This window comes from Fundulus heteroclitus, chromosome 16, assembly GCF_011125445.2.
Source record: "Fundulus heteroclitus isolate FHET01 chromosome 16, MU-UCD_Fhet_4.1, whole genome shotgun sequence".
Taxonomy (NCBI): Eukaryota; Metazoa; Chordata; class Actinopteri; order Cyprinodontiformes; family Fundulidae; genus Fundulus; species Fundulus heteroclitus.
In genome coordinates this window covers 20,713,472-20,853,013 of record NC_046376.1, presented here as the reverse complement: position 1 = coordinate 20,853,013, position 139,542 = coordinate 20,713,472, and the positions used below count along the sequence as shown (strand labels likewise).

Genomic DNA, 139,542 nt, shown 5'->3' with positions numbered 1-139,542 from the left:
CTTCTAGTGTGATGTGTCACCCCGTCCAGCCTGCTGTTTATCTGCGAGGATCTTTATGGACAGCAAACAATCCAGAGCGAGGCTAAGTTTGGTCAGTATAAACACGCTTCAACCGAAGGGGATTGGAACAACCTCGTTTTTCACTGTGGCTCTCCACACTAGGCTTACAGGTGCTGACATCTGGAGCCCTATTTCACAAACATAAGGTAGAGGATTAAGATGGGATTTTCCAGATATCCTGGCTGACTTAAGCCTGGACTTGGTTTCACAAAACACACATAAGTTACCATGGCAATTTATTCTGTCCAATTAGCCTGCTCCAGACCAGGCTAACAGCCAGGCTTAGTTAATCCTGGTGCCTTATCTGTTCAGTCATGGGTCAAATTGATCAGAAACAAATGAGTTTTGTCAGTGATACTGTTTCCTCATCTGTGTTTTTTATCAGTTGCATTAAAATACCACTATTCAGTCAAGTACTATAATTATTTTAAAATGTATTAACTTTATTATTATCCATGTGGGCATTCCTACTTTTTGGTTGTGTTTCGGAAGACTGCTGTTGTTCTGAGTTTGACTGAAAGGCCTTTAATAAACTATTGCATGTGCTGAGGGAATTAGAATGGCTGATGAAGAAGCAAAGGTGTTGTCAATAAAGTCCAGTGTTAAATGCACAAAATACGCAATCTCACAGCTCCAAAAGGAGAAAAAAAGTATACAAAGCAAAAGGCTCAGTGACCTAACAACTTGTAATGGAAAGAATATTATGTCGAAATATTTTTTATCATGAATAGGTAATTTCATTGCATATCGATATCCTAAATTAACTTCTTTCAGTGTGTTTTAGAGTCTATGCTTAGGGTCCCACAATATTTGTATTAATAATTATGCCACTACTAAAATCTGATGTGAGGTGAACATTGCTTTGCAAAGGTTGTCTGCTGAAAAACTTTCCTCCCTTTGCTCTACTGCTTCAGGAGTTATGGGTCAGCAAAACAGTGCCCTCTAGAGTCAGAATCGGATAGATCAGAGAAAATTATTTAACTTTTTTGATTTTTTTTTGCAATAGAAGTAGCTCCAAACAAATGTGTTTTCCTTTATAATAGCAGCAGCGTTTCCTTTGTTGAGTCTGATGTGCTTCAGTTCCTCATAAGGCTCCATCAAAAGATGCTGCTTGTTTAGTTAACTCATCCATTGTAGCGGATATAGATTGAGCACGTTAGTTCAAGTCTGGCTTTAGCGTTTATCCTGGATTTCCAAATTCGGCTTTTGTGAAATAGACCTCTGGGCAGGCCACACTCGATAACTTCAATCACACCAAGTGATCTCTGAGTGCATTTAACAAACAAAATTAAGAAAGATTGATTTTTTTCTTTATATGAGCCAATAACATTTTCAATTGAAGTTGAAACCCTGACTGATAATTATATTTTTTATGGATTGAAATACATTTTCGGGAACAAGCATTTCTGTTTATATTTAGAAACTAAATAACTTTTATAATGAACATTTTTAACTGACACATCATGGTAATCTTAAAAAGTATAGAAAAACATGATTTTGTAACTAGCCTGCATAACTTTGTAAAAAAAAAATTCATTTAGTATAAAAAGGAGTTGGATTTTTCAGACTTTATTTAGTAACTTCTTTTAAAAATTAAAAATGAGTCCGCCATCAAATGATGATATTCTCCTTGCTGTAATCTAGGATGATTTTTTTTAATTTTGTGGAGTAGATATAATGCAAGATTTCAGTCAATTCCAGCAAAATCTTCTTACTCTTTTTTCTTGTTGGTCTCTGGCTGCTTTGAAAATATCAGAACCCCTCCAATTTCATAACCAATCAAATTTCTGGGGAACAAGCGATCCAACTGTGCAATTTGAAACTTTGCCGTCGCTGTCGCGTCCCGTGTGTTTGGTTTTCACCGCAGAGGCGACGAAAGCCATTAGTCGCTGTCGTTTGTCACTCCACGTGTGTCGAGGTCATTAGTCTCATTGCGCCTTTTTCCTCACACACGTACATGTATATGTAAACACATATATGCACACATTTCTTCCTCCCCTTTCTCCTGTTAAAGTATAGTTTTCTTCTTAACTACGCCGTTTCACTCATGATTTACATGCTTGTTCCCTGTTGTTTTGATTATGTGTTTATATGCTTGCATACAATTATGTATTTCTGTTTACCTCTTGGCCAGGTTGTGTTTGCAAATAGAAACTCGAAAATTTTACTGTGTAAAATAAACGTTAAAAGGGTTATGGGATAACAGAAAATCTGTAAACACCTAGAAAGCGTAATAAGATTTTAAAATGGAAATGTTGTAGAAACCCTGACCCTCTTTCCCTTGGTTTTGGCTCTGATCTCCATTGGACAAATTAACTTGGAGGTAATATTAGATATTATGGTGTCTGTTCAAACTGAAATAACTTTGAAGACATTATTCATTACAATCACATAACCGCCTTTCCTTCCAGTGGTCTATCAGGAGATTAAAGACAATTACATTATCACAGGTGTTAAAAGTGGCTACAAATGAAAGCAGGGTTTGTATGAAACATCTTGTAGTAGACGGCACTTTTTCATATCAACAGAACTGGGTTCAAAACCAGAACTGTCCAAGATGAATGTCCCTGGAGCACTAACAAAAATAAATTCTGTTAAAATGTTAAATTAATGTTTCTGCATCAACGGTACATTCAAATTTTTGCAGTTCAGTTAATTTTTACAGGTGTTGATGCATCTCTTCTGAGTTTTGTAAGTTTTTGTTGTTGACAGGAAGGCTGGTCCCTAACATGCTTGGTGTGGAGAACATAGCTGCTTTTTTCCTTTAAAACTTACAGACCACCTAAAAGATCACAGAGGTCCCATCCACTGTTTACTGTGTGTTTTTGGTATTTCAGCTATCATCATTTAATCTGCAGATTGTGGAAGGTTTAAAGAATTTAATGATTCCCTTTTTCTGTGTGAATGCTATGGTTCGTAGGTTCTAACAGCAGAGCATCAGAAAGCATTCTGTCGGATCGGCGCCATGATTCGTGGCTTCCTCATACGCAGACTTCTCAAAACAGAGAAGGTGAAACATCTGCGCCAAACCGTTGTGGTAAGGTCCCATCCAGATGAAAAAAAAAGAGTGTATAAATGATAAAGAATTGTGACACTAATGGGGATATTTTACTTATTAATGGAACTGTAGCGTTACTGAGTAGGTCTAAAACATACTTCTATAAATCTGTACCTTAGGATACGCAAGAATTCATTCGATCCTTTGAGACTGAAGCTGGACAGAAGAGAGGGACCTACACAGCACAAGATCTCTCTCTGCAGGAGCGAGTCAGAGCCCAGGTATGACTATTATATGACCATATGCAGCCAGCAGATGTCCTCCTCTCCCTTTGTGTTCTTATGGGCACATCTGTCCCCCAGTTACGTGCCGCCCTTTATGACGTCCATGAGATCTTCTTTGAAATGCCTTTGAGGGACCGATTGGCGCTTCTGCAGCAGGACAGGGAGCTCCGCGCAGAGAGGAAGCTTCGAGAACTGGTAATCTGAAAACACTGGCCATGTAGTAAACACAGAGACAAAATAAGCAGCGGAAGGTTTTACTTAGGACTTAAAAAGAAAACTTTACACATTATATGCACTTTTTATTTTTTCCAACTCATAGTTTCCTGTGTATAAATTCGTACTCCTAAATCAAATCCTATTTTATTTGGATAGTTACAGAACTGTTTTTTTTTTATTTAAAGTTTCCCTTTTTTTGATTTCCCTCTAGCTCCCACAGCTTACATTTTTATTTTAAATCTCTTACTTCCCTGCAGGAGAAAGCCAAATCCCCCAAAGACAGAATATCTCTGTCTGCTGCCACACAGAGGTCAATGGACAGGAAGAAGAAGTAAGATGAGAAGGAAAAACACACCCGTCCATGTGATGTCGCTATGATTTCAGATGATTAGCTCTGTTTTTGTTTTTATTGCCGTGCTTTGTGATTCTTCAGGGCCGGCGAATCCCCAGCACCGGTCAGAAAGGCGCAGCACAAGCCAAAAAGCCCCATCACCAACAGGTTACAGAGGTTTTATTTACTTTCTTTGACATCATGTTCTCAGTGTTTGTGCTGCTGATTCTTTAAGGTTTCCAGTTTTTTTTTTTTTACATTTCTATTTTGTATATTTTCCAGAGTTCTGAAGCAAAGTCAGAACCAGACCTCCTCTTCTCCAGGCCAGCTGAAGCGCCAAGGGTGACCTTTCTCATTCATGTTTTCCCATTTTAAAGTGACAAAATGCTTTAAATCACACAAATGACTATTTAGTGTAAATTTCCTTTTTTTCTATGGTGAGATTATCAATTGACCAGTTTTATTGCTACTGTTAATAAAATGACTATAGTCCATTTAAATATGATTTCAATGTCAGCTGTTATCGACATATTTGGCTGTTATTTTACTGACCGAAGCTGTATTTGGTGTTTCCGGAGGGAGATCTGTGTCCCCCCCCCCGGCACAGCAGACAGATAAAATGTTAAGCGACCAGTTTGCCTGGATCGCATTTGGTGTGAACACACCTTTAGTCACTTACTGTTTTACACATAATTTCCAAAGTAGTTTTTAAGATTATTTTTTGTTTTATTTGTCGTAGTTATAATCCAAAAATATTTGTATAATTAGACACTTGCAGAACTAATTGAATCCTTTAAACTTTTCCGAATTGTGCCATGTTGCTATCACTAATTTTAATGTATAGTATTAGGATTTTATGTGATGGTCCACTTCAAAATGTTAGCTGTGCAACTTTTATAAGCTAAAGTTTTGACCAGTTTAGTTTTAGTTTAACATAAAGCCAACATGGTTCACCTATATTTACCTTTCATACAGGCATGATGGTATGGTAAATTAATAAAGTTTATTAAAATGACTGGATTTAACTTTGATTTGTAAATAAATAGTAAATATAAATATTTGTAAGTGAGGATTTGACTTTGAGAGCAAATCAGTGTCTAAAAAGTTGCCACATTGACAGTGTCTTCTTTTCCTCAGGAGCTGGTACAGAAAGACTCCAGAAGAGAGAGTTAGGCGCTGGGACACCATGAAGAAGCAGAACTCTTTGGGTTAACGGACACATTAATGCCTGATCTGTAAACTTGAATTTTTAATCTTTTAATACAAATCTTGTACAAGTAAAAACCATCACGGTCAGCGCTGCTAATTTTCACTCCAGCCTGTGTGTTCACCATCACACTGTAGCTTACTGGTAAAGTATTGTATTCGATTTTTTATTGTTGTTCCCTGCTGAAACTGTTCTTTTTTTTATATAAACACCTGATTGTGTAACACGAATGTAATGCATGTGGAGTAGTTTAATAAGTGGGCTGGTGTATAATTGTGAAAGAGAGGCAGCTGCTCGCTGGCTGAATGTAAGTCCGAGCCAAGAGACAACAAGTTAGTGCCTGAGAACTCCACCTTGCTGCCAGCATGTCTGTTCTCTGTGTATCTGCTGTGACTGCAGACACTAAGTGCTTGTGGGGGTAAGAATAAAATATAAAAATGAGTCTTGATAATGTACTTTTCTTAGTATTACAGTACACAGTTCATTGCAAATATATCTATACCTGGTTGTGACTTTTTCCCAAAATTCACCTTAAAACCACAGACTTTATATTTATTGGCATTTTATATGATTGACTTGCAAAATGTGGGGCGTAATCGTGAAAAGACAAAGAGAATGAGGGATTTTCAAAACCTTTCAGAATTAAATCAATTCTCTCCTCAGCTATGACCAATTCTCCATCTATCCCTGCCACAGAAAATATCCCAACCGTATGGTACTGCCACCACAGTGTTTCACAGTGTGGAGGGTGCTTTCGTTGTGATGTGCAAGCTTAGTTTTTCATTAGTTGGCCAAAGAGTTTAAATTTAATAACATCTGACCAGAACAACTACTTGCACATCTTTAATGTGCCACCTACCAATACCACGTCTGTTACATGTCATGTCTCTTAGTCACAACTTTTTTTCTTTCAATAATGTCTTTTTTCTGGCCACTCGGTTTTGCTGGAGTGCACAACCAATAGTTGTCTGGTCAGCGGACTCTTCCAGCTGAGCTGTGGATCTCTGCAGCTCCTACAGAGTTACCATAGACCTCTTGGTCTCTGTGATAAATGCTCCACTTACTTGGCCTGCTGTTATCCAACATTTCATTTTCAGATGATGGGCTGCACAGTTTCAGATGATGGGCTGCACAGTGCTCCATGACTTGATCAAAACTGAAGATATGGTCCTTCATGATGGTGGTCCTCTAACTAAACCTCTGAGGCCTTTTACAGAACAGCTGGATTTATACCGAGATTAAATTACACACAGGTGGACTTCTTTTACCACTTATATGATTTCCAAAGGCTGTTTGTTGCAGGGAATTTTATTTTGGCCACATGGTTATATATGGTGCTGAATACAAATGTCTACCACTGATAAGATTTTATTTAGCTAATGAGGGACATTCTTGCTTTTAAAACATATATATATATATATATATATATATATATATATATATATATATATATATATATATATATTGGGTTCAACCTGACTTTCCCAGTCAGGAGCACAAACCTGGACCCATCTTGGTATTGTGGGAAAATTGGAGGAGGACAATGCAACATGTACAAGCTACAGAATGAGTACACTTCACATGTGATCTTTTACTAAAAAGAAAAAAAAACAACTAATATTGTATAAATCCATTTACAGAAAATGTTAAGCGCTGTAATTTTTTCCTCCGCTTAACCTAATAATTGTTGGTCTACCACATACAATCCCGGTAAAATACGATGAAATGTGAATAGTAAAAGTGTGTTGAATTAAATGTTTTTGTTCAAGGGCTTTGAGTAACTGTTTTCTGCTTTCGGTGCTGAATGTACCTTGAAACATTATTGCTCATCCTAAAGTCTATTAAAAATGTTTACACACTGCTGTGACGTTTTATTGTTGTAAATTAAAATGTAGATATATGAAGAGTATACTTTATTTAAAAATTTGCTGGCAAATGTGCGTCGCCTTGCGCTTGAATCGAGGTGCACCTAATCAGTTTAGTCACACAGTTAATGTTGGTGCGTACTTTATGGGGCGTTTTTAGTGTCGTATCACTGGGAGCTTCAGCCCAGAGTCTCATTCCTCTTCCTCCCTCTTTGAAAAAAGTGCTTTACAGTCTGTATGCATGGTGGGTACCATGTTTGTTTATCCCTCACGCACAGTACAACCGGGTATCGTTGCTGGGACTGGAAATCAGTTCCCAAATAGCCTATTGTTTTTTTACAGCCAGAAAAGTGAGACGTAGTGAAAGCAGAGCCTAAAGGGCTGCGGCTATACTCATAGAATTTGGGGTTACGATAGATAAATAAAAGCATTATTTCCTGTAGGCTTAAGATTAATGCTAGGGGGTTAAAGACGAAGCAGGAGTCCATGCCTCACTGGGTCCTGGAGCACAAACATCTGCTCGGATAACTGGATCAATGGTGCGATGGCAGCCATGACATTGCGTTCAGGGACGGAAATATAGACTTTGACAGGTTGCTGCAGTTGAAATGATCCAGAAGTCACTTTGCTGTGTTTGTGTAGGTTTCTGCTGTCAATTCAAGGATTCACTTGAACAGAGAAGGTCTTTCTCCTTCCCCTCTGCCTGTATCTTCTCCATAGTGAACTTACAGACGTGCAACTAATAAACTTACTTTCAACTATAGTTATTTTGCCCACCCATTTTTTATTAGGCCTGACTGAAAAGATATTTCTGACTACGCCACTGCTATCCTGAAAGACATACGTAGGTAGAAAATCTGAAGATTAAAAGGTAAAAACTTGTGACCCGGTCAGACCTTAACTTTTTAACAGGACAACAACCCTAAGCACAAAGCCAGAGCAGTGGTGGAACAGTTTTAGATCAAAGGATATTAATGTGCTAGAATAGCTCAGTCAGCACAAAAAAATAAATCTCACTCATGGATGTGGGACCATGTGTACCATCTGTTCAAGTATCAAAGTGGTTTTAGAAGAGGAAGGAACAGGATCCAATGCCACGTTTGCAACATGAGGTAATAAAAGCAAAAGTAAATCAAGAAAGTGTTTTGGCTGTCTTTCTAGATATAAAAAAGCTTATGATATGATATGGAAAGAGGGATTATTGATCAAATAGAGTAAAATGGTCATTTGCGGAAAAATCTATTAGTGGTTAGAGAACTTTTTAACAGAACGAGTAATAAAGATAAGAGTTGGTAAAATTATTTCAATGAAAAAATTATTTAGAAAATGGAACTCCACAAGTCAGTATTAGTCAGTCCTTTATTATTTTTCAGTCATGATAAATGATGCATTTAAAGAAATAGAGAATTAATTGGGCTGTTTTTTTGTGGATGGTGGAGCTATTTGGAAGAGTGGAAGAAATCTTATATTTATTGTTAGAAAAGTCCAAAAAGCAATTTCTATTTCTACAATTCTATTCTATTCTACAATGGTCATATAAATGGAGTTTTACATTTTCATTTAAACTATTGCTTTTGACTCAGAAAAGAAATCACGTAGTAAAACTAAAGTTATATATTTAGGAAATTGAGAGAGTGGATCAATTAATTTTTTTTAGGAGTATGGCTTGACGAAAAACTATCCTGTGCATATAGAAAAGGTTATTGATAAATGTAAAAAGATGCTCCATATATTTGAGATGTATAGTTGGGTATGAATGGGGAGCAGATTCAAGGTCAGCTTTACAGGTGGAGGTGGGTGAAATGCGATTAGTATTGAGAAGGATTTAGCGGACATGAAATTACTGGGTTAATATGCAAAGACTCAACCAAAGTCATCCTACACAGGCAACTTGATTGAAGCCAGATTGAAATGCCAGTAGGCGCTTTTAGGTAAAATAATTGTGATAAAAACATTTCCTAAAAGCAAAGAGTGGTCTATAAAAGATACTGGTAAAATCTCACATGTTTTAAACACATTAAAATGGCGTTTAAAACAATAAAAACGATCAAGTCGAGCTAAAGAGATTCAATCTTCTTTAACGTGGGACCACGTGTACCGTCTGGAGCCTGTATGCATCCTCCTCCATACATCCACCAGGCCGTGGGACGAGAACAGCTGCTGCAGGGCTTGTTGGGAGTCTGGGTGAGGCTCAATTTATATACAGTTCAAATCCTCACCATAAACTTTGGACCTCCTAACATTTCCCCAATATTCTCTAAAAAAACGCTTCCTCTCTAGACTGAGACCAGGAGCATAAATATTGATAAAAACATGTTAACATGTTCAAACTTTACTAAAAGACACCTTCCCTGAACGATATTTTATACATAAAAAGAGTTTGGGGTGAAAGCTGTGGAAAAGAGGAGACCCACCCCAGAACTCTAGGAGGTGCTGTGACTAAATAAAGCTTCCCCCTCCCATTCTCTGCACCCAGTTTGCTTCATTGCTAAAATCGTTGATTCTTCTCTGTTGTGCCATTTTATAAATCATGGTGCGTGCCTTTCCACAGCTGGTCTGGGACAGAGACGCCTCAATGCTGTCAGACAGTTCAATGTCACTATCACTGCTGCCTGACACCTCTTTCCTCTTTGTGACCCGCTTGCTGACCTGCCTACTGGCCTGACCAGCAGCCACCACATTTTCTCTCTTGCTTCGCCTTTTATTTTGCAGAGGAGCCTCCAGCTCTATCACCTACTCCAACACAAACCATTCACCTCACCACCAGTCTCACCCTCCTGCTCTCCACACACCCCATCCTGCTCCATCTTACCCTGATTTCTCTCCTCCTCACCATTCACTCCACAACTCTCCTCACCACTGTGCTCCCTATAAAATAGTGATGTGAAGAACTAAAGGTCATAGTTCAGAGGGACTGTGGTATGACATCACACTGCATCTCTCTATGTTGTTCTCCAGTCTCTTGTTTACATAGCCGGGCCGGACCGTGCGTGCATGTGATCAGCTGCCACTCAGGGCTAAGCTCGTCCCTAACCTAAAATGCTCCCGCCAGGGCAGTGCAGAGTTGGAGAAATATGGCGGAGCACATCTAGTAGATCAAATTGTTATGTTGCTATCAGCATTATCAAGTTAGTTACTTCTTCACTAGAAAGGTTCCTCCAACAGGTGAGGCTATTTTGATGTGGATTTATCCATTACAACAATGCACATAGCAGGAGGTTAAGAAGGGAAAGGAGGGGCCGGGTTACAGCTTGTTTTGGTCTACAGACAATGCTCAAGCACCGCCTAGTGGTGAAATGTTGCTAATTGTTCTTTTAAACAAGTAGGAGACATTTATTGGCAATTAGTTGTATTGTATTTCTTAGAGGTTTCAGAGAAAAAAATGGACGAATATAGAGGTACCTTTCAATTTTATTAGTGAAAAAAAAACTATGCTTTGCATTGCTGAATCACACAAATCCAAATAAATCGTATTACATATTGGTTTTTGTGAAGTAACAAAATGTGAAGTTTTACAAGATATGCATTTAAAACAATATTTACCAGTACCTGCTTTGTAATTAATGCAGTTTTCTTTATTCAATATAATGTTCCTTTTTGCAACCAGCTGCAGCACAAATCAGGATTGTTTAGGATGATCCTAATAGCTGTAAATGTCTAAAAAACAAAAAAAAAGACATCCTTATTCTAAAACACGTATTACCTGAAGTGTAATAAGTGGTATTATCTTATTTTTTTCAACAAATAAAACAGGCAAAAAAGAAAAAGAAATCCTAATGTATCACATTTGACTTTTTTGTTGATATATATATTTCTCGACAGAAGAAAGGGTAACTACAAACTTAGTTTCTAATTTCACAATGACACCACATCTAATAAACTTTGGAAAATTGCCAACACCAAGTAAAAAAAACAACAATTTGACATATAAATTTATATCATTTTGATTATTATATAGAGTTACATTACAGGATACCAAAGCACACACATGTACTAGGTTTACAGATGTATAGAAAGTATAATTAGAAAGTGAGTAGTTTTCTTTAGAAGCAAGGAAAACATAATCACTTTTTTTATAACCATTTGCATTTTGCATGTAACCTCAAATATCAGAGAAAAGGTTAACCCTTTCTTTTGAAAATTCCCTTTAATTGATCATTGCATTTGAAATATTTGGTACAATCAATGTTGATTTTTATCACATTTTTCCAACAATTCTGTCAGTGCTCATATCTGGAGTAATACAACAAGTTGAAACAGAAAAGAAAACGAGATAATAAAATACATCGTATCACTATTAAAAGACTAAAAACGATATAACAAGACTTTAAAAAGTAATATAAGTGAATATAAAAATGAAAATATATTATCTGGAACACATCCAGATAAGTGTCACATGAACTACACCTAAACAATAACGATGCATCAAACGGCCATCTAAACAGCCGAGTTTTTAGATGTGATTTAAAAACTCATTGCTCAGTGGAACGCAGTTGGCAAGGAGCTCCTGGAGCGTGGGAGCAAAAACAGCAAAGCTACCATTCCCCCGTTTTTGCTATCTGGTCTTTGGGACTTATAGAGTTACATGCTCAGATGAGTGCAAGGCCCTGTTGTGGGGTGAACTGTTAAAAGTCGAGTCAAGTAGGCCGGAGGAAGGCCGCTGATGGTCTGGAAAGCAAACAGCAGGACCTTAAAATCTATCCTAAAGTCCGCTAGGAGTAGAGAGATTACCAAATGGGGGTGAAAAAGAGCTTTAGGAGGCTTTCTTCAAGAAATGCTAAGGCTTTGTGTAAACAACTTTTAGTATAAGAAAATAATATTATATTTAGGTCAACATCTACATAAAATCAGCAATATTTGCTCACATTTTACTAAAGCACAAAGAAAAATATCAAAAAATGCAATGTCTCGTCTTTTTCCTATAGTTCTGCATATAGTCCTGAGTAAAGACACTTTTGGATTAAACTTGACTGATTTGCACTTCTATTATCATTTTCTAAATTTCCAATGAACAAAGAAAAAAAAGGAAGAATAGGCTTGAAAAAATGACAATAATCCAGACAACATGATATAACATAGTAGCAAATTATGATTACATCATTTAAATTGTTTTCCTGAAGTTTCTCATGTTTAAGGATGTAGATGCATTAAGCACAGCTGTTGAATAAAAAGCCATAAATAGAACTGAAAATTTTGTTTGCAACAATCCACAAAATGCCATTCATAGATTTTGTTCTTTACCTCAAAAATGTTCCGTCTTAACTGCTTTTCCGTAGCTCATTGTAGAGTTTTTGGACCTTCTTAAGCTCTGAGGAAACATCTAAGAAAGCAATTTTAATTATTGCTTTTGGGAGAAAAAAACAAACAAAATACTTTATTATAAGAGCTAACAGTACCTAGAAGTGAGTGCTCATCAGTCCTGAGTGAGAGCTCAATAGATTCTTTCATGGTTTTCTCCAGTCTTCCCAGGACTTCCTCCTGATTTGGCATTAAAGAAACAAAAAACTGGATTTTTTCCACAGCATTGTATGAATCATAATATGGATATTGTAACATAGAGGAGTGTTGTGATATGATTGTAAAAATGTAAAGTAATTGTAATATATTTTATTAGAAAAAACAAACCATCAAATCTTGCAGTAGTTTCATCATGTTGTTTTTAGCATCTTCAAACATGGTGTTCTTTGATGCATGTACATGTTCCCCTATAGTGTCCCGCATGTTCTGCAGTGTACCTTCTCCTGTAAAAACTGCTGCTTCTGGAAAGCAGAACAATGAAATCTTAGGTGTTAAGAAACAATAACCAGAAATATATGTGCTGCATTTTAATGACTTAATCATTTTCTCACTTTTGTAGCAGTTTTGCATGGCTTCCTCAACTGTTTTTGTTAGACTCCTGTAGACAATTTTTTTCTGCTTCCGAATATCTTTTCTCATGTCTGTCTTAAGACGGTCTTCCTGAGAGAAATATAAAAACAAGCAGATAAATAAGAAGTAATTTCAGTACCTTTAAGAATAGTTTTACTATCATGCCAATAAAGGTGTCTTCCTCTACATTGTCAGACAATGTTAGCCCATCAAGTTATATTTGATTATTAATTTCTTCATTTTCATTGTCAAATTTTAATTTTAGCTGGCGTGAATTAATTTAAGGGCTGCACAGTGGTGCAGTGGTCTCTGTGTGCCCTGCGACAGACTGGCGACCTGTCCAGTGTGTACCCCGCCTCTCGCCCATTGAACCCTGGAGATAGGCACCAGCACTCCTCGTGACCCCATAAGGGACAAAGCGAGTAAAAAAATGTAAGGATGGAATTAATTTAATTTCAGAAAATGTATTATTTCTCATTAGTTACCTCTGACTTGAGAAATACCAGCTGCAGCTCCAATTCTTCGTACTTCTGTTTTAGTCCTTCAGTGTCAAGTGTGAACTTATTTATCACTCCTTTGAATGGACCAGATTTTCCTTCATTTCTGAAACAATTTTAAAACCAGACAGTAGATCAGAATTTAAATTATCAAATACGCTGACACTATTTTGCATTGCTATGCAGTTTAATAGTGTACAAAAAAGGGGCCTTTGTAAATGCTCCATTATTGCCATTCCACATGTAAAAGTAATTGAAAACATGAATTCCTTCAATACAATATTAGTATTCTTGTTTGTTTTTGTCTCATAAAATCACAATAGCATTTGTTGTTAGAAAGTACAAGTGTATATATTTGTAGTTCTAATCCAAAAAAATTAAGTTTAAGATGTATTTATACTTCGGCACGGCATTGTATTTGAACAAGCCCTCTATGTGCTTATAAAGTTCTTACGGAAAAGTGTTTCTGAATTCCTCATCAATGCTGTCAGTCAGAGAGGAAGTTAATTTCATGTTGAGGTTGATTTCTTTCCCCTTTTTAGGTTTGCAGATGCCGCCATTTTCTACAGCTTTTTTCAGTTGTTTATGAAAACCCCGACAACCACTCTTTCTCTGAGGAAATCACATTAAAGAAACAGAAATAAAATCAATACAAACAGCTATAAAAATATTATATATTCACATACATTTTAAAATGTACTTCCTTACTACTATCAGAAAACATACCTTGGGATTTAGGGCAGATTCCAAGATGTCTTCGCATGAGCTTTTGGATCTCTCAACTCCTTCTTGAAGGCATTTTTCAAATTGTGCTTTGATATAGTTCATTTCATGTTTTATTGATTCAATTTGAAAACTTAAATTATTTTCAAGGGTTACACACACATCCTCATTTCCGCCATCCTAGAAAAACAATGTCAGCAATTGTTTTAGACTTCTCCAAATGCAACATCTCCAAATCTATTTTAATTTAGTACCTTCGAACGATTCCAACTAACCTAGTAGTCAGACTTTTGATTTTTCAAAATGCTATTTGAGAACGAAAAAATTGTGAAAGGCCCAACAGCACACATGCTTATATCAAAGGCAACTGGAACATAACTCATTTGTTTTTTGAAAACATTTCAACAGCTATCCAGAAATCTTTGTCAATTCTGGTGTCTCGCTCGTATGATTATCTAAAGCATTACTAGATAAACTATAAAGTCAACAATGCTTCCTAACATATCCTGATTTTGTTAAAAATATTTTCTGTTTCATATTTAAAATTAGTACAAACTAGATAACTGTATAAAGAACAAACTAAATACCAGTACAAATCTTTTTTTGCAATTGTTTATATGAAATATTTACATTGTATATACAATTTAATTGTCAGTATGGTGGGTCACATTTCTATTCAACTGAAATGGCTGCTGCTTCCTGTAGATGATTAGGTGAAAACATCCTAAAATCCACACATCCCTGATGTCTGGGGACAGTCCCTGTTTTAGATGACCTGTCCCTGGCAAAAGCTGTCCTCGGAAATGTCCCCGATTTCAGTGTATCATGATGGAGTAAAAAAGTTTAGTGCAACAAGAGGTGTATTTACCCAGTCCTGGCACTGTCCTGTCGTAGTGGAAGGGCTGAGCCAAATTCCAAAATGTCAAAACCAACCAACGTTCTGACAGACAAACTTGGCAAACATGTCACTACTACTTCCTCAAGGAACTCCCACGAGTGGGATTAAAGGGCACTTCTTTCGCACCCTAAGTTCAAGCTGCTCCCACAAAAGCTCAATAGGGTTGTGTTCTCCCTCCCTTCTCAGATTGTTGATCTGGATGCACAGCCTCAGAGCTATTTCAATATGGAGCCCACCTACGTGAGGATATCTTCTGACATTTAAAACAACAAACAAGTTATTTTAAAGCTATAGTTCATAATGTTGGAGAGCTAGCAAGATTCGAAAGCAGCACCTCCCCAAAGCTCCATCACCTCCACCCCTCCTGTCAATGCTCCGTTCAAATCTATAAAGAATCTATAAAGAAAAGTTGCATGCTGGTGTGTGTGCCCATGGTTCTATTGATCAATACAATTCAATCCAATTCAATTTTATTTATATAGTGCAAATTCATGAAACATGTCATCTCAAGGCACTTCACAAAGTCAAATTCAATCAAATCATACAGATTGATCAAAAAGTTTCCTATCTAAGGAAACCTAGTAGATTGCATGAAGTCTCGACAAGCAGCATTCACTCCTCCTGAAGAAGCGTAGAGCCACAAGGAACAGTCGTCTGCATTGTCCATGGCTTTGCAGCAATCCCTGGGGTACCCCATTTTCGTTGTTTTTTTTGGCATACATACACTTTTAGTATAGATTCTATGCAATGTTTCATAAATGAGACTCCCTGGTGACTGTGTTGGCCACACCATTATTGACAGAATACAACTTTGTGTGACAATCTCAGCACTGGTGCAGTTCTTACCCTCAATTCAGCACACCTGCTCAACTCCACCCTCGCTGCAATTAGTTCTCACGCGTTCCACCTTTTCTCACCTCCATATAATCCCTGTACAGATCATATACCAGTACTAAATTGTCTCAAGCCGTCCGTGCAAGCGTTCCAGCGTTCTGTGTTTTGCCTGCCTGTCCCGTCCCATCACGATCCTGCCTTCTGTTACCGAGCCTGCCTGTTCTGATTCTGTCTGCCTGCCTGGAAACCTGACCCGTTCTGTCTCTGGACATCTGAATCTGCCTGTCTTGGACTGCCTTCCCGTTATCCGATCTCGTTCCGACTGTGAGAACCGAACCTGCCTAATCCTTGCTACCTCTGAGCCTGTAAGTTACAGAACCTGGACCGGACCTGGATCAAGACTCTTGGATTTCCCTGTTTGTACCACTGCTGGATCTTTGCCTCTCTGATCACCGAACCTGGACCTCCCCTGGATACTGTTCTTGGAAAGCCCTTAACGGATCCCCTGCTTGTTCGACTGCAAACAGACCTCCACCCCTAGATCAGTCCGCCTGCCTTTCTGCCGACTCACCTGGCTCTGCTACCCGCTTTCAGGTTAGTGGTCCAGTCCTCCTCATTATTACCCGTGAACCAACCACTGATAACTTACCTGTTGTCTCTGCCTCAGGGGATTACCAGACAGAGAGTGAGCTATTGCGCCTCGAGAAGCTGAGCTCTGTTTCCTGCTCTTAAATAAAGTCTTTAAACATCACTGACCAGTGATTCAAATCTTGGGTCCAGTTTTCTGTACTTTACACTTTGACAAGGTCTCTGGACTGCATTTCTGACTAATTTACTGTTATCCTAATTGAAAGCAATTGTGCCGTGTGGATATTTTTAAGTTACCTCAAACTTTTGAGTGGTAGTGTGCTTAATACTAAAAAAAGTTTATCTGGAACAATATTGGAAAAAGTGTCCTGCTGTATAACTTGGCAACATCTATCTAGGCAAAATGTATAAGACTTGGTGTAAGATTCATATTGTATCTGAGTCTAAATATATTAAATATTTTAACTGCAAAGAAAATTGCAGTTTATCATCCTCAGCATATCCTCAGACGGGTTTATACAGACGCTGGTGGGTGACTAGTTACATTTGAAGAAGACCTCCAGATGTAAGATGCAATAACAATGTTACTTCAAATAATATTCAACTTATTGATTTTAGTATATCTCTAAATTTCACTATAAGTGAATACAGTATTTTATTTGCTCTGAAGGACTGATTTCTTGATAAACTGTTAAAACATCTTAAGATGGTGAAAATTTTTTAATTTCTCATTCTTACATCTCTTCTTGAGTTGGCCCCATGAATCAAAGAGAGGATGCCATGAGCTCCAGACACATAGTTTGATGTCTCAGATTGACAGTCATTGAGATTTTGCAAAAATTCCTGCAGCCTGGGTATTTCTGTGAAAACAAAATTATGTTTATATTATGACAAATCCAATAGTGTGCAGTTCTGCTGAACCTTTATATATTAAATAGGTTTCACACATACTGTATGGGAACAACCTACCAGTGTTTTCTGGACTTAGATATTCCCCTCTGAAAAAGTCTTTTGAGCTCACTGTGAACACTTGTAAACATTCATCACTGAAGTGTTTCTAGGCAGAGGCGCACCTTGTCAACAGGCAAACCAAGCAACTGCTTGGAGCCCCGAGCCACTGGGGGGCCCCCGAGAGCCAGCTACTGTATACCCGGTAGGCGAGCATGAAGTGGCAACGCTATAGTGACTGAGGAGATGCACAACTGCATATAAAAGTTCCGATTGGATGGAATGTTGATTGACATTGGCTTTGCCCAGTCAAAATCCAGCCCAGCCCAGCCCAGGTGGATAACTTCCCTTAATGAAAATGAACGTAGCCTAGCGAACGGGTGACGTTTGTAGGCCTATCGTTCAGTAAATTTGAAAGCAATTAAGTAACTAAGCTGAAGGAAAATGAAGAGGAGCTATCCATCTGGTAGCGAGAAGAAGAAGAAGAAAAAAGAAGAAGAAGCAAAAAGAAAGAAAGACAGTGGTAAGTGGAGCAGATAATGATTTAAGCATAACATTAACAGTAAATGACTGCTGTCATTGAAATGATGCTACTTTGTCTTCTAACGGGGAGACAGCAGCTATAGTGTTAAGTGAATGCTATGATAGCAATGAATAATGAAAGCTATGCCCAAGGAGAACAATTAAACATTTTTAACAAAATCTTTCATATCTCTCCTCAGGATCATTGCTTAAATTTCTAACAAAGCAGACGGATAAAGTGCCCCTACCAAATGCTGATGAAAACCGTAAGTCCAGTGTTCCACTTGAATTGTTAACTGTAACTGTTTAATTGCTAATTGTAAAGATTATTTATGGCACAATTTCTTTGTCATATTATAGTTCCAGCAACATCCACATCCAATGGGATAGTGGCCACTCAACCTGTTGGTTGTCATGAAGAGCAGGAAGAGACACCAGAGGCACATCGAGCACCCATTCCAAGTTATGATACTGATGACTGTGAGTTCAATATATTTTACTTCAATCGATAACATGTGACATGCTCTGAAAAGATTATTTAGGATAATATACCCTGTTGTTTTTTTGTCATATCAGTTCCAGCAACATCCACCTGCAGTGGGATAGTGGCCACTCACCCTGTTGGTTGTCATGATGAGCAGGAAGAGACACCAGAGGCATATCAAGCACCCATTCTATGTTATGACACTGATAACTGTGAGTTTAATAATTCAATACATTTTACTTTAATTGATAACATATAGCATGCCCTGTAAATTCTTTATCACAAAGTATACCCTGTTTTTGTTTTTGTTATCAGTTCCGGCAACGTCCACCACCAACAGGACAGGAATTACTGTTTTTTTATTTTATTATACATTCATTTTAATTTATTAATTTATTCTTTACTTTTATTCTTTTATATTTTCCAAAATAACACGGTTGTTCATGTTTAGAACATTTGGAATAAAAAAAAAGGTTTTATTTAATACATTTTTCGTTGGTGTCAGATTATTTATAGCCTAGCATAATGGTGATGAACACTGGTCGGTAGGGCCCCCTAGGATTTTTTGCTTGGGGCCCCCACAGACTCCAGAATCGCCTCTGTTTCTAGGTAAGATAAATCAATGTAATTAGGTATATTTCTTTTTGTAGACAAATGTGGTGTAACATATTCTGACTCACCTTAAGCTTGGTCTCTTTGTTCAATTCTTCGTTCACAATTGCTTTGGTTTCCTGGTTTGTTTTGAGTATCAAGTCCTGAGCATCAGCTTTATTGCTGAAAGAAAAAAAAATAGATCGTCGTGATCATAACCAACTCAAGAGTCTGCAATTAATAAACAACACAAATGTAATGTAAATGGACCATCTATGGTCTCTTTGAGTTTTATTTAGCAGTATAGTTTTAGCATAGCTGTGAACTCACTATTCATGTAAATCATCCATGTCATCAGACTTGGTGCAGATAAAGTGAATGTGTCGACACTCTCCCCCGTTTCCAAGCTGGCTGCTAATTTCTCTCAGAATCTCCCAGGGTTCTTTTTCTGCTACTGGTCGGTTCATTTCAGTGACAACCCAGACTGCAGAGCAGTTTCCAACAATCTAAATAAATAAAATAATACAATTATTTTCAAAAAGTGTTCAGAGGATTGCAGGTTGAGAGGGAAAAAACAGTAATATCACCTCTTTCCACATTGTGTCTCTGCTCTTATTTCGGTCTCCATTTCCAGGAAGGTCCACCAGTGTGACATGCTGAAGCAAGTTATTATTTGGTACCCGGACAGTCACACTCTTCACAATTGGCCAATACCATCCCTTTTCTTTCTGTTTGTCTTTGGTGCCATTTCTAGTGTACTTCATAATAGACTCAGATAGGTCCTTAGCCTGCAATGTGAAACACCAATCAAAAATTTATAATACCTATATTATATATATATATATATATATATATATATATATATATATATATATATATATATATATATATATATATATATATATATATATATATATATATATATTCTCCAGACAGATAAGAGAGGTTTTTGCGGTCACTCTAAAAACAACAATTATTTTGGTAAAAATATTTTATGTACACAAAACCCTTCTAATGCATTGTTTTAAGTTGTCCAAAGATCTTTCTTTCAAATAGAAATCTAATTAACTTTGTTATTACCCTAAACTAAATGGCTATGTATTATGTTTGGTTCTGTTTTCAGGTTTCTTATTCCAGACATATGTCTTTAAAGGAGACCAAAACAACTCATCAGAAATTTGATTGACATGGATTCAGTCAGTCAGAAAATTATTCTGGTTCACTATGTTATGATGAATGTCAAAAATATATTCACCGTTATATTTTCTCTCACACAACAAGAAACACTATCATTTACATAATCACTGTATCTTACTGATTTAGAAGGCAAACTTTTCTGTGTTGATGAAAGAAATTCAGGAATTTCTCTGAAGTACTTGGGCTCCATGAGTTGTTCACAAGATTTTTCTGTCCATTCCTCTCCGTAAACAGCTGTCAGCTTGTCTCTAGCGTCAGTATCATCTATATCACACTCATCATTGTTGTGACTTTCTGGAATTACTTGTTCAATTGTATGAAGCAGTGAGCCCAACTCATCTTCCCACTCCTAAAGAATTAACAGAAGTAATTATTCAAGTAACCTGCATGGTAACAGTAGTTAAATTTTCATAAAATTTCTATAAACTGAATTTTGAGTTACCTCTGGTGAAATGAATTCAATTTCTGCTTCATATTTTTCATTGCGCTTGTTAGCCTCAACTTTAATCATGGCTGAGGTGCAGGCTTTACCCCTTCCAGACGGCAAAAGATTCTTCTCTCCAATTACAGCATTTATCAAAGATGTCTTCCCAGCTCCAGTTTTACCAAAGACACCAACCAGCTCCTTCTTTTCTATCTCCAGATTCTTTATTTTAGTCCTGTTGAGAATTTTGTCATTGTTGATTCATACATCTTTAAAAAATGTCAGAATTGCATTTGATACTTTGAATTTGAAGAGTCTAAGTAGTTTATTTATGGCTTTGTTCCTATGATTTTAAATGTAAAAGGAAATACCAGTGAGTTCATGCACAATTACAACAATTTATTAATACTCTGTAAGTATATGCAAAACAGTACTTAGAAAAATCCACTACAAGATTTGTCTAATTTTTGTCCCCAGTTAAAAAGAAACCAAGAAAAATTTAAAACACAAAATGTACTTACTTCAAGAACATATTGAGATTTGTGTCTTCTTGATTGTTTAGTTTGGCAAGAACATTTCCCATTGTGCTTTTCACAGAATGTAATATCCTTGTTTCTGTTTTTAAAACAAATAAACATAAATCTAAAGCCAGAGAGACAAAATGCACACCCAAGGAGTGTAAACTGATGACACATACGGAAATCATCTTGTTAATCTAACATAAAGTAAAAAATATAAAAACATTTTTGTAGAAAAAAATTGCTTTGGAAATTTTTCAAAACAATTATAATCACAGTTATATTCACTGAAAAAAACATTTTAGTCTTTATAAAAGGCTATGTTTAAATTCTTTAACTAGATAATTTCAAAGCTATCAAATATAGATATATTATACATACATATTAGCTTTTACTTCTCTAAAGACCCATGTTTTCAGTTGCCTTAATTGTCTGAACACATCCTGAACCTACATATACTGTTTTTAGGTCAGGAAACAGAAGTCTTGTAGGCTTGGGTCTAAATGATAGCTGTCTGTAGCCTTTACATTTCAAGTGCATCTCCTGTTCTGCAGGTGACTGCCATAGCATCTGGGGATTTGTAAATTGAGTATGTCAATAAAATGTGAAAATCCACATGGATTAGAAACATTAATATCACTAATGTATGAATCTAAATCAAATCCTTCCTCAAACAGCTTTACAATTAAAAGAAAAACATAAGAAGGAACTAAACTGTATTTTTGTTGTTTGAATGTTTATGAAAAGAAATACCTTTGACAGAATTTGTATCACGCTTCCTTTTCACTGCTGGTTGTCCTTTGCTAGACTCGCACAGTGGGTCAAGTTTTCTCTTTCCTAGTTTTATAATGCAAAAAGAGTTAGAAGACTGGGTTTCTCATTTGCTTTCACTTCATAAGAGCAATGCACATGAGAAGGTCTTGACTAGGGTGTGGTATTTCTCACCTGTATCACTTGTAGTTGGGAGAACCTGAAAATGAACAGAAAAGTTTGATTGTATTTGTAAATGTTTTTCCAGTATAAAAATAAAAATTTGAGAGACTAAAAAAAAAGTTTATTTTATAGCTAACGTGTTTTCCTTATACCAATAGTTTTTCAACTACATGGTAAAATAAATGTTCTACAGCAAAATCATAACACACTTGTGATTTCATGCTATGCAAGATAAAATATGCACCGCAAATCAAATGACTCAAAAAGCTTACCAACAACAACTTCATTATTATTATTATTCTTTTTTCAGTAAACAATATTAAATGTAACATTTCTTCACCCAACTAGCAGTGTCTCAGGAAAGTTTGGTGCTTTAAAGCAGGGATCTAAGGCTTTTCTTTCTCACCTCAGTCATACCAGTAGCTTCTTCACCCTCCTGTTGACCCTGCAAACAAAATGCTCCTGGTGAAAGCTTATAACCAAACACGAAAACTAAGCAGCTATATCATAACTCTTTGGACATAATGTTTTATATTAAACCAGTAAAAAGATATGCATAACTCACCTGTGGTGGAACATGATGCATTCTCTGATTTGTGTTTTGTTCCTTCTAGTGACGAATAATTTTTGTTGACGCAAAATAGGACATTTATTAAGTATGAATTCCCTACAACTCTTAATGTTAATGACATATTTAACTTATTTGTATATAATAATTATAATTTAAAAATATTTTACAATTCTAATAATAAATATATGCGAAAGGATTTATTCACACAAATGATGATTATTACACAGGACATTACCTTCAACAGGTTGAGTCTCCTTTTGAATTTTAAGTTCGGTCCCATTTTTGGAATCAACTTATCAATGTGTTCATCCTTGAGCTCATAAAGACTTTCAGAGTCAATGCCTTCATCTGGAATAAAATCATATTGCAATAAATCTCAGTCATGCAGTTATCATGTTAAAATCTGTTTTATAAAGGCTTGAGGAGTTTATGGTGCTGATATTTTCTCATGTAAAGGTTGTCTGACATTAAATTGTTAAGCTTTTGAATTTCAAATGGAATTAAAAAAAAGTTTTACTTTTGTCCTCCTGGAGGCACTATATTGTCCTAAGAAGAAGAACAACATGGCTTCTTTTTCTATGAGCCATCAGACAACTTAACAGTGATACATTACTGAAGTAACTTTTGACTTGATTCCTTAGGAAGCAACAAGTTCACTGTCATCTTTAACTTTCTGCTATAAACATGAATGTTGTAATATTTTTAAGAGATAGTCAGTGTTATCTTTTACTGGCATTTGCAAATCCATGTGTGTTTAATGCTACCACAGCAAACCTGAAGTGTTTTAAACTTCTTTGCACTTTTTTCTATGACAGTAACTACAAATATAAATTCAGTTTCACATGCATAGTAACATGTTTATTTTGTGCCAGATTTTTACAAAACTGTGTTTCAATCAAACCTTTTTATGCAGCTCAGGTTACAGGTGTTGGTATATACTGTGTTTAAAACTAGCTGAAGCTATATATCTGTGGAAGCAGGACATATACATTCACTGGCACTATTGCTTTTTGTATAGAAACAGTCATGCTGTGTAATACTTTACCTTTAAATGTGTCTATCAACTCACTCAGGCGCCACTCATTTAGTTTGTCACAAACAAAATCATCCATGACCAAGAGAAGAGACTGAAAGATAAATTGCAATGTTTTAATGTCATTAATGATATGATCTCATATGTGTATTGGTTTAAATCAAATTGAAAAGCTCACCTTGCAATAAAGAAAATTATGCTAGAAACAGTTCAGTCAGCTGGAATGGAAGAGAAAAAATGTCAAACACTGAACAAGCTGTTTGACAAAGTTAAAGTGGAGTCCACAGAGGTTTGCATAGAAAGTGTCAGAAAGTGAAACTTGGAAAAGGCGGTGTGGCGTCTCAGGGAAAGGTGAGTTAGTTCAGAAAATAAGGACTGGCAAGTTATAACACACAGATTCCACAATGAGCTACAATGTGACATACAGTGTTGGGCACGTCACTTTGAAAAAGTGAAATGTGCAGTGCGTTCTTATTTATCCCTATATTCTCTTACTTCAGTCAACCCTGGTTGAAACAAGAGAAACACTGATTGTGAACATGGAAGAAAAAAAAAATCAAGACATCATGCCTGAAATCTTGAAGCAGTCTTGTTGCTAGATGTACAGGAGGACCTTATCAAATTGAATAAAAAAATTTGCAAAAGTCCATGCTTTAAAAACTTTGGAGAATAACAATCTAATGAACCAGAGTAGTAAAGATGGATTGACAGCCACGTATGTTTTGTATGTTTGTGCAGTTTTCTTTCTTTTTCTGTGATGATTAGTAGCAGAAGTTAAAGGTTTAATGAAATCTATTACTTTCCAGTTCTGCTTCTTTTATATATTTTAAACTTAAATTAAAAAATATCTTTAATATTTGACAACACTATTGGAAAATCCAATATTCTCTGGTTTTAAGCGAAGCCCTTATTAGCCCAACTGCAAAACAACACTTCTTTGTTTCTATATAAAACAAAAACCCACATCCGACAGAAATACCAAGCATACCACCCCAACCACTGATCTTCTGCAAAATCTGTAAAACCACTGGCACACTTAAGTATAGCAAGGCATGTACATATGGAACATTTTACTGTCTACATAAAAAACCCAAATCCTACCTGTTTTAGACATACAGAGCAGCTGCTGGAGAAGCAAAAAGAAAAATGTGATAGGAACTACACTGCAGGCTTTGAGATACAAAATGATGAGTGATCGCACAGTGTCAAGCCGTTACACACGGAACTGGGAATAGCAGAAGGGTATCAGATAACTAGGAGGGCGGTACAAAGTTTATCAGACAGAGAGGATTGGCTCATTATTAAACAGCTTGAGAGGAAGAAGAGGTTGTGAAAATGAGAAACCACCTGGAAAGAACTGTGGTTTATTTCTGCAGTAACTCCCTTTTCTTAAGTGAAAAGAAACACCACTAGCAGTTCTCTTCCTTGCTACATTTCTGTTTCCTCAATCTCCAGGTCCCTGCACAGACTTCCTTTTCTGTGCAATGCAATAAATCTTATTAATAACCAGAAGGGCAGATTGTGAAGAGAGCATATAGATCTCACAAAGCTGCATAAGCACTTAACATAAACTTACATAATCTCTCATTACATTTAACCCGTTTGGTTGTCATACATTATTTCATTATCATAATCGCTAGGCAATAGAAAACAAACAAGTGTGTAATAAAATAAAGAAGATAAAATTGTATAAATGCAATATGTGGGTAATATAAGTAAAAACCAAAAGACAAGCACTCCAAACATCAGCCATGTTTTACCTTTCCACAGGAGCGTCATAACGGAACGAGGAAGGTAGGTTCAAACATAAATTTCATCAAGGGAGAACAGAAAAAAAACTTAGAAGTGTAAAAATGGAAAAACTAAATGTAATAAAATTTAAAGATCATCCTCATTATCATGATCACATAGAAAAGTGGAGGGGAGGGGTCTAAATTAAAGCCCCATCCCCAAATCTGAAGGTCAGCCAAACAATAGTTCAAATGGACTTATTTTCTGATTATGATATGGAAAATATGGGTAAAGCTTTTGTTCATATTAGACCTGTTTCTTTAAAGTCTTTTGTTTTCAGAGTTCAGTGTTTTCGTGCCACTGCACCTCCACTCTGAGGATGATAAGCACAGTGTACACGCAATATTTATTACACACATATATTTATTGTACTACGGAGCAGAACCTGAAAGGTGAAATACCAGTACAGAATTAACAAACGATGAATAGTTGTCACAGTTTGAGGAATGGGTAAACTAATTGCTACTACATTTATTTTTTCCCCCAAAACTTTTTTTTCTTTGCAGCTCTAGTGGCACGTGTTTTATTGACAGTTAGCTGACAGGAAGAGGGTGGAAGAGGGAGGAAGACAGGCGGCAAAGCGACACAGGCCGGAGTCAATCCCAGGCCAACCGCATCAAAGACTAAAGGCCTCCTAATATGGTTCGCGCTAACCGCTCCGCCACGGGCGCGCCCACCCCCACAAAACTTTTAAAACAACTTCAAATATTCTTTATAAAGCTGGCCTCACCGTTTAGTTACTTTTGTAGAGAAAATTCAGTGCGAAAGTTCTTTCTAACAGAGTTTCGACAGGGTGTTAAAATGTTTTTAAAAGTCTTTGATTTAAATTTGTATGTTTTTTCTTTAGAAGTGTTCTGTCATCCACACCACCCGTCAAACACTGAGGCTTTTTTTTCCGGGCAAACACGGACACGTCGACCCAGGAGGGTCCGCCGTCGGTCCGTGACGCGTCGACCCAAGGGGGCTCTGGAAACCAAGTGTTCCACCAAGACGGTAGAGGGCGCAGGTGTCTTCGGGTTCCGCGACGTCTTGGTCGTCCCTTAGCGCCTCGTAGGGGAGCCAAGCAGCAGAGGTCCCATGGTGGCTCCAAGGTCTCCAAGGTTCCCCGGAGTTTCCAGCCTGTAGACTCTCTTACTGTCAGCCAGCTTTCGGAGTACCTATACTGGTTGTCACTCCCAGAGACTGCTCAGAGAGTCATTCTGAGACTTTTTGTTTCTAAAGGACTGACACTTCCTGAGGCCTGTAGCCCAGGGCCGCCTGAAGCCTGTAGCCCGGGCCCGCTAGCAGCCTGTAGCCCGGCTTCCTCCTTAGCAGCCTGTAGCCAGGCTTCCTCCTTAGCAGCCTGTAGCCAGGCTTCCTCTTCAGCCGCTTGTAGCCAGGCTCCTTCCTTAGCCCGTAGCCAGGCGCCGTCCGTAGCCTTTATTCCGGCGCCGTCCCCAGCTTTTAGTCCAGCGCCAGGTTCTGCTCTCTCCCTCCCCAGGCGTTGGGCTCCGAGGGTGCTGGTCCGCCACCGGCCTACGAGGGTGCTGGCTCGCCGGGGCCGCCCGCCGGAGAACCTGTCACGCCGGGGCCGCCCGCCGGAGAACCTGTCACGCCGGGGCCGCCCGCCGGAGAACCTGTCACGCCGCGGCCGCCCTCCGGGACGACCGCCAGACATTCAGTCACTTAGACTGTTTGGACTCTGTATTGTTGGGATTCGCTCTTTGAGGGTTGTTTTTTGTTTTTGACTTGTGCCTTTTGTTGTTGAGTTCTTTTTCTGACTCTGGCTCTCCAACCTGTAGCCCCCTCCACCCGCCCGGTCTGACTTTTGTTTTGTTTTCTTTGGACTTTGGAGGGCGTCTGGTATCCGCCCTTGAGGGGGGGGGGGGGGGGGGGGCTGGGGGGCTCTGTAATACTCTGTCTTGGTTCCTGCTTATGATTTGGTTGAAGTGAGTTTTTCCCTGCTTTTTGGTTTATTTGTGTTTTAGGTTCTGTCATAGTTGGAGTTCTGTCTTAGTTTTGGTTTGTGTCTTAGTGTGAGTTTTGAGGCTTCTTTTACAGTTATTGTTTTAAGTTTGGTTTCTGATCTGGTCTTGTTTTGAGCCTCAGCACTGATGTCTGGTCTAATTACTTACTCTGCACACCTGCCTAACTCCACCCCTCCTGCAATCACCTCTCTGACCAGTTTCACCTGAATCCACCTCCATATAAACTGCTGAGACCAGACATCAGTGCCAGGTTGTCATGTTGAGTGTAGGTGAGTCGCCTCCTGCAAATTTCTGTATGTTGGTTTGCTTTTGGATTTTTGACCCCCTGTTTCTCCAAAAACCTGTGCCATTCAGTCCTGCCTGTTCCTGCCTTGTCTGCCCTGCTCGTCTGTCTATTTTTATACCGTCTTTTGGTTCGACGGTCTCTTTTGGATTTTTTCCTGTTTGTTTTTTTATTTTGTTATTAAAGAGCCTTTCCTTTGAACAAACCTCTGCTGGTCTGGCTGAATTCTGGGTCCGCTGCCTCTGTTCATTACAAGTAAACTGTATTTTGGTTGTTGTAGTATTTTAGGAATTTAGACAGAAATGTTCTGAGATATTTATAGATGATGATGTTTGTTAAATAAAGTATAATGTTTTAGCTATATTATTTGTTAGTGTTTGTAAGTTAGAGTGTGAGGGTGTTTCCCCTGTTTAATGGTAGATCTGGTTAATGGGAGGAGTTGGTGATCTATAAAAGGCTTCTTGTAAGACGCTAGTGTGATTGTGGCTGCTCCTGTGACCTGTTTGCCACTGTTGGACAATAAATACCCAGTGGGTGCACCTTTTCTCTGCCTCAAGTCTCCTGCTAAAGCCAGCCTCTAAGGGCCATTCTAACAGTCCTTTAACATACTTTTGTATTGACTCTTCCGCTCCTCACTGCCTTATATGTTTTTATTGATTCGCTAGGCAATAGAAAACAAACAAGTGTGTAATAAAATAAAGAAGATAAAATTGTATAAATGCAATATGTGGGTAATATAAGTAAAAACCAAAAGACAAGCACTCCAAACATCAGCCATGTTTTACCTTTCCACAGGAGCGTCATTACGGAACGAGGAAGGTAGGTTTAAACATAAATTTCATCAAGGGAGAACAGAAAAAAAACTTAGAAGTGTAAAAATGGAAAAACTAAATGTAATAAAATTTAAAGATCATCCTCATTATCATGATCACATAGAAAAGTGGAGGGGAGGGGTCTAAATTAAAGCCCCATCCCCAAATCTGAAGGTCAGCCAAACAATAGTTCAAATAGACTTATTTTCTGATTATGATATGGAAAATATGGGTAAAGCTTTTGTTCATATTAGACCTGTTTCTTTGAAGTCTTTTGTTTTCAGAGTTCAGTGTTTTCGTGCCACTGCACCTCCACTCTGAGGATGATAAGCACAGTGTACACGCAATATTTATTACACACATATATTTATTGTACTACGGAGCAGAACCTGAAAGGTGAAATACCAGTACAGAATTAACAAACGATGAATAGTTGTCACGGTTTGAGGAATGGGTAAACTAATTGCTACTACATTTATTTTTTCCCCCAAAACTTTTTTTTTCTTTGCAGCTCTAGTGGCACGTGTTTTATTGACAGTTAGCTGACAGGAAGAGGGTGGAAGAGGGAGGAAGACAGGCGGCAAAGCGACACAGGCCGGAGTCAATCCCAGGCCAACCGCATCAAAGACTAAAGGCCTCCTAATATGGTTCGCGCTAACCGCTCCGCCACGGGCGCGCCCACCCCCACAAAACTTTTAAAACAACTTCAAATATTCTTTATAAAGCTGGCCTCACCGTTTAGTTACTTTTGTAGAGAAAATTCAGTGCGAAAGTTCTTTCTAACAGGGTTTCGACAGGGTGTTAAAATGTTTTTAAAAGTCTTTGATTTAAATTTGTATGTTTTTTCTTTAGAAGTGTTCTGTCATCCACACCACCTGTCAAACACTGAGGCTTTTTTTTCCGGGCAAACACGGACACGTCGACCCAGGAGGGTCCGCCGTCGGTCCGTGACGCGTCGACCCAAGGGGGCTCTGGAAACCAAGTGTTCCACCAAGACGGTAGAGGGCGCAGGTGTCTTCGGGTTCCGCGACGTCTTGGTCGTCCCTTAGCGCCTCGTAGGGGAGCCAAGCAGCAGAGGTCCCATGGTGGCTCCAAGGTCTCCAAGGTTCCCCGGAGTTTCCAGCCTGTAGACTCTCTTACTGTCAGCCAGCTTTCGGAGTACCTGGTTGTCACTCCCAGAGACTGCTCAGAGAGTCATTCTGAGACTTTTTGTTTCTAAAGGACTGACACTTCCTGAGGCCTGTAGCCCAGGGCCGCCTGAAGCCTGTAGCCCGGGCCCGCTAGCAGCCTGTAGCCCGGCTTCCTCCTTAGCAGCCTGTAGCCCGGCTTCCTCCTTAGCAGCCTGTAGCCCGGCTTCCTCCTTAGCAGCCTGTAGCCAGGCTCCTTCCTTAGCAGCCTGTAGCCAGGCTTCCTCTTCAGCCGCTTGTAGCCAGGCTCCTTCCTTAGCCCGTAGCCAGGCGCCGTCCGTAGCCTTTATTCCGGCGCCGTCCCCAGCTTTTAGTCCAGCGCCAGGTTCTGCTCTCTCCCTCCCCAGGCGTTGGGCTCCGAGGGTGCTGGTCCGCCACCGGCCTACGAGGGTGCTGGCTCGCCGGGGCCGCCCGCCGGAGAACCTGTCACGCCGCGGCCGCCCTCCGGGACGACCGCCAGACATTCAGTCACTTAGACTGTTTGGACTCTGTATTGTTGGGATTCGCTCTTTGAGGGTTGTTTTTTGTTTTTGACTTGTGCCTTTTGTTGTTGTGTTCTTTTTCTGACTCTGGCTCTCCAACCTGTAGCCCCCTCCACCCGCCCGGTCTGACTTTTGTTTTGTTTTCTTTGGACTTTGGAGGGCGTCTGGTATCCGCCCTTGAGGGGGGGGGGGGGGCTCTGTAATATTCTGTCTTGGTTCCTGTTTATGATTTGGTTGAAGTGAGTTTTTCCCTGCTTTTTGGTTTATTTGTGTTTTAGGTTCTGTCATAGTTGGAGTTCTGTCTTAGTTTTGGTTTGTGTCTTAGTGTGAGTTTTGAGGCTTCTTTTACAGTTATTGTTTTAAGTTTGGTTTCTGATCTGGTCTTGTTTTGAGCCTCAGCACTGATGTCTGGTCTAATTACTTACTCTGCACACCTGCCTAACTCCACCCCTCCTGCAATCACCTCTCTGACCAGTTTCACCTGAATCCACCTCCATATAAACTGCTGAGACCAGACATCAGTGCCAGGTTGTCATGTTGAGTGTAGGTGAGTCGCCTCCTGCAAATTTCTGTATGTTGGTTTGCTTTTGGATTTTTGACCCCCTGTTTCTCCAAAAACCTGTGCCATTCAGTCCTGCCTGTTCCTGCCTTGTCTGCCCTGCTCGTCTGTCTATTTTTATACCGTCTTTTGGTTCGACGGTCTCTTTTGGATTTTTTCCTGTTTGTTTTTTTATTTTGTTATTAAAGAGCCTTTCCTTTGAACAAACCTCTGCTGGTCTGGCTGAATTCTGGGTCCGCTGCCTCTGTTCATTACAAGTAAACTGTATTTTGGTTGTTGTAGTATTTTAGGAATTTAACAATTGTTAGTGTTTGTAAGTTAGAGTGTGAGGGTGTTTCCCCTGTTTAATGGTAGATCTGGTTAATGGGAGGAGTTGGTGATCTATAAAAGGCTTCTTGTAAGACGCTAGTGTGATTGTGGCTGCTCCTGTGACCTGTTTGCCACTGTTGGACAATAAATACCCAGTGGGTGCACCTTTTCTCTGCCTCAAGTCTCCTGCTTAAGCCAGCCTCTAAGGGCCATTCTAACAGTCCTTTAACATACTTTTGTATTGACTCTTCCGCTCCTCACTGCCTTATATGTTTTTATTGATTCGCTAGGCAATAGAAAACAAACAAGTGTGTAATAAAATAAAGAAGATAAAATTGTATAAATGCAATATGTGGGTAATATAAGTAAAAACCAAAAGACAAGCACTCCAAACATCAGCCATGTTTTACCTTTCCACAGGAGCGTCATAACGGAACGAGGAAGGTAGGTTCAAACATAAATTTCATCAAGGGAGAACAGAAAAAAAACTTAGAAGTGTAAAAATGGAAAAACTAAATGTAATAAAATTTAAAGATCATCCTCATTATCATGATCACATAGAAAAGTGGAGGGGAGGGGTCTAAATTAAAGCCCCATCCCCAAATCTGAAGGTCAGCCAAACAATAGTTCAAATGGACTTATTTTCTGATTATGATATGGAAAATATGGGTAAAGCTTTTGTTCATATTAGACCTGTTTCTTTAAAGTCTTTTGTTTTCAGAGTTCAGTGTTTTCGTGCCACTGCACCTCCACTCTGAGGATGATAAGCACAGTGTACACGCAATATTTATTACACACATATATTTATTGTACTACGGAGCAGAACCTGAAAGGTGAAATACCAGTACAGAATTAACAAACGATGAATAGTTGTCACAGTTTGAGGAATGGGTAAACTAATTGCTACTACATTTATTTTTTTCCCCCAAAACTTTTTTTTCTTTGCAGCTCTAGTGGCACGTGTTTTATTGACAGTTAGCTGACAGGAAGAGGGTGGAAGAGGGAGGAAGACAGGCGGCAAAGCGACACAGGCCGGAGTCAATCCCAGGCCAACCGCATCAAAGACTAAAGGCCTCCTAATATGGTTCGCGCTTACCGCTCCGCCACGGGCGCGCCCACCCCCACAAAACTTTTAAAACAACTTCAAATATTCTTTATAAAGCTGGCCTCACCGTTTAGTTACTTTTGTAGAGAAAATTCAGTGCGAAAGTTCTTTCTAACAGAGTTTCGACAGGGTGTTAAAATGTTTTTAAAAGTCTTTGATTTAAATTTGTATGTTTTTTCTTTAGAAGTGTTCTGTCATCCACACCACCCGTCAAACACTGAGGCTTTTTTTTCCGGGCAAACACGGACACGTCGACCCAGGAGGGTCCGCCGTCGGTCCGTGACGCGTCGACCCAAGGGGGCTCTGGAAACCAAGTGTTCCACCAAGACGGTAGAGGGCGCAGGTGTCTTCGGGTTCCGCGACGTCTTGGTCGTCCCTTAGCGCCTCGTAGGGGAGCCAAGCAGCAGAGGTCCCATGGTGGCTCCAAGGTCTCCAAGGTTCCCCGGAGTTTCCAGCCTGTAGACTCTCTTACTGTCAGCCAGCTTTCGGAGTACCTATACTGGTTGTCACTCCCAGAGACTGCTCAGAGAGTCATTCTGAGACTTTTTGTTTCTAAAGGACTGACACTTCCTGAGGCCTGTAGCCCAGGGCCGCCTGAAGCCTGTAGCCCGGGCCCGCTAGCAGCCTGTAGCCCGGCTTCCTCCTTAGCAGCCTGTATCCAGGCTCCTTCCTTAGCAGCCTGTAGCCAGGCTTCCTCTTCAGCCGCTTGTAGCCAGGCTCCTTCCTTAGCCCGTAGCCAGGCGCCGTCCGTAGCCTTTATTCCGGCGCCGTCCCCAGCTTTTAGTCCAGCGCCAGGTTCTGCTCTCTCCCTCCCCAGGCGTTGGGCTCCGAGGGTGCTGGTCCGCCACCGGCCTACGAGGGTGCTGGCTCGCCGGGGCCGCCCGCCGGAGAACCTGTCACGCCGCGGCCGCCCTCCGGGACGACCGCCAGACATTCAGTCACTTAGACTGTTTGGACTCTGTATTGTTGGGATTCGCTCTTTGAGGGTTGTTTTTTGTTTTTGACTTGTGCCTTTTGTTGTTGTGTTCTTTTTCTGACTCTGGCTCTCCAACCTGTAGCCCCCTCCACCCGCCCGGTCTGACTTTTGTTTTGTTTTCTTTGGACTTTGGAGGGCGTCTGGTATCCGCCCTTGAGGGGGGGGGGGGGGGGGGGGGGGGCTCTGTAATATTCTGTCTTGGTTCCTGTTTATGACTTGGTTGAAGTTAGTTTTTCCCTGCTTTTTGGTTTATTTGTGTTTTAGGTTCTGTCATAGTTGGAGTTCTGTCTTAGTTTTGGTTTGTGTCTTAGTGTGAGTTTTGAGGCTTCTTTTACAGTTATTGTTTTAAGTTTGGTTTCTGATCTGGTCTTGTTTTGAGCCTCAGCACTGATGTCTGGTCTAATTACTTACTCTGCACACCTGCCTAACTCCACCCCTCCTGCAATCACCTCTCTGACCAGTTTCACCTGAATCCACCTCCATATAAACTGCTGAGACCAGACATCAGTGCCAGGTTGTCATGTTGAGTGTAGGTGAGTCGCCTCCTGCAAATTTCTGTATGTTGGTTTGCTTTTGGATTTTTGACCCCCTGTTTCTCCAAAAACCTGTGCCATTCAGTCCTGCCTGTTCCTGCCTTGTCTGCCCTGCTCGTCTGTCTATTTTTATACCGTCTTTTGGTTCGACGGTCTCTTTTGGATTTTTTCCTGTTTGTTTTTTTATTTTGTTATTAAAGAGCCTTTCCTTTGAACAAACCTCTGCTGGTCTGGCTGAATTCTGGGTCCGCTGCCTCTGTTCATTACAAGTAAACTGTATTTTGGTTGTTGTAGTATTTTAGGAATTTAGACAGAAATGTTCTGAGATATTTATAGATGATGATGTTTGTTAAATAAAGTATAATGTTTTAGCTATATTATTTGTTAGTGTTTGTAAGTTAGAGTGTGAGGGTGTTTCCCCTGTTTAATGGTAGATCTGGTTAATGGGAGGAGTTGGTGATCTATAAAAGGCTTCTTGTAAGACGCTAGTGTGATTGTGGCTGCTCCTGTGACCTGTTTGCCACTGTTGGACAATAAATACCCAGTGGGTGCACCTTTTCTCTGCCTCAAGTCTCCTGCTAAAGCCAGCCTCTAAGGGCCATTCTAACAGTCCTTTAACATACTTTTGTATTGACTCTTCCGCTCCTCACCGCCTTATATGTTTTTATTGATTCGCTAGGCAATAGAAAACAAACAAGTGTGTAATAAAATAAAGAAGATAAAATTGTATAAATGCAATATGTGGGTAATATAAGTAAAAACCAAAAGACAAGCACTCCAAACATCAGCCATGTTTTACCTTTCCACAGGAGCGTCATTACGGAACGAGGAAGGTAGGTTCAAACATAAATTTCATCAAGGGAGAACAGAAAAAAAACTTAGAAGTGTAAAAATGGAAAAACTAAATGTAATAAAATTTAAAGATCATCCTCATTATCATGATCACATAGAAAAGTGGAGGGGAGGGGTCTAAATTAAAGCCCCATCCCCAAATCTGAAGGTCAGCCAAACAATAGTTCAAATAGACTTATTTTCTGATTATGATATGGAAAATATGGGTAAAGCTTTTGTTCATATTAGACCTGTTTCTTTAAAGTCTTTTGTTTTCAGAGTTCAGTGTTTTCGTGCCACTGCACCTCCACTCTGAGGATGATAAGCACAGTGTACACGCAATATTTATTACACACATATATTTATTGTACTACGGAGCAGAACCTGAAAGGTGAAATACCAGTACAGAATTAACAAACGATGAATAGTTGTCACGGTTTGAGGAATGGGTAAACTAATTGCTACTACATTTATTTTTTCCCCCAAAACTTTTTTTTTCTTTGCAGCTCTAGTGGCACGTGTTTTATTGACAGTTAGCTGACAGGAAGAGGGTGGAAGAGGGAGGAAGACAGGCGGCAAAGCGACACAGGCCGGAGTCAATCCCAGGCCAACCGCATCAAAGACTAAAGGCCTCCTAATATGGTTCGCGCTAACCGCTCCGCCACGGGCGCGCCCACCCCCACAAAACTTTTAAAACAACTTCAAATATTCTTTATAAAGCTGGCCTCACCGTTTAGTTACTTTTGTAGAGAAAATTCAGTGCGAAAGTTCTTTCTAACAGGGTTTCGACAGGGTGTTAAAATGTTTTTAAAAGTCTTTGATTTAAATTTGTATGTTTTTTCTTTAGAAGTGTTCTGTCATCCACACCACCCGTCAAACACTGAGGCTTTTTTTTCCGGGCAAACACAGCTTTGTATGTTTGTGCAGTTTCCTTTCTTTTTCTGTGATGATCTGCAGCAGAAGTTAAACGTTTAATGAAATGTATTACTTTCCAGTTCTGCTTCTTTTATATATTTTAAACTTAAATTAAAAAATATCTTTAATATTTGACAACACAAATACTATTGGAAAATCAAATAATTTCTGGTTTTAAGTGAAGCCCTTATTAGCCCAAATGCAAAACAACGCTTTTTTGTTTCTATGTAAAACAAAAACCCACATCCAATGGAAATACCCAGCGTACCACCCCAACCACTGATCTTCTGCAAATTCTGTAAAACCACTGGCACACTTAAGTATAGCAAGGCTATATTGCAGTGCACAGACTTCCTTTTCTGTGCACTGCAATAAATCTTATTAATAACCAGAAGGGCAGATTGTGAACACACAGAGCATATAGATCTCACAAAGCTGCATAAGCACTTAACATCAACTTACATAATCTTTCATGACATTCAACCAATTTTCCCCCTAATTTTTCATGTTTCTGAGCAAACATACAGACTCCCTGAGCGATCACTTGACCTCTGTGAGCAACATCACACATGCACACTGAGGCTATATTATGCCTGTCCAAAACCTGAGATTATATCAAGCTACATGGCTTACTAAAAGAATCAAGTTACAGCATCATTTCTTTTAGATTACTTATTTTAAAACTGATTTAGCCCGATTACATGAAAAAGACACAAATCTTGGAGCCGTATAGCATCTTTTTATTTCAGAGTAGGCTTCCTGCTAAGGAAGAACTGAGAGATGTGCACATCGTTCAGAGTTCCAATTTTCCATCCATCCATCCATCCATTTTTTGACCCGCTTAATCTCTCATGGGGTCGCGAGGGTTGCTGGTGCCTATCTCCAGCATTCACTGGGCGAGAGGCGGGGTGCACTCTGGACAGGTCGCCAGTCTGTCGCAGGGCAACACATAAACAGGACAGGACAAACAACCATTCACGCACACACTCACACCTAAGGACAGTTTAGAGAAGCCAATTAACCTAACAGTCATGTTTTGGGACTTTGGGAGGAAGCCGGAGTACCCGGAGAGAACACACGCATGCACAGGGAGAACATGCAAACTCCATCCAGAAAGGCCAAGGGTTGGATTTGAACCCAGAACCTTCCTGCTGCAAGGCACAGTGCTACCCACTGCGTCACTGTTCAGCCAAGTTCCAGTTTTATAACCATTAAATTATTTACATTTTCTGCAGTGAGACTTAGCACCAGCATGTAGTTCTGTGTGCAACCTCTCTTCTGTCAGTCTGTTCTAGGGCAACTGTGGCTACAATGTAGCTCACCACCATCAGGGAGTGAATGTGTGCACAAATGAGTGAATGACTGACCAGTGTAAAGCATTTTGGGGTCATCAGATGATTTATTTAATTATTATCAGCCACACATCGCTTTTCTAACACAAAGAGGAAACACTCTCAGTTCTAAACAATTTCTTTGTGCTATACTTTTCATTTTCATGTCAAAAGCAGCATTTTAATAACATAGGAGACGCAGAAAATCTTTCAGAAGCTGCTGTATGTTGTACTGTCAGGAATGTAACTGTTGCATTCAGTTATACTTTAAAGGTGTTTCACAATCAGAGACCCACAAGATTAATAACAGAACTTTATAGAATGAAAGCAATAATTTATTCAGTGTCAAATTTTGGCACTTCCAGCTTTACCTTTCTATTCATATATTATAGTTTCCATTCATTTATTTTCCCCTCAACTACACATTTCTTCACTTAAATAACACTACCTTTACTTCAGCTGGAAATATACATATAGCCTGTATGATTAATATAAAGTGAGGTTGGCACAAATTAAACACTTACAAGACAATTAATGTCAACTCATTTTTATGGGTGAACAATGCTTGCAAAAATATGAACATATCAGTTATTCAATAACTCATACCATTCCATCATTAATTGCATATATTGAATACAGACAATTAATGCATTAGTTGAGTACTTTTAAACATAAAAAACGTACCTGATTAAACTGTATTTTCATACTTGATCATCATTTGCTGCCCCGTCCTTTCAATGCCTTTGCTAAGCAATGCGCCCCCCCAAACTCCTCCTTTTGTGTTAAATGAGTTAGATGTGAGAAAATAGCTTTAATTCTCCATCAAATAATTCTCATAACATTCTCTGCCGCCAACTTGTTCTTTCTGCAGCAACAGCATAATTTCTTATGGTTTAATATTCTCCATATGCCTTCTTTAAAGATTTCTAAATCCACTTGGGGGAAATGCCACTTCGAGGCTTCTTATTCCTGCTGTTGCCATGGTGAATCATGTTATCTGCGATCCATTGATCAGGGCTTTTTTTCATGCTCATGCTCATGTTCAACAAATGGTTGATCGGACACTGTGTTTAGTTACCTGACTGATATCACCTGTTCTAAAACTGGAAACACTGAGTATGACAGAGTGAGGTAGAACTAGAGAGTAGCAGCTTTCTACTCCGGTGGACTGGCCATTTTTTCCTTTAACCGAGTCCAGAACAGAAACGCACATCGCAACCTGCCCAACTATAAAGCGTCTGCCCCACCCATCAATCACCGGTGCACTCAGATCAGCACCGCTGCTCATAGAGCGAGACTGTGGAACACCGTCTCACCAGAGTTGCAAAATGGTATAAAATAACTTGGTTTATTATTTTGTTTACAGTTCAGCTTGGATTTTATTTTCTGCGCAGCATAAATTTGCTGTGTGTGCTGAAGCCAGATGCTGTGCGGGATTGCGCACGCATGCAGCTTAGAGGGAACACTGCTCAACAAGTTGGTTCAGCTTCAGAACTGACATCTCACAGGTCAAAACCACAGCGGTTCTTCTTGACAGGAGTTGCAGATCTTGGGCCCCGAATTGTGGAAAAACACGAAAAATAGATAATCTAACTCAGTCGCGGCGGTTCTCAGAGACAGGGGCGCCATGTTTTTCCTTTGGCTCGATGATCTTCCTTCCATCCTAGGTCTTCTTTTCTTCTGCTCCGCGCTGTGTGTCTTCTGAGGAGACTGAGCACTGAGCACCCAAATCACCTTTTTTTCATGTGTTGAGAGAGCTGTTGGGAGGTTGCAAAAACTTCGAAACATCCCCCTTTACTGAACAACAGCAAAAACTCCTTTATCACCTCATCGCCTTCACCCCAGCAGCAGGTCATTGAACCAAACCATCGGGTTCCACTTCCTCTTTCTCCCCGGCACATTTCCTGTGGACAGCAGCTGCTCTCTCTGGACAACTCTTATATTGCTCCATATCCTCTCAACTGACCATGTTCAAATCTATTTTATCTTCAGACTGTCGGCACTAAAACAATGATTATTTCATTTATTTAATACATAAGTGCTTGATCCTTTAAAAAAGAAAAGACAATTAATCAACCATATAATTCAGTAAAGAGAAAATTATCAATTAAAACATACCATTACAGAGCTCTTATGTTATCTATTTTACGTAATACATTTAATGTCCAAATTATCTCTTAATTTGTGAGTAACAGGGAATATGGTCGGGCTCACCACACCAATGATTTTAGAGGTATTTTTACACTGTATAAAGAACATAAACTAAATGCCAGAGCAAATACTTATTTTTGCAATTGCTTTTATGAAGTATTTACATTGTATATGTAATTTCATTATCAGTATGGCGGGTGCTGCTTCCAGTCGATGATAACTGCTGACTCACCTTAATCTTGGTGAGTTTGTGCTTGCGCATGATTTTGATGAGTTTTTTTTTGGTATGGTAGACTTTTTGTTGGGATTCTACACAATGTTCTATGAGACCATTTGACAGAATACTACTTTGACAAGGTCTAGACTATATTTCCGATTAATTTAATGTTATTTTAATTGAAGACAATTATGCTGTGTGGATATTTCTAAGAGACCCCAAACATTTGAGCAGTACTGTGCTTAATACAGGTTTATCTGGAACAATTTTGAAACGGTGTCCTGCTGTATAACTTGAATTAATCTGCTTCGCTGATAAATGCTCCTCTAGCCCAGACTGTCAGTTTAGGTGGACTGCCATATACTTTCCATACTCTGGATGGTAATTGGTTAAATTGTATTTTAAGGGATATCAGAGTAAAGACAGATGAATGCAAATATAATGCCCCACTGTTCAGTTTTATTTGTGGTGTAAAAAAGGCGTGTGTTTATGAATCACACTAATCCAAATAAAATTTATTAAAATTTGTATTGGTGAAGTGACAAAAGTATGAACACCTTTATGGGCTTTAGATATTTTTTTATTTAACAGTACATGCTTTGCAGTTACAATATAAAGTTTGGAGCCTTGAGTAGTTGACCTACTTAAACCATGGTTTTCAATTTTAGAGTGATGCCACGTCTAGTAAAATTCAGAAAACTGCCAACACCAAGTTAAAAAAATATTTGACATGTAAATTTACACAATTTTTTTGAGGTACACTGCATGATACCAAATCACACATGTATTAGGTGTACAGTTGCACAGAAAAATGAGTAATTAGAAGAAGTAGTTTTCTTTCTATTTACGTTTACATTTTGCATGCAAGCTCCAATATCAGAGAAAAGGGTACTGTGTTGAAGATTCCCTTTGACTGTAGCAAATATTTCATATGCAATGATCAATCAAATTTGATCTATTTAGCACTTTTCAATAATCCAGATGGTGCTCAAAGTGCTTTACATAACTCAAGTAATAGAATAAGTTTAAACAAAAGAGAAAAAGAGCTAATAAAATACTTAATATCAAGATTAAAAGTTTAAAAACAATTTAAAATATTAATTAAAGGTGCCATGACATCACCATGTAAACCATTTAATGTAACTGAAATTGCTGCATTTGAAAATTCTCCAAAGAACTTCATTAAAAAAACAAAAACAACGGCAGCTTGTTACACCTCTACCTAGTTGACTTCAATCTGATTGGCACACAAACCACTTTCCTCCAGTCACACCTCCCTTCTCAGCGCCACACTCCGTCAAAAATCAATATTACGGTTTTATGGCAGTGAAGTGTTTGTGTTGCAGGATGTCAGACAGGCAAGGCCATGCTGACCAAAGGCTTTAACCTGGCAGTGCACTTCAACATAGTGGGACTGATATAAAAAGCCACATGGACCGCAGTGTGGCGAGGGGCTCGCTGAGGAAGGACTAATAAAGCTGGGAGCTAGCACCACCGCAGTACCACATTTCGCTGTGGCTGCAATTATCCAGCTGGGAGAGAGTACCACTGGGGTACCATAACACTGCGTTCCATATTCCCGTGTCCTCACCATGTTAGGACACAGGAATATGGAACTGGGATCCAGTTCTTCACCTGCCGGTGGTCAGGCTCGCTCTCCTGACCACCGGCAGGAAGATAATGCCGCTGAGAGTGGTTTCTGTCTGTCTGTCTGTCTGTCTGTCTGTCTGTCTGTCTGTCTGTCTGTCTGTCTGTCTGTCTGTCTATCTATATATATATATATATATATGCTACAACCTGTTTTCTGAGCAGGTCCTTTGGTATTGTGCACAACAGACCATATTATACCCCCAACACCTAAGAAAAATGAAATTTGTTGTCATGGAAGAATGCACCCAGAAGGTTGCTACATGAACCACACCTAAACAACAATAAATATGCATTAAATCAACGTCTAAACAGATGTGTTTTTAGCTATGATCTGAAAACTCATAGCTCAATAATGGATCAAATTTATGTGGTAAAGGAGCTCCAGAGATTAGGAGCAAAAAAAGATTAGGAGATTTATTGAAGATGCTTTCCTCAATAAATGCTAATGTTTTGTTAATTTGCTCACATTTCATGAAAATCCAAAGAAAAATATTTAAAACTTTTTTTCTGTACTTCTCTCTGTAGTACGGAGTAAAGAGATCTTGATTTACTAAAAATCTGATTTGCATTTCTACTTTCACTTTCTAAATGTCTAATAAGAAAAATTCACAACAGGGAGTATAATATTTAAATGATTTGTTTTTTCATACTGAAGTCTCTCATCCTTAGGGCAGTAGATGCAGTATCTCTCCTGATGAGGAATCCTTCCAGTGATTGTGGCTGTTGAATAAAATGTCACAGAAAGAACTGAAGGTTTTGGTTGCAATCATCCACAAAAATTCCCTTGATAGATAATATTCTTTACCCATAAGTGCTCAGCTGCTTTGCAGTAACTCTTCATAGAGTTTTTGGACCATCTCAAGCTCTGCTGAAACATCTAAGAACAACATTTTTATTAGTTACTTCTGTGGAAAAACAAATATTATCTTTTAGGAGCTGATACTTTACCTGGAACTGAGTGTTCATCAGTCCTGAGTGATACCTCAATATATTCCTTCATGGTATTCTGCAGAGTTTCCAGGACTTCCACCTGATTTAGCATTAAAACCTTTATCACTTCTTGCAAGGTCAACAATTTATTTTCAAGATAAACTGACACATATGAAATTTATTGTTTTAAGGGATATAATATCACATGCTGTGATCTGATGAGGCCATGTAAAAACACCAATGTTCCCACATTTTCACTTGCACATTAATAACTTAAAGCCGATAAAAAATCTAAACTGTTGTGCTCCAGTCCAAGAGGTCACGTGACTCGAGTTTTGCTTCTCAGCCGTAAGGTGTTGTATGCATCTGATTCCAGACGAAGAAAGCCCAATAATAGCATTTTCTGGTGCCAGTTGGCAGAGATCTTGATGGCAAAGGAAAAAAAGTAGCCCAGTTCATCCATCCATTCATCCATCCATTGTCCTACACGCTTATATCTGCTAGGAACATGAGGGCTGCCGGTGCCGATCATCTCCAGCTGTCAATACGCGAGAGGCGGGATACAACCTGGACAGGTTGCAGGGCAGAAAAAGCTCAGTCTTTGGCCCACTTTACTGTGATATCACCAAGACCTGCTGCGCTAGGATAGCACAGGTGACAGGTGTCGTCGTACCAAACGACTTATCCCCACCAGAATTTGTATCCCGTGAGTCGGTAGAGTGCTTGAAATCAATAAAACTTTTAACCTCAAGCGTTGTGAAGTCTAAATATTATAAAATGAAATAGATTTTTTTAAACTCTTAATACATTGTTCTATTTTTAAAGTGACACATCTCGTTTTCTTAAAATAGTTAATATCTCTATATGGTTCTTGGTTGAATTCAAATCTTATTAGATCTGATAATTTTGGCTGTACCTTTATTCAGTGTTCATTTGATCACACGTGAATTACGCTTTATATGATCCATTCATGCGGGTCTAGTTACCAAAAAATAAAAATAAAAAAGACGAACAAGAAGACAGCTGTGATGGACTCAGGAAGGTGGAGTGTTGGTTTCAGCAGAAAGACATGCGACAATCTAATTACATAAAGCTGATAATTTCGTGACACATCTGTCATGAAAATATCTTTCGTGACAGAACGTGTTACATTGAGTGATCAATCGAGTTTTAACCGACATAGCAATCCCCTACAATAGCACTAACAAGTGTTAAATTTTCCAGTTCATTCCACTAACTGAACGATAATGTAATGACACCATTGCTATTTCCCATGAAGAAAAGTAAAACATCTTCATTTTCAGGCCTAAGTGGTTGGAAATGAGGCGGAGTTGACTGGATTCATTCTTCTAGCTGACTGCACTCCCGATACAGGGAATACAAATTCTGGTGGGGATAAGTCATTTTGGCACGACACCTGTCGCCTGTGCTATCCTAGCGCAGCAGGTCTTGGTGATATCACAGTAAATTGGGCAAAAGTCTGGGCTATTTCTGCCCTGTGATGGACTGGCGACCTGTCCAGGTTGTACCCCGCCTCTCGCCCATTGACAGCTGGAAATTGGCACCGGCACCCCTCATGATCCCAGCAGGGATAAGCGTGTAGGACAATGGATGGGTGAATGGATGGATGGATTGTGCTATTTCTTTTTCCTTGCCATCAAGATCTCTGCCAACTAGCACCAGAAAATGCTATTATTGGGCTTTCTTCGTCTGGAAACAGATGCATACAACACCTTACGGGCGCAGCCATGGTGACCTGGTTGAACTCGCACAGCTAACAATACAGCGATCTGATTGGCCGAGCAGCAAAACTCAAATCACGTGACCTCTTGGACTGGAGATTAACAGTTTAGATTTTTTATCGGCTATAACTTATTAATGTGCAACTGAAAACGTGGAAACATTGGTGTTTTGAGATCACTGCTATGTGTAGCAACTTATCTAAGTGCAAGAAAGTTGCCCCCTGACAGTTCATACAAAAAGTGATCCTACATATTCTGGCCCACGGCCTATAAGTATGTGGCTTATCAACTGATCTGGGAAGTCACTTATGAAGTTGTGAACTATTACCAAGTCTGAATTTCCTCAGAATTTTTACTAATAACCTTTCTTTCCATCTCTGGCAAAGCAGAAGCTGGAGTGCACATTGTTCAGCTCCAGGCTAACAGGATGGAGTTTCTTTTATTTTTATAATAACAAATATAGTCTTTAATAAAAGAAAATGTGAAAAAGCAGAAGTTCTCCATTAAAAATGGTTTCATCCGTCCTTGGTGCCTAGAGAGATTATGTGACGGACATTTCTGACTGAAATTGCATTCAGAAAACGAAACGATAACCTTGCCAGGCTGCCACAGGTCCTGGTAATATTTTTTTCTAATATTTAAGGATGCTGCAATTGTTTGGTACATTGCAGCTGCCTTTGGGATGCGCTCGATAATGGGAGACTAATAATAAGCACAGTTATTTGCAGTTTTTGTAAATACGACTGCATGTATTATTCAAACATAAACTGGCACTGCATTGTTAAAGCAAATGTGTTAATCGGAAGGGGTGATATTTTGTTGCGCATGTAAATAAATCGCAATGAGTGAGTTTTTGTGGATGCTGTCCAGTTTCAAAACACACAAACATTTTGTTTTAGTGTTTTTCTGTCTAAAGACAGCAGGATCACAACATAAAGCAGAGACACAAACAGAGAGAGATCCGTCACAGCCTCTCGGCACAATTGGATCCAGCCTACTTGAATGTCTGGCGGGGCCAGATCATAGCTCAGACAGGGCCGTAAAATGTCTGTGTGTGTGTGTGGGGGGGACGCTTAAATAGGCCCCCCCTATTCCAGCGTCAGTGACCTGCTCTTGATATTCACATGGCCTCATCAGTTAACAACAGATCATATTATATCCTCTAAAGCAGGGGTCGGGAACGTATGGCTCGCGAGCCAGGTGTGGCTCTTTTTATGATTTCATCTGGCTCGCAGATAAAACAAAATATCATTGCTATTGTTTTCATTCAGATTTTTTGCGCATGCGCGCCGGACTGTAAGGCAGAAGGCGAACACATGGCGGGCGCAAACAGAGCAAACTAACCAGTTCTCAACGTATTTTTCTTCTTTAGATAATGTATCACAAGATCGTTTTAAGAGTAAGCTGATGGATGATATCGGGACATAGGCGCCAGCAACCCCCGCGACCCCATGAGGGATTGAGCGGGTCAGAAAATGAATGGATGTTCACACATGTTTGTGTAACAGCAGAAAGCGCCTCAGCAGAGAGGAAGACCCGCCCGGTAGGTTAAAAAAATTGTTCACTACAGATTATTTTGGTGTTTTTGTCTTATTAAAATGGCTGGAGGTATCGGCGACGTTGCAGCGTAAACACAGACGTACTAGCGCGTGTGAACAAGGGCGTAATGTAGCTGCTGTGGCTGCTGTGGCTGCTGCTGTTGTATTTACCGGAGATGCAAGAACAGTCCTGTCTTTGCCTACAAGCGGGACACGGAAGTAGCGCGGACGTCACACGTGACGTCACGCGTGACCTACCCTATTGGCTCTCACTGAAATAAATTATGATATGATATTTTGCTTTCATGGCTCTCAGAGTCAAAAAGGTTCCCGACTCCTGCTCTAAAGTACAGAAAATGAAATGTGTTTTCATAACCCCTTTAAGAATAACAAACCATCAAATCATTCAGTTGTGTCATCATGACGTTTTTAGCATCTTCAAACATGAAGTTCTTTGATGCATATACATGTTTCTCTATAGTTTCCCGCATATTCTGTAGTATACCAGTTCCTTCAAACGCTGCTGCTTCTGTGAAACACAACAATGAAATGTTAGATGTTAAAAAAGAATACCAGCACATGTGTGGCATTTTAACCACTTGGTTATTTTCTTACTTTTGTAGCAGACTTGCATGGCTTCCCCAATTGTTTTCGTTAGACTCCTGTAGACTGTTTTTTTCTGCTTACGAATACTTTTTTCCAGGTCTGTCTTAAGACGGTCTTCCTGACAAAAATAAAAAAACAAGCTGATGCATAAGAAGTAATTTCAAATCCTTTAAAAATGGCTCTACTACAATAGGTATAAAGGATTCTACTTCTACATTATCATAAAATGTTAGCACATTCAAAGTTATATTGAAAGATTTAGTTATTTTATTTATAAGATTTATTCATTTGAAATCTTAATTTTAGCTGATATAAATAAATTCAATTGTTTCTTCACTGCTCTTTTCTTATTAATTACCTCTGACTTGAGAAACACCAGCTGCAGCTCAAATTCCTTGTACTTCTGTTTAAGTCCTTCAGTGTCAAGTGTAAACTTATTGATCACTCCTTTGAACGGACCAGATTGTCCTTCATTTCTGAAACATTGTAAAATCAGACAGGACATCAGAATTTAAATAATCAGATACCCCAACACTACTTTGCATCTGCCTTGCAGTTAAATTGTGTACAAATACAGGAGCCTTTATAAATGCTCTATTCTTGCCATTGTCCATGTAAATGATACTGTCACATAAGTAATGTAATCTCTTGCTAAACCCGGCTACGACAAGATTTTTGGATTCGTGGAAAATATGGGCATTGCTACATAGAATACAAACTTACGCCACACTTTTAGGATTGTATTCGTAAAAAAATATTGAACATCAAGCATGCACTCCTTCAACATCACAAAAATATGCTACTTTGTCTTAGTTTGTTTCATAAAATCCAAATAAAAAAAACTTTGACATTTGTAATTGTGAAACAAAAAATTTAAAAAGTTCAAGATGGATGAATACTTTGCTGGGCACTATATTTGGAAAAGGATCTATGTGCTTATAAAGCTCTTACGGAAAGGTGTTTCTGAATTCATCGTCAATACTGTCAGTCAGAGACGAAGTTAATTTCATGTTGAGGTTCATTTCTTTCCCCCTTCCATTGGGTTTATAGATGCCGCCGTTTTCTACTGCTTTTTTCAGTTGTTTATGAAAACCCCGACCACTCTTTCTCTGAGGGAATCAAATTAAAGGCACACAAATTAATAGAATGAATACAAAAAGCTGTAAAAATGTGATATATGCAAATACATTTTAGATGTACTTATTTACTGTTATCAGAATACGTACCGGATACAGGAAAGAACTCAAGATTTTATCACATGAGGTTATGGATCTCACAACTCCTTCTCGAAGACAATCTTCAAAAGTTGTTTGGATCTTCGTCATTTCTTTCTTGATTAACTCAGTTTGAAGGATTACATTTTTTCCAAGAGCTTCATACACTTCCTTATTTCTGCTATCCTAGAAAAACAATGCAAAAATTGTTTTAGACAATTTTTTAGACATATCCAAACCTATTTTAATCCATACATGATTTTAGGAGTTAGCTTAATTGTGAGACTTTAGATGTTTTAAACTCGTTTTGAAGTGGTTTTCAAGTGAATGGAGACAGTGCAACAGGAATGAGTAAAAATCATAAGTCGGATCTTCATCAGGTTTTGCACAGTTGTGATAAATCAAAACAAGCTGTTTTTATTTTTATACCAGCAATTAATTTTATAGCGGCAACTCTTAGTTTTAACCTTTCAGTAGCAATGTTAGCATTTTGGTGTTGTGGCCAGTGTAAGCAGGGTCTGCTCTGCTAAACAGAGTATTGCTTTTACTCATGTCAAAACAACCACTATGTGTCTTTAAAAAAGATGGGTGCACATATGTACATGTACATATATTTTTCTTTTTATCTTTAGTTTAATTACGTCTAAACTATAAATATTTATAACAAATGTATCTATGCTGTGAGTGTGTAAATGTAATGTTCTGTTTTTTGGTTTTGGTTTAGTGTTTGATTGTGTCGCTTCGTTTTTGCTTTTGGGTTTATATCCTTTGTAGATTCTGTCTTGTTTTAGGGTTTTGTTTAGTCTGTGTATTGTTTTAAGTAGTCCGGTCTTTGTTTGTTCTTTCTCGGTCTTAGGTTTATCCATCTGTCAGTCTCGTTATTGTTTCCACCCGCGGGTAGTTAATTAGGCCCACCTGTTTCTCTGCTTATTTAAGTCTCACTCCCTCCTCAGTTGTCTGTCGGTACGTCGCACTCTCATTCCTATGCATCCGTCCCTCCATGTTAGCAGTCTGTTTTCAGGTAAGAGCTCCCAGCACCTTTTGTCTGTTTTTTGATAACCTGTTCTGTTTGTTTTTGCCCAGTCAGTTTGCCTGTGTCTGGATGTCTGCCTTACCCTTGTTTTTGGATCCTATTTTTGGTCATCGGCCCTTCAATAAACCCAGTTAAAAGAAATCTCAGTGTTTTGGCTAAAGATCGGGTTCCTTCTCACACTATTCATCACAGTAAAACCAAAGTATAATAATTTGTTGTTCACACAAACTTGTCCAATAAAGCTAAATTCATATTCTGAACTGGAAATTGTGCACGTAGCTCATGGAGAAAACATTACAGTGTTTTACGATTAAGGTTTTGGTTTTATAACCACCCTAATCATAATAACTTGACCAAGGAGGCAGGGTATGTTCATCTAAAGCATTGCTAGATAATGTATAAAGCCAACAAATATATTATGAATATATTTATGTTTAAAATTCAAGTACAAAATAATTAGTACAAAATTAAGTTTTATTTCTTATATCAGACTAAGCAACATACAACAATATAAATTAGATAACTGTATAAAGGACATAAACTACCAGAACAAATAATCTTTTCAAAATAATTTTTATGAAGTGTTTACATTGTGTTGGATCTATGCAGTAGGAAACATTTGTGACTCCATGTCCCAGCAGGCTTTGCAGCAGCTTTCCTGGGCTGTGCCTACACTCCCAGCCAGCAGTCATAGATCCTTCCCCAAACCACACTCTTTTCCCTGTGTAATGTGTCGTTTAATTTCTCATAACGTGTTACATTGAGTGATCAATCAAGTTTTAACCGACATAGCAATCCCTTATTGATGGCACTAACAAGTGTTACATTTTCATTTTTTTCACACTAACTGAACTGTCCTAATTTCGTTAAGAATAAAACATCTTCATTTCCAGGCCTAATAGGTTGGAAATGAGGCGGAGTTGACTGGATTCATTCTTCCAGCTGAATGCGCTCCTGATGCAGGGGATACAAATACTGGTGGGGATAAGTCATTTTGCACGACGACACCTGTCGCCTATGCTATCGTAGCGCAGCAGGTCTCGGTGATATATAAAATGGGCAAAAGTCTGGGCTATTTCTGCCCTGCAATGAACTGGCGACCTGTCCAGCGTGTACCCCGCCTCTCGCCCATTAACAGCCTGAGATCGGCACCGACACCCCTCATGATCACAGCAGGGATAAGCGTGTTAGAAATGGATGGCCTGTGCTATTTCTTTTTCCTTGCCATAAAGATCTCCGCCAACTGGTGGCAGAAAATGCTATTACTGGGCTTTCTTCGTCTGGAAACAAATGTTTACAACCTTTTACGGGCGCAGCTATGATGAAATGATTGAACTCGCTCGGCTGACAATACAGCGATCTGATTAGCTGAGCAGCAAAAATCAAATCACGTGACCTCTTGGACCGGAGCGCAACAGGTTAGATTTTTTATTGGCTATAACGTATTAATGTGCAAGGAAAAAACGTGGGAACATTGATGTTTTGAGATCACTGCTATGTGTAGCATCTTATCCTGGTGTAAGAAAGTTGCCCCCTGACAGTTCATACGAAAGTTCTTAAGGAGACGTCCTACAGATTCTGGCCCACGGAGTATTAACAAAAGCACTGCAACATTAACAAAAATATTACAACATTTACAAAAGCACTACAACATTAACAAAATGGAAGAGGTACGTCCCAGTGGGAGATCTAAGAAATTGTTTTTACTTTTGAACCGGAAGTTATTCTGGCTTTAATGTGTTTTTTAAAAACATGAATGTTCTCGGTGATCCAAACCGTATTACTAGTGTTCAAGATTGCATTGACCGTGTGACACGCATTTCACTAACTTCACACCCTCACACGCAACACATGGCATTTCTCACGCATAAAAATAAAAAAAGCCTATCTGGGCTGCGGATTATCCGTTCACAACTCTGTCCACCCAGAGCTCAGTCTAAACCCGCATTCTGCAGAGCTGGTTTAGCTTCTTTCACACCTTATTTATGCTGCAGTTGATGTTAACAGAGGAGCAGGAAGAGCGATCAGAGTCATGATTTTTTGGTCATAACCAGCAGTGAAAGTGCGAAGCAGGAGGCAAGGAGGGAGAGCGGCTCCCAGATGAAGCCTTCATTTAGAACCAGTCATGGCTGTACGCTGGATCAGAAAACAGATCTGCTAACCAGATGCAGTCTAAAATGCCACTTAGTCTGTTTATAAGTTTTGTGCGCTGTGTTTCTGTGCCTCAACGCTTTAAATGCTCCTCTCCTCTCCCTGACCTCGACCCAGGGGCTTTTATCAGCGGCCACTCGTACCAAAATGTCCCAATTAAAATCAATAGTAGAGTCAGTAGCTGTGTTTCATGCTCTCTTCTTTGTAACGACACAGAACCAGTGGTGCTTCGGTGGGCGTGGTGCCTTGGCTTGAATTCAGGTGCGCAAAATTACGTTACATGTAATTTAGGTGAGCACTTTTAAGGGTAATTTCAAGAAACTTGTAACATCAGGGGCTTCAGCTCAGACCCATTATTCCTTCTCTTCCCTCTAAAGGATTCCTTTACAGTCTTTATTTATGCATTTTCCCATTGTTTATCCCTCGCGCACAGCGCACAAGGGTAAAATCCAGCAGCTGGATCAAGCGTAAAGAGGCAGCGTAAACCCCAATGTGCTTTAAATGTTGCAGCAGAGGAGAAAATGTTGGACCGTATAGGTTTGATGAGACTCTGCCTCATTCACCAATGAGACCAACAAGGATATAATAATGATATGCTGTTTTTTTGTTTGTTTTTTTGCCTGGATGTGAATCTGATCATTTGTATTGTGCCTTTTATTATCAACTACAATAACATAAAAAAGAAAAAAAAATCAGTTGCAGTTACAACAACACAACCATCATTGGAAAAAAAATTATCGTGTCTACCTCTAAAAATCGGTTGCAGTTAAAACAACACAACCCTCATAACAAAGGTTGTGGAAATAAAATTATCGCCTCAACCTGTAATACCCCCCCCCCCAGCAGCAGTGGAGGCTGCAGCGGGGTATGGGCGTGTCATGCATGTCAGTGCTGGTAGAGGTTCAGTTATGCCACCATGAGCAGCGCTGTTTGTAGGTGAGACTGTGTCACTCAATTTGATCTTGTAAATAAAACTTTTGGCCCGAATTCAATTTTCTCTGTACAGACGTAAATGACGTGAAGTGAGGAGAGAGACTCGTCTGTTGCCTCAGTTTCCCTGGTTTCAGCCAATAGAACATATTTGAGAGAATGAATGAAATAGAGGGCACAAGCTGGGTGCGCATATGAAGCACAATGCGTAGAAGAAGATAACTTCATCTTAAAATGAAGCGTAGAAGACTTTTCAAAATAAATAGATTTTCGATGTGAATACATTTCACTGATTTATTAAATTTGCAGTTTTTGATTTAATTTTTTTTACAAAGGAAATGTTTATTTACACGTCTTTATGGTGTGAGGAAAAAACACTCGCAAACCACCATTACATTTTTCATCTCGCGCTTTGGGAATCCCTGGTCTATGGAAGTCCGCTTGCTTTGCTTCTCGATAAAACGAAGCACACCAGAGTAACTTCCGGTTCAAAAGTAAAACGAGCTGTAGTCCAATCAGCAATTTGTTAGGTCTCCCACTGGGACGTACCGCTTCCGTTTTGTTAATGTTGTAGTGCTTCCGTTAATGTTGTAATGTTTTTGTTAATGTTGTAATGTTTTTGTTAATGTTGTAGTGCTTTGCACCTCAGGGCAACCGTATCAACGGCTTTCTGAGTTTGGTCACAACATGAACTGTTCCTGCCTTTCCCTTTGGACTGCTCTGCCTAATTCTGCTGGACTTGTTGTGTATCACCGTTGCCTGCCTTATGGAGCTGTGTTCTGCCATCAGGCTGATCAGCCCTTAATCCCTTCTGTGAGCAGCCTTTCTTTAGCTCTACCTGCTCAATCAGGAATCAGCCTCAAGCCATGCTTTGTCCAAGAATTATGAAATTACACACATGTATGAGTTCTCAGTACTACAAAAAGGTCTCTTGGAGAAATGGTCCAAACCTCACAGGAAGTCAGTCATCTTGAATCAAAGCTGACATTTTCTCTCTTTTATTCACATTGTATCTGAGCAAACTCCTATAGATTTTCCCCAAATTTTGTGTGCTTGACCGTGGATGACTGTTTGAGAGATTGAATTGGTCAGCTGATGATATCCCTTTAACCATGCCCACTGAGCATGGTTAAAGTGATATCATCAGTAAATTACATCATTGCTGATTACTTTTTTTCTCGGACGCTTTTTTTCTCTGCTCCCTGCTTGCTTGCATTTTCCTGCTTTTCACTTTTTATCTATTTCCTATCTCTTAACCAAAACCACAGAAAGTTGTATTTACAGAAAGTTGTATTTATTTATTTTTTTATTTTCTTTTATTTATTTTTTGATTTTGATTTTGAAAATATGCCTACCTTCACCACAATGGACTTTGACAAGCTTTTACAGAAGATAGCTGTTATGGAACTGAAAATCTATCGACTCGAAGTGAATTATGATGTAAACGCCGCGCATGGAAATGAAACAACCCTGCCTGTGATTCCGAACAGTGACCACCAGCCCAGCGACTCAGCGAACAAACAGTTCCCTGAGGAAAATGAGAATCCTTGGACCACTCTGGGTGCAAGACCAAAGGATCAACGAAGCCCACACCTAGACAAAGAAAACTGGCCGAGACTACAGAGAGATGTCCCAAGACAAGTGAAACAACAGCGGGCTGTTCTCACAACAAATGATAGGAGTAAACCTGCTGGAAATGCTGGAATTCCATTACTAAACAGATTTGCTCCACTCCAAAATGTTACCCAGGAGGATCATGACATCAATCAGAGGTATGTCAAAAATCTTTTACCAGAGAAAAGACATGCCACAGGGCCAAGGACCCTGATATTATGCAATGGATCTGTAAATGGGATTAAATATTTCTGTAACAAGAAAAACACAGAGGTGTTGATTTATAACGATAGGAACTGTGGCACGTTTATCAGACATGACAGTTTCCAGCATCAGCTTGGGCCTTTTGCCAGAGATTATGGAATATCTGTGATGATATGTGGCAGAAATAAGAAAAACTAAAGGATAAACAGGAACAAATACTTAAAAGTCATAAACTGCCAGATGCAACCTGTCACAGAGACATCATCAACCACTAAGTCATATACACTGGGTTTATTAAACATTAGATCTCTGTCAGGAAAATCCCTTTTAATTAATGACTTCATTATTGACAGTAATCTTGATGTTATGTTTTTAACAGAAATATGGCTGCATGAATTTAGTGAAGCAGCTATACTGATGGAGTCAACTCCTCCCAACTACAATTTTCTTTGTGAAAGCAGACAACAAAGGAAAGGTGGAAGAGCAGCAACATTGTTTAATGATTCACTAAAGTGTAAAAAGGTGTTTTGGGGAAAATTTGACTCTTTTGAACATTTGACTCTCCAGGTAAAGAGCTCGGTACGAACTATGTTTCTGAATGTTTACAGACCTCCTAAGTCCACATCAAACTTTTTTAATGATTTTAGTGACCTCCTGTCTGTGATATGTGTTGACTATGAGTGTTTAATTATTGTGGGAGACTTCAACTTTCATGTTGACAACCCTGAAGACAGAAGTGCAAAAGAACTGTGTGACACACTTAGAAACTTTGGTTTAACTCAGAATGTTAAACAGCCAACACACAAACAGGGACATATTTTAGACTCGATCATCACTAAAGGTCTAAAGATTTCTAAGGTCAATGTAATGGATGTTGCCTTATCCGATCACTTTTCTGTTACCTTTGAAAGCATAATTTCCAGTGACTCATTCAGCCAAAGGGACATCGTAACAAAACGTACCTTTAAGAACAATGCCACCGAAACTTTTATTCAAGCTTACTCTGCTACTTCAACCTTGGGCTGCAAGTCAGTAGATGAGCTAGTAGATAACTTTTATTCTATAGTCTCAGACATCATTGACTGCATTGCTTCAGTTAAAGAGAAAGTTCTTTCCGGGAAGGAATAAATCTCCTTGGAGAAATGCTCCAGCAGTTAGAGGTGAAAAAAGGGAATGTCAGAAAGCTGAACGCAGGTGGAGAAAGAACAGGCTTCAGGTTCACTATGACATCTGTAAAGAGATACTTTACAGATATAACTTACAATTGAAAAATGCAAGAGAATCTTTCTTCTCTGAGATCATTAAGAAAAACATTAATAATGCTTGTGTCTTATTTGCCACAGTCGACAGGTTAACAAATTCTCCTGTGTCCGTGACTTAAGAAACCCAACCCAACAGGTCCTGCAATGAATTTGCTAAATTCTTTACTGATAAAAACCTACAAATTAGAGGATAACTTTGTACTTCCATATCAACACCAGAACCAAAGCTGTATCCAGCTGGAACTTACCCTGACAAAATGTCCCAATTCAGCCAAATAAACCACATAAGCTTAGAGCAGATCATTCAGCAGCTAAGTTCCCCTTCCTGCTGCCTTGATGTTCTTCCCACAGCTTTCTTTAAAAAAGTTTTACCTGTCATAGCGTCTGATTTGACTCAGATAATAAACACGTGCCTTCTGTCAGGTGTTTTCCCCTAGTCCCTAAAAACAGCAATTATCAAACCACTGCTAAAAAAGAACAATTTAGACAAACTTCTACTCCAGAACTACAGGCCCATCTCAAACCTCCCCTTTATCAGTAAGATTATTGAAAAAGCTGTATTTCAACAATTAAACACTGCCCGGTGGCGCCATTGTATGGCAGCCTCGCCTCTGTCAGCCTGCCCTAGGGCAGCTGTAGCTCTTACATAGCTCACCACCGTCAGGGTGTGAATGGGTGTGTGAATGGGTGAATGACTGAACTGTAGTGTGAAGCGCTTTGGAGGTCGTCAAGACTAGTTAAAAGTGCTATACAAGTACAAGCCATTTACCATTTTTACCATTTAACAATGACCAGCCACTTTGACGTTTTCCAGTCTGGCTTCCGTGCTCACCACAGTACAGAGACCGCCCTTATCAAGGTGTTTATTGACATCCATATAAATACAGACTGTGGAAGAACCACGTGCTGGTTCTATTGGACCTCAGTGCAGCATTTGATACGGTCGATCACTCCATTCTGTTAGAATGCCTGGAGATTAATAGTCCTTACAAACAGGAAGTGAACACGGCTTCTGACAAGAACATCGTATTTTGGCCAAATCTTTAACACTTCTCACCAGAGCACTTCTAAGCCTGGTGGAAAGCAATGTTGAGGCTTTCTCGTGGCACCCGCTGGTGGCAACCTGCGGAACGGCAGGAGGTGCATAGGTGACGATACTGTTCTCCTGCGGATGCGACACAGGTCGGAGTGGCACTAAGCTGTGAGGGCCGCATATTGCTGCCTGCGGCTTTAATTAACTTTGAATTCTCTCTCTGTGATTTATTGTCAATATATGTCCTTAAATTCCAGAATACAGGAACATGCATTTGAGTGGTAAATTTTCCTAACAACCTCTATATTTAATATGCAACAATAACGTTACTTCAAATAATATTCAACTTACCAATTTTAGTATAATTTCTCTGAATCCAAATATACCTGAATAAAGTCTTATTTGCTCTGAATTATTGGTTTCTTTATAAACAGTTGCAACATCTTCAGATGGTAAAAGAGTTTCAAATTGTTACTCTTACCTCTTTTCTTGAGTCGGCCCCATGAATCAAGGAGAGGATGCCATGAGCTCCAGATACATAGTTTAATGTCTCTGAGTGAGAGTCATTGAGATTTTGCACAAATTCCTGCAGCCTGGGTATTTCTGTGAAAATAAAATTACGTATTTTATTATATTCTTACAATAAATTCAATAAATAGTGTGCAGTTCTGCTGAACCTTGATGTTAAATAGGTTTCAGACATACTGTAAGGAAACAACCTACCAGTGTTTTCTGGACTTAGATATTTTCCTCTGAAAAACTCTTCTGAGCTCACTGTGAACACTTGGAAACATTCATCACTGAAGTGTTTCTAGGCAAAGTTAATATTATTTTATTAATGTAGTAATTAGGTCTGTTTCTGTTTGTAGAGAAATGTGTTGCTACATATTCTGACTCACCTTAAGCTTGGTCAGTTTGTTCAACTCCTTGTTCACACTTTTTTTGGTTTCCATGTTTCTTTTGAGTATCAGGGCCTGAGCATCTTCTTTGTTGCTGAAAAACAATAAATCATCTTCTGGAGCTTAACTGACTTAAGAGTCTACATGCAATAAAAATAACAATAATGCAATGTAGATGGGCCATCTTTTCCCTTTTGTCCCTGAGTTTAGCAATACAAGACATGGCAGTGAACTCACTATTCATGTAAACCATTCACGAGATCAGACTTAGTGCAGATAAAGTGAATATGTCGACACTCTCCACCGTTTCCAAGCTGACTACTAATTTCTTTCAGGATATCCCAGGATTCTTTATCTGCTGCTGCTCGGTTGATTTCAGCAACAACCCAGGCAGTTGAACAGTTTCCAACAATCTGAAGAAAAAAAACACATGTGTAGTAACAAATAAAACATGTTCAATGCTTTGAAAAACATGCACTGCAACTTGCACCACTTGCAATTTGCAAATGAAGGGGGAAAAAAGAATTAAGAATATAATACCATTTTCCACATTGAGTCTCTGCTCTTATTTCGGTCTCCATTTCCAGGAAGGTCCACCAGTGTGACATGCTGGAGAAAGTTATTCTTCGGTACCCTGACAGTCACACTCTTCACAATTGGCCAAAACCATCGGTTTATTTCTGTATTTGTTTCATTTGTGCCATTTCTGGTGTACTTTACAATATGTCGAGATAGTTCCTTAGCCTGCAATGTACAATACCAATTGTTAAAAATGCTATAACATTAAAAAATGTACGGAAAATTTACAGCAGTTTTGAACCGAATGCTTTCAGTGTGTTTTGTAAGCTGAAACTGGGACCAAATCCTCATTAAAGTCATGATGGCATGTGAATCATACTTTGTCTGACCTGTCACCCACAGCATGTAAGCCATGGGAGACACTACCCGGGGCATTTAGCCCCGGACAACATAGGCCCTGGGATCATCTGAGCAGTCAAACCTCTCCACCACGTTAAGGTGATGATTCACGCAGTAAAAAGGTGGCTTGCCTGCTCAAGGTTGCGGGGGAGTTCCTGCTTCAAGTGAAGGAATTTAAGCATCTTGGGGTCTTGTTTATGAGTGAGAATGGAGCGGGAGATCAACAGATGGATAGGTCTGGCTGCTGTTGTCTTCCACCTCATTCAATAAAATCCTTTCCAACAGACTGACTAAAGCTATATGCTGATAATTATCCTTGGTGTTTACCTTGCAAGCTTTATCCTTTATGATGGGCACTAATACAACTGATAAAAGTCAATCTGGCAAAATGCCATGGAGTAAAAACCCTTTCTGTTCTCTCTCTCCTCGAGTTTACGACGCGATCACTAAGGCAGTAAATGAACAGAACCTTTCTGTTCATTTACTGCCCCTGTGGGCTCCGTGTAAGCGGAGCAAAGTTAATATTATTAACATTTACTGCCCCTGTGGGCTCCGTGTAAGCGGGGTCCTGGGCAGGTTGGAGGAATGCGCCTAATGGCTGTGTTCTTTGGCAACGCAAGACCTCAGTCAATTGTTACCCCAAAATGTCTGTCATGTATGAGATGAACGGTTGCACTGGAACTGTAATTTCAATTACAATGCAAATTGTAGTTGACAATAAAGATTGATTGATTGATTGATTGATTGATTGATTGATTGATTGATTGATTGATTGATTGATAGGAAAAGTACAAGGCAAGTAAAGGAAAGAGTTTTCTACAGAAGAATTTTAGGTGTTCTGCAGACACCTTACCCAGATAGCATGCCTTACTGGTCTTTAGACTCATAAATGCATTATGAATTTCTTGAACATAAACTCTCACATCTTAATTGTCATTAATACTATTCACCGTGAATGAAAAGCTACAGTGCCCTGCTAAATAAAGAGCTTGCTTTGTTGCATCCGTGTCTCCACTTGTTTTCTTGTTATGGCTTTTAGAGCCAGGCCATAACACCATGCACCACTAAATGCTAATGTATTATGTTTGGTTCTGTTGTTTTTCTTCTTTACTCAAACATATTTCTTGCAAGAAAACCAAAACATTTTATCAGAATTTGGCATTGATTCAGTTGGTTAATTTTTTAGGTGCACTGAGTTATGATGAATACAAACATATTAAACATAAATATAATCTCACACAACAAGAAACATTACTATTAACATTACTATCAACATAGTCTTAGTCTCTTGTCGCTTACTGATTCAAAAGCCAGGGTTTTTTGTTCTGAATGTAGAAATTCATAAATTCCTTTAAAGTACTTGGGTTCCATGAGTTGTTCACATGATTTTTCTCTCCATTCTTCTCCATAAAGAGCTGTCAGCTTGTCTACCGCTTCATGATAATCATCATCATCTTCATCATCATCATCATCATTTTTGTCATGACTTTCTGAAGCTCCTTTTTCAACTGTACGACACAATGATCCCAACTCATCTTCCCACTCCTAAAAAAATAAAATGAGTAATTATTCAAATAATGTGAAACGTAGTTAAATTTTCATCAGATTTTTTTTGGTTACCTCTGGTGAAATGAATTCAATCTCTGCCTCGTATCTTTCATTGCACTTGTTAGCCTCCACTTTAAGCATGACTGAGGTACATGCTTCAATACTTCCAGAAGGCAAAAGCATCTTCTCTCCAAGGACTGCGTTTATCAAAGATGTCTTACCAGCTCCAGTTTTACCAAAGACACAAACCAGCTCTTTCTTTCCTGTCTCCAGATTCTTTATTTTAGTCCTGAATAGAATTTTGTTGTTATTGATTTATCCAGCTTTAAAAAAATTGTCAAAATTGCATTTGATACTTTGAATTTCTGAGTTTGAAGAGCCTGATTTGAAGTGCCTAAGTAGTTTATTTATGGGTTTCTGCCTCTGATTTTAAATGCAAAGGGAATGGACGTGAATTCATGCAGAATTATAACAATTTATCAATATTCTGTAAGTAGATGCAAACCAGAAAAATTCATTTCCAGATTTGTCTAGTTTTCATCCCCTGTTAGAAAGAAACCCAGAAAACTTTTAAGCAAAGAATGTACTTACTTCAAGAACGATTTGAGATTTGTGTCATCTTGATTGTTTAGTTTGGCAAGGACATAACCCATTGTGTTTTTCACAGAATTTAATATCCTTGTTTCTGTTTTTAAAACACATAAACATAAATCTAAAGTTAGAGGAATACATTTGCACACCCAAGGAGTGTAAACTGCGGACACATATGAAAATCATCTTGTTAATCATAACATAAAACATAAAATATAAAAACATTTTGTAGACAGAAACTCATGTTTTCAAAAATTTGCTTTGGCAATTTTTCAATTAAAATTATAATCATGGTTATATTCACTGAAAATAATAAGGTTTTATTCTATTTCAAAGGCTATGTTTCAATTCTTAAATTGGACAACTTCAAAGCTATCAAATATAGATAATAGAATTTGCATATTAATATTTTCTTCTAAAAAAAAGAAAGATATTTTCAGTTTACTTCAGCCTAGACTTCAGGAAACAGAAGTCTTGTAGGCTTGAGTCTAAATGATAGCTGTCTGTTGCCTTTACATTTCAAGTGCATCTCTTGTTCTGTGGGTGACTGCCATAGCATCTTGGGATTTGTAAATTAAGTATGTAAATAAAATGTGAAAACACACATGCATTAGAAATATTGTCAGTATTACTCATATGAATTTAAATCTGATCCCTCCTCAAACAGCTTTACAATAGCAAGAATAAAATTAAGAAACAACTAAACTGTAATTTATGTATTATATTAAAAGTATTTTTTGTTGCCTGAATGTCTATAAAAAGAAATACCTGTGACAGAATTTGTCTCACGCTTCCTTTTTACTGCTGGTTGTCCTTTGCTAGACTCACACAGTGGGTCAAGGTTTCGCTTTCCTAGTTTTATAATGCAAAAAGAGTTAGAAGACTGGGTTTCCCATTTACTTTCACTTCATAAGGACAATACAAATGAAAAAGTCTTGACTTGGGTGTTGTATTTGTCACCTGTATTACTTGTAGACGGCAAAACCTAAAAATGAACAGAAATGTTTGCCTGTATTTGTAAATGTTTTTCCAGTATAAAAAAAAATACAGATGCTTTTTCAAATAGATGGCAAAATAAATGTTCTACAGCAAAATCATAACACACTTGTGATTTCATGCTATGCTAGATAAAATATGCACCTCAAAGCAAATTACTCAAAAAGCTTACCAACAACAACTTCATTATCATTATTATTTTTCAGTAAACAATATTGAATGTAACATTTCTTCACCTAACTAACAGTGTCTCAGGAAGGTTTGGTTATTTAAAGACAGGATCTATGGCTTTTCTTTCTCACCTCAGTCATACCAGTAGCTTCTTCACCCTCCTGTTGACCCTGTAAACAAAATGCTCCCAGTGAAAGCTTATAACCAAACACTAAAACTAAACAGCCATATCATAAATCTTAAGACATATTTCATATTAAACCAGTGTAAAGATATGCATAACTCACCTGTGGTGGAACATGATGTATTCTCTGATTTGTGTTTTGTTCCATCTAGTGACAAATAATTTTTGTTGACGCAAAATAGGAAATTTATTAAGTATAAATTCACTACAATTCCTATTGTTAATGACATATTTAACTTATCTGTATATTATAATTATAATTTAAAAATATTTTACAATTCTAATAATAAATATGCAAAAGGATTTATCCACACGAATGATGATTATTAGACCAAAACAATGTTCCCAGTACAGGACATTACCTTCAACAGATTGAGTCTCCTTTTGAATTTTAAGTTCGGTCCCATTTTTGGAATCAACTTATCAATGTGTTCATCCTTGAGCTCAAAAAGACTTTCAGAGTCAATGCCTTCATCTGGAATAAAATCATATTGCAATAAATCTCAGTCATGCAGTTATTATGTTAAAATCTGTTTTATAAAGGCTTGAGGAGTTTATGGTGCTGATATTTTCTCATGTAAAGGTGGTCTGACATGTGAAATTGTTAAGCTTTTGAATTTCAAATGCAATTAAAAAAAAGTTTTACGTTTGTCCTCTGGGAGGCACTATATTGTCCTAAGAAGAAGAACAACGCAGCTTATTTTTTTTATGAGCCATCAGACAACTTAACAGTGATACATTACTGAAGTAACTTTTGTCTTGATTCCTTAGGAAGCAACAAGTTCATTGTCATCTTTAACTTCTGCTATAAACATGAATGTTGTAATATTTTTAAGAAATAATCACTGTTATCTTTTACTGGCATTTGCAAATCCATGTGCATTTAATGCTACCACAGCAAACCTGAAGTGTTTTAAACTTCTTTGCACTTTTTTCTATGGCAGTAACTACAAATATAAAGTCAGTTTCACATGCATAGAAACAGCTCCATGTTGTTTATGTTGTGCCAGATTTTTACAAAATTGTGTTTCAATCAAACTTTTTATGCAGCTCAGGTTACGGGTGTTGGTATATACTGTGTTTAAAACTAGCTGAAGCTATATATCTGTGGAAGCAGGACATATACATTCACTGCACTATTGCTTTTTGTATAGAAACAGTCATGCTGTGTAATACTTTACCTCTAAATGTGTCTATCAACTCACTCAGATGCCACTCATTTAGTATGCCACAAACAAAATCATCCATGACCAAGAGAAGAGACTGAAAGATAAATTGCAATGTTTGAATGTCATTAATGATATGATCTCATATGTGTATTGGTTTAAATCAAATTGAAAAGCTCACCTTGCAATGAAGAAAATTATGCTAGAAACAGTTCAGTCAGCTGGAATGGAAGAGAAAAGATGTCCAACACTGAACAAGCTGTTTGACAAAGTTAAAGTGGAGTCCACAGAGGTTTACATAGAAAATGGCAGAAAGCAAAACTTGGAAAAGAGGGTGTGGCGTATCAGGACTCAGAGAAACAGGAGGGGAAAGGTGAGTTAGTTCAGAAAACAAGGAGTGGCAAGTTATAACACACAGATTCCACAATGAGCTACAATGTGACATAGCATACATTTTCTGAGAAAACAAAAGGTTTAAGGATTTGTGTATCCAAGAAAGACTAATGACACTGCAGAGTTTTTTATTTGCATTTGGGTGAAAAAAATAAAACAGATCTTTGAAAATGTTTTGAAGGAAGGCCTGTACAAGTTGTTACACTTTCAGTAAGGATTACAGTTGATATGTAGTTTATTGAAGTTTGTCACAGTATTATAGGTTTTTTGGTCTTTGTCTTTGACCTTTGTTTGTATGTCTTAACTTTCATATTAAGTCAAGTGACAAATTATGTATTTATCACCATTAGACAATAAAATAATTACAGTTTGTAAATTATTCTTTTTCACACTGCCAACAGAAATGCCGTTATCTCTCAAAAGTAGAAAACCTGATTTTTAGACATAATGTCCACATGGCATATTAAATAGACTGTTAACAAAATGCTGTTAAATATCTCTTTAGATCACTGTGTTCCTCACTGATTCCAAGACCAAAGTTCTTAAGCCCTAACTCAAATGTAAGCTAGATGTGTCCATGCTTAATAATTTGGAACCAGTTTGTAACATCCTTTTCTGGGTAAAGAAAAGGGGGAGAGAAGCTTGTTGCTAATCAATTAAAATCTAATTTAATCTTTAACAGCATTCCAGACAAATACCAGTCTGATTTTAAATAAAATTGTAACATAGGAATCACACATATAAATATTTTAAATGATTTCAGGCATACTATGGATCAAGATAAACATTCATGATTGGAATTTCTTTCCTTTAGTGCAGCATCTAATGCTATTGAAAGAGTAATTTTACAAGACAGACTCAGACAGATTTGAATTTTTAAGATTGTTCTAAATGGTTAAAGTCATAGCTCAGCAATACAATTTATAAATATAGAAAATTGTTCATCAGAATGCTACAACCTAAACTACAGTACTATTGTTTTGTGTGGCTTTACTATAGGTACCAGATTTTTTAATCTTTATATTCTATATGTGACCTTATACTACTTAAATTCTGAGGACCACTTAGATTTTGAATGTTCTTAAAAAGCTACAGATGCATGTATTCAATCTAAGATCCAGCTAAAATGTAGAAATGTTCATCATCCTTTTTTGGATAATTACTGTAACATCTGAAGCATGTGATTTCACTTTTTGCCAATTCTAGCAAGTATTATACAATTTAACTATATTTTACAATATTATTTCAATAAAAATATTTGTTTGGCAATTCCTATTATTTTATTCCCAATATTATTTGTTATTTTAGAATTCATAATCAATATCTTGATCTTTGTATGTTTATTGTGGCTTGTAGCTTGTTTAATTTGACTTATTTTTCCATATTTATCTCCATTGTTTCATAATTTACACAACTGAGTTTCCTCAGTTTATTTTCTTTTTTTGCCATATAAAAAGTGCTCCATAGACAATATTTGAGAGATTCCTTCAACATCAGGCAGTCTGAGAAAATTAAAGACACTGTTAGTAAGACAATAAAAAGATGCTCCAAAAAGTAAAAGAAATTCTTCACAAAGTAAAAAACAAACAACAATGTTATTTTGTTTCAATAATGCTTTCAGAGCTACCACTCCTCTATCTGTATGGCACGCTATGGAAACTATTCTCATGCGTTATTTCTGTTTCCTGTTGGGACTTGTCTGGATCAGTCATGTTGAACCGCTACAACCGGCATTATCATGAACCTTCTGAATACTTTAAATAACAACACTAAACAAGATATTGGATCACGAGGGAGAAAACTGAAAAAAGTTAATAAAACATTTTAAGCATGATGCAACAATACAGCTTCTGTAGATAATGAATGATTCAAAAGAAAACTGTAAGAAGAGTACTGTGGCCTGCCTCAGGGGTTTCCTATATAGTGATTTGATTGTTGGTACTGTTTCAGAAATGCATGTATCAAAAAAAAAAAAACTTTAAAAAACAATTAGTTGTCTGGCATTCATAGTTCAATTATACTATCAAATTGCAAACTATAGCAACATCACAAGACCCAGAATGTAATTTACTATGTTGAATCCTGTTTTGGGTGTATTGAGTCTCGACTGGGCTACGGCAGAAAGGAAATATGGTCAGTCTTTTCACTGCCTTGCTTATTCACCATTCAGGTGTGGTGGTAAAACACGTAATGAGAAACAAGTCTTATTTCAAGATTGGAGCTAGACATTTGTAATTTACTCCCTGTACAACAGTAGTTGCAGTGTATCCTTACGAATTGCTGTCTTAATGCCAAAGAGAGCCCAGTGTTACTGCCTTTGCGATAGTGGTCCCCTTGATTTATATATAAAAAAGTCTATTTCATGTTCCATTGACACAAAAAACGGAAGGTAGAAGAGAAAAAAGACGAAAAAAAGATGTGACAACATGCTAAAAGGGAGTAAAAGTGAAAATACAAGAGGGGAAAAGGAGAGAACAAGATAACATACTCGGAGTCTGTTTCTACACCCGTAAAGAGATATACAAAAAGACCAGCAACACAAACTGATAAAGTATTTAGAGGTAGAAACAACCAACACCTTGATATCATCACTGACAAACACACAGTATTATTTGATATTTGATGTGTAAGCACCAGAATCCAAGCAACTGTAGGTGTTTGAATGAAAGCAATTGTATCCATAAGAAAAACAGCAGGTTCTTGATCTGATCAAGAATCAGGGTCAATCTCAATACCGTTATAGAGTAAAGACTTACTGACCAAAGCAGAAGTTCATCAGTGGTTGCTATGAAAAGTGTTATTTGATTGTTGTTTGCAGTCAGTAAGAAAAGAGGAAGGAAAATAAGCCTAAATTCTCCCTCCCACAGCTAGTTTTGTTTAGGAACTCTGCGAGGTCTCTTAAAGAAGCCTTAAGGTATCCCACAATCCTTTGGGATACTTTGGGATATATCAGCACAGCCCCCTCACGTTAATCATCAAAAATGTCAGAAAAGAAGAAAGCGTGCATATTTAGTTAATTTTCGGAAAGCTTTAGGCACGGATTTTACTCACATGTATGTTTCCGTCAATGACGTTGGACTGTACGATTTCGGCACCCAAGTCAGAAGCTCCTTTCTTTCCTCTTCTTACTATTAACTTCTTGAAAGGTCAAGGAACAGGAGCTAAGAATTCACGCTAGAAGTTAATATTAAGCCTAGTTGGATGGAGACTCACTTACACTCCAAGTGTCACAATCCTAAGGTGTTTGATTATTTATTAGTTTTTAGGTTCATTGGATCATTCATCATCCTGCACCTGTGAAAGTCCATCACCAGCTCCTGTGTTTCTCCTGCATTTAGCATGAGGTGGTTCTGTTGGCACCAGTATACAGACTCTATCAGTTTACAGTGTTTGTACTCTGACTCGTCCTCATCTGTGAAGAGATAGAACCTTTGTAGGCAACCCAGTGGCCAGCAGAGTTCCCTGCAGTGCTCCTGTGCAGCATATCAGCCTTTCAGAAACACAGCCCGTACTTACTGCGGTTGACATGTGAGGCAATCTGATATCCATTGCGACAGGTGGTGGTTCACTCCTGACTGCTCCAGCTTCTCCTTCTGTAGCTGTTGAGGTCTTTAAAGTGACATGATAAGCACAGAAGTCCAACAATAACACACCACTTGAGATCAGATCAGGTGGGCCGTTCCTCCCAACCATGCCCCTCCAGGTCTCACTGTCTTTGCCCAAGTGAGCGTTGAAGTCTGCTAGCAGAACAAGGGAGTCCCAAGGAGGGGCGTTCTGCAGTACCCCCTCGTTGGAGTCCAAAAAGGGCGGATAATCTGACCTGCTGTTTGGCGCATAAGCACAAACAGCAGAACAGTCAGAACCCTTCCCCCCCACACCTATGTGGAGGGAGGCCACCCTCTCGTTCTCGTAATCCTCAACGTACAGACACTAAAATGAGAGGAAACAAGTATGCCCACTCCTGCTCGGTGCCTCCCACCAGGGGCAACTCCAGAGTGGAAGAATAGCCAGCCCCTCTCATGGAGACTGGTTTCAGAGCCAGAGCCATGTGTGGCAAAGGGAACGTTTTGTCCATTCTTGTAACTCGTCATAAGGGGTCTATGGACTGTCTGTCTCTTTGTCTGGTCCCTCAGCTAGGACCTGTCTGCCTTGGGTGACCCTACTAAGGGCATGAAGCCCCTAACAGCATAGCTCTTAGGGTCATTGGGACACTCCAAACCCTCCCACACGATAAGGTGGCAGCCCAGAGAAGGGTTGTAATTTTCCTATTAACTTAAAAAAAATCCTGTTAACTTAAAAATTGCTGTTTGTGATACTTACTATCTCATTTACGTCAAAAATTGTATAGCCTTTGTTTTCCTTTTTACCCATTGAAGTTGCCCTGTCTTCACCTGCGCAATGCATGCTGGGTTCCTGCCGTGGTTAGTTCCTACTGGAGTAGAACCAGTACAGTTATTCAAGTTGTTTATTGTATTGTGTTTGACTGGTTTAAATTTAGACAATGCCACACTGTGTTGTTGTTGGATGTAATTTCAAAACAACAAAATAACATAAAACGTAAGGTGAGGATTCCGCTTCATCTATACATCATATTTTTCATGTTCATAGTTTTCAGTTGGCCAGAAATCCTTTTACTGAGATACTGAATTTGGGTTATCATTAAATGCTTTTATGATCATCAAAATTACATTAAATAAACACTTGAAATGTATCAGTCTGTGTGGAAAGAATGAATATAATAGACAAGTTTGATTTTTTTGAATGGAATTATCGAAAATAATCTACTTTTTCATGATATTCTAATTATATGACTAGCACCTGTACCATGTATAAGATGGGAGAAGAAAATGCCAATAAATACAAAGTCATCAGGAGCTGTCAATGTCACCTTGTCTTTAGATCACACAAGTTTCTCTTAAAAAACAAATGAAAAAAACAACAACAAAAAGACAAAAACCATGGAAGGTGGGGTCATAGACATAAATGTTTAAATTCTATGGACAATTTCTTCTAATGTTCCTAAACAACTGTAAAACTTTTGCTGCAGGCCTCCACATGTCCTTTTTTGTTTCATAAACATATATGTAAATACGTTCATCCCGTGGCAGTGCACTGCCTCTTTTGCGTATTCTTCCTGTTTCCTGTTCGAACTTGTCTTAAACTTGTTATGTACTAAACTGCTACCAACAGCCTTATTAAATTTCTTCTAACCCACATGATGAGGATAATAAATGCGTTAAGCAAGAATTTATTTTTCACGCCCAAAACATCTAAAGATAAATTTAAATAAAACATAAATGGTTTCATAAAATTGAGGAATAAACTCTGAAATGAGAGTTGAGAGGCAAGGCAGGTTTATTTGCATAGCAAATTCCAGCAACGTGGCAATTCAAAGGGCTTTATGTATAGAAAGTCAATGTAGGTGGTTTTTCCACTTGCAAAAAGACATAGACTAAAGCTGGTTTCCATTTGGTATCAACAAACTTACAAAAAACCTGCCAAGAACTGGTTTGTCTTTTCATGACTAAAATAGCAACGCAGAGTGGCATCATGAAGTCACATCGAATGTCACTTCCTGCTTTTGATTGAGTATGGACTTTCTGTTTAGGTATAGTAAACGATTATTGTAACAACTCCTGCCTTAGTCTCCAGCAGTTCCTTGTTTTTTTTTCAGGTTGTGTAGGGAGTGGCACACCCAAGGAGTGTACACTCACCGGCCACTTTATTAGGTACCCCATGCTAGTAACGGGTTGGACCCCCTTTTGCCTTCAGAACTGCCTCAATTCTTCGTGGCATAGATTCAACAAGGTGCTGGAAGCATTCCTCAGGGAGTTTGGTCCATATTGACATGATGGCATCACACAGTTGCCGCAGATTTGTCGGCTGCACCACATTACGTTAATAATGCTTACCATTATTTTAAAAACATACTGTGATAGTACAAACAAAAATCAGACAACTATCAGTAAACCACCTTTACAACATAGATTAAACATTTACACAGAATACCCCTAAACAACACTTAAGACAGCCGTACACAACATTTAGACAACACTTAGACAAACATACACAACCTATTGTATGTTATAGATATTAATACCTTATCACATGCATTTCATATCCTAAAAAAAACCTCATACGTCACATCACATGTCCAATTAAACATCCATTCTAAGTAGGCTTCCACTCAAACTCAAAATTACTGATCAATACAGCGAACCCAAATGACGACAGTAGGGCTATTAATGGATTAATGTTCTTTGAACAGGGCGAGTTTAATTTGGCAAACGGGAGGGGTTGCCAGGGGGTTACCAAAGGGATTTCAACTCTCCCCTCGATGTTGTTTTTATTTTTTTGTTTTTGTTGGCCGGGGGAGAGCAGGGCAAAAGCAGGCTCTCACTGGCAAAGTGTGTGTGTGTGTGTGTGTGTGTGGGGGGGGGGGGGGGGGGGGGGGGTGCTTGAAGGACCATAGGGCTTCAACACAGCAGCTCAATAAGTACACACACCTTGGTCCAGCAAAAGTACCTTACAGAAAAATAAAAATAAGAATGTTTTACGTCAACAACAGACAACGCTGGTGCGTGTGTATGTGTGTAGAGCACACGGCCGAGGCACTATCAGTAAAAATAAGGATAGCTCAATTTGGCATTGATTCAGTTGGTTAATTTTTTTAGAGGCACTGAGTTATGATTAATACACAAACATTAATTCAATTCAATTCAATTCAATTTTATTTATATAGCGCCAAATCATGAAACATGTCATCTCAAGGCACTTTACAAAATCAAGTTCAATCATATTATACAGATTGGGTCAGATTATACAGATTGGTCAAAAATGTCCTATATAAGGAAACCAGTTGATTGCATCAAAGTCCCGACAAGCAGCATTCACTCCTGGAGAAGCGTAGAGCCACAGGGAGAGTCGTCTGCATTGTACATGGCTTTGCTGCAATCCCTCATACTGAGCAAGCATGAAGCGACAGTGGGAAGAAAAACTCCCCATTAACGGGAAGGAAAACCTCCGGCAGAACCGGGCTCAGTATGAACGATCATCTGCCTCGACCGACTGGGGGTTAGAGAAGACAGAACAGAGACACAACAAGAGAGACAAAAAAGCACAGAAAATTGATTTTCTGGAAAATTGATTTTAAATAATTTCTTAATTTTTATCTGTTTGATGTATTTTGTCATGCAGGACAATGTTTTTAAGTTCCAAAAAATGTGAATAAATGTTTTTCAACATTGTACAATCACTGTGATCAGTTCTTATGCATAATGCACAAGTAAAGCTTTTTGACAAAGACCTCTGTGGTGGAGTCCACAGAGGTTTACATAGAAAACATAAAAATAAGGGACAGCTGGGTGTGGCATATAAGGACTAGGAGAGAAAAAAACAAAACAAAAAGAAGTGGCAAGTTAAGAAACACTGGGTTGGACTGAAAGATAAATTATAATGTTTGAATGTCATTCATTGTGTGATTTCATAATAATAAACCTTTATTTCGTTTTTCTTAATCAAATTAAAAGCTCACCTTGCAATGAAAAAGAAAAAGAGATGGCAGATATAGTTTAGTCAGCGGGAATAGAAGAGAAAAAATGTTCAACACTGATGCCTCAGCAAGCTTTGGACAAATATAAGGTGGAGTCCTCTGATATTTACATAGAAAGTGAGTTTGTTTAGAAAAAGAGAAGTGGCAAGTTATAACACACTTGGAAGATTCCACAATGAGCTACAATATAAAATAAATTTTTTCTGAGAAAACAAAGGGTTTAGGCATTTGTGTTTCTAAGAAAGACTAATGACACTGCAAAGTTGTTGTTGTTTTTTGCACATACTGGGTGAACAAACTAAAACAGATTTTTTTAAGATATTCAATTGGAGGCCTGCACATGTCGTTATACTTTCGGTGATAATAACAGTTGATATGTAGTGTATTGAAGTTTATCACAGTTTATATTTCTTTGGTCTTTGTATAACTTTCATGTTATGTCAATGTCTCACCAAAAATTAATTATGGTAACATAATCACAATAAAGATTCTTGCTGCTTATTAAAGAAATTACAAATATTACCTTTTGCTACACTTCAAATGTGTTTGGAGCTGTTTTGCTTTGAAGCAAGACTGCTCAAACTGTTTTGTACAAGTTTAAAATCACGATAGATTATTTAGTTAGTTTTAGATAGTTTTGCTAAACAATGCATGATGATATTTGCCAGCCGAAGAGTTGGCATCAGTACTTAGAAGTGTTGCTGGAGTCTGCAAAGCAGACTTTTGTTTCTGTCCATGCACCTTGCAAGCAGTTGAAGTTGGCCTAGAAACCTTTGGATCTCAGAGCTCCTTCAATGCCATCCTTGTTGTGTCCCAGACACAACAAGGATTCTTATCGCTTTCTTTCAACAATGCCTTCTTTCTACAGGCAAGATTTGTGGAGTTGATGGGTTAAGGTTATACTGTTCACAAATTCTTACAGCTGAAATATGAATCACTACAACGCTTCCAGAATTACCATTAGAACCCCTTAGCTTCTTCATCGGCTTCATTTCTGGCTATCAGAGTAAAAGGCGCTTAATACACATGTACACAGCCACTACTCTTTTACTGGAGGTTACCCATTTTTAAATATACTTTACCTTTCAATTCACCATTATTTTTACTACTTCCTGTGAGTCACATAAAATCCCATTAAAACAAAATTTGAGATTAAGGTTGTAAAAATGGCAAAATGAGAAAAGGTTCAAGGGCTATAAATACTTTACAGGAAACTATCTGCAGCCAGAGCAGATTTAAGATAGGTCTATACTGCAGGTCAAGGCCAATGATGTAAAAAGTTTTAATGTGTTCCTTTTATCTACTTTAAATTATTGAACATGACTGTAGTCATTAAGGCATCCAGTTATTCTCCAAACCAGATTTGTTCTGCTCAGGAAGGAAAGGAGAAGGGGGGAGGGTTTCAGTTAAAGTCAACAGGTAGGTTGGGAACTGTAATTAGAGATGTGGGGGTTTTCCTACTGTAAACTTTATCCAGGATGGGCAAAACAACAATTTCACACTCTGTGGAACATACCAGAAATGATGCAACCATGTCAAGGAGCCAATGCCTACTCATCTACCAATTGTTAAGCAACTTGATGCAGTTAAATCCAGGCCCACATCCAATGCCAGAGTGAATAAATGTGTGTCCTTTTCCCAGATAGGAAACTGCCCGATCTAAAATGGAAAAAGAGGGGGGGTTGTTGGCTGTAAACTCTTCAGAAAAGACGCGTTTCTCCAATCTCCACAGCGGAGGAATGCCATGGCTGAGGAAAATGTCTAAATGAGCTCCCTTCTGTAGAAATGCCACACACTCAGACTGGTACAGAGTATGGAGGGGGGGGGGGGCTCAGCAAGCCCTAATTCAAATAGCAGTACAAGCTGGTCCCTGTTAGCCCAAGGTATTTCTTAAAGGCAACAACAAGCAGGGTTTTGTAAAAGGCTAAATGTTTACTTCACCTCTGGGGGGGAAAAAAAGAAAAGGGAACAACAAATAAGGTAGCTTCAAATGTTGCCAGTTCCTCATTTGTATATAGACCAATGAAAAATATAATGGTGGTGTTTTTCTAAGAAACAGACTTGTCAGATGATTTATGGGAAATAAAATCACAAGAAAATACTGAGAAATCTCAACAAAACATTGTGGCAAAAACATGTCTGGGGATTGGTGTTATTTCGTTATATCATCTTAAGCACATGATTTTAATAAAAAAAAAATTGAGTACAATAACTAAAAGATTCGGGACTATCAACAGATGATTAGAGGGGACGAGAAAGGGGGATGGACATGGAGAGAAGGAAAAAACCTTATCCTGCTACACTTTTACAGCAACCTAAATAGATTTTCCACAAACAAAACACATTGTACGTGCAACGTAAACAAACGCGGCTCTAAATAAAAAAAGTTGTATGTTTATGAATTGCCTGAAAATGAACTTACCGACGTCTGAGTTGCAGAAAGCCTGTTGAGGATGCGCAGGGGAGCAGCTGCAGGCTTCTGCCATTTCTTCAACGCGCCACAGAAACAGGATGGCCAGGGCGACCAAACAGCTATGCATCGTGCAGCTCATCTTTACAAACTTTTTTTTTTACTTACAAACGGGGGCTTAGAAAAAGGATGTTGCGCAGCAGAGTAGGCCTTCTCTGTGAAGGCTGAAGCCTGACAAAGAAGACGTAAAATGATCCCCAGTGTTGGTTTGAGAACAGACGACGGCTGCTGCTGTCAAAGTACGGGGCGGGTAGCGGATCTTTCCAGTTGCAAAGCCGATTACCTTCGATCCCTGTCTGTTTTCCAGCAGCCAGAGGACGAGCTTTATGTGCTATCATACATTGTTTTAGTGAAGACAGATATAATAATCAGGATCTAATTTTTTTTCTTCTCTTTCCTTTAACTAATTGAAATAAATTTAAGACGTGAACATTATACAGATTAAAAATGAAAATGGGCATCAAATTCCATTTAAATTGTTATTATTTGATTAAAACTGGTAATTTTATCCTTGGTGTTTTTAAACCTGTGCAGATTAAGAGTGTTTTTTTTTTAATATACAGAAAGACGTCATATGTCTGGCAGAGGACATTTCATATTGGCAATCCACAATCAACCAGCGGACAATCTGTGCCTACTTCGACAACCAACTATTTAAATAGATTTTCTATCATTTATCCATAGACTGCTGTAATTAAACTTGTTGGTGGGACTCCATTCAAATGGGGTTTTGATTTGGGGAAGGTGCATAACTGACCCAGAGCCTAACAAAATAGGTGACATACATGTACATGTCATCTGAACAAAATTTGCAAAACAACATGAATGGTCAAATATGTAGAGCAGGGTATGGGGCTATATAGATTTCCTTATCTAAGTTTTAAAATAAATGCAGTCTCCACATTTCAAAAGTGACTCCTCAGAAAAAAGGAAGACTTGTTTATTGGACAGTATTCATTTCAAATACATTTTAATATGTTTACATAGAATTAAACAATTTTCACTTACCATGTTTTATGAAATTATAAACAGATTTTACTTTCTCAAATCAAAACTACAGTTAAATGTGCACATACATGAATCATATTCAATACTTCCCATATTTATGATTTTTAACAAATTAACTCATTGTTCTTCAGGGGAAATAAATATATTATTATTATTATTATTAAAGAAGCAGCAATCTGTTCCTATGCTCCACTCATCTGGAGCAAACTTCCAGAAAACTGTAAAAGTTATTCTAAATCAAGAATAAAAACACATTTGTTTAGGATTGTCTTTGACTGTTATAGTGTTAAACTGTTAACTGACATCATTTGTTTATGTTTGTAGTCCAAATATTTTTAAAATCATTAACATTTTCTTTTAGTCTTATTGTTCCCATGTTTTATTTTGTTTCAATGTTTTCACATTTTATTCCAACTCGCTTTTATTCTGTTTTTATTTTCCTATGTGTCATGGTTGCCAGAGACTCATAACCAGCTAGTCACAGACACAGGTTCAACAGATTTATTGGAAAGTGTGCCAAGGGGTGAAGATCCTGTAATCAGAGCAGGGGCTAAGTGTGTCTCAAAGCAGAGGTTGGTGGTAGTAGTGTAGTTGGTAATGTTCTTCCTTGCAGTAGAACGTTGGAGGGTGGACAGGATGGTGAAGGTAAGGTATTCTCAGGGATTGCGATCACAGGAAACCACGGAGAAAGCCAATGACGACCTGGAGGTGTGGATTGGAACCAGTAGTCAACAGCAGGGGAAGTCCAGAAGAGCCAGGGCTTAGAATCTATGAGGAGAAGACAGGGAGTAGTGAGTAACAGAGGAATCAAGGTTCTTCAAGGTGTGCACAAGGAGGCCTGTTAACCACTCTATGCAAGTTAACCAACTGGTGCTTGTTGTCAGGAACCACTCCTCTTTATCCACGTCTTGATTGGCTCTTGACAAGTTGCACCTGTCAGCTGGCAGCACCTGTCACACCCTGCATGAGGGAGAGAAACACACATGCCCCGCACACTGCTTCTGAAGACACAACACTGTTTTAATCATGTAAATCACTTTGTGTTGTGCTTGTACTGAAATGTGGTATACAAATAAATTTGCTTTGCCTTGCCAAAGAACAACCTGAGTGCAGAAAGGTTGAAACAAACACAATGACAAAAAACTATTTTATCAAAATAACATTCAATTAGTCAGAGTTTAAAGATTGTTTTCCTACCTGTTGGTAGACAGAAAAAAAAAGAACGTTTTATTTCATAATTTATTTGCTAGTTTTCAACTGCATTTTGAGCTAGATGGTAAAAATAGTAATCCATGACATATTTGAAAAATAATTTGATGAAAAAAGAGACCATTTAGTGATAAATGCAAGGATATGGACTTTTTTATGTAGCAAGAACTGTGTTTGTGTTTGCTTACTTTGTTTTTGTCTGAGACTATATGCCAAGTACGGACTCGCGTTCTAGTCAAGTCCTTTCTTGGCCAAGTATGGACTTGGGGAGAATGGGAGCACGCAGAGCGTATCTCTGTGTATTGGAACAGAAGTGTACTTGTGACATCAGCACACGCACAGCTCGTCTGGACCTGAATTTTACCTCCTTTTATTAATAAGAAATTTTTACTTATATTGATCATAAAATTAAAAAAAATTATGAACAATGTATTCATTGTTAAATGTGAGAGGTAACATTTTGTGTTAAATAAATTATAATTTAAGTTCTTTAGCGTTTTTTTAACATACAAAATATACACTACACTATATTTTATTGAAAACATTTTTAAAACAATAATGTTTTTAATATCTAAAAAAGCGTAAAAAATATTTTTAAAAAGTACAGAATTGTGGCTATAAAACCAGAATCAAGCTGCGGCCGCGGTGCATTCTGAGAAAGCAGTCAGTCTGTAGAACGCACAAATCTGCTCTGATGCAGGCTCGATAAAGAGGGCGGGTCGAGAACAACATCCGGGGATTTGGTCCGTTCTCAGTCTGGTGTTGTCTGCAATTGGAACAGTGCGGGGGTTGAGGCTGATGACATGTCACGAGTACACGAGAACGCTCAAGTACGCATATTGAGAAACGGCCTATGTCTTGATATTCTCCATATGCTGTCATTAATTAAACATTTCTAATTCCACTCGCTGGAAATGGGCTTCCTTTTTCCTGCCGTTGCCATGGTAAATCTCGTTATCCGCGTTCCATTGACGAGCCTTCTTTCTTGCTTGTACTCGCACTCAACTCAGGGTCGATGGGTTTACCTGTTTGACATAATCAGTTCTGAAACTGAAAACGCTGAGTATGAAAAAGAGAGGTAGAACTACAAAGAGTAGCTACTTTCTACTCAGGGTAGACTGGGCATTCTTTCTGAAATGAGGCCCAGTGGGGACTGCCCCATGTAGTTTATTTACAGAAACACATCAGTATAACATAAAGTTGCAATGAACCTGAAACACAAACCCACCACAGAAAACTTATTTCTCTGCTCCATAGCTACAAAAAAGTTGCCTAATCTCATATAACTGTCGAAATTACAACAAATACCAGGTGGTCCCTTGGGATCCGTTGGTGGATCACCTTGAACTTATTGTCTCACTTTTGTACCATTGCATCCCCTTATGTGCCCTGGTAGCTGTATATAATATTATCTTTATTGTTGGCTAACAAATCTCTGAATAAATCAGCACTGTATTCTAGGTTACAGCTGTTGCACGCATGTGCAGATAATAGAAGGAGAAAGTAGACGTCACACAGCAGCGCAGTATGGATGTGATCGTTATTGTAAGTGTTTATTAAACTTTTGTTTAAAAAATAGAATAAATGCTATAGTGGATACTGGCATCTACATGTAATTATGAAGTTGTTGAACAATGGGACCTGACAAGATTAACACCACATCATAACAAGATGAAGAAAGGTACAAAAAAAGTTATCAAAATTGGCAGTGGAGCCGTGACAACCACTGCTGTAGAGAAGTCTATGTGGACGTGTAGAGAGAACCAGGACAGTAAATGTGACATGACAGTTCAGACTGCAGTTGCTTAGAAAAATACGATACATTTTCAATTTAGTACCACATATGGGAATGGCACAAATCAGATTTTTTCTGGGGGTGAAAAGATAAAAATTGGACCGTTCACACTGCTATGAAGAATAAGGATATAGGTTGCATGTGGGTAAAAAGACCAAGTATGGGATGGATTTGCCTGTTGTGTGAAGATAGTCAAAGAAAGGTGTACAGTTTCCTAACTTTTTAGAAAATGTTTAAATTTGGCATGAAGAACAATAATTTTCTTTAAAAACACTTTAGCCAAGGTTAATGAATGGGGGTGACCAAGTAAGAGAGTAAAAACTTGCTAGGTGTCTGAGGCCATTCTTAAAATACCTTACTGAAAGCAAAGTGAAACTAAATAAATTTTGTGTTGTTTTACATTCAAGAAAAAAATAAATAGTTTTGTCAAATTGTCCTCTTAAAACAGTAAAGTTTGCTGGGGCACTAAATCTGTAACCGTTCTTGAACTTATTCAAAGGGCCCCCTTGTCCCCTGGGCCACACCTGCTTTGTTAAGCTGTGTTTCCCTCATGACCTTTGACCCACCCCCCACACAAACACATCACCCAACAACTCCAAAGTCCAAAAAAACTAATAATAATAATAATGATAATAAAATAATAATAATAAAAACACACACACACACATATATATATATATATATATATATATATATATATATATATATATATATATATATAGATATATATATATATATATATATATATATATTTAACACTCCTCTTTAAGGAAAGATGAGGCGTGCAGGCAGCAGATCATGACCCACATATCACAGAATCCCTGTAGCTCGGAATGAGGGCGGCTGTTAAAAAGAAAGGAATTGATATTACTTTATTGTAGTTAAATACTTTAATGACTGAAATACAAAAACAATTACAACCACAAATCCTGATAACTGAAAAGTATTATGGTATCTGAAAACCTTACCTATTTTATGGCATTTCTTCAGTTGAGTTGCTCTTCAGTTCATCATAGAGTTTCTGCACCATCTCAAGCTCAGTTGAAACATCTAAGGATTTTTTTTATTTGATGTTTAGTGTCTCAGATAGTCACACTGATTAATATAAATTAGATAAAAAGAAGCAGATTCACCTGGAATTGCGTTGTCCTCAGTCCTGAATGAGACCTCTAAAGCTTCAGTCATGGTTCTCTCCACTGTTTCCAGGATCTCCTCCTATAGGCATCAAAAGTTTTATCCCAAACATTTGGAGCTAAGCAAAGTTATTTACTCACATGCAAATAAATAGATTGTTACAAATTAAGTTCAGATTCTGCTCAAACTGGTAAGCAAAACTGGGATGAAAGCCTTCTTTAATTTAGAATTTTAAGAAGTGAAACAAACCGCTAAGCTCTGGAGTTCGGCCAACATAGCCTTTTTAGCCTTTTCAAACATGGTGTCCCTCGACTCTTTCACATGGTTTTCAATTGTTTCCCTCATGTTCTTCAATGCACCAGTTTTTTCAGCACGGGCTGCATCTTTAATACCACAAAAAAGGAAAAAAATGGGTTGCATATTTTGTGAATGAAATTATACATAAGAAACATTTTAATGAAACTTTGTAAATCATATGGTTTTCATACTCTTGTAGCATCCTTTCATGGTTTCCTCAATTGATTTTGTCAAACTGCTGTAGACAGTTTTCTTGCCGCTTCGGATCATTTTGTTCAATTCTGTCTGAACTTTTTCCTCCTAAGAAAAATAAAAAAACACGATATATAATTATTATTCATAGTTATGCAATGGTCTGGGTAAATACTTGTTTCTGATTGGCTGCAGGGTGTCCATTCAAATGTTTTATAGGACACCTATAAAAAGTTTGGGCCAATTAGCCTGATTGTTCTAAATTATTGCGCTTGATTAAACGTTAGCTGGTAAGACAAGTTACCTTGGGAACACGTCAGAATGAGATATTAAATATTTCTCGCAGCCACTTCTTGTGAAAAAAACGTAGAATTGCAATGGTGATGAGAAGGATAATGCCCTTTGAGGTGTCTATTATCAAAAATTAATGGAGTTTACAGAAGCAACCTTTGCGTTCATGCCTCCATGTCGTCCATTAATTTCTAATAATAGATACCTCAAAGGGCATTATCCCTTATTTGTTTTAGGCAAGGCAAGTTCATTTGTATAGCACATTTCAGTAACAAGACAATTCAAACTGGTGTAGACTACATGAACAGAACATCAGAAAAGAAAACATTACAGAGGAAAGCACATTGCAGTGGAATAGTCTGACTGTTATGAAAACGGATGAGATGCAGTCGTATGCGCTGAGCACTCTATGCAGGTAGCACGGCAGTGGGATATTGAGCATGAAGTCACTACACTGACAACAGACGGTGCTCGCAACATAATTGCAGCAGCCAGACAGTTGCCATTGGATCATACGCCATGCATAGCCCACAGTATCCACTGATCTATAACTGATTCTTTGCAAAACTTTGAAAACACGCTTACAAAATGCAGAAAATTAGTCTTCCATTTTAAACATGGTCCCTCTGACACCGCAGAGCTAGAACAGCATCAGTCACTTACACAAGATGTGTCTACAAGATGGAACAATACTCTGGAGATGATCAACCTTGTACTGAGAAATCAAGAACCTCTGAGAGACGTTCTTGCTCTACATCCTACCAACATCACTATGCTAACACCTGCTGAGCTGGATAAGCTAAAACAAAAACCTGGAGGAAGTTCTGAAGCATTGCAGGTAATTTTTTTATGTTTTGCTTAGTACACTTGTAACTCCATATGATTATATGTATTCAACATACAAAATCTAGACAAATGTCTCACAAGATACAAGTTTCTGATAAGCTTGTCATTTTTTGCATATTGATAGGTACATCAGTGATCTTCTGGGAGAAGAGAAATTTGTTTCCTGCTCTGTGGTGCTGCCATCATTATGTCATATGTCAAGGGTGATGGAGGTCTCTGAAGATGACCCTGCCTACATGGCCAAAATTAAGGAGAGCTTTAATGCAGAAATGGATAAACGCAAGCAAAAAACGAACATAACATGGCTGAGAATAGAAAGTTCACTTGATCCCAGGTTCAAGGATCTTAGCAGATCTGAGAGGTCTGAGGTGTGGCAGTCCATCTCAGATTTACTGAGGAAGGAGAGGAAGATGCCTGATCAACCAGTGTGAGATCAGGAGACATCAGGACCACCAGGTCTCTCATGCTTCATGAATCTTCATCTGATGAGGATGAGAATATGATTAAGAGCGCTAAAAAGCAGAAGCCATTATTGGCCTAGAAGAATGTCCTCTTGAGTGGTGTGGTCCAAACATGAAGGGGCACACGGCAAGATAGCCTGTCTTGCTCGTAAGTACTTAGCAAAACCTGCTACATCTGTACCCTGTGAGAGATTATTTTCACTGTGTGGGCATGTTGTCCAGAAGCAACAAGCGTCTCTCTCATCTGAAAATATTAACTGGCTAGTGTGGTTGAGCAACTGGTTTAGAGGAAACAAGACAAAGAAATTAATTAAGTCATCCATCCATCCATTTTCTAACACAGTTATCCCTATTGGGGTTGTGATGGGTGCTGGTGCGTATTTCCGGCTGTCAATGGGAGAGAGGTAGGGTACACCCTGGACAGGTCGCCAGTTCATCGCAGAGAATTAAGTCATGTGGAATGCATTTATAGCTGCTGCAGTTCCTGTTCAGAGCAAAGGAATATATATATATATATATATATATATATATATATATATATATATATATATATATATATATATATATATATATATATATATATATACATACATGTATATATATATATATATATATATATATATATATATATATATATATATATATATATATATATATATATATATATATATGTCTAACGATCCTGGGATTCAAACCTACCACCCACATTTGAAAAACTGTAACTTAACCACCAGACCCAAGTTGGGATAGTGTGCTCCAACACTCTCTTTTTTCCTGCTGATTTCAAAGCTAAATATGACACATAAATATATTGCAAATGGGGCCAAGACAACTAGAAATGACGGGGGAATCACCAGCATTTAGCTGCACCTTCGAATCACTTGTAACCTGGCGATTCAGTTTTTGAATCAGTCCTGTGGAATGGCTGGCTTTTGTGGCTTCAAACGTCACCAGCTATGTCACGGACAAAAGCCTCGACATGCTCTTTGCAAAAAGTCTGCCTGGATTACACAACACGCACTGCAAAAGTATTGTCACATTTGACACATCACAAAGGCCGACCCAGTTTTCCAGATGCTCTAACAAAATAGATATTATTACATTACACATTTTCAGTTAGTAAGTTTCTCTCTAGTTCCTTGAAATCTCTCTAAAACAGTAGCTGATCAGTGAGGTTCAATTCATTTTCAAAGATCTACATTTGACCTTATTTAGCATGCATTTAATAATCAATTAAAGAAGACACAGCTTTTTGGCTTATTTACCTCTGTCTTCAGAAAGGTCAGCTGCAGTTCTACATCATCGTACTTCTGCTTTAGCTTTTCAGTGTTGAGTGAAAACCGGCTGATCACCCCATTGAATGGGCCAGTGTTTCCTTTATTTCTGAAACATTTGGAAAATAATAAATATTTACAACAATTTAACAATTGTAATGGGTTATCTTAAATATTACTGGACTTTAATACATTATTACACATTTATTATACATTATCTCAGGTTAAAATAGAGAACACAATTTTCTGCCTTAGAGAACCTTTAGTATAAGGAAGTTCTTACGGGAAGGCTTTTTTGAATTCCTCATCAATGCTGTTAGTCAAGAATGACGTTAGCCTCATGTTTAAGTTAATTTCATTCTTATTTTTAGGTTTGTAGATGCCCCCGTTTTGGACTAAACTTTTCAGTGTCTTGTGGAAGCCCCTGTTGTTAGACTTTTTCTGGGAAAAGAAAAAGGTATAAAAATAAGAAATACAGTATTTCACAACATATATAATAGTAATAATTCTCTGTTCGTGTTTGCTGTCCCAATACATACATGAGGGTACAGGGAGGTCTTCAAAGTATTTCCAAAGGAACTTTTTGATGTTTCAACACCTTTACTCAGACATTTTTCAAAAACTGAGTATGTCTCATCCATTGCTTTTTTAATAAGTTCAACTTGAGCGCTTTTGTTTCTCTCTAGTTCTTCATAGACTTCTTCATTTTTGCCAGTCTAAAACAAACAAACCAACAATCATTCCAGTCTCAAATATTAACATTTTCCTTATCATTTTAGTGCATTTTGTTACTCATGATCTCAGCTTCTCTCATGGTTCCTGAGTTTTAATATCATGATCATGTTTTTTTCTTCTGCAGTCGTACCTTCCCTCTGTTTCCTTGAATTAAAGAAAGAATCCCGTAAGCTCCAGAAACATAGTTTAACGTCTCTGAGTGACAGTCATTCAGATCTTGTAAAAATTTCTGAAGTTTGGGTATTTCTGTGAAAACAAAATCATATTTATATCAAGGCTCAACAAAAAAAAAAAAACACATAAGGAAGCTGGATATACATCCAATTTGTTACATTTGTACACACAAGTAAAAATTTGTTCTGGAAATTTCTAATTCCAAGTTGGAAGAAGTCTATTTGAAAAAGTTCAAATGTTTCACAGCAACATGTCTCCCTCACATAAAAAGATAAATGAATTCAATGAATCGATTAAGATTTTTTTGTACCTGTACTAGCTTGTAAGTTGTAACATTTGTCATACCTTCTGTGCAACCTTAATTGCTGAGCACAATGCTAGAGTGTTTAATTGCATAAAACGTTGAAATGACATTTAAAACCCACCTGGTTCCCAAATCTGCCTCTTGAACAGGGATTTAATTGGTGTGATTTCAACACCAGATTTTTAGGATAATGAACCTACCAGTGCTCTCTTCAAGTCCTCCTCTCAGAAATTCTTTAGAGCTCACGGTGAACACTTCAAAGGAGTCTTCACTGAAGTGTTTCTGTAGAAAATTGATTATTAGATTTTTTTTCTACACATGGGTAATATTGTTTAATAGTTTAATATTTTGTTTTCCTAGCTCACCTTGACATTGAGTAGCTTACTGAATTCAGTTTTGACTTCTTCCTTTGCCTTCATGTTCCTTTTCAGCATTAAAGCCAGGCGATCTTCCGCTGAGCTAAAATGTAAAACACAGTAGGACATATAAGTTTGGGAACTCTTTCAAATGCACAAATTTCATTTCACAAACCTTTTTAATTTAAAAAAATATATATAAAATAATAATAATAATAATAATAATAGAACTTTATTGATCTCACAATGGAGAAATTCACTTCTGCATCTTAACCCATCCCCTTGGGAAACAGTGGGCTGCCACTGTGTGGCGCCTGGGGAGCAATTGGGGGTTAAGGGTCTTTCTCAGGGACCCAGAGTGCAGGCTGTGGGGATCGAACCAGGTACTTGCATCCTTCTCTGAGCGCGAGCGCACTGCTCTAACCACTAGGCCAACATCTCCCCCATAGGCTGGTTTAACATACAGGTATGTATGTTAAGCCATCTATTTTAACATACAGGTATGTATGTTAAAATAGGTGGTTTAACAAACATACTTTTAACATACAGGTATGTACCTGAAGTCTCATGACAATCCAAGTTTACCAGTCAGCTATTGAGCACAAAAGGGGTCAAAATAATAAATTAAGAATTAATTAATTAAATCCATACAATATTACAACTAAAAGACTGTGATTAGTGCATTTTCCATTTCTAAATTTAATACAATATTCAACCTTCATAAGGTAATGTCTAGCATGGTTCTTCACTTACTGATCTTGGAAATCTTCAAAAAGGTCAGACTTGGTACAGATAAAGTGAATATTCTGGCATTCACCACCGTTTCCAAGGAGGCTAACAGTACTTTTCAGAATCTCCCAGGATTCTTTTTCCGCTACTGCTCGGTTGAGTTCAGCCACAATCCACACGGTGGAGCATTTTCCAACAATCTGAAATAACACATAATAGCAAGTAAGAAAAGTACTAAATTATTACAAGTTCTGCTGAACACAAGTTTCTACCAAAAAAATTACCCCCTTCCACATTTCATCTCTGCTCTTGTTGCGGTCTCCATTTCCAGGAAGGTCCACCAAAGTAACATGCTGAAGAATAGCCGTGTTTGGCACTTTGATAGTCACGCACTTCACCAATGGCCAATACAACCGGTTGAATTCTTTGCCTTCTCCTTGGTTTGAATCATTTCTCGTGTACTTCATGATTCCCTCAGATAGCATCTCAGCCTGCAAATAATGTAGAGGTGTCAAGTAACAAAGTGCAAATACTTTGTTACCTTGACATTTTGAAGTAATACATTTTTAGCTGACTTTGTACTGCTAATCCTTACATTTTAATTAAATTCATTGTCTGCTTTTTTTTCTACTCCTTACATTTTAAAAAATAGGCATGTTACTTCTATTTACCCTGCTAAGCGCAGAGGGTTTCAGAAGCAATTTCTGCTTGAAAATACTCAACTGAAATAAATCAAGAATAGCTCCACAATTATTAGGTCTAAATGCAACCTATTGGTACCAGAGAAAATGTAAGACATAAAATAATATATATCTAGTCGAACCACAATCTCAACTATTACCATGTCTGATTCATATGCAGTTGTGGACAGTAATGGATTACTTGAGTACTGCACTAAAGTACACTTTTTGAGTATCTGTCCTTGACTATCTTTGTGTTGTTCTTTTGTTTAGGAAACTTATGACTTTCACTCAACTTCATTTCAAAGACAAATATTGTACTTGCGACTTCACTACATTTCTAGGATGACACAAATATTTAATTTTAGGTTCCTGGGGATTGTGTATTCTGTCAGATTTTCCCCTTTTTAGAGTCTGTAGATTCTGTTCCTTTCTGTTTCATGTCTTTAGTTAGTATTCGGTACTTTATGGATTTAGATAAGTTAATCATTTTTTCTGTTACTTCTCTGTTTTCCTGACTGTCTTCAGTTCAATTAGTAGTTAGAGTCTGTCCATTGCAATGTTTATATTATTGTTGGGTTCTGTTTTCCTCCTGCCTTTGTAAATTTTTTGGACTTCTTCTCCTTCAGCTCATTACAATCATGTCATTCACATGTACTAATTACTCTCACTTGCCTTACTCTCTGTAACCTCTCTTATTTAACCTGTCAGTTTCCTCTTACCCCAATTATGCCACAGCTGTTCTGAGAGCTGTTTCACAAAAGCACAATTTAGAAATCCAGGAGAAGAGATAAAGCCAGGCTTGAAAAAGTGTGATCAGAACATCCTGGATTACGCTGTTTTACAAAGGCCATATTTCAAACCAAACAAAAATTACCCTACAAAAAAGGAAGACACATTTGTTACGGCCAAATTTTTTTCCACTTCAGATTAGCACTTTAAACTATATGAGGTTGAAGTTGCGGTTTTATGCGTGAGTCATGACCGATGACTGAAATACAGCCGACCATTAGTGCGCTAACATTGGTGACGAGAGGAAAAAATAGCTTGCAGAGTCAGATTAACACTCTTTACATGCTGTGAATTAAGGCTTTAGCTTTGACCTCACCAGAGGTGATGATTGGTGGAAAAAGGGAAAGACTAAGAAATATGGTTTGGATGAGCGTTACCTGTTCTGTTAAGTTTAGCTAAGTGGGAGTTAATTAGCAAATTAAGCTTTCTTTGTTTGGTAAAATAGAAAAACTTCATATCAGAGGGTGTACAATTGTATTCAGGAATCTAAAAAAAACACCTTCCAAATTAATTTGGTGGGTATAAATAAAAATTTACAAGCTATTTTGGTGGATGATAAATAAGTAAAGCCTCAATGTAGCTCACGAGAAGAGCATAGGCTACTCTGTTCAGTTACTGAGCCACAACAGCTATACAGTGCTTCTCAGTCCAACAGTTCTAAAAATGGTTGTAAACAGCTTCATGGAGAAGCACTGCTGTGAGGCAAATGAAGGGGGAGTGTCAAAAAGGGTAGGAGCTTATGAAACAGAAAGAGGCCAATATCAAGGCATCAGATATGGCTGTGATATAAAGTAAAATTTCTTTAAATTCAAAGTCAAGTTATTTTTGATATTATTTTAGTTTAACTGAAGTTATATAATTACTTGACTGTTATTGTCCACTTGTTTCTAGTGTGTTCATATTTTTTAATATCTTTGACGTTCACTATGGTATAATGGTGTTATTCTATAAGTAAGCACTTTGTTAGCATTGATCAATTAGGATTCAAATTCCTCATATGTGCACACATTCCTACATAGCAAATGAACCTGATTGTGATAAAAATGGACCCCCCCCCACTCACACACAAAATCAATACCTGTCTCAAACTACCCTCTAGCACAATCTTAAATGTCCCCTCTTATAATCTTCTTATTGTGAGTATGATTCAGCCCCCAGGAAACAATAAGTGGCCATTAGAGGGTGACACAGGAGTGTATTTTCACTCCCGTCCCAACCCACTCCCATAGAAAAAATGTTTGTCCCATCCCCAGAGTAAAAAATAAAGTCCTGTCCCGTCCCGCTCCAGGTAAAATTACTCCTGCTCCCATTTCGCTCCCATTCAGAATGACTCCCACTCCTGTGCCATTCCCATTCTTGTTGTCTTTATTAAGTTTTCTGGCAGTACATTGAACCTGAATTTCTATGAAAGGTCAGTTAAGTTCCTGTTTTTAGCTGTAGTAAAGGCCAGTTAAAGTAAAATGAATAATAATAAATAAATAATAAAAGTAACAAACAAGGAAACAGACCACGCCTATCTTAGTTCCATCCATCCATTTTTTGACCCGCTTTTTCCCTCATGGGGTCACGGGGGTTGCTGGTGCCTATCTCCAGAGTTCACTGGGCGAGAGGCGGGGTAAACGCCAGTCTGTCACAGGGCAACACAGAGACAAACAGGACAAACAACCATTCGCGCACACACTCACACCTAAGGACAATTTAGAGATGCCTATTAACCTAACCTAATTACTTCCGGTTGCGCTTCCGGGCAGCGGCTAAGGGCATACGATCCGACGACTGGCAAACATTTTTCATAAAAAAGTGCTGTCGAACTCACTAGAAATTACTCATCCACCCAGCCGATTAGTACATGATCGCCAACGCCTTCTGGAACTACGACCATGCAGTGTTTTTGGGCTTGTAACCACTTCTACGATCGACTGTTTGCGCAGCTATAGGATACTCTGAGAACAACTCCTAGCGGCCTGCGAAGAAGGGGACTCGCCGAGCACCTCAGACCGAAGGAGGGCCAAACGTAAGCCGTGTAGCCGGCCGAAGAAACGCGGGTGCTGCGGTGGTTTAACAGCCAGGCTTATGGCTAACCCATTCAGATCGCCGCTCCCTTCCATCCTGCTGTCCAACGTCCGCTCACTAGACAATAAAATGGACCATCTACAACTGCAACTTTCTGCAAAGAGGGAGTTTAGAGACTGCTGTGTTCTCATGCTGACCGAGAAATGGCTACCACCAGAAATCCCAGACCACGCCGTTAGCCTGGAGGGACTAGCCACCTTTCGAGCCGACATAGACAGTGAACTCAGCGGTAAGTCTTGAGGAGGAGGACTATGCGCTTACATCAATAATTCCTGGTGTAAAAATGCTAGAATAATAGCAAGTTTCTGCTCTCCGGACATCGAGACGCTAACTGTTAGCTGCAGACCTTATCACAGCGGTCTATGTCACTCCCAGCGCAAACACAAAAGAGGCTATGAGCGTTCTCTACCGCACCATCTCAGAACTGCAATCTGCATACACGGAGGGTGTTTTCATTATTGCTGGGGATTTTAACATGTGGATTTTGCAACTCGGGAAGAAAACATTCTAGACCTGGTTTACAAAAATATTAAAAGTGCATTCAAGGCAGCCCCCCGCCCTCACCTGAGCACTTCAGACCATCTCTCTGTTATGCTAATTCCTGCATACAAGCCCCTGCTGATCAGAGCTAAACCTACAGTAAGGCAGGTGAAGGTGTGAACTGAAGGAGCAATGGAGGCGTTCCAGGACTGTTTTGAGTGCTCTGACTGGGACATGTTTAAAGATGCAGCAACCTATGAGGACAAGATAAACGTTGATCAGTACGCCATGACTGTCAGCCTACATCAACAAGGACGTCAGCACCACAAAGACTATCATCACCCGAGCGAACCAACGACCCTGGGTCACCGTGGAGGTCCGTCGAGCGTTTAAACATGGAACTCAGCCTTCAAGTCTGGTGACAAGGAGGCCCTGAGGACAGCAAGAGCCAACTTGAACTGTGCCATCAAGTTAGCAAAGCAGAACCACACTAAGAAAATACAGGAGCTTTTCCATGACGTCAGAGACACCAGGAGCATGTGGAAAGGCATACGGGCGATCACCGAATACAACACGCCCTCCCCCCCGGTGGGTGAAGTTGATGCTGACTTCTTCAATGGACTAAAAAACTTCTTTGGAAGGTTTGAGGCACTAAACAGCACTCCAGCAGTGAAAGCTGTCCCCCAATCAGGAAGAGGAGGTCCTCCGCCTTGACACAGCCGACGTGTGGAAGACTTTGAGGAGAGTAAACCCGCGGAACCCAACAACATGCCTGGTCGTGTGCTCAAAGAGTGTGCAGGTCAGCTGGCTGGTGTCCTTACAGACATTTTTAACACCTCCCTGGACCAAGCCACAGTGTCAGCATGCTTCGAGTCTGCCTCCATCATTTCAGTGCCGAAGAAACCTCAAGTCACCTGCTTCAACGACTACCGGCCTGTTGCACTGACTCCCATCAAGATGAAGTGCTTTGAAAGGCTGGTAAAGGAACACATCGTCTCCAGCCTTCCACCAACACTCGTTTGGATACTGTTCCTGGACTTCAGTTCAGCGTTTAACACCATCATCCCACAGCACCTGGTGGGACAACTGGAACATCTGGGCTTCAGCACACCCCTTTGCAACTGGCTGCTAGACTTCCTCACCAACAGACCTCAGTCAGTCCGGGTCGGTCAGAACATCTCTGATGTCATCACCCTCAGCACGGGCTCCCCTCAGGGCTGCGTCCTGAGCCCCCTGCTGTTCACTCTGATGACACACGACTGCCCCAGGTTCACCACCAATCACATTGTGAAGTTTGCAGATGACACAACGGTGGTGGGCCTGATCAGAGACGACAACGACCAGGACTACAGAGAGGAGGTGGAGCAGCTGGTGGGCTGGTGCAGAGACAACAGCCTGATCCTGAACGTGGAGAAGACGAAGGAGCTCATTGTCGACTTAAGGAAGAACCAGCCCCACCACGCTCCACTGCTCATCAATAGCTCAGCTGTGGAGGTGGTCAGCAGCACCACGTTCCTGGGGGTGCACATCATGGACAACCTCACCTGGTCTTTGAACACCATGTCACTGGTGAAGAAGGCACAGAAACGATTGTACTTCCTGCGGAGGATGAGGAGAGCCCACCTGCCCCCGCCCATCCTCAGGACCTTCTACAGAAGCACCATAGAGAGCATCCTGACCAGCTGTCTCTCTGTGTGGTGTGGAGGCTGCAGTGCTGCTGACTGGAAGAACGTGAGGAGAGTGGTGAGGACAGCAGAAGAGATCATCCGGGCTCCTCTTCCCTCCATCAAGGACATCTCATCACAATGCTGTGTGTCCCGAGCCCGTAACATCATCAGGGACCCCTCACACCCCCACCATGGACTGTTCTCCCTACTGCCTTCTGGGAAGAGGTTTTGCAGCATCCGCTGCAGGTCCACCAGGTTCTGCAAAAGCTTTTTCCCTGTTGCCATCAGACTGTTGAACTGCTGAGGCCGCAAAATGGACTCTGTACCACATTCGCATAACTGCACATTTACACATTTGCACACATGCTTCAGACTGTTGAACTGTCGAAGCCACAAAATGGACTCTGAAATGCTGAAGCCACAAATGGACTCTGTACCACATTCGTATATTACACGGTTTTAATAATACTCTCCGGGATACCGTGAATAGCACACTGTCTATTTCCTCTGCATTGTTTACATTGTTTTACATTGTTTACATTTCAACTGTTTACATAAATTGCTGCTGCATCAGGATACCGTGAATAGCACACTATCTATTTCCCCTGCATTGTTTACATTGTTACATTGTTTTACATTGTTTACATTTTAATTGTTTACATAAATCGCTGCTGCATCTTTATCCTGAAAATTAGTGCAATTTACTGTGATTTTTCAAGCTGTATGCAAACAAAATTTCATTCTGTACACACTTTGTGCATACAAAATGACAAATAAAGCTGTCTAAAGTTTAAAGTCTAACAGTCATGTTTTTGGACTGTGGGAGGAAGCTGGAGTACCCGGAGAGAACCCCTGCATGCACAGGGAGAACATGCAAACTCCATGCAGAAAGACCGCGCTACCCACTGCACCACTGTGCAGCCCGCTTGTCTTAGTTGAATAAACAAAATGTACAATGTTGCCTTTTACTAATTTATTATGTCATTGTTTCCTATGAGCAATGAAATTAATTTTATGTTTCAAATTGCTGATACTAAAGAAAAATGCACCTAGCAAAAGCTCTATAACCCAATTAACAAAAATAAGTGCATAAAGGCATTACTTCTACAATTTAGATAATGTACCTCAATGGTTTAAAACTCAGTTTTGTAAAAGAAAAAGTTGAATATGATACAAGCATATTAGTGTGTGTCCATTTGCAAGAAAATATTCACAGACTAATTAGGGTTTGTTATCAGAACCAATAGTTTCATCAAACATTAAACACATTCTTGGACAGACCTCTCAACTTTTATCAAAAGAGTGAGATTATGTTAATTTTCAGGGGCGGGGCGGAGCTAACTGTGCCAGGGAAAAGCCAGTCCAGTCAGCTCCGTCTCATTTGTATCCGTCCAGACATGGAAGTAAAGTTACTTTTGTTAAAAAGTGAAAGAGAAGTATTAGCACATTGTTCAATTAGTGGGTTAAAACAGAAAAAACACAATTGTTCAAATAATATTGAATAAAATAAAGTAGTTTTAAGTTATTGGCCATATTATTACACTGTTGCACTTTCCAAAAGGAGTCAAGGAAACACGTTTTTACACCGTGACATTCAACTCTCGTCAAATTTGTTAATATTTGCAAATTTCCAGTCAGCTCTGTGAGTTTAATAGGTAAGTCCTTACTTCTGACTTTGCGTTGCAAATCCATCTTTTCCAGGTTGAGTTCGCCACAAACAGTTTCTCCCCCCATTGCTGGTTTTTGAGCACGAGCGGAAAACATAGACCGGATGCACTGTTGGCTTTTGGGTCATGTAGTTCTTTTGACTTGCATTATAGTTTAGGTTTCTTGGAAAAAAACTACAAAATGGCAGCAGTGATCCAACATTTTTTAATTTCTACTTCATTTTATTTTTTTGCATCTATCCTAGTTTATTGTACCTGCTATTGGTCTGCTCCCTTTGATATTTAATCCTGTACCGTCCCAATCACGTAATATTTACTAATGTTGACCCCGCCCCAAAAAAATGTCAAGCTCTAGTGGCCATCAGAGCACTAACAGTTGGTTGGTTGCCTGATGGTCCTCTTTTGCATGCGAGCAACCAGTTTTGATTGTCATTATTTAACTTGTTGATCCACAATATCAAGGTACTGATTATAAGGCTAAGTTTACCTGTAACTCCTCAGACTGAAGAAGTTACTTTGAGAAGAGATGAATCGTTTCAACAAAGAACTCATCCAGAGGACCTACTCAGTTTTTTAGAATATACAGTATATGCTTAAATATGAAACACATTGACATAAGCAGAGTACTTCTCACCTACCGAGTCAAATGTCAACGTTTTTGTTCTGGATTTAAGAAATTCTGGGATTTCTTTGAAGTTTTTTGGATCCATGAATTGTTCCAGTGAAGTTTGTTTTCTGTCCTTCCCATAAAGTGCTGATAGTTTTTTCTTATTATCATCATCTTCATCATCATCATCATCATCATTGTCATCATCACAATCACCGTGATCGACATCGTCATCCTTTTCTTGATCCACATCCCCACGATATTGCAGCATTGACCACACCTCATCTTGCCATTCCTACAAAAGCAGAAACAATATTTGTTCACGTTGGTTTTTTAGTGTGTAAGATGTACTCAAATAAGGATAAATGTTTTTCTCCAACTCTGTTTACCTCTTTGGTGATGAACTCAATCTCTGCCTCATACTTGTTGTTTATACTGGCTTCCACTTTAATCATGACCGAGGTACAAGCACTTAAATCTCCAGAGGGCAGAAAGTTTTTTTTACCAATGACAGCATTGATCAAAGAGCTCTTTCCAGCTCCAGTTTTACCAAAGACACCAACCATTTCTCTCTTGTCTATATTCAGACCAATGATTTTTTTCCTGTAAAGAATGGCAATACATTTCAGATATTGGTATATTTAAAATATTTCATACTGTATACATACTGATAGCACACAATCAAACCAGTATAAAATATTATCACTGGGGTTACAAATCTTGTAAACTATTAAACTATATATATATATATATATATATATATATATATATATATATATATATATATATATATATATTATTTGTGTGTATAGCTTTAAATCTAATATTGTCTAAAATCCCCTGGGCAAAGACAGCGGTGTTCTTCATGAGCTCTGCCTGTTCTACAGACCCTCGATCCAAAAAGCGTGTTCCGCTCCCCTGGTTTAGCTGGGAATTAAGCCAGAAAATCAAAACGATAAGATCATTTCAGTGCCGTATAAAATTGTTCTTATGAACGTGTTCTCTGCCATGGCTGAGGTAAAAGCTTTAAATAGTGTCTGAAATCCTCAAGGTGAGGTAGCAGTCTCCTTCCAGAGTTGACCAGTCTGACACAGGCTCGGTCCGGGGAAAGAGAGAAGGGTATAACTGATTGATAAATTGATTTTTAATTAAACAAAGCATACATTACAAAATCTTGCAGAGGTACATGAAAACTGTAAAAATGCAATAACGAAGGAAAGAACACAATAATAACAGGGCCTGCAGTTATACCCTTCTCTGTGACTTTGACAAATATATCTCATACGTGTGAGGTGTAAGTATTGAGAGTTTTTCCATGACTGAAAACAGCCGTAAGAAGCACCGGTATGCCCCTGGCACCTTCAGCTGCTACTGGACGTTTAGCTCGGTCAGCATTCTCTACACTCACTGGTGCCTGCTGCCTGGGAGTCCCGCAAAATCAGTCCAATAAAACTTATTTCACTGCGTGTTCTCTCACCTCTGCAATGACTAAGATAAAAGATCGCTTCTATTACTCCCCAATTCTGTATTTTCTGCTGTTATTGCAGATATTAACTGTATGTTCTTTCCTCTTTATGGTCTTTCCTCTTTATGGTCTTTCCTCTGGAGCGTCCACTGAATAAGCTATTGCTCGGAGAAACTGTTGTTGTGACAAACTGTGTGTACTATTTCTACCCAGTAGATTTTACTACTGGCTGAGAGCATCTATGTTTAACTGTGTTTCTCTCTTAGATGATGCTACTTAAGGAACAACTGCTGCTATTGACAGCATATTTATTTCTTTAACCTCTTAAAACCAGCCCCCGAAAGCCCCTTTTTTTCTAATATTTTGCTCAAAATAACGTGCTAAAATCTAATAACGTTTTATTGAGCAATTACAAACTCCATTTAAATAATCTTGGTTTGAATTTAGATAATCAGTGGATAGCACATTTGCTTTGTTTAACAAAGGAAACTTACAATAATGAACATAAAAAGAGAGAAAATGGTTAAATTCCTTCCCCAGAGACCTACGAGTTGCTGGGTTTAATAAAAACTACCCATTCTTGGCTCTCCTGATTGGTTTTACTCTTTGGTCACCGCGTATGGTGGCTCACACTGAGTCAATTTCTGCTTGACGTTTCTTCCTTTCAAAGGGGAGCTTTTCTTTCCATAATTCCTACATGCAAGCACAGTATAGCACAGTGCAAAATTAAGGATTCAATGGAATTGACTGACTGTCCATTGTCTCTACATGCACATTCAGGAGTAAAGGTTACTCCCAGGGCAGTTCTCGATAAAATCTTCTTGGTTTCCTTAGAAAACTTTTTTCAAAATAAATTAAATTTGTCTGTTATATTTACTAAGTAGTAATGAACTGGAAAGGATAAATCTGACTTTGTACCTGTCTGCATGGTTGGTTTGAATTTACTATAGTATTTTGAGATGTTTAAAAATTGTTGCAATATAAGTAAACTGTATTTTAAGAAATAATTTTGGTTATCTTTATTCAGCAGCAACCATAATTTTTTAATAAATAAGTATGGATTTTATTTTCTTAAAAATGTCTCCTGAGCCTCTAAATTGTCTATTGGTATAGGTTAGTTCAGGGGGAAACTGCTTACTTGACAGATGTCCAGTAGACCTTTATTGACACACTCCTCAAGGAGAGGCAGGCACAAATGGTCATTGTTAAAGAAGCTATGCGTGAAACATTTATTGTTTTACGGCCTTTCATGGAACAATGATTAAATAGAGCTCTGCAAGGAGCTATGTAGGAGAAAACAATAAAGTGTATCATTTCCTCCACTGTTTAAATTATTCTATAATGGTTTTTATGTGTGAGAATCCAGAGGAGCTCAGAGCTCACATTGCATGCTGCTGTGTGTCCTTTTAATTTTATAAAATGTTGAAATGCAATTATTTTTTTACTTTTTATCCAGTTTTGTAATTTATTAAAAATCTCCAATATGCAGTTCCATTTGCCAACTAGTCATTCTAATTTTAAATGCTGTAGATTTGCCTTCCCCTCTTGTACCTCTTAAGTTTAACTAGTTACACCATCAGCATATTTTAGGGTTGCTGTTAGGGTTAACCATGGATAATTATTGCTTCAAATACAAGCCTCTGGGATCTGTATTTGTGAAATTGTTGCATGAAGACAGAAGAAGTTACTTACTTCAGGAAATCATTGAGCTTCGTATTGAATTGTTGACGCAGTTTGCCATGAATGTGCACCATTATCTTTTTGACATCAGACAATATTGTTTCCTCTGTTGGTAAAAAGGTAAATGAATTAGGAGGATCACAAATCATCAGTCATGACTCTAAAGTCAAACCATTCCTAAACTATTATCTTTCACCAAAAATGTTAAATATTGAATATTCAACATGTGCTGCTGAGTTTGTAACTAAGGAAGAGCAATTTTTATATGTCCTGATGTATCTCAATAATCCAGGTAAAAAAACATTAAAATGAAAAACCTGAGTAGGTCCTCTGGGTGGGTTCTTCTTGGTTTATATGTTCATCTCTTCTCCAAGAGACACTGCTTCAGTCTGAGGAATTACCGATAAACTCAGCCTTTAAAGCCGTACCTGTGTATAGTGGCTCAAAGAGTGTATTGCTACAATCAAAACTTCAGCACACCTACCAAGGAAGAACATCAGGCTACTAATAACAAAAAGTAAAGAAGAACCCATCAAGAGGACCTACTCATTTTATTAATGTATATACTATAAAAAACTTAGGATTTTAAAATCTCTGCAAGGCTGTGCAGTTGTCACTGTTTCAACATATATACCTGAAAACTGGACTCCCCCACAATGTTGTTTTGCAGCTGGTTGCTCATCACTAGACTCAATGTCAAGCTCCATGAGCTTTCTCTTTCCTAGTTAAAAAACAGAAGTCAGATTTTGTATCTATTCATGGCATTGTTTAATCAAATAGAATTATTGTACTGTATAAAGCATATTGTGAAGCATTGTGCAGCTTACCTGTACTCTTTGTTGGCTGTGAAGACTGTGGGTAAAAAAAATATCTGACTCAATACATATCTTTATTGGCTTAAATAAACATTAAGTTCTAAGAGTAATACGCGTAAATTAGTTTGCATTCCAATAAAATTTAAGCATAGAAATAATCTTAGAAGGATGAGTAAAGAAAAACATTGATCTTACCTCATTAAAATGGCTTGATTCGTCATGCTCCTGTTTGCAAAGCAGACAAATTAAATCTAATATGTAATATTTCACAATAAAATAAAAACAAAATCAGTCTCCTAATTTTGTTGCTGTTAGGAAGCACATGTGCAAACCTGAACATGAATGATACATTTAGACTCATCTGTGAACACCATCGACAGATGTTCCTGCATGATCTCATAATTTATATGTATAAGGGTGATGGTGGCACAAGAGTTAGATAGTTTGCCCTGCAACTAGCTGGTTGCCAGTCAATCTCCTGGAAACGTCTCAGTTGTAATGTCCATGGGCAAGATACCAATTAAGTGGCAGATGTAGGGCAGCCTCGCTTCTGTCAGTATGCCCCAGGGCAGCTGTTGCTACAAACATACCTCCCACCAACATCAGAGCATGAATGTGTGAGTGAATGACAGAATATAGTGTGAAGCGCTTTGGGATTGTTGGACTTGATAAAGCACTATTCAATCCATTTACCATTTAGGAGGCCAAATCCAAAGAATGTGCCTCACTTTTTAGTGCTGGATTTTACCTTTAACAGCTTAAGTCTCCTCTTGAATCTGACTCTTGGTCCAATCTTTGGAATCAAATCATTGATGTCTTGATCTTCAAGGAAGTAGAAGCTTTCAGTGTCAATTGCTTGATCTGTAGTGAAACAACATTTGATTAATTATTTGCAAAAACACTATACCAGAGGAAACAATTGTCTCGCAAAAGGAAAAAAAAAATGTGCATTGATTAAAACATTTATTTGTAACTATTAGAAATCAACAGGCAAGAGGTTATCATGTGTATGCTACTAGTTTACCTATTTTCTGCTTTCTATGTTTCCTTGTATTTACTGTATCTCGCCAAATTAAAAAAACTGTTTTTGTAGTTTTTGAAGATCAAATATTCTAAATAAATTACAATGGTTAGAACAACAACACAAATACTTTACCTTTAAATTTGTATATCCAGTCACTCAGTCCCCATTGGATTAGTTTGTCACGAACAAAATCATCCATGGTGAAAATGATAAACTACAAGATAAAAGAATATATTTGTATTATGAAGTAAAGTACTTAGATTGCTGTAAATCTAATTTCATTTAAATCTCTGTACACCTGTACATGAAGCTGTACACAAAAAAGGTTCTGTCCAGATGCAAGATGAAGCTGCAAAAACTCCCAAAGTTGGGCTGCAAGAACATAATGAATTAATTTCCTCCCTTTTGCCACGGGAGAGAAAACCTATGAACAATCGGATTTAAACATGTAAACAGTGAAATAGGGTTATAATTTGAGACAGATGTAATACAAGTTGCTAGCTTCTGGTTTTGAAGCAAACTTGCACCCTCTATACACATTGTACATAATCTGAACTCCTGCAAATTTTGAAAGTTTGAAGACTGGCAGAGATAAGTATAATCTCCAAGTGGTTGTGTGGTAGTTCCATATTAATCCAAGAAAGAGACTCATATCTAAAAATCCAGAAGAATAAAAAACATTGCAAGATATATTAGTTAAATACAACAACAAAACATTCATCTAGTAAAATACATATTTGATTTCTTACCACCAAGCTAGGATTCTTTTTTCAACAGGCTGGTGCAACATGGACATATAAGTCCCATTTATACTACACTTGTTAAACCGATCCATGCCGAGACCAGTCCAAGCTTGGATCAGTTAACCAAGCTGAGCCGACCGTTTACACACCAAGCTTATCTCCGTTCCCTGGTTTCCTCGCCTCCTAGTGGCGATCTGCGGTACTGCTGCTCTCTGGGATTGAAGGCGGAACCAAGCAAATCAAAACAGGGGCACCCGTAACATTCAGGATGTTAAGCTTGATATTGTGATATTTCAGTGTTTGCGGCGATTCAGGGGAAGAAGGCAACCATTGGTGAATTTACTTGAGAGATTCGGCTTTTTGGGAAGTGGATGAGACAAACGAACGTCTAATAAGGATTTACAGACGCCGGAAACAATGACAGACGCGGAGGTTCATCACACTGCTAAGCAGAATCATCTCTGGAAATCGTGTGGCACGGTAACGACGTTAGTATAAAATGTTGAGGTGGGTCAGATCAGTCAACTTCCTTTTTTTCCAAGAAAATGAAAACATCACACCCAAATAACAAGATAAAAAATTACTTTTTACGAAAAAGTGGTCACTACATCAAAAACGCACCCAATTTCAAAACTTTAGAACATGGAAACCTCTAGACTTGTAGTTATCCACCTCAAAACATCTGTTTTCTTATATACCAAATGTCATTAATTCAGTTCCTGCTTCCTTGCTACTTTTCTGTTTCCTCAATCTCCAGGTCCCTGCACAGACTTCCTTTTCTGTGCACTGCAATAAATCTTATTAATAACCAGAAGGGCAGATTGTGAACACACAGAGCATATAGCCTCTCACAAAGGTGCATAAGCACATAACATCAACTTACATCATCTCTCATTGCATTCAACCTGTTTGGTTGGTCATACATTATGTCATTACCATAATTGCTAGGCAATAGAAAACAAACAAGTGTGTAATGAAATAAAGAAGATAAAATTATATAAATGCAATAATTGGGTAATATATGTAAAACCCAAAAGACAAGTGCTCCCAACATCAGCTATGTGTTACCTTGTCATAATGGAACGAGGAAGGTAGGTTCAAACATAAATTTCATCAAGGGAGAGTAGAAAAAAACTAATAAGTGTAAAAATAAAATAAATAAATGTAATGAAATTTAAAGATCATCCTCATTATCATGATCACATAGAGAAGTGGAGGGGAGGGGTCTAAATTAAAGCAACATCCCCAAATTTGAAGGTCTGCCAAACAATAGTTCTAATAGACTTATTTTGTGATTCTGACATGAAAAACATGGGCAAAGCTTTTGTTCATATTAGACCTGATTCTTTGTCTAAGTCTGTTTTCAGGGTTCAGTTTTTTCGTGCCACTGCACCTCCACTCTGAGGCTGATAAGCACAGTGTACACGCAATATTTATTACACACATATATTTATTGTACTAATGAGCAGAACCTGAAAGGTGAAATGCCAGTTCAGAATTAAGTAACAATGAACAATCATCACAGTTTGAGGAATGGGTAAACTAACTACTATTACAGTTATCATTTTCCCCAAAACTTTTAAAACAACTTTAAATGTGTAACTTTTAAGCAGAGTTTTTTTTTTTTTTCTGTTGATGGTTGATATTCTGTTTTGTATTAAAATAAAGCTACTAAAAACATCATTGCCCGGCATCTCTGACCAGAGCATCTCAGGTGAAGGAGTTTAAAAACAACTTAAACTAAATCAATGCTTTATTACAATATAACCACACAGAAGAAAAATATTCCAACCTTTCATTTAAAGTCCATTCATTAAGAAAATAAGAGAACCTACAATAAAATATTTCTTTCTACATAGAATTAGTGCTTTAACAATTAATGGCAACATTAATAATTCCTTTAAAGAAACATGTAACTGAAGCATTTTGCGAACCCTGACTCCATATCTGACATTGTTTAGTTTTGAATGTCGTGTTCAATATTCTCTAAAGCTGAATGTTTGAAAGGCGGAGAGATAGATAAAAAAGAAATAAAGAGAGACATATAAATTCAGAATATACAGAATAGATAAATAGAGAAAATTTGTATGTTTTTTCTTTAGAAGTGTTCTGTCATCCACCCCACCTGTCAAACACTGAGTTTTTTTCCCCGGGCAAACACAGCTTTGCATGTTTGTGCAGTTTCCTTTCTTTTTCTTAGATGCTAAAGTTCACACGCTTTTATTTCCTCTGCTGCATAAGAAACGGTGATTAGGAAACAAGCATGCGTAGTGGTTTCATCTGGTTTCTCTTTCTTTTCTTAAATTTAAAGATGGTTTTGTATCACACGGCCTGTGATGATCAGCAGCAGAAGGTAAATGTTTAATGAAATCTATTACTTTCCGTTCTGCTTCTTTCATATATTTTAGAATTAAATTTTAAAATATCTTTAATATTTCACAACACTATTTGAAAACCCAATCATTTTAGTTTTTAAGCGAAGCCCTTAGTAGCCCAACTGAAAAACAAGGCTTCTTTGTTTCTATGTAAAACAAAAAACCCACATCCAACGGAAATACCCAGCGTAGCACCCCAACCACTGATCTTCTGCAAAATCTGTAAAACTAGCAAGGCATGTACACATGGAACACTTTACTGTTGTGGAATGTATTAACCTTAATCCGTTTTTATACACTTTTATGAAGGTTTAACATGTTTTTATATGCTTTTATATGCGTTTATATGCTTCAAAGTAGAATATGAGAAGACTAGGGTAAAAAGCGCTGTTTGTGAGCAGAAGAGAGGGTCTCAAGGACAGGTCAGCAATTAGAAGAACATAATGTTTCAACAGAGACAGAAAGAAATCCATAAAAGGTAAAAGTAGCTGTTAGGGAGTAGAAACAGACACTGTATACATCATTTGCTTGTGTGACTCTGTGAAAATCATTCTTTGAAATTAAATAAAACTAGCCTGAACAGGAGAGAGAGCCAGAGTTGCTGCCCGCAGAGTCTGGCTGGTGCATTTCTCCCTTTGCAAATGCGAACCTGAATTATGCGTCCATGGCTGATTAATTGTTTTAAGTCCTGCACAAAGAATCAACGAACCCGGAGAAGCAAGACGGCTTCAACACTGTCTACATAAAAAACTCAAATCCTACCAGTTTTAGATATACAGTGCAGCTGCTGGAGAAGCAAAAAGAAAAAAGACCCCACAAAAATGTGATATGAACTTCACAGCAGGCTTTGAGATACAAAATGAAGAGTGATCGCACAGTTACAAAACAAGCCGTTACAAGCGGAACTGGGGATAGCAGAAAGGGTTCACATAACTGCGAGGGCGGTACAAAGTTTTGTCAGACAGAGAGGATTGGTTGATTATTAAACAACTTGAGAGGAAGTAGAGGTTGTGAAAATGAGTAAGCACCTGGAAAGAACTGTGGTTTATTTATGCAGTAACTCCCTTTTCTTAAGTGAAAAGAAACACCACTAGCAATTCCATTTGAGCAGCAGCAAATGGACTCAAGTTTAAAGCACATTTCTGGTTCCTTTGTGCACTGCTTTCGGAAAATGTAAGTGTAAATGAAGAGAAACACCACTAGTTCTCTTGCTTGCTACATTTCTGTTTGCTCAGTCTCCAGGTTCCTGCACAGACTTCCTTAGGATGGATCAAGCACATAACATCAACTTACATAATCTTTCATTACATTCAACCCGTTTGGTTGTCATACATTATTTCATTATCATAATCGCTACTGTTGTGGAAAATTGTATTGATGTATGTAACTCTGATCATATCTTCTCTGGGTGCACCTGCATAACTTTCCCGTGCGAAAGAAGCTCTCATGCTTACAGATTTACTATTGTGTTTCCACATCCAAGGACATAGAAAGGAGTTGAGTTAGATAAGAACTGCATCGTACCAGTGGCTGCACTCCTATGAAGATTACTCCCACCTTTTTTGTTAACCCAGAATGTATGTTTAATGTGTTCTTTTTCTCATTGCTCTGTTTCCTGATTGCGTTGGGCGACAGAGACATTTAAACGTTCCAGGCGTGACAATGCTGGTCGAGCTGCTGTTAATCCCACGTTTCCTTCTCCATATAGACCCAGTGGTGCTTCAACCTACCCTGGGTGTAGGTTTGTATAGGGACCATAGGGACATGTCCCTACCAAAAGTTTGGACCGACCTAATTGTCCCTACCAATAACTCGATGTGAATAACCTGTTTCTAATTTACAATACAGCGTTGTTACAGCAGTCGCTTATTCTCCTTTCGCAGCTCCGCTGCTTGGCAGCTGCCGCTGCAGCGACTCCGTCTACCAGCCCTGGTCTTTCCTGTCGCTTTAACTTAGCAGCGCACGTAACTGTGCTGTGTGCTGTTTAACTTCACTCTCATTGGTTGTTTTGCCTTAAGTTCAGCCTTGCTGCGGTGTAGGGGTTTGAATCAGAACAGTAGGTGGCGATAATGCGCCAATAACCTCGCTGTCGGCCCCGGCCTCGGATTCAAGCAGGAAGAAGAAAGGTGCTGGCTGGTTAAAGGCATACTATGCAACATTTTTCAGTTAATTAATGTGTTCCATACCGTTTTGGATGATTAAATGAGTCATTTCAGGTCGAACAAAGGTTTTCTCGGCCGCCCTGGTGGTCTGTGGGGGAAATACAGCACTTGCAATTGCAAGAACTCACGGCCCGCACACACAGAAGTCTTGCTTTACAGCGAGAACGCCATGTGTTTTTGCCCTGCCATTCACTATATGCACGCGCGAAAGCAACAACAAAGAACCGCGTGTTAACGTCAAATAAACATGCAAGCATATCGGGTTTTATTATTATCATTATTATTTATTTATTTATTTTTTTATGTTGGCGAGACGCTACCGCGGCGGCGGCGGCGGCTGTGGCTTGGCGAGGCGGTGGCGGTAGCGTCTCCCCAACATAAAAAAAATAAAATAATAATAATAATAAAACTGGCGAGACGGCGGCCGCGGCTGCCACCACCTCGCCAAGATAGCGCTGCGGGAAGCTTGATGTTCATACCTTCACTGTGTTAGTCATTGTTTGTACTGCCGTTTTTTCCACTTTTCGTTGCGTTCGCCTGTCTGCTAAGCTCAAAACAACCGCGCCTGGTTTGACGGAGAAACCAGAACAGCTGAGCATCTTTACGACAGTGCACTTTTACTTTCGCCCTCTGGGGGGAGCCTCGCTGGAAAATCAACCCCGGTTGCATAGTATACCTTTAAAGGAAAACGCGGGAAAAAAACAAAGCTGACATGGGGAAGGCGGTGTTTCCCGCAGGAATTTGCTTAGGCGAGGCGGTGAGTTGGCGAACGGAACAAGTTTTGTGCTGAGCGGGGTCTGCATCGACGCCGTCGGTGAAGTCGCTTCTCGTTTCAAAGTATCCATGTGTTTTTGCCTGTTTTTCCCCAGCCATTCACTATATGCACGCGAGAAAGCAACAACAAAAAAAACGCGTGTTAACGTCAATTAAACATGCACGCATATCGAGTTAGCAAGCATTTCAGTTTAAAGTTCTTCCAGCAACGAGTATGACAGAAACAAGTTAGTTGTAACCACTGCCAAGTTAAACTTTGATATTGAACATAAAATGGTAATGCTGCTCCCTGCTGTTACCTCAGAAATTGCCTGTTTTTGGTAGATTTTTTCCCCATAAAGAGAATTCCCTGTCATTGGCAATAAGCTTTAATTTATTATTATTGCTATTTTTTGTTTTACATGTCTAAGTTAAGCTTTACACTAAATATGTGTTACTGATAAGTGCTACAAATGTTACAACACTTTTGTTCATATGGCAGCAGAACATTAAAATAAAAGTGCTCTTTACACTACTTTTGAATTCATTCTTGGAGTTTGTAAATACAATGCGATTAATCATGATTAATCAGGCAAATTATGCGATTAATCGCGATTAAATATTTTAATCGTTGCCCAGCCCTAACTACAAAACTAGTCCCAGTTAAAAACTTAAATATTATCTACGCTATAACAGGCAAAGGAAGAAGCAGGAGAGAGTAGTTTTGATTTGTGGAACTTAAAAAATGTAAGTAACAAACGTTAGCATCTCAAAATAATATTTAATTCTGAAGTATAATACATTTTATCAACAAAAACCTTTTTTTTCTTTTATAAAACTAAATATTCTGTGTCAGGCAGGAGTTCTGAAGACTGCTGGAAAAATCGACAAGCAAAGAATGTAAGCTTTCAAAAAATCCTGAAAAAAATTCTGATTCTTAGCCACAGCCAATGAAAAAGAAAAGGTGAGGGTGTCCCTTTTACCAATATTTCGTTGCTATTACTGTTTTAATTTTTGACAACCCTTTGAGGCGGTTCAGGTATAAATAACAGGTGTTATTTATTTCATAGAGTATAACAATGTGAGATGGCGCCTAAACATCTGCTATTTTTTGTTTAGAAAGCATAATTAGGGTTCCACATAATAATATGGCTATTTAATTGACTTTTTCTACTTTTAGAAATGGGATAAAGACAAGTACAAACAGAGGAACACTATTTACATTGGTTTTATTTTATATAGATTTCCACACAGTCCATAAGTAAATTAGTACAAACATTAGTGCCTGGTAAAAATGCTTGAATCTGGCTGTTTATTTTGGAGAAAATTACATTACAGATACGATAGTGTTATATTTTCTTTTAATAATTGTTAAAAGCGATTTTATATTTGAATAAACTTAGGCTCATGCTTAGTGTTGTGCTTTGTAGATGATGCCACCAAAAAAGAAAAGAGACATAAGGAGCTATTTCAACACTTAGACAGTAAGTACCATAGGATGATATATAAGGTTGTGTTATATTTATTCCTTTAACACTAAAAATGCACTTGAATAATAGGAACATTATATGATTATAGGAAACACATATATCCATTAATAATGATGCAGGGCAGCTTGAAGGTGAAGCAGCTGGCCCTTCAGTGCTTCAGGTGATGTCTAATTGATGTTAATTACCAAAAAAGGAGCCGCTTTTTATTTATATACAATATAAATATCCATTTGTATTTGATATGGCGGAATTTAGGGAACTCAAACAATGAGTGGTGATGTTTCAGCACAGGTAGAGATAGAAGTGTCCGAACCTTCAGGGCTTAAGGTGAGAGTTTATTTTTGTTCAGTATGAGTAATTGGATTCTGGGATCTCTTGGAGTTCACAAATGATGACATTAATTTTAGTGTAGTTTGCTTGATTTACATGTTTGTTTGATTGATTAATTGTACATAGGAAACTCAAATGAGCACACCATCATGCTATTACTGTTATAGAGCAATATGAGTTAATAGTCAGCTTTCTAATGCAATGGCCAAAGCTCAGGGGGAGGCAAGACATAATCTACTGGAAATAATGGGTTGTGTAAGGTATCTTGCAAGACAGGGACTTGCTTTTCGAGGACATGAAGAAGATGAAGGTAATTTGCATCATCTTGTAAAGTTTATGGCAAAAAACGATTCTCTTTTGTCCTTTTGGCTTACTCGTAGCCATGACTATGTGAGCCCACAGTGCTCAAATGATTAACTTTATTTGGGAACACAATCGTTTGGGAAATTGCCTCAACGATCAGGTCCTTACCAGTGGACCTTACCAGGTCCAATTTTCCATTATAATGGGTAGCACTCAGGACATACAAGGGAAAGAGTAAGTTTCTTTATATTTGAGATATGTGGACGAGGACTTAGAGCCAAATGAAGCATTTGTGGGACTGTATGAGGTACCAGGGACAACAGGTGAACAAATGGCCAAGCTAGCAGTTGATGTACTACTGAGGCTGTACATCCCAATCACTTCATTGCGAGGTCAAACCTATGATGGAGCAGCTAATATGGCTGGGGAGATTTCTGGGGCGCAGACAGTGCTGAAAAAAGAGCAGCCATTGGCATTGTATGTGCACTCTGGTGCCCACTGTGTGAATCCTATTACACAGTCTGCTTGTTGTGCCTCTCCCTTACTGCGTGATGCATTGCAATGGGTGCATGAACTGGGAACTCTAAGCAACCAGTCTTGGAAGTTTAAGGGGTTGTTGGCTGGACAGGCTGTGACTGGGGGCCATATAAATGAGATCAAGCCTCTGTATCCCACCAGGTGGACAGTACGTGGCCAGGCCGTTGACACAGTACTTTGTCAATATGAAGCTGTGTTGTCTAGTTTGGAGGAAATGGCCTCAGTAAGCTCTGAAACTGGCACTCGGGCCAATGGACTCTTAGAACGATTTCTTAAGGGTAGGTAAAACCGTTCTTGGAGTGCTGGTAGCCTCAGATGTGTTGGGCGAGCTGGAGTGTTTAAATCGATCTTTGCAGAATCGATCACAAACAATAGAGGGGATGCAGACTGCTGTTGGTTATGTCCAATCCACAATCAAAGAAAAAAGAACTGAGGAAAAGTTTGCAGTGTTATTTGCAAAGGCTGCAGAAATGACACATACCCTGCACCTTGACCCTATTGAAATACCCCACCATAGAAAACCACCCAAGCGGTTCAGTGGTCGGCCTTCTCCTCATAGGGCAAAATCACTTGAGGAACACTTTAGGGCTGAATATTATAAGGTGTTAGACACTTTGGAGAGTCAGTTTACGGAACGATTTAACCAACCAGATTTGCAAAAACTGAAACATGTCGAAAATGTTCTCCTTACTGGACAAGTGGATGATGGTATAGGGCAGTATCCAGAAATAAACACAGGGAGTTTGAGGGTCCAGCTGGCAATGTTTCACTCTGAGCATACATTTACGTCTGTTAGAGAAGCTGCAAATATTCTGAAAGGGATGTCCAGGGAAGTCAGAAGCTTGTTTGATGAGGTGGAAAAACTGATCAGGCTGTTGTTGGTTGTCCCTGTGGCATCAGCAGAGGCAGAACGAAGCTTTAGTGCTCTAAGAAGGTTAAAAACATGGTTAAGGTCAACCATGACTCAACAGCGCCTCAATAATATAGCACTCTGTCATGGTCATCAAACCATTCTGGACCAGCTTGATCTAAAAGATCTTTGTCAGCATGTTGTCTCTGTTAATGACAGACGTAGGCACATCTTCGGAATGTTTAGATGAAATAGAATACACTGAAAACAGTATTTACAGTCCAGCTTCTATGTGTGGAAATCAAGTTAGGTTCAAATTAATTTTCATGTTTTGGGTGCTGTTATCTACACTTCAGATGTATTATGTTCCCACTGGAACAGAAATCTGTTGTCTCCTTGCTGCAAAAATAAAGCCGGCTGACTTAGTTGGATTGACGTTGCCGGACCCTGAAATTCGTCCTACAACTGTAAAGGGAGGAGAAGAGGGACTGGGGGACTCTCCTAACGCCAAATACTTTGCAGCGGTGGACACGCTGTGTACGAGCTTTGTAAAACAGTTTACCCAGAGGACTGACTTTGCCGCTCTACAGAGAGTGAAACAACAGCCTGATGAGACTGTCTGATTTTCTGCACCGCCTAGAAGAAGACTTCAACGAACACTCTGGCATGGAAAGTCCTACTGATTTAACTGTCTTGGGGTCCTGGAAGAGGATGTTGTGCGGATACATCATGTAAGGACATCTCCCTGAAATAGCAGCAAAAACCAAAACTTTGTATGTGGGCTGGGAGGGATGGTGTGGGACTGGCTGAGTTAAAGAGACATGCTCTGCACAGCGGTGATGTCATCAGTGAAGGAAAGAAAAGGAAAGTTGAAAAAAGAGAAACTTATCTGCACAAGGTTGCCCTAACCCTTTGCCTGGTGCCGGCAACTGACAGATGGGGGATCGGACCCTGGATCCGGAGGCCAACCTCGTTGAGAACGGACCTGCCAATGGGCATGAGGCTTAACACACACACACACACACACACACATACACCTGTGTGTATGTGTGTGTGTGTGTGTGTGTGTTAAGCCTCATGCCCATTAGCAGACACATACTCCCTGCGGAGTGGAACACTCCGCAGGGAGAGCAGCTGAAGCATTCTATTTTGCTGTCTCTTCTGTGTCCTTTAAATCTTTTGGGTAGAGATTTGATGTGTAGATTGAACATAACTATCATTTCAACATCTGACGGACTGAGAGTTCATACACAGGGCTCTGACTATGACTTTACTGCAGTACATTGGGCAGCAGATCAACCTTTGAATGCATACGAATGGAAGCTTCCAGCTGGTCCTGTGCTTGAACATTTTGTCTCATTAGCAGTAAATGCTGTGAAACCTGACAGTGATATAATGACTGCTGATAACTTACATTGTACATCACATGTGTCTGATGGACCTGACTCTGACTATGAGGACCATTGGTGCAAAGCAACTAGTGAAAAATTACAGATCTCGGACATGTATTGGAATGAAAACAAGGCAGCCCTATCTGTAAACCTGACCTCTAAACAGCTGTGTTTTGTTTTCAAGTTTCTGGTTCAATGCCACATATTTCGTTGGCTAAATCAATGGATATGGAATGGAAAGATGTGGGCACATTTGTTAGGCGTTGTCTTCGTGCTACAGACTGGAGGGAGACAGATGTTATGTTTTTGTGTCTCCTTCTCTGAATGCTTTTAAAAGACACTGTCCCACTGTTATTGTCTGTTCTCGCACGGTTCAGCTGTTCTCAAATTCTCATGTCTTTTTAACTACAGAGATGCCAGATTCATTGTGGGCTGCTTACAAATATGATGTTGGTCATATTGCAGATTGCGAACCGGTTGTTATTACTCCAAAATCTAATTACAGGCCGTGTCAAAAACAATACCCATTGAAAAAGGAAGCTCTGGAGGGAATCCACACAGTTTTTGACTCTCTCCTAAAAGCTTCGGGTATTGTACCATGTCAAAATTTACCTGTGAAAATGCCACTGTTCCCTGTAAAAAAAAAATTAGACCCCCTGGAATCCCTGATGAATGAAGATTTGTCATGGACCTTCGGCCTGACAACCGGTCCATTGTGGCCGGCGCGCCGTTAATTGAGATCCCCTATACGATTTTGTCACAGATTCCATCTGAATCAAATTTTTTTTCAGTCATAGACTTGGCAATCACATTCTTTTTGGTTCCAGTTCACAAGGACAGTCAGTACTTGTTTGCATTCGAGTTCGATGGAAAACCATATTGTTTCACACGCCTTTGCCAGGGTTATACTGAGAGTCCAACCATTTCTAACACTGCGTTTAAGGAATCTTTGGCTGATTTAACTTTGACTTCTGGAACTGTTCTGATTCAATACGTTGATGATTTGCTGATCTGTGCTGAATCAGCTGATCAACGCTGGACAGAAACCTTAAAACTGCTTAAACATCTCTATCTCTAAAGGCCATAAAGTCTCAATATCTAAAATGAGACTTTCCACAGGGAGAGTCGTCTGCATGGTCCATGGCTTTGCAGCAATCCCTCATACTGAGCAAGCATGAAGCGACAGTGAAAAAAACCCTCCCCATTAACGGAAAGGAAAACCTCTAGCAGAACCAGGCTCAGCATGAACGGTCATCTGCCTCGACCGACTGGGGGTTACAGAAGACAGAGCAGAGACACAACAAGATAGACAAAAAAGCACAGAAGCACACATTGATCCAGTAATCTGTTCTACATTAGATGGTAATAGCGGGTGATCTGTCTTCCCTGGATGATGCCACAGTTAACAGAACGCCAGACCAGGTGTACCTACTATGAAGAAAAAAAAGAGAGAACAAAAAGTTAAAAGCTGAAATGACAACAGTAATTTCAATGCAATGCAAAACTGGAGAACAGTAGAACTTAGTAGAGTGAGAAATATAGGCCCTGATGTCCTCCAGTAGCCTAAGCCTACCTCTGTTAATCCACTACCAGTCAAATGGTTGTACTTGCCTTTGTCATTCAATGGCTTTTCTTTATTTTTATGACATTCTGCATTGTTGATATACACAGTGAAGGCATCAAAACTATGAGTCAAAGGTGTATCGAGTTATGTATCAACTAACTAAACTAAACTAAATTATTAAATAAAAACATCTTTAGAGTTATCAACACGTTGACCTGTACCCTCCACACTTCTGCTCCTGTGAATAGAGCACAGTAGCTCCTGGACTTTCTGTGTTGGATGAGAAGTGCAAACCTTCCACTCCCATTCTCACCACTTTCTAGAGAACACTAATCCACTTTTTCAAAATGACAAAAACAAATAATTCTGTAAATGAACAAGTTTTGCATTTTTTATTTTGTATTCTGATAAAGAATAGCAAACCAAGTTCAATTGCATAAGCTCATCTGCCCACATTTTTCATTACATGATCATAGATAAAACATGTTTAGTAAGTTTCTACATGAAAAAAAATGAAAAAAAAAAAACTTGACATTCATGATAAATCTTAGAATAACAAATTTGGGGAAATGTGATGTTGTGTTAGAATAGTAAAAATGTATATGCAGAAATTCAAAGGTTATATTAAAGCTTTTATATTAGATAATGGATATATAAAAAAATATTTTCAAGTGATATATTAGAGGGCTGCATAGTGACGCAGTGGGTTCTGGGTTCAAATCCAACCCTGGGTCTTTCTGCATGGAGTTTGCATTTGTTGCATGCATGGGTTCTCTCTGGGTACTCCGGCTTCCTCCCAAAGTCCAAAAACATTCTCTAAATTGTCCTTAGGTGTGAGTGTGTCTGAATGGTTGTTTGTCCTGTCTGTCTGTGTACACCGCCTCTCGCCAAGTGAACGTTGGAGGTAGGCACCAGCAACCACCACGACCCCATGAGGGATTAAGCAGGTCAGATGGATGGATATATTTAGAGCTTTTGTAATCAATGTCGTGCATATTATTACTCATTTATATTATTCAATATTACTTTAATAATGCCATTGGGGACCGTAATGGGAGCTGGTTTTGTTTAGTGAAATTCATTGGTCATTTAACAATAGTCGGTTTAAAGCCTGGGCAAGCCTTCAGTCCATTACAGGGCAACAAAGAGGCACACAGGCCAAACAACAATCCACTCACATCTATGGGCAATTTAGAGAGACCAATTAACCTAACCGTCATGTTTTTGGGCTATTGGAGGAAGTCAAAGTACTTGGGGAGAACCCAAAGGCAAGGGAAAACATACAAACTCTGGGCTGGAATTTTAACCCGGGACCTATGTAGTATTAGCTCAACAACAGGTTTTAAAATATTTGGGGAGGCTGGCAGTTTTACGAAGAATACAATATAAATCATGTCTAATGAATGAAGAGCGAGAAAGGACATCAAGACTCCACAAATAGGATTTCATTTGGCCAATCAGAGCATATGAGCAATAGACCTAGACACAGGTATAAGTGTTGACAATCATTGGTATCATGTATTCATGATATTCATGCATCCATACAGCTATTCAGCTCATTCCAGTGTTTCTGTACCATCGAAAGCTCAGTTGACACATCTGAAAAGACAATTTTTTTTTCATTAGACATGTTTTTGTGCCACTTGTTTACGTGACTCTTTCTGACATATTAAGAAGTATCTACAAAATGTATTCATACTCCTTGCAGATTAAGTTTTTTAATTATTTTCAGTCATCCAAGAAGCTGGTATCGGTAGGGAAATGAAACAGGCATCTCTCAAATTATGATAAAACAGTAAAAAATATTTACATTTAAAAAAAACATGTACATGTTTCTACTGGTATTTAAACCATTTGTTTTTAGTAATCAGCTAAATTATGGCTGCATAGCTCCAAACACTAATATTGTCAATGCTGTTTACATATATATATATATATATATATATATATATATATATATATATATATATATATATATATATATAAATATATATATATATAAATATAAATATAAATATATATATATATATATATATATATATAAATATAAATATATATGTGTGTGTGTGTGTGTGTGTGTGTGTGTGTGTGTGTGTGTGTGTGTGTGTGTGTGTGTGTGTGTGTGTGTGCACGCACATATACAGTAATTTTACCTGGTATTGAATTGTCTTCAGTTTTGAGAGACAGCTCTATAGATTCCATCATGTTTTTTTCCAAAAGTCCCAGGATTTCCACCTAATTTAAAATAATAAATGTGTAAGCATGTATTGCAAATACAACTACTGATCAAATCTATGCTAATTTACAAATGCCTATGAATGGTGGGATGCATATTTCTAGCAAGAACACAGAAGCAGCTCAGAGTTTTATTAATGCTGAATGGAGCTAAATGCAGAACAATCCTGAAGGAAAACCAGAGCGAGGCCGCACAATCATGATACCAATTAAATTCACGTTCCAGCAGTATATTAACACTTAAAGGTGAGCAAAACCCTGGACATATTCTTTTTCAGTCATTACATCATTGTCAAACCAATATTAAGTAAAACTGTATTTTTTTAATCCTTTTTTGCCATCTTGGCTGTGACTGAAATCACCTAAGAATATACCTGATCGTGACATGCCAACTGCACCAGGTTCCAGAGTACTAACATGCACTAGAAGCAAGGCAATAGTCCCTGTTGTTGAACTCTGACTCCCCATATAAGAACGGATGTCGTTTGAAGACATTTCTGCCATTTTGAACACTGAATTTACTGATTTTGTTTATCTAACGCTTGTGAAAAAAGCCAAATGACTGACAGCTTCCAGTATGATGGGAAGGTATGTTTACTCTCTCTGTGTCGGGCAGTTCTCACATCACTTCCAGATGTACAAACCTGGCAGAGTAATATCCCAAAAGATGCCATGCAGTGAAATGAGATTCTAAAAGGGGGCTAAAAATTGCACATCTTTATTTCCAATTCACAATGATGCACCACTGTTTATTAGGCTATAACATAACATTTATCATTGTTTATGGTATTAATCATACACTTTGTGTTTACATTTTGTGAAACGGCCCAGGGGGCATGAGCATATTTACAAGACACTGGGGAGAAAAAGTATAATGCACATCCCTTATCAATAATTGTGTAATATTTATTCTGATGTTTATTTTTACTGTTTTTTTTTTGGGGGGGGGGGTGTTTTTGATAAAGCCCAATTCTCTTGTACTTTTAGTTTAGATTAGCTTGTTTTTTTACTACACTGTTAATTGAGTGTAACTCTGTGTCTTTTCCACTGTGATGCTCAATAAAATAACGTCTTATCTTCTCTTTCTTATAGTTTTAATAAATAAAACGTAACAAACCATCAATTGAAGTAGCTGCTCCAACATGACATCTTTGGCTTTCTCAAACATGCTGTTCTTGAAATTATGCACATGTTTCTGTATTGTTTCCCTGATGTTCTGCAGTGTGTTCTTTCCATGAAACTGTGCTGCTCCTGCAAAAGAGATAAATTTTTGTTCAAATTAGTAGTATTTAATGCTTTGATGACAAATGTAAACTTAGTCTTTCGTACGTTTATAGCTTTCTGCCATGGTTTCCTCAACTGTTTTTGTTAGACTGATGTAGATAATTTTTTTTCTGTCACGAATCCTTTTGCACAGTTTTGTCTTGAGCTTTTCCTCCTGGGAAAAATGTCAACCACAGAGTCAAAAAATAATTCCTCTAACTTAAAGATGGATCATTTGAAACATTTATGCAATTTGATAACTCAAAGAGCAACAAAGTACAGGTGAATTACCTCTGTCTTGAGAAATACCAGCTGCAGTTCTGCATCTTTGTACTTTTGCTTCAACTTTTCAGTGTCAAGTGAAAATTTATTGATCACTCCATTGAATGGACCATGATTTCCTTCATTGCTAATAAAAAAAATTAACATATTTGAGTAATTTAATATAATGAACTCAAGACATCTGTATTTTAATCTTATACAGTTGCACTGTTAATGAAATCATGTGATTTGGCTTCTTTGTTTATAAAGATCTTACGGGAAGGTTTTTCTGAATTCTTCATCAATGCTCTGACTCAAAAAGGATGTTAATTTCATGTTGAAATTTATTTCTTTCCCCTTTTTTGGTTTGTGAATGCCACCATTTCTGACGACACCCTTCAAGACGTTGTACTGGGCACTTCCACTCTTTCTCTGAAGAAATATGAGAAAATTAAAATGAAGAGCAAAGAAGTAAAAAGCAACAAACTGTTTGGAACACATATTCACATAAATGCAACTATCAGGTTACGTACTGCATTATATAAGAAGGACTTCAGGATTTTTTCACATGAACGTTTGGATATCTCAACTCCTTCATCAAGACATTTTCCAAAGGTGGTGTAGATCTCCCTCATTACATTTCGCATTGCATCAAGTTGACAGTCTAGGCTACACTGAAGGTCCTCACATACAAAATTGTTAATGCCAGTCTAAAAGAAAAGAAAAAACACCACAAAAAAAAACAACAGGTTCTTCATTCAGAGCAATAACATGATTTTCAACATTAAGTGTTTTGTTCTCAGTTTATTACACCATGCACACAAGAATCTGCTGAATCATTATTTTTTCCCAAATTCTGGGTTTATGTGATTGAGACAGAAATTGAGTAGTTTAAATCAAACATTGGGTCAAGAATTGTAAACACATTTTGTCAGATTAAAGAAGAAGCTTGGAAACACATAGAGTGGCTAACATTTAGACATTGAGCATTTAGTCATAAAATCAATATAACCTATCCAGTGTGTTATACAGTGTGTGAATTTAGAAATCATTTACTAGTAAGCATTTTTTTAGATTTTTAGGTTGCTGTCTCTATCTAATCTTTACATCTTTTATGAACACTAAAGGCAGGAAATATATTCCACGAAGAGGATGTCAAAGTCACAGTATCTTTATTAGGATTTACTTTAGTACAGTAAACTTTGAATACAGTAAAATTAAATGACCGTAATGATGGTGCTGTTTAAATGGCTTTTCTTCAAAGCTCTGTCACTAAAATTATTCTATGCAATATATTTTTACTAAATGTGAAATGTATAGCTTTTCTCAGGCCAGCCGGAAATACTTAAATGGAAAAATACTTCCAAAGCATTTACGACGGGTTTCTTTTTTAATACAGTATGAAAACACAACCAATATAGACGCATTTATTTGGTTATTTGGGACAACTGAGAAAATTAGGGAGACTGAAAAATCTCTTCTCAACCTTACCACTTCTCTCACACTGGCCCCTTGAATCAAGGAGAGAATCCCTTGAGCTCCAGAAACATAGTTTAATGTCTCTGAGTGACAGTCGTTCAGATTTTGCAAAAAGTCTTGAAGCTCTGGGATTTCTTAGGAAAGAAAATCAAGCTCAACTTAGCATCAAAGTAGGGTTGCATTGCTAAGGAATTTTTCATTTAAAAATATAACCTACCAGTATTCTCTGGATTTAGGTGTTTGCGTTTTAGAAACTCTGCAGAGCTCACTGTGAACACTTTAAAACACTCATTGCTGAAATAGTTCTGTGGGAAATTTAATTAATCATTTATTTATTCTTAATTGTACACATTCGCTTTTGTCGTTCAAAGCTCACCTTTATCTTGGTAAGTTTGTTCAGTTCTTTGTTCACTGCTTCCTTGGCTTTGATGTTTCTTTTGAGGATGAAATCCTGAACATTAGCTGCTGAGCTAAAAGAAGAATTCACTGGTGAAACCAGTTTTTGTCAAAAATCATGTCATCCTGTTCAGCAGCAAGAAATAAAAGTGCACTGCTCAAAAAAAATAAAGGAAACACTCAAACAAGACAATATACAGTAACTCCAAGTCAATCACACTTCTGTGAAATCAAACTGATCACTAAAGAAGTAACACTGATTGATAATCAATTTCACATGCTGTTGGTGGATAGTCCAGGTCTGGGAGGAGATCCCTCAGGAGACCATCAGTACCTAATCAGGAGCATGCCCAGGCGTTATAGGGAGGTCATACAAGCACGCGGAGGGAACATATGCTGCTGAGCCTCATTATGACTTGTTTTAATGACATTACTGTACTGTGTTTTTCCACTTTAATTTTGAGTGTGGCTCCAAATCCAGACCTACATGGGTTAATAAATTTGATTTCCATTGATAATGTTTGTGTGATTTTGTTTTCAGCACTTTCAACTATGTACTGATCAAAGCATTTAATAAGAATATTGCATTCATTCAGATCCAGGATGTGTCATTTGAGTGTTCCCTTAATTTTTTTGATCAGTGTATAGATATGCAGTATATATGTATATATGTTGTAAAACGTTACATCATCTGGTATTTTCTATTGCCATGTTGCAGATTTACAGTTCAGAATGACAATGGGTGCTGAAAAATATTTGCAGTATGTTTAGTCTGCTTTATTTTTTTCCCCATTAAACTTATACAAATTTCACTTTAAGAGTCATGTGTCTAACCTCATTAATAGGATGATATCTAATTGTCAATCTTAAACCCCTCACCTATGACAATCAGTCCCACAAGATTAATAAAGTAACCGTCCTTTGCAGCATTTTTAGCGTTGTGCTTTATAAGACTATGTAAATACAAGTACAACTATTTGTTACAGATTGGATTAGACTGAATACTCTCTTCACCTTTCTACTTTCATTGTAGTAGTGAACTTACTGATCATGTAAATCTCCTATAACATCAGACTTGGTGCAGATAAAGTGAATGTGCCGACACTCCCCACCGTTTCCAAGCAGACTACTGGCTCTTTTCAGGACCTCCCAGGATTCCTTATCTGATGCTGCTCGGTTGATTTCAGACACAATCCACACCGCTGAACAGTTCCCAACAATCTGAAGTGATGTTATTACATTGAGCAATTAATGCTTACATTTTCTCTTTTAAATATAACAGATCATAGTATACAGTATACATATAGTATACACCTATAACTTACCCCCTTCCACATTGAATCTCTGCTCTTGTTACGGTCTCCATTTCCAGGAAGATCCACAAGTGTGACATGCTGGAGAAAATTATTTTTTGGCACTTTCACAGTCACACACTTCACAAGTGGCCAATACCACCTTTTTATTCCTACATCTCCTCCTTGTTTGGTGTACTTCAAAATTTTAGCAGATAATTCTGTAGCCTAGAAGAAAAACAAATGTTTTTGACAGGATTTCATGCGATAGAGCAACACAAAGCAGTCCACACATGTAAACTATACATGACTTTAGTCTATGGAACCCCCTTTTGTTGCAAGTGTTTTGGGGTATTCTGCCACCGCTGAGAAGACATTTTTTGTATACACATCTGGAGACTGATATTTTTTCCAGTTTGTTTATAGCTAAATAGGTAAAAGAGCATTTTTTAGTTTCAGATCTTGCTAAAGATTTTTATTTGGATTTACATCTGGACTTTGACTAGACCATTCTTAAACATGAATATAATTTCAATGCTTTTGTCATCCAACCAGAGACCTGCGTCAGGTTTTAAAAATTATCACCACTTTTAGATAAACTGCCAGTATGTCAGCAATCGTAAACCATGGCCAATTGGTATGTATGACAGGACCCTGAAATTTTTTTAGTCACAGCTAAGTTAACAGGACTTTGGAAAGGGACAATATGGGGACCAGGTGACAAAAGATCTAGTGGATGAAAACCACTAAGTAATTAAAAGGCCCTGTTTGTTGTGTATTTAGTATTGTCACTGTTTTTAAAAATGTAAGCACTACATATAAGAAAATGCTAATTGTTGTATCTTACAGATTCACAAATTAAAATCTTCTTTGTGGAGTTAAGAAACTCTGGAATCTCTCTGAAGTATCTGATATCCATGAGTTGTTCAGAGGATTTTTCTCTCCATTCTTCTCCATACAGTGCTGAAAGCTTTTCAACAAGGTCATGAGAGCCATCATCATCATCATCATCATCTTGCTTCTCTTGTTCTCCATCCTCCTCAAGAAAGCGAGCTACTGTCACCAACTCATCTTCCCACTCCTGGAGAGAAAATAGAAATGTACTTCTTTAGTTTTAGATGTTTAACCTTATAATGTTTTAGATCACATAAACCAATATACAGTTTGACAATTCTGCTCACATCTTTGGGGATGAACTCAATCTCTGCTTCATATGTTGAGTTGTTAACATTCGCTTCCACTTTAATCATGACAGAAGTACAGGCATCAACATCGCCAGAGGGCAAAAGTTTATTCACACCAATGACAGCGTTTATCAAGGACGTCTTTCCAGATCCAGTTTTACCAAAAACACCAACCACCTCCCTCTTGTCCACCTCCAGGTCTCTACTTTTGGTCCTGTTAAACATTTAGAGAAATATTTACAAATGTTAATCTTTTAAATGCGTGCAAAGTATTTTAGCCTGTGTTACAATGGAGCAACTTGGTAGATCACATCATCCTCGCATGCCTCCAAGGCTATGACGAGGTCAGAGCCATAGTGTGGCAAACCCTGCCTTGTATTCTTAGAGGCCAACCCTCAGCAGAGCACACAAGTCTCATTTTACACTATTACCATTCACAATACTTTGTTTAGGACTAACCGCTCACCTCTGTATATAGTATTGTTTTAATCAAAGCAGATAAGTTATTAAGAAAAACATTTTAAATTTTTAAGAACAATTTCTTAGTTACAATAACAACCTGATTATAAACCAATTTGTGTCAAGAATTTCTGTGGGGTTAGGAGAGGACCCAAATAAAGACAGGAAGAAGGACATTTTTGTGACAAATGGTGTATTTAAAATAACACCAATAGAACCCAGTTACCAGAGCAGACAACAAACAAACAGGGAATCTTAGATAGTACTGAAGCCCACTAATGATCTGTTTGTAAGGGATGACGGATGAATATAGAAACATTACTTACTTTAGGAATTCATTGAGCTCTGTGCTCTCCTCATTATGCAGTTTTTCATAAACTTGTTCCATTATGGCTTTCACATCATTCAGAATCACTGCTTCTGTTAGCAAAAACAATACCAAGACGGAGCAGAAACATCGAACAATTAATCCAAAGAGATTCATTTTATTGCAATTCTCATTCCTTCATGGTGCTCTTTCACCTAAGAGATATAAACTAAAAAATGTTCAGCGTAGAAAATGTTCAGCATAAAAAACATGACATTTAAGCATCAATATCATTTTGGCACCATTGATCAAAAACATATTCATACCTGAAAATTGAATGCTGGCACGCTGCCGTTTTACTGCTGGTTCCTCTGCTCTAGATTCCTCTTGAAGGTCAAATTTTCGCTTTCCTTTTTACAAAAAAAAATGTATTTGTTTATTTTTTTAATAGCTTTGTTTGATCAAAAATAATAAATTGTATGAGATTTAGTTTAGGTTTTTTTTCTCACCTGTATCACTCGTGGAGGGCAAAATCTGAGGAACATCAGAACAATTGGACTATTTAAGGTCAAATGCACAATTGCTATGGTTTTTATGATTTATATGTATTCTTTACATTTAGAGTTTGATGACAAAAAACATGTAATTATTTTTATCAGTTCATAATAATAAATGTAAAATTCCTCTTTGCATAATGATGGCTGTGTCATAGGACAAATTATTGCTTTGAAATTTCAAGTTCATTTAGAATGCACCTAAAATATACCTGTCAAACCTTTAAACATTTAGTCATGTTACAACAAAAAACACTTCAATATATTTTATTGGGATTTAATTTTTTACTCCAACAGAAAGTAAAAAGAATTGTGAAGAGACTAGAGAGAAACCCATTCTATATTCAGATCTCCTGATGCTTTGTAAGACAGTTTTTTGCTAAAATAGGGCATTCCTCAAATTATTTAAAATTACTAAATTTAGACGCATGCAGCATTGCGGATGATTATGACCACATGACAGGAGTTTTTTTCCATTGATTTCCAAAACCCCTAAAGGATTGCACAGAAATGCCAGTGTTGGATATGAGCTCTCACACAGATATATTTTGATCAAAATCATCATAGCAAAGACTGCATGTTTAGGGTTGTCATCCTTCTGTAAGAGAAACCTCTACTGCAGTCTTTTATAGCATCTAACTTCTTTTCTTCCAGAATTGTCCTTTCTTTAGATCCACACATCCCTCTGTGTGAGAGTATCTTTTTGTGCCACAGTTGTTGTGTCCCCTAAATGTCATAAACTGCAAATAAAATTTGTTATGACTTCCTTTCAAAAAATCCCACTTACTGCCACCCTTTTATAAAGTTTGTAGAGTTCACAACTTTGAGGTGTCCAGTCAACACGACCTTAGCTCCAAATCTGTGCAGCTTCTCCAAAGCTACTGTGGGACTATTGGCAGCTTCCCTAATGCTAACCTTGCCCAGCCTTCTATTTCAGGAAGACCAACATGTCTTGGAAGTTGTCAAATTGTGCCATACTCTTTCCAATTTGAAAAGTAGATACAACAGTTCTCCATTAGAAGTTTAATATTTGAGATATAGTTTTATATTCTTGCCTTCACCACAATTTCGCCCCTGACCTGTCTGTTGTGCTCCTAGGTCATCAGGATGCTGTTTCTTGTCTAATGTTCTCAAGGTCTTCACAGAACAGCTGGAGTTATACAGAAACACAATTAATAGAGGGACTCCATCTACTACTACTTGGATTACTTTGGGAAGCTCTTGGTTGTACTGTATTTTATTCAGGGAGGGCTGAATACAAATGCAAAACACACTTCATAGATTTCTGTTTTTAAAGTATTTGAAACCATAGCTTTCTTTACCTCAGACAAATTAGTTTCCTCTTCATTCTGCTGTTGGCACTAGGGTAAAATAGTAATTTTTATTAGGCCATGAATTCTCAAAAGTAAACAAAAATTCATATAGTAAATAATAAATTAAGTAATATTTGACATTAGGAGTGAGAATAAGTTTGACTTACTTGTTTTGAACAAATTTCTTTTTCACTATTGAAGTGTTCTTCTTCCTATAGTGAAATATTTTTTTATATACACTGTGTACACATATATATATATATATATATATATATATATATATATATATATATATATATATATATATATATATATATATATATATAAATGTTTTTACATAAGTAGAAGTCATGGACCAAAATTAAATAAAATGTAGGACATCACCTTTAACTGCTTCAGTCTCTTCTTGAACCGTGCTCTTGGTCCCACTTTTGGTATCAGTTTGTCAATATCTTCATCCTCAAGACAATAAAGGCTGTTCTTGTCAACCTCTTCTTCTGTAATCCAATGAGACTCCATTAGCCACAACAGTAGAAATATAATTTTAGCAGCAATCCAAAAATGTATTCTACGCAAGTGTGGAAGTATTATTAGTACTATTATTTATTATTAAATTACCAATATCTTGCTATGCCAAGTGTGGTAAACTTAAAAACACCCTTTATGTATCTTACATAAAGGGTGCTGAAGGTCACCAGTAAATCATGCTATTTTACTATATTTAGCTCGCTTAGTAAGTACACTTTATTTATTAAGGGCCTTTCAGAGAAAGTTTTTGTCTGTGAAAGGCTTTCACAGACAAAACTATTGCAACACACTGTGCAGAAAACAAATAAAACAATGATTAAAAAACGATTAAAAAAAGATAAAATAATAAACAATGAAAAATAAAATCAGCACAAATTGTAACATCATGATCTTAAAAATGTCTGCTTGATATATTATACATTGATACATTAAATAAAAATAATAGACTTAAAAACAGCTTCTTTCCCAAAGCCATCGCTCCCTGCTGAGAATCAAATAAACCAGCAGACCAGTTCATACTTTGTCACATGTTTACAAAAATACTACTGTTTACACAGGTCCTTGATTCAATTGAAAATTATTTACACTGTTTCACACGTGCTTAATGCCTGTTTGCACACTTAATCTTCTCAGGGAGTGTTTGTTTAGACATCCATGTAAAATGCACAGTTCTTTAACTTGAACATTTCAACTTGAACATTTCAGTTTTTGCTAATGAGTTTTTGCACACTTTAGCTTCTTCAGTAACGTCCGCATAATACATTCATTCAACTGCACAGTACTTTACATTGCTCTGTAAAGTGACTGCTATCTATCTCTTTTTACTTGAACATGGTAAGGACTATTTGCACCGTTTTTAGCTTCTCAAGAACTGTTGTTGGTACATTTAACTTTAAAATTATGTAATTGATTTGTTTATGTGTGTTACATATGAGTCCTAAGTCTGTGTCTCACAAAAAATGCATTATGGTTACATCGTGACAATAACGACTCTTGAATCTTGATAAGCTTGTTTGTTAATCCCACCTAAAATTTGAAACAAACCAGGTGACTCATGATTAAATCTGGGCAGTTTTACCAAATGCTGCTCTGTTGCAAACATTTTTGTTATGAAGATAAATCCTTGTTCTAAACATCTGACTTTTGAAATTAGAGACATGCAAATATTTACCAGTGTGTACAGTGCCATCTAATGGGTGAAAAAAGCATAAAACATTTTCTAACACTGAGCAGAGGTGTGACAGTAATTCCCTCTCCTATTCTTTGACCAAAAATTAATGTGTGCTTTCACTAAAATGTGCATCATGAAACAATGTATAAGTCTTGATATGAGGGTCCACCCCAAAGGCACTCGTGTTTTCAACGAACCTCACAACTGTGGCTCTGCATTAAAAAGGGACCTAAACTCATACATAAAAAACAGCACCTTGACAATTATGCAATCAAATTCTACCTTAATCAAGCTAATTAAGTCTAAAAATCTGTACACATGCATTTTCCTTTACCTTTGAATATCTCAATGAACTCATTCAGATTCCACTGGTTTAGTTTGTCGCACACAAAGGTATCCATTTCCAAGAATAGAAACTGAAAGTAAAAAAAAGCTTGATCTTTAGGATCAGAGATTACTTCTCACTATTTCAGTTATGATAAATCACAGTTATGATAAAGTTATGATAAATTATCTGCATCCTAAAGAACTGTCGTTAGAATACTTTTTACAGTTCAAATAAATATATGTGAAATGCTCACCTGTTTTGGAAAATAATGCTAAGATGCAAAGAGAAGATACTGAAGAAAACAAATAGAAGAGGAAAATATATCCTGAAGAGGTGGGACAGCAGGCTTTCTTAAGAAGATCACAAGAAATGTTACGCTTTTCCTTCAAAGAAGCTGAATGTTGATCACAGAAGAGATAAACATGAAAAGTAGGGTGTGGTCTGTTAGAAAACTCGGAGGGAGTAGGAAGAGATCAGGTTTAAGGGCTCAGATTCCCTTTCAATGTTGGTGGAAGACAATGAAAAGAATAATTTCCTTTGGGACAGTGGGTATCTTTTCCATCTGCATTAGAACGAGCAAATATGAGATTAAGCATGTCATCAAGCCACAGCTGAAAAGTGGTTCAACATTTTGTGAGTTTTTGCTGTTTTTGCTCTTTTTTATTGCCACTAGTGGGCCTTTATTTGACTGTAATCTGACAGAAATGGGGTAGGGGGGGTGTGGGGGGAGATTTGCTCCAAAGCAGGCCCGGCGCCACAAGGTGGCGCAGTGGGATGTTTCCCCCTCAAAAATAAAATGACAAAAATATGCCAACAGTAGTGGTTTTCAGCACGGGCGAACCCCTGCTTGCTGTGAGAGGATTCTGCAGCTCTACACTGCACAGGTGCTGACAGGCTGCAGGCTAAATGAGATGAGGAAAGGCCATGAGGAAGGCTAGTTCACCTCTGGGTCTCTCAAATGGACTGGGCAATGGGGGTGCGGGGGATCCACCTTACAGTGCACTTCCCGAGGTCCTACATGTGTGGCGGCCTGATGGAGCCACACAGTTCAAAGCAGGCCCTCCCATAAAGCCAGCTCCCCCGCTGGCTCCAATAGGCACCACCAAAATCCGCGGGCCAGAGGCTAGCGGCGAGGCCCAAGAGCCAACTGCAAACCAAAACCAACACCCCAACCCCACCCTTCTTTCCCCCTACTTTTTATATTTTAACACAGTGGCTTTTTAGGTTCCTCTCCTGAACTGTTGAGGGGACAGGTTTACGTGTTTCCAAGTGATTCCAGTGAGAGGCAGAGCATGAAAAACAAGATGGGAAAAATAAAAAAGCCACCAGGAGATGTGACTGTTACCTTTTGATCAGAAAACAAAACAAGTTTCTCTTTTTATAAAAACAAAGAGACAAATACCATGGAAGATATCTTTTGGGTAGCACACATAAATGTTAAAATTCTACTTACCTTTTCTTCTAATGTTCCTAAGCAACTGTAAAACTTATGCAGCAGGTCTCCACATGTCCTTTTTTGTTGCATAAACATATCTGTATCCCATGGTACTGCCCTCCCTCTTTTGCATTTTAGGTAATGCTCTAATATTTTTCCTGTTTCCTGTTCTAACTTGTTTTAAACCTGCTGTACACTAAACTGCTATAAACAGCATTGTTAAATCCCTTTAAACCACATTAACGAAAAAAAACAACAACAATGACAACAACACATGAGGATAATACATTTGTGAAGCAAGAATTAATCCCCCCCCCCCCCCAAAAAAAATAAATAAAATAATCCAAAAACAAATTGGCATATAAATGTTTTTATAAAATTGAGAAATAAACTCTGTAATGAGACTGGAGAGGCAAGGCAGGTTTATTTGCATAGCAAATTCCAGCACCATGGCAAATCAAAGTGTTTTATGTATGGAAAGTCAATATAGTGGGGTTTTCCACTTGCTAAAAGACATAGAGTAAAGCTGGTTTCTATCTGGTATCAACAAACTTACATAAAACCTGCCAAGGACCGGTTTGTCTTTTCATTGCCAGTAGAGCAACGCAGAGTGGCATCATGAGATCACATTAAATGTCACTTCTTGTTCTTGATTGGGAGTTTGGAGTTTCTGTTTAGGTATAGAAAACAATCATTATAACGACTCCTGCTTTACCCTCCAGCAGTTCCTTCTCTTTTTTCCAGGTTGTGCAGGGAGTGGTACACCTCACAAGCTTTTCAAGAAACCCTTAGGCAAATATTTCAAGTCTATGTCACATGGCTGATCTTCACATCCCTCTTAGCATTCAGCCCTGAGGTTCTTTTTTTCATTGTTTTTGTCTGTTTGATCTAGGCAACACATACACACTTTAAGTGATTAATTTAGATACATTTCGGGTAATTAAAATAAATAGAATGCCTACAAGTTTTGTCTTAATGTGTTATAGTTTTTACACACATTTTATTTATTTTTTATTCTGCACAGGCGCAATCTATACAAGTTCATATAAGCATATAAATGTAAACGTATTGGTGCTATATGTATTTTTCAATTATTACAGTACGTGACTAAGCCCCTTTAAATCCATTCGTGCCTGATCTAGTAAGTAAATCCTACTGCTACAGACTGTAATCCAAGTCTACAGCAGGAATGTTCAGGCTCTTCACTGAACAACTGGCATATTTTATCAGGTCTGGCATCATCACCTTCAAACAAGGTTGGAATTTTGCCTGAAATTAAAACAAGGAAAAACTCTTGCCACAGAATGTTTTTTTTGTTTTTGTTTTGTTTTTTGTATTTGCTTCACAATTTATATCTACTTATCTGAACAGCTTGGTTAATGTATTGTAAACAGAGATGTGTTTATTCCCCTTATGTCAAGAAAATAAGTGGACCACTAGCATCTCAATGTTTTCAAACATTTAGCATTCAGAATTGTGCTTTTACTGGTGCAAGTACAATTCCACTTTTTCAAAATAGCAAAAACAAATAATTCTGGAAATGAGCAAGTTTTGCTTTTTTAAATTTTATTTCATTTTCCAATAAGGAACAACAAACCAGATACAATTGTGGAAGCTCATCTGCCAATATTTTTCATTGTATGATCAAAGACAAAACATGTTTAGTAAATTAATGCATGAAAGATTTAAAAATTTGACGTTCGTGATAAAATTTTGGGATAAGAAATTTGTGGAACGAGTTGCTGTATTATAGCGACATATGAATATGCAGAAATTCCAAGGTTATTTGAAAGGTTATATTATTAGATATATGTAAATGAAATTTCCTGCATATTAATGCTCATTTATATTATTGAATATTACGTTCATAATGTTATTGGAGACCTTAACTGAAGCTGTTTTTGTTGACTAAAATTTCCAAAAACCAGACTGAAATCCATCCATACATTGACTATACCCGCTTACCTGTACAGGATTGTGTGTGGGGGTTGCTTATCTCCCTCGGTCATTTGGCAAGAGGCAGTTTCTACCTTGGACAAGCCTCCAGTCTATCCCAGGACATCATAGAGACACACAGCAACACACGGCAACCCATGCATGTCCAAGGAAAACATGCAAACCCCAGGTTGCGATTTTAACCCACGACCTTCTTGCTACAAGGCAACAGTGTTGCTACTAACAGCAATGCTGTGCAGGCCCAGACTGAAATCCACTATTTAGTATTAGCTTAACAACAGCTTGTTAAATTACTTGGGGAGGCTGGAAGTTTTAAGGGGCATATAAACAATGTCTTAAAATACAGGGGCCAAAAAAAAATCTGATCAAGGAATAATGAATAAATGAAAAAGAAAGAACATCAAGACAGCACAAAGAGGGTTTTATTTGGCCAATCAGAGCATTTATGTCTTGTGATGTAAGAGACACAAAGCTAGACACAGCTATCAGTGTTGAATCATTGGAATCACATATTCTAAGCTAAGTCTAGAAAAAAACAGTTTACAATCTGTCATTTATACAAAAGTTGTTTGGATTAAAACGTTTTGTCAGTTTGAAGATATTTATGGATCCATATAACTATTCAGCTCATTGCAGAGTTTCTGTACCATTGAAAGCTCCGTTGACACATCTGAAAAAGAAATATGTTTTTCATTAGACATGTTTTTGTGCCACTTTTTACAGAACTCCTAGTGACATATTAACAGGAGTACAAAAACATTTTTTTTAGACTCCTGGCAGAATAATATTTTAGATTATTTTCAATCATCCAAGAAGCCGGTATTGGATAGGAAATGAGAGATGCATCTCTCTAAACAGATGATAGAACAGTTACATAATTACAAAAAAATACATGTGCATGTTTCCACTAACAGTTAGACCATTTATTTTTAGTATTTAGCTTTAGCTTTAACTCCTTTCATCAGATTTATGCATATATATAAATCACAGTAATCTTTACCTGGAATTGAATTGTCTTCTGACTGGAGGGACAGCTCTATAGATTCCATCACGGTTCTTTCCAAAAGTCCCGGGATTTCCACCTAATTTAGCATAATAAATGTGTAAGCATTTATTGCAAAGACAACTACTGATCAAAACCTTTGCTAATTTACAAATGCTTATGAATGTTGGGATGCATATTTCCAGCAAGCACACAGAAGCAGCTCAGAGTTTATCTTACACTGAATGGCGCTAAATGCAGAACAATCCTGGAAGATTCACGATCCAGCAGTACAATAATACTTGAAGTTGAACAAAGCCCTGGAAATTTTCTTTTTTCATTGATTATCTAATTGGTGAACATGAAATATTATCACTAGTAGTTTTTTTTTTATCAATGTGCACCAGTATAGAGTGAAACTGTAATTTTTTTCATCCTTTCTTTGCTTCTCAGGGGTGCTGCTATCTTGGCTGTCACTCAATTCACATGAGAATATGCGTGATTGTGACATACCAACTGCAACAGGCCCCTAGAATACAAACATGACCTAGATCAAAAGCAATAGTCCCCGTTTTCTAACTCTGACACCCCAGATTCATGTTCAGGCTCAAACATATATGGTTGTATGTCATTTGATGGAATTTGTGCCTTTTGCACACTGAATATACAGACTTTGTTAATTTAAGGCTTGTGAAAAATGCCCAACAACTGACAGCTTACAATAGGATGGGAAGGTGTGTTTACATTCTCCTTGTTGCAGTTTGCACATCACTTCCAGGCTTCCGGTTAGGTTACTAATGGCCACAGTTGAGGATTGCTTATAGGCTCCTATGTTGTGCAAACAAGCCATTTGGAGGAAAATCTGACTGAGTTGGAAACAACATGAAATGTGACACTTTTATAGGTACTGACTCTCACAGCAGGGGGGGGGGGTGACTTAATAAAGACTAGCTGCCCAGGTTTTCTTTTGCTTGCTGCTTAGCAACATTGGGGAGAAAACTCATCTCTTTACATGTGGACCCTCGAGAAGAGAGTTCTACACTGGGGAGAAGAGCCACTCATGCCAGCCACATAGGGTTTGCAGGCTCACAAATCTGCAGTCTATATTCTGCAGTTTATCTTCTGCATAACCAGACGCCGGGGTAAAGAATATGTCTATACCGAAACCAACCTTGTGGTTTTTCTCAGCTGTGTCAGCAAAAAAATGGTAAGTATAGTTTGTCAGATTAAAGAAGAAGCAAGGAAACACAGAGTGGCAAACATTTAGACATTGAGCAATTAGTCATAAAATCAATATATGCTATCCAGTGAGTTATATAGTGTGTAAATTTAGCAATTATTTACTAGTAAGCATCTTTTTCATTTTGAGGTTGCTGTTTCTATCTAATATTGACATTTCTTACGAACAGGAAAGGCAGGAAACATATTTCACGAAGAAGATGTCAAAGTCAAAGTATCTTTATTAGGAATTACAGTCACACTTTTAGTAAAATTAAGTGACCATAATGATGGTGCTGTTAAAGTGACCTTTCTTCAAAGCTCTGTCACTAAATTTATTCTATGTAATTTATTTAACCAAATGTAAAATGTATTGCTTTTCTCAGGCCAGCCGGAAATACAGAAATGGAAAAATACTTAATCATTAAGGACGGGTTTCTTTTTTTACATTTTTACTTGTATGAACACATACATCCAATATAAACATAGAACATTAAGAACAGTGATAGACGTTTTTCTTCTAAACCTTACCGCTTCTCTCACACTGGCCCCTTGAATCAATGAGAGAATCCCTTGAGCTCCAGAAACATAGTTTAATGTCTCTGAGTGACAGTCGTTCAGATTTTGCAAAAAATCTTGAAGCTCTGGGATTTCTTGGGGGGAAAAAACAAGCTCAAATTAGCATCAAAGTGGAGTTACATTGCTAAGGAATATTTCTTTTAAAAATATAACCTACCCGTATTCTCTGGATTTAGGTGTTTGTGTTTTAGAAACTCTGCAGAGCTCACTGTGAACACTTTGAAACACTCATTGTTGAAATAGTTCTGTGGGAAATTAAATTAAATGATTTCTTGGTTCTTAATTTTATGCAATCGCTTTTGTCATTCAAAGCTCACCTTTACCTCGGTTACTTTGTTGAGTTCTTTGCTCACTGCTTCCTTGGCTTTGATGTTTCTTTTGAGGATGAAATCCTGAACATTAGCTGCTGAGCTAAAAGAAAACATTCACTGGTGAAACCAGTTTTTGACAAAAATCATGTCATCCTGTTCAGCAGCAAGAAATAATAGTATATATATGCAGTTCCCTGAAAAATATTTTATCATCTGGTATTTTCTATTGCCATGTTGCAGATTTGCAGTTCATATTGACAATGGGTGCTGACAGATATTTGCAGTATGTTTAGTCTGCTTTAGTTTTTTTTTTTTTTTTGTAAAACCTTATACGGATTTGACTTTTAGAATATTTTGTCTAACTTAATTAATAAGATGAACCCTTTGTCAATGTTAAGCCCCACACTTATGACTATCAAACCCACAAGATGAATAAAGTAACCGTCCTTTGCAGCATTTTGAGCGTTGTGCTTTATAAGACTATGTAAATACAAGTACAACTATTTGTTACAGATTGGATTAGACTGAATACTCTCTTCACCTTTCTACTTTCATTGTAGTAGTGAACTTACTGATCATGTAAATCTCCAATAACATCAGACTTGGTGCAGATAAAGTGAATGTGCCGACACTCCCCACCGTTTCCAAGCAGACTACTGGCTCTTTTCAGGATCTCCCAGGATTCCTTATCTGATGCTGCTCGGTTGATTTCAGACACAATCCACACCGCAGAACAGTTCCCAACAATCTAAAGTGATGTTATTACATTTGAGCAATTAATGCTTACATTTTCTCTTTTAAATATAACAGATCATAGTATAAACCTATACTTACCCCTTTCCACATTGAATCTCTGCTCTTGTTACGGTCTCCATTTCCAGGAAGATCCACAAGTGTGACATGCTGGAGAAAATTATTTTTTGGCACTTTCACAGTCACACACTTCACAAGTGGCCAATACCATCTTTTTATTCCTCCATCTCCTCCTTGTTTGGTGTATTTCGAAATTTTAGCAGATAACTCTGTAGCCTAGAAGAAAAACAAATGTTTTTGATTGGATTTCATGCAATAGAGCAACACAAAGCAGTCCACACATGTAAACTATACATGACTTTAGTCTATGGAACCCCCTTTTTGTTGCAAGTGTTTTGGGGTATACTGCCACCGCTGAGAAGACATTTATTTTTGTAGGCACATCTGGAGACATTTTGGAATTTTTTCCTAACATGAATGACAGGACCCTTAATTTTGTTTAGTCACAGCTGAGTTTACAGGACTTTGGACGGGCTCACTGTGGGGACCAGGTGACAGAAGATCTAGTGGATCAAAACCACTAAGTAATCAAAAGGCCAGGTTTGTTGTGTATTTAGTATTGTCACTGTTTTCCAATTTTTAAGCACTACATATAATAAAAATGCTAATTGTTGTATCTTACAGATTCACAAATTAAAATCTTCTTTGTGGAGTTAAGAAACTCTGGAATCTCTCTGAAGTATCTGATATCCATGAGTTGTTCAGAGGATTTTTTTCTCCATTCTTCTCCATACAGTGCTGAAAGCTTTTCAACAAGGTCATGAGAGCCGTCATCATCATCATCATCATCATCTTGCTTCTCTTGTTCTCCATCCTCCTCAAGAAAGCGAGCTACTGTCCCCAACTCATCTTCCCACTCCTGGAGAGAAAATAGAAATGTACATTCTTTAGTTTTAGATGTTTAACCTTATAATGTTTTAGATCACATGAAACAATATACAGTTTGACAATTCTGCTCACATCTTTGGGGATGAACTCAATTTCTGCTTCATATGTTGAGTTGTTAACATTCGCTTCCACTTTAATCATGGCAGAAGTACAGGCATCAACATCGCCAGAGGGCAAAAGTTTATTCACACCAATGACAGCGTTTATCAAGGACGTCTTTCCAGATCCGGTTTTACCAAAAACACCAACCACCTCCCTCTTGTCCACCTCCAGGTCTCTAATTTTGGTCCTGTTAAACATTTAGAAAAATATTCACATTTTTTCATCTTTTAAATGTGTGTAAAATAATTTAGCCTGTGTTACAATGGAGCAACTTGGTAGATCACATCATCCTCGCATGCCTCCAAGGCTATGACGAGGTCAGAGCCATAGTGTGGCCAACCCTGCCTTGTATTCTTAGAGGCCAACCCACAGCAGAGCACACAAGTCTCAGTTTACACTATTACCATTCACAATACTTTGTTTAGGACTAACCGCTCACCTCTGTATATAGTAGTTGTTTTAATCAAAGCAGATAAGTTATAAAGAACAAAATTTTAAATTTTTAAGAACATTTTATTTTATTTACAATAACAACCTGATTATAAACCAACTTGTGTCAAGATTTCTGTGGGGTTAGGAGAGGACCCAAATAAACAAATGAAAGTAGGAAATTTTGTGACAAAAGGTGTATTTAAAATAACACCAATATAACCCAGTTTCCAGAGCAGACAACAAACAAACAGGGAATCTTAGATAGTACTGAAGCCCATTAATGATCTGTTTGTAAGGGATGATGGAGAAAAATAGAAACGTTACTTACTTTAGGAATTCATTGAGCTCTGTGCTCTCCCGATTATGCAGTTTCTCATAAACATGCTCCATTATGGCTTTCACATCATTCAGAATCACTGCTTCTGTTAGCAAAAACAATGCCAAGACGGAGCAGAAACATCGAACAATGAATGCAAAGAGATTAATTTTATTGCAATTCTCATTCCTTCATTGTGCTCTTTTACCAAAGAGATTTAAACAACACATGTTTTAAGCAAAACAGATTTTGTTGAATATAACACACAAATGTTCAGCGTAAAAAAACATGAAATTTAAGCATCAATATCATTTTGGCACCATTGATCAAAAGCATATTCAAACCTGAAAATTGAATGCTGGCGCGCTGCCGTTTTACTGCTTTTTTCTCTGCTCTAGATTCCTCTTGAAGGTCAAATTTTCGCTTTCCTTTAAAAAAAAAAGAATTAATTGGTTTGTTCTTTCAATAACTTTGTTTGATCAAAAATAACAAATTGTATGAGACTTAGATTAAGACATTAATTTCCCACCTATATCACTCGTGGAGACCAAAATCTGAGGAAGATCACAATAATAAAGGTGGAGTTACTCTTTGCATAAAGATGGTTGTCATAGAATACATTATTTCTTTGAAATTCATATTTATGAAGACTAGACAAGTTCAATTATAATGTGCCTTGCAAAAGTATATCTGTTGAACTTTTAAAGATTTAATCATGTTACAACCATAAACTTGGGATACATTTTTTTAGAACAACAGAAAGTAACACAAATTGTGAAGAGGCTAGAGACAAACACAATTTTTTTTTTTTTTTACTCATCAAAAGCTGAAAAACCTTTGTACATTGTACATTTTGTATTCAGCTCTCCTGAATCAATGCTTTGTAAGACTTTTGCTAAAATAGGGCATTCCTCAAATGATGCCAAACTACTAAATTTAGATGCATTTAGCGTGGTGGCCATCTTGTCGTCATAAAATTAGAGCCTTAACGCTTGAACGGTTTATTTGAATGAGTCAAATAGTGAACCGATCTGTCCAGAAAATTGCCTCAAAAGACAATAATAAGGCAACAACAAAACACCGCTGCTTTGGTATTTGCCGGAATGACTCTCGATATGATGATCGTAACCATGTGAAGGTACTTTTTTCCATTGATTTTCCAAAACCCCAAAGGATTGCAGAGAAATGCCAGTGTTGGATATGAGCTTTTAATCGAGAGGACTCTTACTATGGAATCTGACCAAAGACACCTCTGTGCTCTACATTTCCTCAGTAAGGAGCCAACACGCGAAAGTTCAGGCCTAATACAGCGACTGCAGCATTTGTGTGGGCAGGCTACAGTTATTTGGATTTTCGCAATGAAAGCATCCAAAAATCCATGAAGGTGTGTATGCACAATCAGTTTTGAGTTGTCCGCTAATTGTAAGTGACTTTGGGCTTTTTTTTCTCTAAAGTCACTTGCAACTTTTGTGAGACGACAGGCGTAGTTTTTGGGTTTGATTTTGAACATGAAGTCACTTTTTCGAGCTTGTATAAATACCAGCTAAATATGTGCATTTGTGATGATTAAAAGCGGCATGTGGCGTTTTTTGCTTGTCTTTGGGTTTTTTTTCATGGATGAAGTCGATTTTTGATCTTGTTTGCGCGTGTGCATGTGTGAAGGTAAGATGGGATCTGAGTGTCCGATTACAATGAGATAAATGAGTTACGGCTTCAGAAAAGAAGCTGTCTTTGAGTCTATTTTTAGCGATATAACAAATTTATGATCATCAACTTTATTGTTCCAAAGGAAATTTGTCTGGGGTACAGACTCTGGCTGCTACATAGTCCTGTAATAATATTTTTTTTTCTTAGTATTAGCTGTATTGTAGCTCCATTTACTACTTACATTACTATGGGAGGTACTTGGTTGAATCGTATCAAATTGTATCAAAGTAAGGAGGGCTGAATATAATAGCAAAACACACTTCATAGATTTCTATTTGTAAAGAATTTGAAACCATAGCTTTTTTTTACCTTGGACGAATTAGTTTCTTCTTCATTCTGCTGTTGGCACTAGGGTAAAACAGTAATTTTTATTAGGCCATGAATACGTATATCCATCCATCTTCTAATATGTCTATCCCTTGTGGGCTGATGAGAGGTGCTGGTGCCTATCTCCAGCTGTCAATGGGCGAGAGGCAGGGTACACCCTGGACAGGTCACCAGTCTATCGCAGGGCAATGAATATATCTAATATGTGTATATAATGTTTTTACATAAGTAGAAGTCATAGATCAAAATTAAATAAAATGTATGGTATCACCTTTAACTGCTTGAGTCTCTCCTTGAACCGTGCTCTTGGTCCAACTTTTGGTATCAGTTTGTCAATATCTTCATCCTCAAGACAAAAAAGTCTGTTTTTGTCAACCTCTTCTTCTGTAATCCAATGAGACTCCATTAGCCACAACAGTAGAAATATAATTTCAAATAGAATGCAAACATTTATTCTACGCAGGTGTGGAAATATTATTAGTACTATTATTTATTATTAAATGATCAATATCTTGCCATGCCAAGCATGGTAAAACGTAGATTTAAAAACACCCTTTATGTATCTTACATAAAGGGTGCTGAAGGTCACCAATAAATCATGCTATTTTACTATATTTAGCTTATTAAATATGTAACTTTTTTTAAGGACCTTTCACAGACAAAACTATTGCAAAGTATTGTGCAGAAAACAAATAAACAATGATTTAAATTAAGAGCAAAATAAAAGAAGATAAAATAACACACTCTTTTCACATGCTTAATCTCTATTTGCACACCAAATCTTCTCAGAGAGTGCTTGTGTCGATCAATCAATCACTACAATTTGCATTGTAATCGAAATTACAATTCTAGTACAACCATACATCACATACATTTGGGGGGGAACGGTCAACTAAGGCCTTGCGTTGCCAAAGAACGCAGCCATTAGGCGTATTCTTCCAAGCTGCCAAGGACCCCGCCTGATGCGGTTTCCGTAGAGCGCTGCCTTTTGACATCCATGCAAAATGCACAGTGCTTTACATCGTTCTGTAAAGTGACTTCTGTCTGTCTTTTTTGACTAGAACATGGTAAGGACTATTTGCACCGTTTTTAGCTTCTCAAGAAATGTTGTTGGTACATTCAATTTTAAAATTATATCATTGCTTTTGTTTCTGTGTGTTACATATGAGTTCTAAGCCGGTGTCTCACAAAAAAATCATTATGGTTACATCATGACAATAAGGACTCTTGAATCTTGATGAGCTTGTTTGTTAATCCCACCTCAAACTTGAAATAAACCGGATGATTCATGATTAAATCTGGGCAGTTTTATCAGACGCTGCTCTAGTGCCAACATTTTTGTTATGAAGACAAAACCTTGTTCTCAAAATCTGACTTTTTAAAAATATTTACCAGTGTGTACAGTGCCATCTAATGGGCAAATAAATAAATAACTAAATAAAACCTTTTCTAACACTGAGCAGAGGTATGACAGCAAATCCCTTTCCTATTGTTTGACCAAAAATGTATGTGTACTTTCACTAAAATGTGCATAAAGAAACAATGTTTAAGTCTTGACATTAGGGTCTACCCCAAAGACACTTATGTTTTCAATGAACCTCACAACTGTGGCTCTGCATTAAAAAGAAACTTAAACTCATAAATAACAGCACCTAGACAATTATGCCATCTAATTTTACCTTAAACAAGCTAATTAAGCAAAAAAATATGCAAAGATAAATATAATGAAGAAATATTAAACTTACCAAACAGCAGCTGTGAATTTTTTAAACAATGTAAAATAAAAACTATGAACATAAGAATTTTCCTTATTTACACCCATGTATTTTCCCTTACCTTTGAATATCTCCATGAACTCACTCAGATTCCACTGGTTTAGTTTGTCGCATACAAACGGATCCATTTCCAAGAACAGAAACTGAAAGTAAAAAAAGCTTGATCGTATGGATCAGCGATTACCTCTCAGCATTTCAGTTATGATAAATTACAGTTATGATAAAGTTATGATAAGTTACAGTTATGATAAAGTTATGATAAGTTACATCTGCAGACTAGAGAAATGCAGTAAGAATACTTTTTACAGTTCGAATAAATATATTCGAAATGCTCACCTGTTTCTGAAGATAATGCAAACACTTAAGTCAAGCAGGGAGGAGAAGATTTGGAAAGAGCAAATGGAACAGGAAAATAAATTCTGAAGAGGTGGGACGGTAATGACTCAGCATACTTTGTGAAGTTCAGAGGACATGTTATGCTTTACGTTCAAAGAAGGTGTGGTCTGTTGGAAAACTCGGAGGGAGTAGGAATTCCCTTTCAGTGTTGGTGGAAGACAATGAACAGAGTGATTTCTTAAGAGTAATTCCTTTTTTGGGCGGAGAGGGGGGAGGGGGGAGGAAGAGGTGCAGATGCCAAAAAAAGAAGAAAAACAGAAACACCAAATATCAACAGTGGGTGTTTTTTTCATCTGCATTAGTTTTTGCTCTTTTTCATTGGCACTAGTGGGTTTTTATTTGACTGTAATCTGACAGGAAATTGGGTTGAAAGAGGGGAGAAGATATTCTACAAAGCAGGCCCGGTGCCACAAGGGGGCACACTGGGATGTTGCACCCCCAAAATTAAAATAACCAATATATGCAAATAGTACCGATTTTTGGCACGGCCAGTATAAAAAAGGAAAGAAAATTAAAAATAATTTGCACCTAAAAGGTGGGTTTCCATTACCTATCATATCACTGTGTGAGAAATTGGCGGCCCTTGCAGCTGCGGGGGCCCATGCTTGCCGTGAGAAGATGCAGTCAGTCAGTCACTCAGGGATGAGGTGGCCAGGGAGGGTGAAGAGAATTCCCAGCTGGCCGGTCGTTTAAGGCCGCACAGGTCGGTGGTTGAACAGTTTTTTTTCCATTCTCTACCCAATAATAAGCTGCCCTGCCAGAGTTAAGAGTTAAGACTTTGTTATTTGAAGTTGTTTAGTTTAGCTGGTGGTTGTTGCAAACTTGCATTTAATGATTTAAGACTGTTCACAATACGGCTGCAAAAGTATAATGATATAAATTTGGCTGTATTGTTTCTGGACAATGTATTCTAATTAATATACGACACAGTTTTTCTTCTTTTCATTTTTTTTTAGTAAAGTTATACTTGCCTCCCCACTGTCCATGACATGTCCCCATTTGTTTGTTCCCCTAATGCCGAGCATGTTGCAAAGGATTACAGGCTAGGACTCAAACCTGGGGTGGCCACTTCAGAACTGAGACCTCTAAACATGCATTAAGTGCTCTACCCCTGCGCCACCTCCTTGCCCATGTTTCACTCTCCCTCTGCTGTTATTTGTTCTGCTCTCTCCTTGTCTCCTCCCAGTCTGACAGCAAGATAAGATAAGCTCTATTGATCTCACATTGGAGAAATTCACGTCACATCAGCTCAGTAATCAGTAAACAGAAGAAGGTGCCAAAAGTAGGACAAGGTGCATCAGGTATATACAGTGTGTCCTCATTTATACAGTGGATCAAAAAGAAGTTAAAAACTCTTCTCACAAACTTAATTTTACAAAAATCATTGCCTAGATGATTGACTACTATAGAAGTATGTGTTACTATCAACATGAAAGGAATAGCTGTTTAAGGTAATTTTCATTTGCATGGCATTACACAGTAACCTGACTTCCGCCAGCTGTATGTCGCTCTGCCTAGCTTCACTCACATACATCTGGGACATCGCCCATTGAAAGTGATTTCTCCAACCAATTTTATGGTCTGGCCAATCAGGACGCAGGGCTGGAGTTTCATAGATGTGACGTAGCGGAGACGCGACCATGACGTGAGACTGTTTTGATAGCAATGGCGGCTCGTCGAGGAAGCAAGCGTTAACATTGATGCTGCTATTTCTTCCGTGTTGTCCAATCTACCTAATATTGTTTCATTAAAAGAACATCAGAGAACGCCTCTGAAGGCTTTTGTTGGTGGAAACCATGTTTTCGCCCTTCTCCCGACCGGATTTGGTAAGTTTTGTTTTCCGGGGCGCGTCCGCAGCGGACGCGGACGTGCCCCAGAGCGGTTAGCAGTTAGCGCGAACCATGTTAGGAGGCCTTTAGTCCTCAACGCGGTTGGCCCGGGATCGACTCCGAGCTGCGGCGCTTTGCCGCCTGTCTTCCCCCCTCTTCCTGTCAGTTCACTGTCAATAAAACGCGTGCCACTAGAGCCGCAAACACATAAAAAAAAAAAAAGTTTTTTTTTTTTTCTGCGTCGCTCTCATCAGCGTCACGGGTTGGCTTCGGTGTGAGTGGTTGAAATAGCACGTCGATAAAGATGACAGACAAGTGGCTTATCCAATCATATGCAAGGAGTTTTGATAAGGCCCAGCCTTCAATAAAGGCAATTCCTATGGCGGTGTCCCAGATGTATGTGAGTGGAGCTAGGCAGAGCGACATACAGCTGGCGGAGTCAGGTTAATTACACAGCAGTCTGTCACAAGATTTAACCAAAGTAATGAGGTGAACAAAATGCGGTCTGATTCCAAATGTTAATGTATTTTAGTCTATGGAGAAATGAAAGTAAAAATCTCAGTGTTGGCTTGTCAATAGGGAGAGCTTGGGTGCATCAAATTTGCGTAAAAAAGTATAAATGCAGCCAACATACATAAAAAACACAGAATTATCACACCTCTTCTCTCTTAAAATGGGTCTGACTTCTGATTTTTCAGCATTACTGTTAATTTCTGTCATGATTTTTCTTCCATAACGGACCCTGAAACAACAAATGCAGACAGCAGTTAAAATAATAAATGGTTTATTGAAAGAAGTTTGTATAGATGACAGAGGGAGTTTGGAACTGCTGACTGCTCAACAGAGAAGGCTCTGGTTGCAGACTGTAAATGAGAAGATTATTATGGACTGTGGGTCAAGTGCAGAGGATAGCTCAGTAGAGTTAAGCATTGGAGATAGTGGTTGATGGATTAGCGAGGGACGCCGGCGGAGCAAGAGGAGCTGGAAACTTGAACAAAAGATTTTCTTGGGGATGGCTCAGAACAATCTGGAGCAGGTTCCAGCTGGGATTGGTAGAGTTTGGGAGAGCCAGTGCTCAGATGCCTTCTGTCTGTCTCCTGCTGCTTTAAAAGTAGAATAAGTAAATACTTTTAGTCGGTACAACAGCCTGCTAAACATAATCTAATATGCCGTTTCCAAAACGTGTGTTGCTGCTCTGAAGCCCCACTGAAATTTTACTTACAAAGGATAGGTATATGATGTTCTGTTTTATTTTTGCTCCGCTTTTGTTACTGGCTTTCATGTTTGCAGGCTTCTGCTCTTTCGCAGAAATAAAACACCAAATGCTGTGCTCTGTTTTGGGAACCCCGGGAACTCTTATATAATTGGCTCAGGAACCAGGAACTAAATACGGGCTACACACTGGGCTGAAGTCATTGTGGACTGTACCTCTAGGTTTGAAAGAAGAAAATTGTAATTAAGATGCTGCTGATGGAGAGGACTGATTGTTTATAGGGAATTGTTCCTAAGCAACTGTAAAACATTTGCAGCAGGTCTCCACATGTCCTTTTTTGTTTTTTATGAACATATCCGTAAATATCTGTATCCCATGGCACCGCACTCCGTCTCTTGCATAGGTAATGCTCTAATATTCTTCCTGTTTTACTTGTTTTAAACCAGCTATACACTAAACTGCTACCAACAGCACCATTACATCTCTTTTAAACCACATTAATGAACAAAATTATATGCTTGTGAGGTCATTAGTGGCGGTGCACTCAGTTCTATATATAATTTTGTTGTATGTACCTTGTATGTATAATGACAAATTAAGCAATTTACCTTTTTCCCTTAAAAACATCAACAACACATGATGAGGATAATAAATTTGTGAAGCAAGAAATAACCCCCCCTCAAAAACATCCAAAGATAAATTGACATGTAACATAAATTGAGGAATAAACTCTGAAATGAGAGGCAAGCAGGTGTATTTGCATAGCAAATCCCAGCACCATGGCAATTCAGTGTTTTATGTATAGAAAGTCAATGTAGTGGGTTTTTCCACCTGCTAAAAGACATAGAGTAAAGCTAGTTTCTATTTGGTGTCGACAAACAAATGAAAAACCTGCCGAGAACCGGTTTGTCTTTTTCATGACTAAAATAGCAACGCAGAGTGGCATCATGAAGTCACATTGAATGTCACTTCCTGTTTTTGATTGGGAGTTTGAAGTTTCTGTTTAGGTATAAAAACAATCATCGTAACGACTCCTGCCTTCACCTCCAGCAGTTCCATCTCTTTTTCCAGGTTGTGTAGGGAGTGGCACACCCTCACGTGCTTTTCGAGAAATACTTAGGCAAATTTTTAAAGTCTCTGTCACATAGCTGATCTCGGCTTTCCTAGTCAGCCCTGAGGTTCTTCTTTTCATTGTTTTTGTTTGTATGCTCTCGGTATTACATACAAACTTTCAGTGATTCATTTAAATACATTTGAGGTAATTAGAAGAAATAAAACACCTACAAGTGTTGTCTTATTGTGTTATAGTTTTTACACACATTTTGTTTTCTTAATTCTGCACAGGTGTAATCTCTACAAGTGCATATATGCATATAAGTATAAATGTATTGGTGCAAAGTGAATAAACGAAACTAAAATAACTAGTTTGATGATGAATACTTTACAAACAGCAAAGCCATTACTGACCTGTATTTGTACAGCCCGCTGTAAACAAGTAGTTTCAAACAAGTTTTCTACATAAGTGCTTGTGATAATACAGCATCCAGCAATGTTTCTAAAAAAGTTACAAACACTGATTATAAATGGATATGAAAACTGATTGTAAATGGTATGTCAAACCACTTAAAAAAAGGGTATATATAGAAACAGACCTTGTATGTCTGGATTTTTCTCCCAGGGGTCTGAAACTTACGGCTCTGGAGTCACAAGTGGCTCTTTAGACTCTCCATGATGGCTCATAAAAACTTTGGCTAAAATGCAAAAGAACCACCTAATGTTGTTTTTTTTCAGTGATCCAGTTATGATACTATGAAATAGACAATTGCATAGCTAACATTTTGTTAATTGTATTATCATTCCAGCTAAGTGTAGGAAAAAATAGTTTGTGCCCATTTTATTGGATTTTGGTAACAATTATATTCACAACATATTCATACCCCATTTACATCACTGTCCTGGCTCTCAATACACTTCCATACAGACTTCTCCACAACAAGATTCGTGGCTAAAAAACAAACAAAAAACTTGTAAATAGTAGTGCTGTTTTCGACTTACCTTTCTTCTTGTTATTATGTGGTCAGATCAAAATGTCAGCTACCATTGCTCCAAAACAGGGACACCGGTATTTTTTTTTCAATTAACAGTGCACCGCTGTGAGTCTCTAACCCTGTTTTGTAACCAAGTTTCTGGGTTTGTTATTGACACCACATGAGATGGAAGCAGACTGGACTCAGAGCTGGGCTTTTAGATCGTTAAGTGGATCAACAGGACCCTTTTTTTTTTTAAATACTTCTTAAAAAACACCAGACAGCTGCCATATGGCAATCATCAAGGGACATTTAACCACCATATATTAAACAGAATGAAACCCATCTTTATTTATGCTTTTCAGTTAAAAAAAGAGCA

The 139,542-nt window shown here is 38.1% G+C and overlaps 5 protein-coding genes and 1 long non-coding RNA gene across 9 annotated transcripts; 1 reads left to right on the top strand and 5 right to left on the bottom strand.

Moving 5' to 3' along the window:
- Positions 1-22: 22 nt before the first annotated feature.
- On the top strand, positions 23-5,591 carry LOC118566380 (centriolar coiled-coil protein of 110 kDa). The gene is made up of 8 exons (XM_036148281.1): positions 23-91; positions 2,981-3,097; positions 3,238-3,339; positions 3,421-3,537; positions 3,816-3,889; positions 3,992-4,057; positions 4,172-4,231; positions 5,027-5,591. Exons 1-8 carry the CDS (start codon positions 56-58, stop codon positions 5,100-5,102), a joined length of 648 nt encoding a protein of 215 aa, XP_036004174.1. The 5' UTR covers positions 23-55; the 3' UTR covers positions 5,103-5,591.
- A 4,775-nt stretch (positions 5,592-10,366) lies between these two features.
- Positions 10,367-24,797, bottom strand: LOC105929899 (nuclear GTPase SLIP-GC). The gene is made up of 24 exons (XM_036148280.1): positions 24,692-24,797; positions 23,769-23,808; positions 23,603-23,684; positions 22,793-22,905; positions 22,552-22,596; positions 22,393-22,431; positions 21,999-22,023; positions 21,807-21,890; positions 21,057-21,150; positions 20,554-20,770; positions 20,230-20,460; positions 19,502-19,702; positions 19,245-19,420; positions 19,004-19,097; positions 17,339-17,426; positions 17,108-17,229; positions 14,053-14,229; positions 13,781-13,938; positions 13,315-13,432; positions 12,811-12,919; positions 12,587-12,720; positions 12,358-12,439; positions 12,203-12,281; positions 10,367-12,118 (listed from the first exon to the last, which is right to left on the bottom strand). Exons 3-23 carry the CDS (start codon positions 23,667-23,669, stop codon positions 12,220-12,222), a joined length of 2,436 nt encoding a protein of 811 aa, XP_036004173.1. The 5' UTR covers positions 23,670-23,684; positions 23,769-23,808; positions 24,692-24,797; the 3' UTR covers positions 10,367-12,118; positions 12,203-12,219.
- Positions 24,798-40,882: 16,085 nt separating this feature from the next.
- On the bottom strand, positions 40,883-61,996 carry LOC105922939 (nuclear GTPase SLIP-GC). Its single transcript, XM_036148278.1, has 23 exons — positions 61,601-61,996; positions 61,435-61,516; positions 60,616-60,728; positions 60,357-60,401; positions 60,201-60,239; positions 59,863-59,887; positions 59,671-59,754; positions 58,903-58,996; positions 58,384-58,600; positions 58,063-58,308; positions 56,386-56,589; positions 56,083-56,258; positions 55,846-55,939; positions 55,670-55,757; positions 55,428-55,549; positions 46,732-46,905; positions 46,457-46,614; positions 45,864-45,981; positions 45,515-45,623; positions 45,295-45,428; positions 41,638-41,719; positions 41,495-41,566; positions 40,883-41,409 (listed from the first exon to the last, which is right to left on the bottom strand). Exons 2-22 carry the CDS (start codon positions 61,499-61,501, stop codon positions 41,505-41,507), a joined length of 2,451 nt encoding a protein of 816 aa, XP_036004171.1. The 5' UTR covers positions 61,502-61,516; positions 61,601-61,996; the 3' UTR covers positions 40,883-41,409; positions 41,495-41,504.
- An 11,333-nt stretch (positions 61,997-73,329) lies between these two features.
- LOC118566494 lies at positions 73,330-74,029 on the bottom strand. The gene is made up of 2 exons (XR_004933074.1): positions 73,689-74,029; positions 73,330-73,610 (listed from the first exon to the last, which is right to left on the bottom strand). It is a non-coding gene; the product is annotated as an uncharacterized LOC118566494 (long non-coding RNA).
- A 2,553-nt stretch (positions 74,030-76,582) lies between these two features.
- On the bottom strand, positions 76,583-99,586 carry LOC105924163 (nuclear GTPase SLIP-GC). The gene is made up of 22 exons (XM_036148723.1): positions 99,470-99,586; positions 95,722-95,803; positions 95,314-95,426; positions 94,761-94,790; positions 94,578-94,602; positions 94,385-94,471; positions 93,763-93,856; positions 90,995-91,208; positions 90,637-90,900; positions 82,924-83,130; positions 82,664-82,839; positions 81,920-82,013; positions 81,755-81,836; positions 81,207-81,322; positions 80,881-81,057; positions 80,625-80,782; positions 80,333-80,450; positions 77,469-77,577; positions 77,230-77,363; positions 76,980-77,061; positions 76,815-76,896; positions 76,583-76,689 (listed from the first exon to the last, which is right to left on the bottom strand). The coding sequence occupies exons 2-21, from the start codon at positions 95,786-95,788 to the stop codon at positions 76,820-76,822; spliced, it is 2,424 nt and encodes an 807-aa protein (XP_036004616.1). The 5' UTR covers positions 95,789-95,803; positions 99,470-99,586; the 3' UTR covers positions 76,583-76,689; positions 76,815-76,819.
- Positions 99,587-108,861: 9,275 nt separating this feature from the next.
- Positions 108,862-134,158, bottom strand: LOC110368130 (nuclear GTPase SLIP-GC-like). 4 transcript variants are annotated; one of them, XM_036148725.1, is made up of 22 exons: positions 121,111-121,301; positions 120,864-120,968; positions 119,215-119,327; positions 118,998-119,042; positions 118,840-118,878; positions 117,473-117,497; positions 117,290-117,373; positions 116,983-117,076; positions 116,195-116,411; positions 115,861-116,094; positions 115,047-115,241; positions 114,767-114,942; positions 113,702-113,795; positions 113,543-113,630; positions 113,338-113,459; positions 112,380-112,556; positions 112,124-112,278; positions 111,877-111,994; positions 111,652-111,760; positions 111,440-111,573; positions 110,241-110,322; positions 108,862-109,686 (listed from the first exon to the last, which is right to left on the bottom strand). In XM_036148725.1, exons 2-22 carry the CDS (start codon positions 120,928-120,930, stop codon positions 109,619-109,621), a joined length of 2,436 nt encoding a protein of 811 aa, XP_036004618.1. In that variant the 5' UTR covers positions 120,931-120,968; positions 121,111-121,301; the 3' UTR covers positions 108,862-109,618. The 4 variants fall into 4 exon arrangements, with proteins under 4 accessions (XP_036004618.1, XP_036004617.1, XP_036004620.1 ...); XM_036148724.1 differs by having other exon boundaries at positions 120,864-120,945; XM_036148727.1 differs by lacking the exons at positions 117,473-117,497; positions 118,840-118,878; positions 118,998-119,042; ... (1 more) ...; positions 120,864-120,968; positions 121,111-121,301 and adding exons at positions 130,419-130,443; positions 131,906-131,944; positions 132,195-132,307; positions 133,760-133,857; positions 134,035-134,158.
- Positions 134,159-139,542: the final 5,384 nt, after the last annotated feature.

Excerpts from the sequence above, each read along its gene's own strand:
- LOC118566380 (XM_036148281.1), top strand. The coding sequence starts at position 56 with ATGGACAGCAAACAATCCAGAGCGAGGCTAAGTTTG. Across the intron at positions 92-2,980 it reads CCAGAGCGAGGCTAAGTTTG|GTTCTAACAGCAGAGCATCA; the intron begins GTCAGTATAAAC and ends TATGGTTCGTAG. Across the intron at positions 4,058-4,171 it reads AAAAGCCCCATCACCAACAG|AGTTCTGAAGCAAAGTCAGA; the intron begins GTTACAGAGGTT and ends TATATTTTCCAG.
- LOC105929899 (XM_036148280.1), bottom strand. The coding sequence starts at position 23,669 with ATGGATGATTTTGTTTGTGACAAACTAAATGAGTGGCGCCTGAGTGAG. Across the intron at positions 20,771-21,056 it reads AATCTCAATATGTTCTTGAA|GACTAAAATAAAGAATCTGG; the intron begins GTAAGTACATTT and ends AATTCTCAACAG. Across the intron at positions 14,230-17,107 it reads GGGCCAACTCAAGAAGAGAT|GATGGCGGAAATGAGGATGT; the intron begins GTAAGAATGAGA and ends TTGTTTTTCTAG.
- LOC105922939 (XM_036148278.1), bottom strand. The coding sequence starts at position 61,501 with ATGGATGATTTTGTTTGTGGCATACTAAATGAGTGGCATCTGAGTGAG. Across the intron at positions 59,755-59,862 it reads GCCGTCTACAAGTAATACAG|GAAAGCGAAACCTTGACCCA; the intron begins GTGACAAATACA and ends TTATAAAACTAG. Across the intron at positions 58,309-58,383 it reads TTGAATTCATTTCACCAGAG|GAGTGGGAAGATGAGTTGGG; the intron begins GTAACCAAAAAA and ends TTATTTTTTTAG.
- LOC105924163 (XM_036148723.1), bottom strand. The coding sequence starts at position 95,788 with ATGGATGATTTTGTTCGTGACAAACTAATCCAATGGGGACTGAGTGAC. Across the intron at positions 94,472-94,577 it reads ACAGCCAACAAAGAGTACAG|GAAAGAGAAAGCTCATGGAG; the intron begins GTAAGCTGCACA and ends TTTTTTAACTAG. Across the intron at positions 76,897-76,979 it reads TGAGGACAACGCAATTCCAG|ATGTTTCAACTGAGCTTGAG; the intron begins GTGAATCTGCTT and ends AAAAATCCTTAG.
- LOC110368130 (XM_036148725.1), bottom strand. The coding sequence starts at position 120,930 with ATGGATACCTTTGTGTGCGACAAACTAAACCAGTGGAATCTGAATGAG. Across the intron at positions 117,374-117,472 it reads GCCCTCCACGAGTGATACAG|GAAAGCGAAAATTTGACCTT; the intron begins GTGAGAAAAAAA and ends TTTTGTAAAAAG. Across the intron at positions 115,242-115,860 it reads AGATTTTAATTTGTGAATCT|GCTACAGAATTATCTGCTAA; the intron begins GTAAGATACAAC and ends TTTTTCTTCTAG.